Consider the following 144,179-nt stretch of genomic DNA (forward strand, 5'->3'; position numbering starts at 1 on the left):
ACGAAAAGTGGAAAGACCTAAATAATCAGAAGAAAAACAATCACTGGGGTAAAGCTGATGACCGTAACTGCATTCACGGTCATCCCAAGATGTCAGCTGAAAAATTAGGTCAGTATTTTTATTCTCTGTTAAGGTGTTTCTACATCATTTTCTTTACAAAGCATACTTTGATACGATGTAAATTTATTAAAGATTCACACGGAAGTCACAAATCTCTACCGAGGAACGTGTATAAAACGGGAATTTGGATTTGAAAAATTTGCTAGGATGACCGTAAATCGTAATCGAGATGACCGTAACAGGATTAGCGATTCATAACAAGGCTGACCGTAATTGGTTAAAAAATGACCGTAAATTGTTAAGGATGACCGTAGTTTATAAAGAATGACTAAATTTAAAAGGATGACCGTCAATTGAAAGAAATATCCATATTTGTATGCATTGTTTTTTGTTGAGTTTGTCGCAATAGGGGCTCGGTTAGTTCTTTTTAACTATTTTACGTATTTTGAGTTTATATGAAAATTATAGTAAATAGTATAATCGATATTCTGAGAAATTTTGATTTAAATGCACACTATAGAAAATAGACACCAATATGTGATTGTAACTGTGTAACTGAGTGGACCGTATTAAATGAAACTCGTATGTCTGTTTATTTTGCTATCTTCTGCATATTTAAAAAAAAATGCATCTCAAAAACCAGGTAAGTTAATTTTTTTTCTCAAACATAGACTTTATATAACTTTTACATATATAAAGGTCCTGCCATGCTTTAAGGTTTATGCACCCTTCTGTGGCAGTTTTGTACGAATTTTTTTTAAACATCAATTGTATCAAAACTAGATATAATGAATAATAGATACAGTCCAGTTTAAACATATACTAGGGGGAAACTTGATGCAAAGCATTATTTTTTACTGTTGCATTGCATTTATATAGAAATAGAAATAGAGTACTTTGTGGCAAATAAACAAAGATTTTTATAGAAAATCCACAGCCTTTAATAAAGAGATTTTTGTTATAAAATTTGAAACATAGATTACTCACTTGCTTTTCTATGATGTGCTAGTGTTTATTTTTCACCAAAAGTTCTAAACAACCTGTACTGGAGAAAGGTAAAAAGACCAGTCACAATTGGTTTTACATTCGTCTTTTCTCTTTTAATTAAATAAAAATAATAATAATTTAAACCTTTTGGACAAATGAAGAGTTCATAAGATAAAAAATATTCCCTGTGGAACACCTCTCCGCCCCCCTTTTTGTACTCTGTATTTTCAACCCTCGAATTAAGCTTTCCAATCTAATTAAAATTAAAACCTTGCTTTCTAACCAATCTGTTCATGTACCGGACCGGCAACTTTCTTTATTCAATACAAATGTCTACAGTGCCGTTATACACATGCATGTTGTTTGCTTGAAGTATACGCACCGAAAAGAAAGGAATAGCCAAGAATAACTCCAAGATACTATATTCCTGCATCACGTGATTTTTACCACGTTGAGCTTACATTAGAATAAATTCCGAATATGGAAAGTGAAACTACAATTCAAAACATAAAGTCCGAAGGCACAAAAGAGAAAAAAGAAGGGTGTTTTGGCAAAGGGTGCCGGGATAATTCTCTCTGTGTTCAAAATATACATGAAATATTTGCCAATGCCTCTTTTTTGTTCTATACATTCTAACCCAGAGTTTTCTATCTGTTACTCCATGCCAAGAAATCCTCGCTAAAAATTCCGGTCGACCTGCTACGGCACCCATTAGTATTTAAAGATTTGATTTCATTCAACAAATTAATTTATGACCTTCATGTACGTGTCGCTTAGAACACAGCCATATACCAAATGGTCAATATTAATCATCCATGTAATTTGCTCTATTGGGTGTTTGCAGAATTTCAACGGATGCAATTTCTTGGCATGAATTTCAAAATACCTCGTGCAGAGTAACTAAAGTCGACCGCACCCTAAAAGGTGTACTTGATTTGGTCCATTTTTTTATCTGTTCTAACCAATAACTACATTAATAAACTTGTTTTAAGGAAATCAATGCTAGTACTGCATGCAATAATCCTATATCTATCGGTAATCAAATTTTTGTCTACCTTTATGATAATGTTGTCTGATAAAAAATAAGAAATAATCCAAATAATAATAGTTTAAAGCAAAAGTTTTTTGAGTTAAAGCAAAAGTTTTCTGAGTTAAAAAAAATTGAAGAAAATGGTTTAACACAAAAAGTATGAATATAAACAAAAACTTTTTAATTGTTTAAGTGAATATATTAATCAAAATCCAAAGGAATATTGGAAAATATTTTTATAAATGATATCACTAAAGGTTTGGAAGATGACAACTCAAGTCCATTGGAACTTATAAATAGTAAACTAGGCTCCCTCCTGTTTGCTGATGATCTGCTTTTACTATCAGAATCTAAGGAGGGTCTCCAAAATAGTCTAAATAAAGTTTCCATGTTTTGTGAAAACTGGCAGCTTTCTATAAACATAAATAAACCAAAAAGTATGGTCTTTTCAACAACAAAGCAAAAGCCTGAAACATCTATTATACTTAATATAAAAACAAAAAAATAGAGAATGTTTCAGAATATCCTTACTTGGGTCTGCTGATTATATTTTTTTTATTTTTTTTTAATTTTATTGTTAATCAAAGCGCCAACAAGGAGCACAACAATCAACATTAATAATAATACTTTATTCAGAAGCAATACAGCTTATTGAATATACAATTTTACAATATTTTTTGAATGCATCAGTGAAATATAAATACAATAATTATACACAATACATGTATGGCGGAGAATGAAACAAAAATTCATATGATAAATAAATAATACAACTGCATATTACGATTTTTTTTCAATATTAAACAAAAATTTACCTAAATTATTAAGTTTTTTCACATTGTGAACCGATAACAACTGTATAAGTTTAAAAGTGGATGGATATTGCAAATAATATTTCTTAATGTATAGTTTTCTTACATCACTATATCTATTACATTCTAGAATAACATGGTATTCGTCTTTTACAATATTGTTAGTGCACATAGTACATAATCTATTTTCTCTATCTACATTGTAATATCTGCCTGTTTCTATATTGAGGCTATGTGCGGAGATACGATATTTACATATAAAAGGTTTCTATATTTGATTAACAGATATATCTAAATAAAACTGCAGTATATCTGTGTCATATATATATCTATAAAGTATACATTTTGATGAGTTATTAAAAAAAGAATTAGCATCAGCAATAAAGGTATCTTTCATTCTTTGTTTTAACTCATGTATAAATATATCAACATTATTTACACTTTGTTTTAGCCATATATCATGAAAACCATATCTACATAAAATGTCTTTGACTGAACAAGCCCAATTCGATTTGTCATTGGGTTTTTTAAATGAACTCTCCAACATATCTTCATAACATGCTTTAAGTATACAGTTATCAGTATTTAATAATTTTTAAACCAAAACTGAATCAGTCTTCTTTGTCTTTCATAATACATTGGATAACGTCCCAATTCACAGTAGACCATGTTATTAACAGCAGTTTTTCTAACCTTTAGAATTCGTTTTAAAAAATATAAATGTACTTTCTCTATATCATCTGCTTTATGATTACCCCACACTTCACAGCTATAATTAAGTATACTAGATACATAAGTATCAAATAAGGACAGTAACGTTTCACAGTTATAATATTCATCTACAATTTTACTACATAAAGCAAATACAGCTTTTCTTCCTTGATTGGCTAACATTTTTTGTGTATGTAAAAAACTGCCATTAAAATTAAAAAGAATACCCAAATATACAAAACTATCACATATATCTATTTGGTTGTTATTCAAAACCATTTTCCTTGACTTTTTACACTACCTCTATTTCTAAACACGACCACTTTAGTTTTAGACATATTAATATATAAACCATATTCCTCTGCAGAAGAGTTTACAGTATTTATCATATTTTGAAGATCATCTATGTTCTCACTGAATAAAACAGTGTCGTCTGCGTACATTAGTAAAAATAAATTTAAGGATTTCAATTCATATGACTTACAGACATTTCTGATTAGATCTACTTCAATATCATTGACATACAACGAGTATAATAAAGGGGATAAAGATTCTCCTTGCATCAAGCCAGTATTACAATTAAAAAAATCTGAAATTTTTCCATTACACTTTATACAAGTTTTCAATTTAGAATACAAAGATTTAATTAAAGTAAGAAGTTTACCAGTAACGCCACATCTAACTAATCTCAACCAGAATTTTACATGAAAAACACTATCAAAGGCTTTAATATAATCAATGAAACAGCAATATAAGCGTTTACCTTTTCTTAATGACTTAGATATCAGGGAATGAAGACAGAAGATGGCATCAGAAGTGCCGTATCAAGGACGGAATCCAAATTGTGCATCTGTCAGAGTGTTATTAATCTTGCACCATGTTATAAGTCTTGAATTAATCAACGACGTAAATAGTTTTCCTAAATGCGACACCAACGAAATACCTCTGTAGTTTCCAGGATCGTCAGGGTTTCCTTTCTTAAAAATAGGAATTAGAATACATTTCACCAATATTCCAGGAAAATTTCCAGAGTCTTTCCAGAACATAAAATGTTGTTGAACAGTTTACAAAGTACAGGTTCCAATAAAGTTTTACCAAACAGTATAATACTCATTCATTATATCATCATAACCAGTCGACTTGTCTCTTTTTAATTTTTTGATGCACGAATCGAGTTCTTTTTCTGTAAACGGAAGATCTAGTTCCTCAAAAACTGTTTCCGGAGTGTCACTCGTTCCAACATTCACATCAGGAGGTTTAGACATAAGTTTTTTAAAATGTTCCTCGAATTGATCCAATGAGATGTTATTTATAACGCGCTTTTTGCGTTTTTTAAAATTCTTATAGAAGCGTTTTGGATTTTTCTTCCTTAGTGACGACAGCATATTTCCTCGTTGATTCTTATAATGTCTTTTAAGTTTTGTTTCGCAGCACTTATACTTTTGTTTTGCAAGGTTAAAGTTAATTCTGTTTTCATCCGAGCGGTATTTGTTGAAACTGTCTAATGCATTTTGATATTGCTTATATAATGTTTTGCATTCATCAGTAAACCAAGGCTTGTCTGCATTAGATTTATGAACTTTACCCCCATTTTCACAAAATTCACACTGTTCTTTGAATGTTACTTCAGATTTCGTATACTGTTCATATATATCAGTTAAAAGATTATTAAGTCTTTCTACACACGTATCAATATCGCTGTTTTCGTCAAAATTTACCAGTAGATCATCAAACTTTTGTGTGCGGAGTATCAATTTACTTCTGATATCATCTTCTGACCCTTCATTCCAGTTAAATACATTGAACTTAGTTTTATTACAATGACATTGACCGTAAGACTGTTTATTACCCTTAAGATACAATTCAACTACTATTGTAGCATGACATGAATACATATTAAATGGTTCAACATAAAACGATTTTAAACAATTTAACATTTCACTATATGTGTAAACAATAAATAATCACTAACGCTACTACCGTTTTTATCATTAAATGTTATTTTCCCACTGTCTGTTCCGAATCTGCCGTTACATATACGTAGGCCGGACGACTGGCATAGCTGCAATATACGCTGACCAAAACTATTTGGAGGTTTAATGTCTTCAGATTTCCTATTACAAATGTTACTATCATTTACATAGTCAATAAAAGAGAAACTGTTAATCAGTTCTTTATCTAATGTATCATTAACTATATTGTCTGCTTTTAGACCTACTCGTCCATTCAATTCTCATATCACAGCCACAGTTCCTAATTACCGTATCCATGGTGATACGGTCTGATTAGTCAGAGGCTAAACGTCAGGTTCGGGTAAATCTGTTTACGGTATTTCTGTCATTTCATTGGTTATAAATACTATCTAATGGCTGCTTCGTGGCTGTTTCCTGAATGATTCTGGGGGAAATAAAGGTCATTTTAACGTCTGATTGGCTATTAATGAGTGGCATGCATTATATGTTCCACGCGTCCGTAAGTGGGGTCGGATTAAAATCATGATATTAGGTTATAGGTTCATACTATGATTTTATATATCATTTTATTCTGGTATCACCTAAGTTGGACAAAGGTATACAGAAAAACACATTAGTTTACATTACATTGCATATTATGTACATTTGTTGAGGAAGCATTAAATATGAGTTTTTTACAACGGTATGATCAGTATAGCCGACAGGTTAACATCAGAGAGAATCCAGTTTGTCATTTATAATTCTAATAAATTGGCACAATTTTCGAAGTTTAGATTTCTGTTTTTGGTTCATAATAGCATTAAATTTTAAAACATTCAAGTTCGTTAGGTATTTCTTGTCAATCAGTAGTGTTCTATCTGTCAAGAGACTGCTGCATTCCATTACATAGTGGTATTCGTCACCTATAGCAACTCTGCACAACGGACACTTTCTCTGTTCTCGGGGAATGTTTGCCATCTACCATTTTCAATTGGCAGTTTATGGTTCATTGTCCTAAACCGCGACATTGTTATTACATCTTTATCATCAAGTACGTTAAGGTAGTGTTCGAAATTGTGTGATGTCTTGTATAGGCGATAATTCAGGGCTTTCGGCGAATCGTTTACCTTTCCTGACCATGACTGTGTAAACTGATCTTCTAGTCTTTGTTTAATTATCGATTTAATGTTAGGTGATGTGTTTTGGAATGACCATAAGTAAGAGAATCCACAATTGTCTAGAATACTTTTCATCTTGTCTAACGATCGCGATCGAAATGATAAAGTGTTCATTTGCTATAGTGATTATTTGTGATGATTACTCACGACAAACTGTTAATTTGGTGCAGATTATATAATCATGTGACAATGTAATGATTTAATCTTGAAATTATGTTGCTATTTTGGTAAGAAACTGTACATTTATGTATTTACATTTATGTATTATTGCTATTCTCTAAAAATAGAACAGTAATGTGTATAATTAACACTTTACACTGCGTATTAAAACGGTTAAATGATTGAGATACTTTTGTGTTAGATTTCTTCGTATAAAGCTTGAATTTTAAATAGTAAATACACAAAACGTATGCTCTATGTATAAAACTAATAACCATTTATTTTTCATTGCTTGGACATATTGATTAGAAAATATTAATATCACGGAATTTACCGAAGATGTAATTTCGTTTCCAGCACTTTCATCGCTTCATTGATTTCTGGTGTAAATAAACAAACCCGACGATACTGATAGAAGAATACAAAAATTACAAGGTGAGCAATATGTGCAAAGAAGCCTACACCAAGCATCACTGTATTGTTATTGGCAAGGGTTTCAGTGCACTATAGGACTATAGTATCAGCTGTTACAAATTATATAATTTAGCGTTTTACAAATGCACATCCAGCTCTATATTTGACAATGACCCCCAAGGCAATCATTTATACGATCCTTCGAACCCAAAAAACTTGCAACACAGTGAACTCCCTAAAAGATGTTTGCATGTTGGGGTAGACAGTTCGGTGATCTTTGAATGACTTTGATGTACTCGTACAATAACATGATGATTTATTCTTTGAAGTTGTCAGAAGGCTGATTTAGAAGGGGGCCAGGGGGGCATGCCATCCTTTTCTGGGAAATTTGGTGGGCCTGCACTAATGAAAAATTCTGGATCCGCCACTGGTTGTTGGACCATAAGAGTCCCAGTATGGACACAGTGGTGATCAGCAGTCATTATAAAAAAAAAGATTTGGTATGATTGCCAATAAGACAACTGTCTACAACAGACCAAAATGACACAGACATTAACAACTATAGGTCCTCGTATGGCCTTCAACAATCATCAAAGCCTATACAACATAATCAGCTATAAAAGGCCCTGACATGACATGTAAAACAAATCAAACCAGAAAACTAACGGCCTTTAATATTGATATAAAAAAATTGAACGAAAAACAAATATGTAACACATTTACAAACGACAATCACTAAATTATAGGCTCCTGACTTTGGACAGACACATACATAAATAATGTGGCGGGGTAAAACATGTTAGCGGGATTCCGATCCTCCCCCTAATCTTGGTAATGGTACATCTACATGTATAACAATACATTGTACATCATAAGAACTAACTATAAAAATCAGTCAAAAAAGGCATAACTCATCAGATTGCCCATTGATATATCAAAAGCACTGAAAACTTCATTTGATATGTCTGATTTCAATTTATTCACATCATCAGATCTTACACATAGTATATTTTTTCATGATGAACATTAATTTACTATTTGGTTGATTATGTAAGGAATCACTGAAGCATAACTGGAGAAGACAAGTCACCCACCTCCCCTACCCCACTTATTGTCCCAGCTCGGCCAGCTGACCTGAGAATCTGTCCCTCTATAACCATTAACGTCATACAACAATTACTTTTCCATTGTGGCATCATATATTTTGTATTAAAACATCAAATTTTTACATGGAATATTTGTGATGTACATGTACAGTTTGTAATGGCGGACATACATGTATACATATACATATTGTAGCAATAAGGTGTATTCAAAGCAAAATAAATAATAATAAATCAACTCAATGGATAGAAGCATACTGGACTTTTACTGGTAAGTCAATTTTTTTTTCACACAGCATCTGCATAGAGTGATAAGATGTAAATCAGGAGATCAATCACTGGTTTTAGAAGTCAAGAATTTTTATATTTTACTTATTTGGGTAGATACATGTAACACAACATTTATTTTGTCATAATACCTGTACGCTCAGTGTTCTTCATAAAAGCTATCACACTGATTTTAAATCATTATAGGAAAGCACAGTGTATATATATATATAAGCAAACATTTCATAAGGCAAAGAGTCGAGTCTTTTATAGGCTGACTGCAATAGTCTGTATATTATCTGAAAAAGCTTAGTTCTTGTCAACTTTCTTATTATTTCAAACATTTTAATAGATGTCTCCCAAATTTGGTGTATTTCTATTAGATTTTTTCAAAGTCATTTTCATTTATTTTTCAACCCGGCCCAGAAATATGTTTAATATAGCTGATTTAGAGAAAGGCCACCTGGGTCACCTCTAACAAAGGCTATATTTATTGTCAATGCAAACATTTTACCTGTTCAACACCAAATGCTGTCAAGCTTAGGGCCCCTGGCCATGGCTCTTTTTTTTCATAATTCATCTTACATGTACATCTCCTTTCAATTTGTTTGCTTATTTGTTCTATGGTCTATCTATGCATATCTATCTATATACCACATGTTCATGGTCCCACAAAAATGTTTAAAATGTATACATTTTACTTTTTTCTAGCTTCTCTCAAGTGATCGCCGTACCTTTTTGGTCACTATTTATGTGTTGCTTTTAAATATGAATTGTAACACTTTACAGTGACTGAACAGGTAAAACAAATGCTTCTCAAGAAACAGAAAAAGAAGACTACTTGGAACAGCACCAGACTACATGTATGTATGAATAAAAACTCAGATCAGAATAGCATGAAGGATATTATATGTCCTTGTGAATAAGCAAGGAAAGCTTTTAATAATAGTGCCTATTTTTTAATTTACTAGATTTTTCATTCATTATCTGTGCAAATTTCAACATAATTTGTCATAAATTAAATTGTTATCTAACTTCACTCAAACTTTCAGTGGTGGATCCAGAAATTTTCATAATCGGAGCCCACTGACTGCATAAGAAGGGGCCAACTTCAGTTATGCTTCATTGATTCCCTATAAAAACAAAAACAAAATTCCTACAAAAAGGGTGGCCTAGGCCCCCAGAAAAACCCTCTAACTCAACCTCTGACTTTAATTTAATTTGACAAGTGTTTCATTCACCAAAATACTGGTGCGTTTCTGTGATAAATGCATGTCATGCACAATTTTATAAATGAGAGGGGAAAGAAGATCAACATGTGGTGTACCTGCACATAACGACTGCCCAATTTTTTTTTATCACAACCAATCAACTATTAAATCATGCTGATACTGACATTACCAGAGAGTACACATCAAATGAAAAATCACAAATAACTGATACATATTATCAATTTTTACAGAATTAAATATGTTTTAAATTTATTACAAAAAAGTATGTTCTCAATCTTGTAGATAGATATTGCTGGATCTCATATACATGTAAGTACCAAAGAAAACCAGTGGCGGATCCAGCCATTTAAAAAAAGGGGGGCAACCCAGAGTAAAATGGGGGGGTTCCAACCCCCAGAACCCCCCACCCTCTGAATCCACCACTGACAACTGTCTATCCAAGTCACAATTTATAAAAGTAAACTATTAAAAGTTGTAGTTTGGTCTTCAACGCAAAGCTTGGTTCACACCAAACAGCAATTTTATATAGTCCATATCAATCATGACAGTGGCGTTTGGGTTAAACATGTTTTCTTAGGTAAATAATATTGCCATCGAACTTTTTTCATGAGAGTGTTAATAGTCTATAGAGTATTACTTCCTGTTTGGTGGAATAGTGAAATAGAAGTCAATATGTTATTGCTCAATCCTATATCGCTTTGAAGGTTTCATGATTGTCATCCTCAGCTTAAACAATGTGTTACTGTAATTTGAGTTTCAAAATGACTGAGCAATGTTTTTCGAAGCACTGGTCAACTCCACCATAGCGAATCACATGACTTTGACAATCAGTAAATTATGGCAAAAAATATCTTTTTAAGTAAAGAATTGTCGCACAAAAATTAAAGAATAGAGTACCCAGGAAATGGAGAAGTTCACATAGTCTAGTATGATTAATCATTTAAAAAAAACAAGCAAAAGGGGGGGATGGGGTGTATGACCTCTACGTCCCTCTCTGGATCCGCCACTGCCTTCTGTTGTTGTCCATTTTGTCAAGTAGTAATCCTCAAAAGTACTTTTACATTATTTGCTATTTTTATCAAGTTGATTATAGACACAGAATACATTTTATTATAATATCATTCCCATTTCCATTCATAATTTTATTAAGTCTCCTTCCATTATAACACGGGTCCACCAATAATACAACAAAAATTACATATTAGTAGAAAAAATCGCTATGTTTTCATATTGCTTGAAGTGCAATATTCCAATAAAAATAAACTACTCACAAACCACTGATCTCAATATAATCAGCTAAAATACGGCAAGCTTTTTAGAAAAGCTATTACTTGTGTACTATAATGTTCGATATTTTCTTGCAGTATATCAAAGACATCTATATCATATTTACGGCAACATACATTTTTATCAGGCGGCATATAAATAGCACAAACATACAAATCTAAATCATTTAAACCTATATTTTTGTCAATTTTTAACCAGATCATACTATCTGCACAAAATTTCAATAAAGTAGTGTAGGGGGTTAACCATTTCTTATAAAAAGTATCTACACCTCCTCCTTTACATTTTTCTCTATACACAATATTTTTTTCGTAGCCTTTCATTTCAAATTCATCGGGACATTTAAGCCAGCATTCATTTAGACACAATATATCATATTTATTCACTAAATTTAAGAAATTTCTATCTGATAATTTCCGGATTAACCCTTTTGATATATTCCAAGAACAAATTTTCAAGGAACCACTATTTTTAGCACTATCATTCTCCGCTACCTTCTATTCCTTCCATAGCTCACCATTAACATACAATTTGTCTCCAACAATATAAGCCTTCTTGGGTTTTTTCCTTTCTTTGAGTATGATGGGTACCAATTTTTTACGTCTTTCCAGAACCTCTTTGGGATACTGTGGGCTTATGCCATAATTTGTGTTTTTTAAACGGTTTGAAACACTGCGAATCATTTCACGATCCTCGAATTTTCTAAATTTCACCACAATTGGTCTTGGTTTTGTTGCGTCATTTTTCCTTTTTCCTAATCGATACGCTTTTTCCAAAGTAATTTTGTCTTTTGCGTTTTCTATTTTCAGTTTGTTTTCTAAGAAATCCAAAATTTTGTTTATACAGTTTTCATCAGATGTTGATCCCGTTGCACCTCCCCCCCCCCCCCCCCCCCCCCTTCAGCTCCTTCGTTGTTTTCACTAGGTTCTTCAAGTTAAAAAAATACTAAATTTTGCTTTAGATTTTGGGATTCAATATCCACCAGTTTATCACGAACTTCTTTGTTTTCATTTTTCGTCAATTCTTCACCAGAGTTAATAGTGTCAACTTTTAATTTCAAACCTTTCAGATCGTCGTGTGCATTTGACAGAAATTGTGCACTTTGTTCTAATGTGCTAATGCGCTTTTTACAGTCTATAATTTCGTTGTCCATAGAACCAAATTTTGTATCCATTTTGTTTAATCGAGACTCTATTTTGTCAAGTGTGGTTAATTTTGTTTCTATGTTGGCCATTCTTTGACACATTTCTTGAAGTGTAAGTTCTATCCCCTGTATATTGGGCGGGAGCGTAGTGTGAGCTAAAGGTGGTGGGGGTACGGTTGATATGTTTGGAAAGGTTGAAAAGGTGAGTATCCTATCGGCGAACTAGCCATTGGGCCTGTGTATTGTTGATTGGAATTATTCATCGGAAAGTTTTGATTGGAACTACTACTTGAGTTGTTTTCATTTGACGACAAATAAGACTGTGTATTGTTATTTACCTTCGTACATTTTCTTTTATCGAGGAAACTCGTCTGGTCTTATGACGAAGATTCACTTACAGTTTTTTAAGAATTTCGTTGTGTACGTTTCCTCTTTCCTCCTCTGGGCTTACCAGAATCGTTTCCTCCTCTAGGCTTCCCAGAATGGTTTCCTCCTCTAGGGTTTCCTCTAGGGTTTCCTCTAGGCATCCCAGAATAGTTTTATCATTAACAAACACATTTTAATCAGGTTTACAGTTTTTAGTTTGCAATAAATCCCAATATATCAATAACAAATTTCACTATTCAAATTTTCCAGCCATTTTCACTGACGCATGCGCATGTCAAATGGTAATCTCAGTCATAGTACAGCTGAATTAACAAAAAAGGCAAAAAAGGTTTTGTTCTCTATTAAAACATATACTGATTCTCTTGGCAGCCTTCCTATCAGAGTGTCACCTTAGTGAGACCTATATTGACTTCTAATTCTGAAATAACATATTTGGACTCATATATAACATATTTCAAAGCTAAAAAAAGAGCTTTGGTTTCTGGAAAAATTGTGGACCCAATTAATTTTATTGACAAGACTCCAATAGAAAATTTGCATCTTGGTTATTGCAAGTTTACCCTTGGCACTAACAAGAGTGCCTCAAATTTTGGTACAAGGAACGAATTGTGAAGACTGCCAATTGAATGTCATATAAAAATCCAAACTATTATGTATTTAGAAAGGCTTTTCACCTCAAATTTGAATCCCTTATTACATGAATCTTTTCAATTAACTAAAACTTTGGATTCTAGTGGCACCTATTCATGGTTCACTTTTGCAAAAGATATTCTTTCTGAATCTAACATTGATATAGATAGACTAAAAACCTGTGATAATTTAAAACAATTAAAACATATTAAAAGCGATATTTAACCCCAAATAAACTCATACTTCAACAACCTGTTGATAAATAAATTAACATCTATTGATGATAAAAGTAAATTAAATTTTTATAAAGCACTTGAGCCAAATCTATTGATCAAACCTTACCTCTCTAACCCAAACTTTGAATTTAGAAAATTAATTATAACTCTTTTTAGAGTGGCTCTTTTATAAATTGTTAATATTATACTGTGTTGTATATCAAATGTTTTAAAGAGGTGAGACTCTAATAAATTATTTGTTTGTTTGTTTGTTTGTTTGTTTGTTTTATAAAACTTAGAATCAGTGACCATTCATTATTAATTGAAAAAGGGAGGCATTTTAAAATTCCTCGCGAAGAGAGACTTTGCAAAAAATGCAAAGTACTAGATGATGAGAAACATTTCTTAATAAATTGTTCTCATAATTCAAATATTAGATTAACATATTTTGATGGCATTAACAGAGAAAGTAATTCATTTGCTAATCTCACTGACAATGACAAAGTTATATATATACTTAACCCATCAACACCAACACAAGTGAATAAACTATGATCCTTTATAAAAAAAGTCAATGGAACTGAGGACAGGGGACCCTTTAATATTTACCTGAATTTGTGTATATATATTGAGTTACTTAGTTATTGTCTTTATTTGTTTTTGTTGTTGTCATATGTCACAAACTGTAAAGTTTATATGGCAATAAAACTTTGAGTTGAATTGAATTGATAAATACGTCTTACAACAACACGATTAATTATTTGATACAAAAAAAGTTTATACAATTAATACGGATATTTCTTAGAAATGACGGTTATACTATGAAAGTTACGGTCATCCTTTATAAATTACGGTCATCCTTTCGAAATTACGGTCATCATTTTACCAATCACGGTCATCCTTATTATATGTTACGGTCATCTTGAAAATATTTTAAAGATGATTTACGATCATCTTAGCGAAATTTTCAAATCCAATTTCCCATTCTATACACGATCCTCGGTAGAGATTTGTGACTTCCGTGTGAATCTTTTATAAATTTACATCGTACCAATGTATGCTTTGTAAAGAAAATGATGTAGAAACACCTTGACAGACAATAAAAATACTGACTTAATTTTTCAGCTGACATCTTGGGATGACCGTGAATGCAGTTACGGTCATCAGCTTTACCCCAGTGAACAATAGGTCTTTCCACGAAAAGTGGAAAGACCTAATTACGTTCCCATATACACTGGTATTAAAGAGATAATCGTAACTGCAATTACGATTATCCCAATATGGCGACGGTAGATATAGGTAAAATCTTTACACTCATTTTTCTTAAATGTAGCATGTCTTTGTCAATAGTTACTCAGCTGCAAGGTTTATTTATACCATTTCATCATATTTGAATCGTAACGGTGCACTGGAATTGTCTAAGCGCTGTGAAAATAGCCGTTGAAAAATTCGGGATGATAATCGTAACTCGGAAAAAAGATAATCGTAATTATGGTATTTCAAAATAAAAAAGATAATCGTAACTGGAAACTGTTTCATTGATATTGACACTAAAAACGTATATCTGAGAGCATATTATGAAATTATGGCGATGAATTATTTACGAAACGTCCCAACATCTTATGACATTTCTTTTTATGCATATATAATAATTAATAGTTCTTATGAAAACAGCTACATACTAGTATATCATACAATTGGAAGGGGGAGCAAGCTTCAAGAAATTTGGAAATGGGAAAACACGAACTTTGTCAATATACAGAAATTTCCAAGAACTAGGTATGCCACAAAATATGTGAATGAGCGATGGAAATTATGATACATGACAATAATTGTCAGGCGACACGCATGTGTCACCTTACATCAGATTTCCGATTAAGACAGTAAACAAAAATTAATTTATCCTGAAGTAAATAGTAAATATAGTTAAATTGTTTAAATTCATTTATTGCCGGTGGTTTTATGTGCTATTTATGCCCCCGGGAAGCCACTGCTGATTTAATTCTAGAACATACCCTATTATGCCATAACGAAGTAGGAAAAACATTTAGTATACGTCAAAAACCGTTTGACGAGAAATTAGTTGCTACAGTTTTCATGTCACTTCGATCATTTTTCATGGATGATATCATAACTTAAAAGTTATGATGAACAAGGGATAACTTTGAAAAGTGTTTTACAGTGTCATTTCGGAGTCTTTTATAGCTAACTATGCGGTATGGGCTTTGTTCATTGTTGAAGACCGTACGGTGACCTATACTTGTTAATTTCTGAGTCATGTTGGTCTCTTGTGGAAAGTTATCTCATTGGCAAACATACCACATCTTCTTATTTATATTAACTGCTTCATGACTGTCACTGAAATTTCAGTATCTCAGATATAAACTATAAACACAAATTTAATTTTGAATTATGATAATATGACATCCTTAAAACATTTAATGCTATATAAGACTAGAGAAAGATTGGCCATAAATGGGATTCTTTGTGTATTCTGAAATTAAGTAACGTGGAGTTCAGTGACAAACATGGATTTGTGTTCTTTTATAGTTTGGCCAAAAGCCCGAAAATCAAGATATAAAATTGATGTAGCTTTAAATTTTCTTACAAGAAATACTTATTAAAAGAATGACTGCAAAGTTGAGAATAAAATAACGCATATTCCGCAAAATTAGAAACAAACTTATTAAAAATTCATAAATAATCGGTATATGAAAAGTATGCTGCATACATATGCATGGAAGACATTTTTGTATTTGCATACTTGCCATATAATTAGTACTTTTCTATTAAATGAAAACAAAAATTAGCCTTACCTAATTTTCATGCATTTTTCTGAAGCACAACATATTTGTTTTAAAATCTATAAAAATCTTTGTTATTAAACCAGTTCCGACTGTGATGATCTACATGTTATGCCCTTTGATGTAATTTATCAATATACATATTTGTGGGTTTTTTTCGTTTGTCAAATGCTTCGTAAGACTATAAATAAGGCTAATAAAAACAAAAAACATTTTTTTTAAAGTAACAATAAACAAAAGTAACAATAAACAAAAGTAACAAAAAATAAAAGTGACAATAAACAATAGTAACAATAAACTGGTAATTAAAGAAACGTCCTACATGGGCATTTGATCAAAACATTTGAATTTGATTTTTAAAATCATATATTATATCAGTATAAAAATTATAGAAAATAGTGAATCCAAGGGGAAAATATGGACGGCTGAATTTATTGAATTATAAGGAAAAGGGAGATATGAACAATAAATCTGATAATGCAGTTATAAAGTTTTTGACGGAAACTTTTGTTCATTTCGCACAGAATTTAAGTATAAACGTGATATAAGAGGCAAAACATATAACATATGAAAATGTGGTATACGTGACTTTCATTTTGAGCAATGAATTGAAAGGAATATGGGATATAGCTAATCAATCCTTTTTCTCATCAAATAGAGATAAAATATACAGTCAGGACTCTACTTCGTCAAAATTATCTCCCCAAAGTAAATCTAAAAAAAATAAATTCCGACCTTGATCTGTGAAATATCACGGTTATGTGAGAATTAGTGCATTACGTCAGTTCATTTTCACAATCCAATTTTGATCTTAGAAACCGATAAATTTATCCACATTGCACCATTACGATCCTTATATGTCAGTTGTATTTTAAAAGACAAATGTATCAACTAGCTAATGAGCATCAGTTAATAATCTTGTCTGCATTGATTCAACTTAAAACTACTGTCTGATCGGTTGCCAGGTGAAATTTTCGAAATCTCATAAACATTTAAAAAAATTCTAATTAAATATTTCGTGGAAGGGCAGACTAGATTTTTTTAGTGTATGAAGACTATAAACCCTAATTATCACACACACAAAAAAATAGAAATTTTCGAAGATATGCATTTTCATCATCCAACTTGAAAGACTGTCGTCAAGTACTTTTAGTAAAAAAATAGCTATTCGAACACACCTTCTCTTTTTTTGTGACTTATTAGATAGGTATTTCACTTGACCCATATATTTCATCTTTTAGAACTGTGATTTTTTTGTGTTATAAAGTCAACCTGTGGCTTTAATATATAAAAATGATAGAATCTGAAAAGAGACGATGTTTGAAATACTCTTACTTTGTACGATATCAAGACAACATTTTCAACTCAAACATGCCTTATTAACATTAAAAGGTGCACTCGATTTTCTCTTTTCGATACAATTGTTACTCATTTTTTGGAATTTTTTCTTCAGTCACATAATGGAAGGGCAGACTCGAAAATTACTGAACTAATAGATTGATATGTTTCCCGTCCGTGGTAATTTTTTCAAAGAAATCGGAGGATATGCATGTTCTTCATCCAACTTGAAATATACCCATGTCTTCGACTTGGTATCTAATTGTTCTGCTTAACTTTGTACTAGATAAATTGAAAACTTATGCAAATGGTGTTTTTAAAATAAAACACCTCGTTATTGAGAAGAAAATTGCAATTTTGTTTGTATCCATTAACTTTTAAAAATTTTGTCACTACAGTAAACAATACAGTAAACATTTATCGCCTTCTCTAACAAAAAGCTTCGATTCTTTTGTTCTATTTCAACCTGGTTTCCGACTGTATACAGGGCCGTAACTGCCTATGAGGCAGGAGTTGCCTCCCCTAAATTTTCTACACCAAATTTTTTTTTTTAAAGTAATAAAATAAAATATTGACAATATGTACACGAATAAGTTGAATTTATATTATAAACAACACAAGTTTACAGTTTTAACACTGTTATCTTGATACGTGATATGTCTGTCATTTTTCGGATTTTTGATCGAAAGTAAACCGTTTCAGTAGACTTGTTTTTTTTCGTGTGGCGTCCGTCTGTTGTTCAGTATTGAGGCCCTCAGGGGGTCAGTATTCGTATGAGAACACATATGAAACTTTGCTTTCGATAATTTTGAATAAAAACTTAACTATTCACATTGATGCTGGGGCTCATTTATTTAGGCAGAGGAAGTTCCTTTTGTATTGTGAATCTTAAAAGATATCGGAAATTCGTAACCGGCTGAATCAGCTGTTGGATCGTTTTTTTACGTCTCCCAATCGTACGAGAACAATATGGTCAATGCCTTAGAAGTTAAACACTCCATTCGTTGTAGCAGGGGGTTTCTATACTAAGTTTATACTAGAGTAGTATATAAATGTCTAAGAATATAACTTAAACACGCTAATTAATACATTAAAAGTTCTATTGGATTTTAAATAGAAATACGCAATATTTCGCTAAACAAATTAGCTTCATGTCTAGTGTAGATTACATTAAACCAAATGTAAACATGTTTACTGTACACGGCGTTTGGTGTGAACACGGCCTTACTTTAAGGTTTATGTACCCTTCTGTAGCCATTTTTGTACGAATTTTTCAAACCTCAATTGTATCAACACTGCAGATATAATGAATAATAGAGATAGGCCATTTAGTACATATTCCAAGGGGAAACTTAATGCAAAGCATTATATTTTACTGTTTCGTTGCATTTGATAGAAAAAGAGGACTTTGTGCCAAATAAATCAAGATTTTTGTAGAAAATCCACAGCCTTTAATACCGAGATTTTTGTTTTATAATTTGAAACATAAATTACTCACTTTATTTTCTATGATGTGCTAGTGTTTATTTTTCACAAAAAGTTCTAATCAACCTGTAAATTCCAAAACACCTCGTGCTGATTCACTAAAGTCGAGCGCTCCCTAAAAGGTGCACTTGATTTTGACCATATTTATATTTGTTTTCACCAATAACTACATTTATAAACTTGTTTTAAGGAAATCAATGCTAGCACTGCATGCAATAAATATAGATTCTTACATTGTTAGCAGTGGATTATCGTGTTTCTCCAATCGAGATAGTTAAATTATGAAATTTTAAGTCCGAGCCAAGGTTAAATTATGAAATTTTAAGTCCGAGATCCTGGTTACCTAAGATGCATTGGGCTATCTGTTTATGTTTCTGAGGGTTCAGTTTTGAGTAAGTGGTGATACTCTGTATGTTTTTGTGTCCAGATATCTAAAAAATCAGTAAACAAATTTGTAAGGGTTCCGCGGAACCCAGTGTCTCGCCTACTTTTGCTGTAAATCGCAGGCTCAACAAAAAATGAGGAAAAAATCAATAAAAAAATTCCTCTTGATACTATCTTTTGATTGTAAGAAGCTTCTGTCCAAGTTTGGTAAAAATCTAGGATAGTTAATGAATCTAATTAATGTTTTGAAAACTTAAACTGCCGACTGTATGTAATGTTAACTGGAAGAAAATCTAAGTCCATTTAAAAGTAAAATACAGAAAAAATGGAGTTATCTTTTTACAATATTTACTTCTGGATACTATCTTATGGTCATAAATAAGCTTCTGTCCAAGTTTGGTACAAACCCAGGATAGTTTAAGAAAGTAATTAAAATTTTAAAAACTTTAACCACAGAGTGAATGTAATGTTTCCCCGCAGAAAAACTAAGTCCATTTAAAAGTAAAATACGGAAAAAATGGATTTATTTTTTTACAAAATTTACTTCTGGATACTATCTTATGATCATAAACAAGCTTCTGTCAAAATTTGGTTCAAACCAAGGATAGTTTATGAAAGTTATTAAAATTCTAAAAACTTTAACCACAGAGTGAATATAATGTTTCCCCGCAGAAAAAACTAAGTCCATTTATAAGTAAAATACAGAAAAAATGGAATTTTATTTTTACAAAATTTACTTCTGGATACTATCTTATGATCATAAACAAGCTTCTGTCCAAGTTTGGTAGAAATCCAGTATAGTTTAAGAGAGTTATTAAAATTTCAAAAACTTTAACCACAGAGTGAATATTTGTGGACGCCGCCGACGACGACGCCGACGCCGACGGAAAGTAGGATCGCTTAGTCTCGCTTTTTCGACTAAAGTCGAAGGCTCGACAAAAATCATAAACTTTCTAGTATGAACCATATGTGAATTTTTATGAAATAGTGTGGATCTGAGGAAGAAGTAAAGGTGGACTAGAATTTAGAATTGTGAAATATTAAATAAGGGTGTCTCATTGACAGATTGAGGGGTTCTGATCCTGGATCCAACTTACTGTTTTGTCAAATTCCTGTATCCGCTTACACTATGTATGTAACTTTGTAAGCAATTCTCATTTTTTGTAAATTCTTGTGTCCCCCCTAGTCCAAATAATTATGACGTCTCGTTAGGCTATTTTTTTATATTTTTTTTTGGGACGCTGTAGATTGATGTACGGCGTCCAAAAAATTATAAAAAAATAGCCTTTCAAGACGTCATAATTATTTGGACTAGTGTCCCCCTAGACTTCCTAACACAGTACAGTACAATAATTTGACTAACATGTGTCATGCTCTCAAAGAGTTAGCAATTCAGGGTTGCACTTAGACCCTAATGAGATCCACAAATAAAAAATAAAGGCAGTGGCTATTTGACCGGCACCGGCAAAATAGCAAATTTGCTATTTGACCGGCACCGGCTTAATAGCAAATTTGCTATTTAGCCGGCACTGAATAAAACTGTTCATTGATGTGATTAGTAGAGAATAAAAAAGCTTAATAATAATTTAAAATCATTTTATGACAATATCAAGCATTAAAAATACAGTACAATAAAAAATAAAAGATTTTCATAAATAAATAATTTATAACTTTATAATATTAATTAAAAGCATGAAAACACATTTGTAAATACATTATTAAATATATTTTTTCTAAAATATTTATAACAAAATGTTGATTTTCAAATTTAAATCTGTGTAATATCTATGGTTTAAATATCCTGCCACTGATAAAAATAGTGTTATGCAAAACTACATTATAAAACAGATATGACAGAAAATATTAATAGTTGTTTGCTATGAATTTCAAATGGACACATGAATTAACATTTGCAATTGTTACAAAACCAATTCTTTGCCTTTGGAAGTTGTTTAGTCTAGCACAAGATAAATGTTGCCACTCAAAACAGGAACTACACATTACACTGGCTTCCTTTGAATCTACATCTTGTGTGCATATGTTACATATGTAGATAGGGTTCTTTTTCTCCTTTTTATATACGCTCTAAACAGCCAGGGGTGTAGCTAGGCCAAAATTATGTGTACTTAAAGCCGGGGGTAAGTCATATGGCGAGGGGTCTTGGGGCCCCTCAAGGCCCCTGGAAGCTCTGGTGTTAAAAGTGAAAAATTCTGCATTCTCGCAATTTCCTGGAACTTAACATGACCTCATAAAAATCATATAATAATTTGAAGAAAAAAAATAATTAGAGAAAAACAAACTTCTAATGTGTATTGGGTTGAGCTAGATTGGATAATAAGGAGCAGCGTCTGTACAACTAACATGTTATTTTTCAAATGAAAAAATACATAAATAAATACATTTACATTTCTCTTTGTTTTAGTCTTTTTTCACCTTTTCATTTTCAAATATAATTCTAAAAATCAAGGAACATTTCCTTCTTATACTGAAAAAAAATGTGTCTGATGAAATTTTTATTTTTTCACGGTTTTTGTTTAAAGACCAAGCCAGATAATCGCTTGATAATAATTGTATTTCTCATTTGGAAGTCTTCTCATGGTACTGAAAGACCATTCTTCGATTGCATCGGCAACAGAATCACAAATTGAATGCTGGTTCCGTAAATGAATAGAGTATACTAGTTTCCGGAATGTAGTATAGCTACAAAGTGACTATTATCATATTTGTATTTTACTTTTTAATTTATTTTATTACTTCACTTCTATTTATAATAAATTCACCATATTTTTATTTTTGTCAAATTTTCGATGTGTTCCCATTTTTATTTTTTTTTAGATAAGAAGTTTAAGTGTTTATATGAGCAACAGTAACAAACGTTTTTAAATAGAAAATTTTGATATTTAATTATTATTCTTAAATTTTAACTCCAGTTAGATATAATTTAATCAGAGCCGGCTAAATAGCAAATTTGCTATTTTGCCGGTGCCGGTCAAATAGCAAATTTGCTATTTTGCCGGTGCCGGTCAAATAGCCACTGCCAAAAATAAATAATCCGACAATTTTAAAAAGGATTTCTTCAATTTTTGTGCTATTTTTACATTTCCTGACCGGTGTGAGAAAAAATATTTCTCCTCACTAGTGAAAAATCTGTTCTTGGCAAGTGATTGATTGAATTTCAATGGTTAAAATTTTGCCGTTATATAGCCTTTTTGTGCTAATGCGGCGTCAGCTGTGTGGCGTAAAGCAACTAACAATGAATCAATGAATTTAATCTTTGATAAAATTAGAGAAACAAATTCCACCGATATGTGTTTCCACTTTCAACAGTTAAATTTTTAATATTGAAAAGCTCAGCAAGCCTTGTGTTTTAAATTGTAAAATTTAACGTTAACTGTCTCGAGTGGAGAATTTCGTAACACTCTGTGAAATCTATATTTTCATATCTCCAGTTACAAAATTTTCTTATCAGATGATTGTTCAAAATTCAATCATGACAAAAATTGAGTGGATGAAAACTGTAATTAATGTAGTCAAGTGGTGTTGTAGTAATATTTTTATGATTAATAACCTGTTTGATATGATTATGTTCAATTCCCTCATCGTCAAGCTTCTGAAGCATAAACCTTCTAGCTGAATGGTTGGTTAGGCGCCTGTTTGTATTGTCATCTAGAGGTTGGTTCTCATCATTTTGATTGTGTTCTTTAATAATACCTACAAGTATATGTACAGTATTAATAATTAAAAGCAGTGATTAAAAGAACATGCTGGTTATACACATGTACAGTGTTTATATGGGGAAATTCAAATATGGTATCAAATTTTCTTGATTTCTTCTGAATTTCCTATTGTGACGTCATGAAAAAAGACAACCATGATGACGTCACTTACATGTATGCCTTCAAATTGATATTTTATTGTGTGCTTTTCTATGTTGTGATGTTATACTATTCAGTTTTGTGTCAGTAAAAGGGAGAAGGTTTGGTACCATTAAAACATTTAATCCCTCTGCAAATGTTTGCACCTGTCCTAAGTCAGGAATCTGATGAACACAACAGTAGTTGTTGTTTGTTTATGCAATTTATACATGTTGCTTGTTTCACTTGTTTTTATAAAAGACCACTGGTTTTCCCGGTTGAATGAATTTACACTTTAAATTTGGGCTCTTTATAGCTTGTGTTATCCAAGGCTACATGTTGAAGGCTGTACCTTGACCTGTAATGGTTTACTTTTATAAATTGTAATTGGATTGAGAGTTGTTTCTCTAGTTTTCGTGCTATTTTCACCTTTCTCGACCGGTGTGAAAAAAATATTTCTCGTCTCTAGAGAGAAATTTGTTCTCAGCAAATGATTGGTTGAATTTCAATTATGACATCAAAATTTCTTGCATTCTTCTGAATTTTCTATTGTGACGTCATGAAAAAAGGTGATTGGGTTGAGAGTTGTTTCTCTAGTTGTCATGTTATTTTCACCTTTCTCGACCGGTGTGAGAAAAATATTTCTCGTCTCTAGAGAGAAATTTGTTCTTGTTCTCAGCAAATGATTGGTTGAATTTCAATTATGACATCAATTTTTTTTGCTTTCTTCTGAATTTTCTATTGTGACATCAGGAAACTAGGTGAATTTAAAAATTTAACTGTTTGAGTGGAGAAATATTGTAATACAGTCTTGATGCAGTTGTGAAATCTATATCTCATTGGCACTCATACCATATCTTCCTATGCATGTACATTGTACCAATAAAGAGCACAACTTTCAGCAAATCTCTCAAAAGGAATATCTCGTGTATTATATTTCTCCAGTCTTGACAGTTAAATTTTAAATATATTCAAAATCTTGGCACGCCTTGCATTTTAAATTTTAAAATTTAACTGTCTCTCGTGGAGAAATATAACACGTAATATGTGTCTTTGTGGCATGTACAAATGTTTTATGCTTGCGTTAAAACTTACATGTAATCTTTTTTTTTAGGTTAAAGGATAGAGTTAATTTTGGATTTTTATCAACCTTAAACAAAATTTTAAGACGGCAGGGTTGAGGAATTTTCTGGATATATCGAGAATTTTTTATAAAAAAAGGGGGGAAACATATCAACCAAAGTATTGAGTATTTGACACAGATTATTCTACATGTACATGTATTTAAACTATCCTTGTTAGTACAATGGTCAGTACACTCATCTACAGATGAGGGATCTGGGTTCGATTCCTGGACTTGGAGTTTACATGTAGAGTCAAAATGTGTCTATTTACTCTTGCTGAAATTTGAATAAAAATGTACAAGTAACTTAATTTGACCATTGTTGAAATTTTAATTATCAACATGTTGTTCACAGTTCTACCTTCATATTGGTAAATACTCAATGATGACTTTCATTTTTTTTTTAATTTCAAAACTAAACTGATTTATAAAAGAAACAGATTAAACAGTTATCTGTCACTGTTGACAAATAGGTTTCTCAAATCTTTCTCCAATCAATGAATTTGGGAAAACCTGCACATTTCTTGAGTGGTGTGAGTAAACTATTTTTCACCACTAGTAAAATATCTGTTCTAAATCAAAATTGATTATGACGTCATCATGTTTTGTTTTTTTCAGAATTTTCATATTGTGACGTGGGGGAAAAAAGGCGACCTTGCCTGATGACATTGCATATATTAAAGGAACACAAGTTTCTAAAAATCTTTGAAAAAGAATGATACAAATCATTAAACAAACTAATTTCGACACTATAAGTTATAACTCGTGTATTACAATATTTCTCCACTCTCGACAGTTAAATTTAATTATTTAAAAAGCTCGGCAAGCCTCGCTCTTTAAATAATAAAATTTAACTGTCTCGAGTGGAGAAATATTGTAATACACTTGTTGCAGTGTATGAATCAATATATACATTAATAACAAGTAAATGTACCTGTTTACAATATTTTATTACCTGTATTTAAAGCCATTTTCTTCATGAATTTTCCTAATTTATTGATACCAATTCTTTGTGCCTTAAACCAAAGGGCTGACTTGTCAGGGTTGTTGTTCTCCTGAATGTAGAAGGGATCTTCAGGCTTACTATATTTTGTAGGTCTTTTTGACTTGTAAAGCTTGTATGCAGCTACAGGACATTTTGTTTGATCAGTTGTGGCCCAGGCCCTTTGAGGAATTTCTCTTGTGTTTTTCAGATTTGCTCCAGTTCTTGTTTTAGTATTTCTCTCGTTCATTTGCAAGTATTCCTGACTTTTAGAGTCTTTACATAGTTGGACATCCCCCCATGTCATCTGATAATGTTCAGTTACACCACGTAGGCCAAAATATATTGTGTTAAAAAACCAGAGAGTGTGCAATAGAGTTGTAGGATTGGACAAGCCCAGCTGCCCAGTTTTAAACATTGCTTCAATGTCATCATCAGTGAGTGTTTCAGCTCTTTTATCACCATTTCCTTTACCCATTTTTTTTAACGCTATCTGTTTTGCCGTAAGAACATCTCTGGTTTTAGCAAATTCTACACTTTTACTTAATTCATAGCCATAATCATTGCTCCTCAGTATTCTATCAAATGAACACATCATTCCACGTAGTGAGGATGGCTCATACTCTTCTCCATCAGTTTTTCTCACAGAGAAAAAGTACTGACATAAAAGACTGTTTAATTCTTCAGGTGGAATTTTATAAATTTCTCTTTTTTCATTTTTCTGTTGTAGGAACTGTGTAAGTGTGCGCATATCACTTATATTTTTTCTGGCAGTGCCTTGATTTTCCTGATCTTTAACAAATTGTTCTACAGTTGATTCATCAACTGGAACAAACTGTCTTGGTTTTGATGCTTTTGAACTAGGCTTTTGTGTAGGTGCTTGAGGTGGTGCTGACACATTTACAGGAGCTTCATTTGGCGTTTTATCAACTTCATTCAACTCTGGCTCAAACAGATACAGGAGTTCATCAGGAACATGTGGTGGGGAGTCATGTTCTAATGGGTGTGTGACTGTTCTGTCAGGCTCAGAAATAATGTCAAACCTGTATCTGGCCCCAGTTGTAGTACAAGTTTACCACCTTCTAGCTGAATTTCCCACAACGGAAACCCAAAGTTGTCTGTTTTACCTTTTATAACTCCCATTTGCCCCCCTACAAGTCTGACTTTTTGTCCCCTTGTCAAGTTTTCGTTGAGCGACATTTCTTTCTTATAATGAAAATTGCAGACGACGAGTTCTCGATAGTTTGTTTACACGTTACTAAGATGTTTATCGAAGAAGGCCGAGAATTCTTGTTAACCTTGAAAAAGTAGTTCCGACAGGTCACGAACTTTGATTATCCAATCAATTGCTGAGAACAAATTTCTCTCTAGAGACGAGAAATATTTTTCTCACACCGGTTGAGAAGTGTGAAAATAGCTCGAAAATTAGAGAATCCTATATCTATCAGTTATCAAATTGCCAAATTTGAGAGTACAAGGATAAAGGCTGTGGATTTTCTATAAAAATCTTGATTTATTTGCCACAAAGTCCTCTTTTTCTATTAAATGCATTGAAACAGTAAAAAATAATGCTTTGCATCAAGTTTCCCCTTGGAATATGTACAAAATGGCCTATCTCTATTATTCATTATATCTGTAGTTTTGATACAATTGAAGTATGAAAAGTTCGTATAAAAATGGCTACAGAAGGGTACATAAACCTTAACATTTTTAACCTGTTTAGGGAATTTATTACTTGACAAGTCTTAGAACAAAATAAATGTAGGACAAAATCGGACGAAATTTTTTCAAAGAATACGGTACCAAGCATTTGACAAAATGACGGGTATGGAACAAAGGAATCGCAATTGCTGATGGATTGGTGGATATATCTACTGTTTTTTCAACGTTCAGTGACAATTAATTAAGTACCTCATGCATATTGCAAGACCAAACTAAGTTGGGCAGACGACAAAAGCGAAAATGTGACAAATTCGTTGTTCAAAATTTATTTCCAAGTGTTATTTATGAAGTCAAACATGTATACGGAAAGCAAATTTTACCTTTATTTATTGTGCAAAATAAGAAAATACAAGCACGGGAATATCGTATCAATTGGGAGATATGCAGGTGCTGCTAGAATGTTGCTACTAAGAAATGGAAAGCTCACAATTAGAAAGCTGAAATCATCTCTTTTGTCGTAAAGTTTTGTTTTCAAGCGACCCTCATTGTCAATTTCTAGATGTAAGTCGAGATATGATGCTTACTTAACTGCATCTGTAGTATCCTTTATCTCTAGTTTGATGGGATAGATGCGTTCCACATAGTCACCAAATTTTGAAATATTTAGTGAAAGAACATCATCTATATAGCGGAACGTAGAGTTAAAGGATATCGCTAACTTCTTATCTTTGTGAAGCTTCGCCTGTCATAAAGTCATGTTTATGGACAATGACTATGAAGTAGCATCATTCGGCCTACTACACTTAATTGTGTTTGGCTCTTTCTGCATTTAATCAAAACCAAATTCTATCTGGCTCTAAGTTGACTTCATATATCAGAATACTGTTCATTTTCATTAAATCAAAGTTGACTAGGACAGTTCCATTATTTTAATGTATCCATGTGCATTTTAGTGCAATTTTTTTGCAAGACAGATGCGGTGGAATACCAGAGGAATATTGAAAATCATAATATGCTGATATATATGATATAAAGACGAAGCTGTGCACATGGCAAAGAAAATAACTAAATGAGAAACAATCGTGTAAACTCAATATAGAAATTTAAAGACTGATCAACACGGACACCATTAAAGGCCGGGTTTCTTTGGAATGTTTTTTTTTTCTTTTTTTTTTCTTTCATTTTATTTTAATTCCTGGAGTTTATGTTATACGGTACCCATCCATATTAATTCTGTCATGTTTGCCTATTCTTTTTTTACAGATTCGGCAACATCGTGTGATTGTTCTTTCTGTAATTCTCAAAATAAAAAAATCAGTCTAAACATATCATCTGGTCCGAGAACACAATTAATTCGTAGTGCATTTCTTTTAGAACATAAATGAAAATAAAAAACATCCCACCTGCGCTTTCTGAAAGAAACTTTTACAGTGTGTTGTACTACTTTTGTGACAAATTATATCAAAATTATAGAAAACTTCATCGCCTCTAACTCAAAATATGGACAATTTTATGTTTAGGGCGCCTTGAAATCTTTTGACAGCTTCCGAAGTGCTCATTTTCAACCTTTTTCAGCTGGACCAAATCACTACTTTCCTTTAAAATTCTGGACCCAAATTTTTTTACAGTAATTTTATCCCCCTACTTGCAATTTGAGGCATTAAACATGGAGAAATAAATTTTGAAGAGGTATAAAGATTAATGGCAATTAACCCACTGTCAACACTAGGGACTATATTTGTGAACAACGAAAATCAATGGACGACAATGGTGGTCTCGGACCTAATAGGGTATAAAGAGTTGACAAATCTTAAAAAGACTTGGTATGACCAAAGCTTAATGAATTATAACACTGCTTACAAAGTTTCATGACAATAGGATGTATATTATAGACATTACGTAAAATTCTATACTCCTCTTTGCGTGTAAAATTTTGACGTTAAAATTGAAAAATTTCAACTATCAACATTTGGGGCTTTAAAAATTCAAATATTGCAAAAAAATACTTTTTAAATGACTTAATATATAACTTATCATGTACTTAAAGCAATAGAGTACTCATTTGATTTATAAGACTTGGCATAATTATTCAAAAGTCAAATTTATATGAGCCTGCGCCTAAAAATTGAGGTTTTTCAATGAAGGGGGGCCTTACATGAAGATGTAATATTTTCCACCAATTTTAAATTTGTGAAGCTTTTTGGTTATAAATAATCCTTACATATGTGTTGAAAGTACTTTAAATGGAAAGAAAAGTTACAAATAACATATCATATTAGTTTAAAAGGGTCATGGGCCAACTAAGAATGGAAAAAATTTAGGGTCAATTTAGGTCGTGCCACATATTTACATTAAAAAATGCATATTGAGACTATAAGAAATAAAAATTTGTGTCTTTTTTTATCATTTCTATACTCATGTGACATGATACAACAAATCTGAGCACAAAAAGACTCTTGCAATTAAATTTTCTTACAAGCAGTATGGGCTGATACAAAGATTTTTGCCTTTTTAGGGAAAAACTTGCATGCAATTTATTCTCAACAGGCTTATATTTAAACCACTTGCTATCCTACAGAAGAAAAGAAAGATATTATGTAAAATGGAACAGGTACAATAGACATTGTAAAGTGCATTTGATACAAATTTAGAGAGGTCTTCAATATGGACATCAAATTTTATGTACCAAGCTCCCCACTATTGACTTCATCCAAACAAGGCGTTAGACAAGGGTCATTTATATAACACATTTTGCACATTTTGTCTGAGATAAACTTCTTTTCTGTAGATTCAGAGTTCATAAATAAGTAAAAGAAGTAGATAAAGGCATAGAAACACAAATATTGACACATGAAAACCTGCCAAATAGAAAGTCAGGATGCCATTTATGCATCAATATTGAAAAAGTTATATAATGCCTATTTTGACCATAAAATGCCAAAATTGGTCATTTTTGCAGAAATTCTATAAAATAAAAGTTAAAATCCTTTAGTTTCATGCTATTTGACAAGTTGACACCATCAAATAATTTAGGGAAGTTGCCAGAGTACAAATTTTATATTTACAGATTTCACCTCTTAGGGTATAAAGAGTTGACAAATCTTAAAAAGACTTGGTATGACCAAAGCTTAATGAATTATAACACTGCTTACAAAGTTTCATGACAATAGGATGTATATTATAGACATTACGTAAAATTCTATACTCCTCTTTGCGTGTAAAATTTTGACGTTAAAATTGAAAAATTTCAACTATCAACATTTGGGGCTTTAAAAATTCAAATATTGCAAAAAAATACTTTTTAAATGACTTAATATATAACTTATCATGTACTTAAAGCAATAGAATACTCATTTGATTTATAAGACTTGGCATAATTATTCAAAAGTCAAATTTATATGAGCCTGCGCCTAAAAATTGAGGTTTTTCAATGAAGGGGGGCCTTACATGAAGATGTAATATTTTCCACCAATTTTAAATTTGTGAAGCTTTTTGGTTATAAATAATCCTTACATATGTATTGAAAGTACTTTAAATGGAAAGAAAAGTTACAAATAACATATCATATTAGTTTAAAAGGGTCATGGGGCAACTAAGAATGGAAAAAATTTAGGGTCAATTTAGGCCGTGCCACATATTTACATTAAAAAATGCATATTGAGACTATAAGAAATAAAAATTTGTGTCTTTTTTTATCATTTCTATACTCATGTGACATGATACAACAAATCTGAGCACAAAAAGACTCTTGCAATTAAATTTTCTTACAAGCAGTATGGGCTGATACAAAGATTTTTGCCTTTTTAGGGAAAAACTTGCATGCAATTTATTCTCAACAGGCTTATATTTAAACCACTTGCTATCCTACAGAAGAAAAGAAAGATATTATGTAAAATGGAACAGGTACAATAGACATTGTAAAGTGCATTTGATACAAATTTAGAGAGGTCTTCAATATGGACATCAAATGTTATGTACCAAGCTCCCCACTATTGACTTCATCCAAACAAGGCGTTAGACAAGGGTCATTTATATAACACATTTTGCACATTTTGTCTGAGATAAACTTCTTTTCTGTAGATTCAGAGTTCATAAATAAGTAAAAGAAGTAGATAAAGGCATAGAAACACAAATATTGACACATGAAAACCTGCCAAATAGAAAGTCAGGATGCCATTTATGCATCAATATTGAAAAAGTTATATAATGCCTATTTTGACCATAAAATGCCAAAATTGGTCATTTTTGCAGAAATTCTATAAAATAAAAGTTAAAATCCTTTAGTTTCATGCTATTTGACAAGTTGACACCATCAAATAATTTAGGGAAGTTGCCAGAGTACAAATTTTATATTTACAGATTTCACCTCTTAGGGTATAAAGAGTTGACAAATCTTAAAAAGACTTGGTATGACCAAAGCTTAATGAATTATAACACTGCTTACAAAGTTTCATGACAATAGGATGTATATTATAGACATTACGTAAAATTCTATACTCCTCTTTGCGTGTAAAATTTTGACGTTAAAATTGAAAAATTTCAACTATCAACATTTGGGGCTTTAAAAATTCAAATATTGCAAAAAAATACTTTTTAAATGACTTAATATATAACTTATCATGTACTTAAAGCAATAGAGTACTCATTTGATTTATAAGACTTGGCATAATTATTCAAAAGTCAAATTTATATGAGCCTGCGCCTAAAAATTGAGGTTTTTCAATGAAGGGGGGCCTTACATGAAGATGTAATATTTTCCACCAATTTTAAATTTGTGAAGCTTTTTGGTTATAAATAATCCTTACATATGTATTGAAAGTACTTTAAATGGAAAGAAAAGTTACAAATAACATATCATATTAGTTTAAAAGGGTCATGGGGCAACTAAGAATGGAAAAAATTTAGGGTCAATTTAGGCCGTGCCACATATTTACATTAAAAAATGCATATTGAGACTATAAGAAATAAAAATTTGTGTCTTTTTTTATCATTTCTATACTCATGTGACATGATACAACAAATCTGAGCACAAAAAGACTCTTGCAATTAAATTTTCTTACAAGCAGTATGGGCTGATACAAAGATTTTTGCCTTTTTAGGGAAAAACTTGCATGCAATTTATTCTCAACAGGCTTATATTTAAACCACTTGCTATCCTACAGAAGAAAAGAAAGATATTATGTAAAATGGAACAGGTACAATAGACATTGTAAAGTGCATTTGATACAAATTTAGAGAGGTCTTCAATATGGACATCAAATTTTATGTACCAAGCTCCCCACTATTGACTTCATCAAAACAAGGCGTTAGACAAGGGTCATTTATATAACACATTTTGCAAATTTTGTCTGAGATAAACTTCTTTTCTGTAGATTCAGAGTTCATAAATAAGTAAAAGAAGTAGATAAAGGCATAGAAACACAAATATTGACACATGAAAACCTGCCAAATAGAAAGTCAGGATGCCATTTATGCATCAATATTGAAAAAGTTATATAATGCCTATTTTGACCATAAAATGCCAAAATTGGTCATTTTTGCAGAAATTCTATAAAATAAAAGTTAAAATCCTTTAGTTTCATGCTATTTGACAAGTTGACACCATCAAATAATTTAGGGAAGTTGCCAGAGTACAAATTTTATATTTACAGATTTCACCTCTTAGGGTATAAAGAGTTGACAAATCTTAAAAAGACTTGGTATGACCAAAGCTTAATGAATTATAACACTGCTTACAAAGTTTCATGACAATAGGATGTATATTATAGACATTACGTAAAATTCTATACTCCTCTTTGCGTGTAAGATTTTGACGTTAAAATTGAAAAATTTCAACTATCAACATTTGGGGCTTTAAAAATTCAAATATTGCAAAAAAATACTTTTTAAATGACTTAATATATAACTTATCATGTACTTAAAGCAATAGAGTACTCATTTGATTTATAAGACTTGGCATAATTATTCAAAAGTCAAATTTATATGAGCCTGCGCCTAAAAATTGAGGTTTTTCAATGAAGGGGGGCCTTACATGAAGATGTAATATTTTCCACCAATTTTAAATTTGTGAAGCTTTTTGGTTATAAATAATCCTTACATATGTATTGAAAGTACTTTAAATGGAAAGAAAAGTTACAAATAACATATCATATTAGTTTAAAAGGGTCATGGGGCAACTAAGAATGGAAAAAATTTAGGGTCAATTTAGGCCGTGCCACATATTTACATTAAAAAATGCATATTGAGACTATAAGAAATAAAAATTTGTGTCTTTTTTTATCATTTCTATACTCATGTGACATGATACAACAAATCTGAGCACAAAAAGACTCTTGCAATTAAATTTTCTTACAAGCAGTATGGGCTGATACAAAGATTTTTGCCTTTTTAGGGAAAAACTTGCATGCAATTTATTCTCAACAGGCTTATATTTAAACCACTTGCTATCCTACAGAAGAAAAGAAAGATATTATGTAAAATGGAACAGGTACAATAGACATTGTAAAGTGCATTTGATACAAATTTAGAGAGGTCTTCAATATGGACATCAAATTTTATGTACCAAGCTCCCCACTATTGACTTCATCCAAACAAGGCGTTAGACAAGGGTCATTTATATAACACATTTTGCACATTTTGTCTGAGATAAACTTCTTTTCTGTAGATTCAGAGTTCATAAATAAGTAAAAGAAGTAGATAAAGGCATAGAAACACAAATATTGACACATGAAAACCTGCCAAATAGAAAGTCAGGATGCCATTTATGCATCAATATTGAAAAAGTTATATAATGCCTATTTTGACCATAAAATGCCAAAATTGGTCATTTTTGCAGAAATTCTATAAAATAAAAGTTAAAATCCTTTAGTTTCATGCTATTTGACAAGTTGACACCATCAAATAATTTAGGGAAGTTGCCAGAGTACAAATTTTATATTTACAGATTTCACCTCTTAGGGTATAAAGAGTTGACAAATCTTAAAAAGACTTGGTATGACCAAAGCTTAATGAATTATAACACTGCTTACAAAGTTTCATGACAATAGGATGTATATTATAGACATTACGTAAAATTCTATACTCCTCTTTGCGTGTAAAATTTTGACGTTAAAATTGAAAAATTTCAACTATCAACATTTGGGGCTTTAAAAATTCAAATATTGCAAAAAAATACTTTTTAAATGACTTAATATATAACTTATCATGTACTTAAAGCAATAGAGTACTCATTTGATTTATAAGACTTGGCATAATTATTCAAAAGTCAAATTTATATGAGCCTGCGCCTAAAAATTGAGGTTTTTCAATGAAGGGGGGCCTTACATGAAGATGTAATATTTTCCACCAATTTTAAATTTGTGAAGCTTTTTGGTTATAAATAATCCTTACATATGTATTGAAAGTACTTTAAATGGAAAGAAAAGTTACAAATAACATATCATATTAGTTTAAAAGGGTCATGGGGCAACTAAGAATGGAAAAAATTTAGGGTCAATTTAGGCCGTGCCACATATTTACATTAAAAAATGCATATTGAGACTATAAGAAATAAAAATTTGTGTCTTTTTTTATCATTTCTATACTCATGTGACATGATACAACAAATCTGAGCACAAAAAGACTCTTGCAATTAAATTTTCTTACAAGCAGTATGGGCTGATACAAAGATTTTTGCCTTTTTAGGGAAAAACTTGCATGCAATTTATTCTCAACAGGCTTATATTTAAACCACTTGCTATCCTACAGAAGAAAAGAAAGATATTATGTAAAATGGAACAGGTACAATAGACATTGTAAAGTGCATTTGATACAAATTTAGAGAGGTCTTCAATATGGACATCAAATTTTATGTACCAAGCTCCCCACTATTGACTTCATCCAAACAAGGCGTTAGACAAGGGTCATTTATATAACACATTTTGCACATTTTGTCTGAGATAAACTTCTTTTCTGTAGATTCAGAGTTCATAAATAAGTAAAAGAAGTAGATAAAGGCATAGAAACACAAATATTGACACATGAAAACCTGCCAAATAGAAAGTCAGGATGCCATTTATGCATCAATATTGAAAAAGTTATATAATGCCTATTTTGACCATAAAATGCCAAAATTGGTCATTTTTGCAGAAATTCTATAAAATAAAAGTTAAAATCCTTTAGTTTCATGCTATTTGACAAGTTGACACCATCAAATAATTTAGGGAAGTTGCCAGAGTACAAATTTTATATTTACAGATTTCACCTCTTAGGGTATAAAGAGTTGACAAATCTTAAAAAGACTTGGTATGACCAAAGCTTAATGAATTATAACACTGCTTCCAAAGTTTCATGACAATAGGATGTATATTATAGACATTACGTAAAATTCTATACTCCTCTTTGCGTGTAAAATTTTGACGTTAAAATTGAAAATTTCAACTATCAACATTTGGGGCTTTAAAAATTCAAATATTGCAAAAAAATACTTTTTAAATGACTTAATATATAACTTATCATGTACTTAAAGCAATAGAGTACTCATTTGATTTATAAGACTTGGCATAATTATTCAAAAGTCAAATTTATATGAGCCTGCGCCTAAAAATTGAGGTTTTTCAATGAAGGGGGGCCTTACATGAAGATGTAATATTTTCCACCAATTTTAAATTTGTGAAGCTTTTTGGTTATAAATAATCCTTACATATGTATTGAAAGTACTTTAAATGGAAAGAAAAGTTACAAATAACATATCATATTAGTTTAAAAGGGTCATGGGGCAACTAAGAATGGAAAAAATTTAGGGTCAATTTAGGCCGTGCCACATATTTACATTAAAAAATGCATATTGAGACTTTAAGAAATAAAAATTTGTGTCTTTTTTTATCATTTCTATACTCATGTGACATGATACAACAAATCTGAGCACAAAAAGACTCTTGCAATTAAATTTTCTTACAAGCAGTATGGGCTGATACAAAGATTTTTGCCTTTTTAGGGAAAAACTTGCATGCAATTTATTCTCAACAGGCTTATATTTAAACCACTTGCTATCCTACAGAAGAAAAGAAAGATATTATGTAAAATGGAACAGGTACAATAGACATTGTAAAGTGCATTTGATACAAATTTAGAGAGGTCTTCAATATGGACATCAAATGTTATGTACCAAGCTCCCCACTATTGACTTCATCCAAACAAGGCGTTAGACAAGGGTCATTTATATAACACATTTTGCACATTTTGTCTGAGATAAACTTCTTTTCTGTAGATTCAGAGTTCATAAATAAGTAAAAGAAGTAGATAAAGGCATAGAAACACAAATATTGACACATGAAAACCTGCCAAATAGAAAGTCAGGATGCCATTTATGCATCAATATTGAAAAAGTTATATAATGCCTATTTTGACCATAAAATGCCAAAATTGGTCATTTTTGCAGAAATTCTATAAAATAAAAGTTAAAATCCTTTAGTTTCATGCTATTTGACAAGTTGACACCATCAAATAATTTAGGGAAGTTGCCAGAGTACAAATTTTATATTTACAGATTTCACCTCTTAGGGTATAAAGAGTTGACAAATCTTAAAAAGACTTGGTATGACCAAAGCTTAATGAATTATAACACTGCTTACAAAGTTTCATGACAATAGGATGTATATTATAGACATTACGTAAAATTCTATACTCCTCTTTGCGTGTAAGATTTTGACGTTAAAATTGAAAAATTTCAACTATCAACATTTGGGGCTTTAAAAATTCAAATATTGCAAAAAAATACTTTTTAAATGACTTAATATATAACTTATCATGTACTTAAAGCAATAGAGTACTCATTTGATTTATAAGACTTGGCATAATTATTCAAAAGTCAAATTTATATGAGCCTGCGCCTAAAAATTGAGGTTTTTCAATGAAGGGGGGCCTTACATGAAGATGTAATATTTTCCACCAATTTTAAATTTGTGAAGCTTTTTGGTTATAAATAATCCTTACATATGTATTGAAAGTACTTTAAATGGAAAGAAAAGTTACAAATAACATATCATATTAGTTTAAAAGGGTCATGGGGCAACTAAGAATGGAAAAAATTTAGGGTCAATTTAGGCCGTGCCACATATTTACATTAAAAAATGCATATTGAGACTATAAGAAATAAAAATTTGTGTCTTTTTTTATCATTTCTATACTCATGTGACATGATACAACAAATCTGAGCACAAAAAGACTCTTGCAATTAAATTTTCTTACAAGCAGTATGGGCTGATACAAAGATTTTTGCCTTTTTAGGGAAAAACTTGCATGCAATTTATTCTCAACAGGCTTATATTTAAACCACTTGCTATCCTACAGAAGAAAAGAAAGATATTATGTAAAATGGAACAGGTACAATAGACATTGTAAAGTGCATTTGATACAAATTTAGAGAGGTCTTCAATATGGACATCAAATGTTATGTACCAAGCTCCCCACTATTGACTTCATCCAAACAAGGCGTTAGACAAGGGTCATTTATATAACACATTTTGCACATTTTGTCTGAGATAAACTTCTTTTCTGTAGATTCAGAGTTCATAAATAAGTAAAAGAAGTAGATAAAGGCATAGAAACACAAATATTGACACATGAAAACCTGCCAAATAGAAAGTCAGGATGCCATTTATGCATCAATATTGAAAAAGTTATATAATGCCTATTTTGACCATAAAATGCCAAAATTGGTCATTTTTGCAGAAATTCTATAAAATAAAAGTTAAAATCCTTTAGTTTCATGCTATTTGACAAGTTGACACCATCAAATAATTTAGGGAAGTTGCCAGAGTACAAATTTTATATTTACAGATTTCACCTCTTAGGGTATAAAGAGTTGACAAATCTTAAAAAGACTTGGTATGACCAAAGCTTAATGAATTATAACACTGCTTACAAAGTTTCATGACAATAGGATGTATATTATAGACATTACGTAAAATTCTATACTCCTCTTTGCGTGTAAGATTTTGACGTTAAAATTGAAAAATTTCAACTATCAACATTTGGGGCTTTAAAAATTCAAATATTGCAAAAAAATACTTTTTAAATGACTTAATATATAACTTATCATGTACTTAAAGCAATAGAGTACTCATTTGATTTATAAGACTTGGCATAATTATTCAAAAGTCAAATTTATATGAGCCTGCGCCTAAAAATTGAGGTTTTTCAATGAAGGGGGGCCTTACATGAAGATGTAATATTTTCCACCAATTTTAAATTTGTGAAGCTTTTTGGTTATAAATAATCCTTACATATGTATTGAAAGTACTTTAAATGGAAAGAAAAGTTACAAATAACATATCATATTAGTTTAAAAGGGTCATGGGGCAACTAAGAATGGAAAAAATTTAGGGTCAATTTAGGCCGTGCCACATATTTACATTAAAAAATGCATATTGAGACTATAAGAAATAAAAATTTGTGTCTTTTTTTATCATTTCTATACTCATGTGACATGATACAACAAATCTGAGCACAAAAAGACTCTTGCAATTAAATTTTCTTACAAGCAGTATGGGCTGATACAAAGATTTTTGCCTTTTTAGGGAAAAACTTGCATGCAATTTATTCTCAACAGGCTTATATTTAAACCACTTGCTATCCTACAGAAGAAAAGAAAGATATTATGTAAAATGGAACAGGTACAATAGACATTGTAAAGTGCATTTGATACAAATTTAGAGAGGTCTTCAATATGGACATCAAATGTTATGTACCAAGCTCCCCACTATTGACTTCATCCAAACAAGGCGTTAGACAAGGGTCATTTATATAACACATTTTGCACATTTTGTCTGAGATAAACTTCTTTTCTGTAGATTCAGAGTTCATAAATAAGTAAAAGAAGTAGATAAAGGCATAGAAACACAAATATTGACACATGAAAACCTGCCAAATAGAAAGTCAGGATGCCATTTATGCATCAATATTGAAAAAGTTATATAATGCCTATTTTGACCATAAAATGCCAAAATTGGTCATTTTTGCAGAAATTCTATAAAATAAAAGTTAAAATCCTTTAGTTTCATGCTATTTGACAAGTTGACACCATCAAATAATTTAGGGAAGTTGCCAGAGTACAAATTTTATATTTACAGATTTCACCTCTTAGGGTATAAAGAGTTGACAAATCTTAAAAAGACTTGGTATGACCAAAGCTTAATGAATTATAACACTGCTTACAAAGTTTCATGACAATAGGATGTATATTATAGACATTACGTAAAATTCTATACTCCTCTTTGCGTGTAAGATTTTGACGTTAAAATTGAAAAATTTCAACTATCAACATTTGGGGCTTTAAAAATTCAAATATTGCAAAAAAATACTTTTTAAATGACTTAATATATAACTTATCATGTACTTAAAGCAATAGAGTACTCATTTGATTTATAAGACTTGGCATAATTATTCAAAAGTCAAATTTATATGAGCCTGCGCCTAAAAATTGAGGTTTTTCAATGAAGGGGGGCCTTACATGAAGATGTAATATTTTCCACCAATTTTAAATTTGTGAAGCTTTTTGGTTATAAATAATCCTTACATATGTATTGAAAGTACTTTAAATGGAAAGAAAAGTTACAAATAACATATCATATTAGTTTAAAAGGGTCATGGGGCAACTAAGAATGGAAAAAATTTAGGGTCAATTTAGGCGGTGCCACATATTTACATTAAAAAATGCATATTGAGACTATAAGAAATAAAAATTTGTGTCTTTTTTTATCATTTCTATACTCATGTGACATGATACAACAAATCTGAGCACAAAAAGACTCTTGCAATTAAATTTTCTTACAAGCAGTATGGGCTGATACAAAGATTTTTGCCTTTTTAGGGAAAAACTTGCATGCAATTTATTCTCAACAGGCTTATATTTAAACCACTTGCTATCCTACAGAAGAAAAGAAAGATATTATGTAAAATGGAACAGGTACAATAGACATTGTAAAGTGCATTTGATACAAATTTAGAGAGGTCTTCAATATGGACATCAAATGTTATGTACCAAGCTCCCCACTATTGACTTCATCCAAACAAGGCGTTAGACAAGGGTCATTTATATAACACATTTTGCACATTTTGTCTGAGATAAACTTCTTTTCTGTAGATTCAGAGTTCATAAATAAGTAAAAGAAGTAGATAAAGGCATAGAAACACAAATATTGACACATGAAAACCTGCCAAATAGAAAGTCAGGATGCCATTTATGCATCAATATTGAAAAAGTTATATAATGCCTATTTTGACCATAAAATGCCAAAATTGGTCATTTTTGCAGAAATTCTATAAAATAAAAGTTAAAATCCTTTAGTTTCATGCTATTTGACAAGTTGACACCATCAAATAATTTAGGGAAGTTGCCAGAGTACAAATTTTATATTTACAGATTTCACCTCTTAGGGTATAAAGAGTTGACAAATCTTAAAAAGACTTGGTATGACCAAAGCTTAATGAATTATAACACTGCTTACAAAGTTTCATGACAATAGGATGTATATTATAGACATTACGTAAAATTCTATACTCCTCTTTGCGTGTAAGATTTTGACGTTAAAATTGAAAAATTTCAACTATCAACATTTGGGGCTTTAAAAATTCAAATATTGCAAAAAAATACTTTTTAAATGACTTAATATATAACTTATCATGTACTTAAAGCAATAGAGTACTCATTTGATTTATAAGACTTGGCATAATTATTCAAAAGTCAAATTTATATGAGCCTGCGCCTAAAAATTGAGGTTTTTCAATGAAGGGGGGCCTTACATGAAGATGTAATATTTTCCACCAATTTTAAATTTGTGAAGCTTTTTGGTTATAAATAATCCTTACATATGTATTGAAAGTACTTTAAATGGAAAGAAAAGTTACAAATAACATATCATATTAGTTTAAAAGGGTCATGGGGCAACTAAGAATGGAAAAAATTTAGGGTCAATTTAGGCCGTGCCACATATTTACATTAAAAAATGCATATTGAGACTATAAGAAATAAAAATTTGTGTCTTTTTTTATCATTTCTATACTCATGTGACATGATACAACAAATCTGAGCACAAAAAGACTCTTGCAATTAAATTTTCTTACAAGCAGTATGGGCTGATACAAAGATTTTTGCCTTTTTAGGGAAAAACTTGCATGCAATTTATTCTCAACAGGCTTATATTTAAACCACTTGCTATCCTACAGAAGAAAAGAAAGATATTATGTAAAATGGAACAGGTACAATAGACATTGTAAAGTGCATTTGATACAAATTTAGTGAGGTCTTCAATATGGACATCAAATTTTATGTACCAAGCTCCCCACTATTGACTTCATCCAAACAAGGCGTTAGACAAGGGTCATTTATATAACACATTTTGCACATTTTGTCTGAGATAAACTTCTTTTCTGTAGATTCAGAGTTCATAAATAAGTAAAAGAAGTAGATAAAGGCATAGAAACACAAATATTGACACATGAAAACCTGCCAAATAGAAAGTCAGGATGCCATTTATGCATTAATATTGAAAAAGTTATAAAATGCCTATTTTGACCATAAAATGCCAAAATTGGTCATTTTTGCAGAAATTCTATAAAATAAAAGTTAAAATCCTTTAGTTTCATGCTATTTGACAAGTTGACACCATCAAATAATTTAGGGAAGTTGCCAGAGTACAAATTTTATATTTACAGATTTCACCTCTTAGGGTATAAAGAGTTGACAAATCTTAAAAAGACTTGGTATGACCAAAGCTTAATGAATTATAACACTGCTTACAAAGTTTCATGACAATAGGATGTATATTATAGACATTACGTAAAATTCTATACTCCTCTTTGCGTGTAAAATTTTGACGTTAAAATTGAAAAATTTCAACTATCAACATTTGGGGCTTTAAAAATTCAAATATTGCAAAAAAATACTTTTTAAATGACTTAATATATAACTTATCATGTACTTAAAGCAATAGAGTACTCATTTGATTTATAAGACTTGGCATAATTATTCAAAAGTCAAATTTATATGAGCCTGCGCCTAAAAATTGAGGTTTTTCAATGAAGGGGGGCCTTACATGAAGATGTAATATTTTCCACCAATTTTAAATTTGTGAAGCTTTTTGGTTATAAATAATCCTTACATATGTATTGAAAGTACTTTAAATGGAAAGAAAAGTTACAAATAACATATCATATTAGTTTAAAAGGGTCATGGGCCAACTAAGAGTGGAAAAAATTTAGGGTCAATTTAGGCCGTGCCACATATTTACATTAAAAAATGCATATTGAGACTATAAGAAATAAAAATTTGTGTCTTTTTTTATCATTTCTATACTCATGTGACATGATACAACAAATCTGAGCACAAAAAGACTCTTGCAATTAAATTTTCTTACAAGCAGTATGGGCTGATACAAAGATTTTTGCCTTTTTAGGGAAAAACTTGCATGCAATTTATTCTCAACAGGCTTATATTTAAACCACTTGCTATCCTACAGAAGAAAAGAAAGATATTATGTAAAATGGAACAGGTACAATAGACATTGTAAAGTGCATTTGATACAAATTTAGTGAGGTCTTCAATATGGACATCAAATTTTATGTACCAAGCTCCCCACTATTGACTTCATCCAAACAAGGCGTTAGACAAGGGTCATTTATATAACACATTTTGCACATTTTGTCTGAGATAAACTTCTTTTCTGTAGATTCAGAGTTCATAAATAAGTAAAAGAAGTAGATAAAGGCATAGAAACACAAATATTGACACATGAAAACCTGCCAAATAGAAAGTCAGGATGCCATTTATGCATCAATATTGAAAAAGTTATAAAATGCCTATTTTGACCATAAAATGCCAAAATTGGTCATTTTTGCAGAAATTCTATAAAATAAAAGTTAAAATCCTTTAGTTTCATGCTATTTGACAAGTTGACACCATCAAATAATTTAGGGAAGTTACCAGAGTACAAATTTTATATTTACAGATTTCACCTCTTAGGGTATAAAGAGTTGACAAATCTTAAAAAGACTTGGTATGACCAAAGCTTAATGAATTATAACACTGCTTACAAAGTTTCATGACAATAGGATGTATATTATAGACATTACGTAAAATTCTATACTCCTCTTTGCGTGTAAAATTTTGACGTTAAAATTGAAAAATTTCAACTATCAACATTTGGGGCTTTAAAAATTCAAATGTTGCAAAAAAATACTTTTTAAATGACTTAATATATAACTTATCATGTACTTAAAGCAATAGAGTACTCATTTGATTTATAAGACTTGGCATAATTATTCAAAAGTCAAATTTATATGAGCCTGCGCCTAAAAATTGAGGTTTTTCAATGAAGGGGGGCCTTACATGAAGATGTAATATTTTCCACCAATTTTAAATTTGTGAAGCTTTTTGGTTATAAATAATCCTTACATATGTATTGAAAGTACTTTAAATGGAAAGAAAAGTTACAAATAACATATCATATTAGTTTAAAAGGGTCATGGGGCAACTTAGAATGGAAAAAATTTAGGGTCAATTTAGGCCGTGCCACATATTTACATTAAAAAATGCATATTGAGACTATAAGAAATAAAAATTTGTGTCTTTTTTTATCATTTCTATACTCATGTGACATGATACAACAAATCTGAGCACAAAAAGACTCTTGCAATTAAGTTTTCTTACAAGCAGTATGGGCTGATACAAAGATTTTTGCCTTTTTAGGGAAAAACTTGCATGCAATTTATTCTCAACAGGCTTATATTTAAACCACTTGCTATCCTACAGAAGAAAAGAAAGATATTATGTAAAATGGAACAGGTACAATAGACATTGTAAAGTGCATTTGATACAAATTTAGTGAGGTCTTCAATATGGACATCAAATTTTATGTACCAAGCTCCCCACTATTGACTTCATCCAAACAAGGCGTTAGACAAGGGTCATTTATATAACACATTTTGCACATTTTGTCTGAGATAAACTCCTTTTCTGTAGATTCAGAGTTCATAAATAAGTAAAAGAAGTAGATAAAGGCATAGAAACACAAATATTGACACATGAAAACCTGCCAAATAGAAAGTCAGGATGCCATTTATGCATCAATATTGAAAAAGTTATAAAATGCCTATTTTGACCATAAAATGCCAAAATTGGTCATTTTTGCAGAAATTCTATAAAATAAAAGTTAAAATCCTTTAGTTTCATGCTATTTGACAAGTTGACACCATCAAATAATTTAGGGAAGTTGCCAGAGTACAAATTTTATATTTACAGATTTCACCTCTTAGGGTATAAAGAGTTGACAAATCTTAAAAAGACTTGGTATGACCAAAGCTTAATGAATTATAACACTGCTTACAAAGTTTCATGACAATAGGATGTATATTATAGACATTACGTAAAATTCTATACTCCTCTTTGCGTGTAAAATTTTGACGTTAAAATTGAAAAATACTATCAACATTTGGGGCTTTAAAAATTCAAATATTGCAAAAAAATACTTTTTAAATGACTTAATGTATAACTTATCATGTACTTAAAGCAATAGAGTACTCATTTGATTTATAAGACTTGGCATAATTATTCAAAAGTCAAATTTATATGAGCCTGCGCCTAAAAATTGAGGTTTTTCAATGAAGGGGGGCCTTACATGAAGATGTAATATTTTCCACCAATTTTAAATTTGTGAAGCTTTTTGGTTATAAATAATCCTTACATATGTATTGAAAGTACTTTAAATGGAAAGAAAAGTTACAAATAACATATCATATTAGTTTAAAAGGGTCATGGGCCATCTAAGAATGGAAAAAATTTAGGGTCAATTTAGGCCGTGCCACATATTTACATTAAAAAATGCATATTGAGACTATAAGAAATAAAAATTTGTGTCTTTTTTTATCATTTCTATACTCATGTGACATGATACAACAAATCTGAGCACAAAAAGACTCTTGCAATTAAATTTTCTTACAAGCAGTATGGGCTGATACAAAGATTTTTGCCTTTTTAGGGAAAAACTTGCATGCAATTTATTCTCAACAGGCTTATATTTAAACCACTTGCTATCCTACAGAAGAAAAGAAAGATATTATGTAAAATGGAACAGGTACAATAGACATTGTAAAGTGCAATTGATACAAATTTAGTGAGGTCTTCAATATAGACATCAAATTTTATGTACCAAGCTCCCCACTATTGACTTCATCCAAACAAGGCGTTAGACAAGGGTCATTTATATAACACATTTTGCACATTTTGTCTGAGATAAACTTCTTTTCTGTAGATTCAGTGTTCATAAATAAGTAAAAGAAGTAGATAAAGGCATAGAAACACAAATATTGACACATGAAAACCTGCCAAATAGAAAGTCAGGATGCCATTTATGCATCAATATTGAAAAAGTTATAAAATGCCTATTTTGACCATAAAATGCCAAAATTGGTCATTTTTGCAGAAATTCTATAAAATAAAAGTTAAAATCCTTTAGTTTCATGCTATTTGACAAGTTGACACCATCAAATAATTTAGGGATTTGCCAGTGTACAAATTTTATATTTACAGATTTCACCTCTTAGGATATAAAGAGTTGACAAATCTTAAAAAGACTTGGTATGACCAAAGCTTAATGAATTATAACACTGCTTACAAAGTTTCATGACAATAGGATGTATATTATAGACATTACGTAAAATTCTATACTCCTCTTTGCGTGTAAAATTTTGACGTTAAAATTGAAAAATTTCAACTATCAACATTTGGGGCTTTAAAAATTCAAATATTGCAAAAAAATACTTTTTAAATGACTTAATATATAACTTATCATGTACTTAAAGCAATAGAGTACTCATTTGATTTATAAGACTTGGCATAATTATTCAAAAGTCAAATTTATATGAGCCTGCGCCTAAAAATTGAGGTTTTTCAATGAAGGGGGGCCTTACATGAAGATGTAATATTTTCCACCAATTTTAAATTTGTGAAGCTTTTTGGTTATAAATAATCCTTACATATGTATTGAAAGTACTTTAAATGGAAAGAAAAGTTACAAATAACATATCATATTAGTTTAAAAGGGTCATGGGCCAACTAAGAGTGGAAAAAATTTAGGGTCAATTTAGGCCGTGCCACATATTTACATTAAAAAATGCATATTGAGACTATAAGAAATAAAAATTTGTGTCTTTTTTTATCATTTCTATACTCATGTGACATGATACAACAAATCTGAGCACAAAAAGACTCTTGCAAGTAAATTTTCTTACAAGCAGTATGGGCTGATACAAAGATTTTTGCCTTTTTAGGGAAAAACTTGCATGCAATTTATTCTCAACAGGCTTATATTTAAACCACTTGCTATCCTACAGAAGAAAAGAAAGATATTATGTAAAATGGAACAGGTACAATAGACATTGTAAAGTGCAATTGATACAAATTTAGTGAGGTCTTCAATATGGACATCAAATTTTATGTACCAAGCTCCCCACTATTGACTTCATCCAAACAAGGCGTTAGACAAGGGTCATTTATATAACACATTTTGCACATTTTGTCTGAGATAAACTTCTTTTCTGTAGATTCAGAGTTCATAAATAAGTAAAAGAAGTAGATAAAGGCATAGAAACACAAATATTGACACATGAAAACCTGCCAAATAGAAAGTCAGGATGCCATTTATGCATCAATATTGAAAAAGTTATAAAATGCCTATTTTGACCATAAAATGCCAAAATTGGTCATTTTTGCAGAAATTCTATAAAATAAAAGTTAAAATCCTTTAGTTTCATGCTATTTGACAAGTTGACACCATCAAATAATTTAGGGATTTGCCAGTGTACAAATTTTATATTTACAGATTTCACCTCTTAGGGTATAAAGAGTTGACAAATCTTAAAAAGACTTGGTATGACCAAAGCTTAATGAATTATAACACTGCTTACAAAGTTTCATGACAATAGGATGTATATTATAGACATTACGTAAAATTCTATACTCCTCTTTGCGTGTAAAATTTTGACGTTAAAATTGAAAAATTTCAACTATCAACATTTTGGGCTTTAAAAATTCAAATATTGCAAAAAAATACTTTTTAAATGACTTAATATATAACTTATCATGTACTTAAAGCAATAGAGTACTCATTTGATTTATAAGACTTGGCATAATTATTCAAAAGTCAAATTTACATGAGCCTGCGCCTAAAAATTGAGGTTTTTCAATGAAGGGGGGCCTTACATGAAGATGTAATATTTTCCACCAATTTTAAATTTGTGAAGCTTTTTGGTTATAAATAATCCTTACATATGTATTGAAAGTACTTTAAATGGAAAGAAAAGTTACAAATAACATATCATATTAGTTTAAAAGGGTCATGGGCCAACTAAGAGTGGAAAAAATTTAGGGTCAATTTAGGCCGTGCCACATATTTACATTAAAAAATGCATATTGAGACTATAAAAAATAAAAATTTGTGTCTTTTTTTATCATTTCTATACTCATGTGACATGATACAACAAATCTGAGCACAAAAAGACTCTTGCAAGTAAATTTTCTTACAAGCAGTATGGGCTGATACAAAGATTTTTGCCATTTTAGGGAAAAACTTGCATGCAATTTATTCTCAACAGGCTTATATTTAAACCACTTGCTATCCTACAGAAGAAAAGAAAGATATTATGTAAAATGGAACAGGTACAATAGACATTGTAAAGTGCATTTGATACAAATTTAGTGAGGTCTTCAATATGGACATCAAATTTTATGTACCAAGCTCCCCACTATTGACTTCATCCAAACAAGGCGTTAGACAAGGGTCATTTATATAACACATTTTGCACATTTTGTCTGAGATAAACTTCTTTTCTGTAGATTCAGAGTTCATAAATAAGTAAAAGAAGTAGATAAAGGCATAGAAACACAAATATTGACACATGAAAACCTGCCAAATAGAAAGTCAGGATGCCATTTATGCATCAATATTGAAAAAGTTATATAATGCCTATTTTGACCATAAAATGCCAAAATTGGTCATTTTTGCAGAAATTCTATAAAATAAAAGTTAAAATCCTTTAGTTTCATGCTATTTGACAAGTTGACACCATCAAATAATTTAGGGAAGTTGCCAGAGTACAAATTTTATATTTACAGATTTCACCTCTTAGGGTATAAAGAGTTGACAAATCTTAAAAAGACTTGGTATGACCAAAGCTTAATGAATTATAACACTGCTTACAAAGTTTCATGACAATAGGATGTATATTATAGACATTACGTAAAATTCTATACTCCTCTTTGCGTGTAAAATTTTGACGTTAAAATTGAAAAATTTCAACTATCAACATTTGGGGCTTTAAAAATTCAAATATTGCAAAAAAATACTTTTTAAATGACTTAATATATAACTTATCATGTACTTAAAGCAATAGAGTACTCATTTGATTTATAAGACTTGGCATAATTATTCAAAAGTCAAATTTATATGAGCCTGCGCCTAAAAATTGAGGTTTTTCAATGAAGGGGGGCCTTACATGAAGATGTAATATTTTCCACCAATTTTAAATTTGTGAAGCTTTTTGGTTATAAATAATCCTTACATATGTATTGAAAGTACTTTAAATGGAAAGAAAAGTTACAAATAACATATCATATTAGTTTAAAAGGGTCATGAGCCAACTAAGAATGCAAAAAAAAATTTAGGGTCAATTTAGGCCGTGCCACATATTTACATTAAAAAATGCATATTGAGACTATAAGAAATAAAAATTTGTGTCTTTTTTTATCATTTCTATACTCATGTGACATGATACAACAAATCTGAGCACAAAAAGACTCTTGCAATTAAATTTTCTTACAAGCAGTATGGGCTGATACAAAGATTTTTGCCTTTTTAGGGAAAAACTTGCATGCAATTTATTCTCAACAGGCTTATATTTAAACCACTTGCTATCCTACAGAAGAAAAGAAAGATATTATGTAAAATGGAACAGGTACAATAGACATTGTAAAGTGCATTTGATACAAATTTAGTGAGGTCTTCAATATGGACATCAAATTTTATGTACCAAGCTCCCCACTATTGACTTCATCCAAACAAGGCGTTAGACAAGGGTCATTTATATAACACATTTTGCACATTTTGTCTGAGATAAACTTCTTTTCTGTAGATTCAGAGTTCATAAATAAGTAAAAGAAGTAGATAAAGGCATAGAAACACAAATATTGACACATGAAAACCTGCCAAATAGAAAGTCAGGATGCCATTTATGCATCAATATTGAAAAAGTTATAAAATGCCTATTTTGACCATAAAATGCCAAAATTGGTCATTTTTGCAGAAATTCTATAAAATAAAAGTTAAAATCCTTTAGTTTCATGCTATTTGACAAGTTGACACCATCAAATAATTTAGGGAAGTTACCAGAGTACAAATTTTATATTTACAGATTTCACCTCTTAGGGTATAAAGAGTTGACAAATCTTAAAAAGACTTGGTATGACCAAAGCTTAATGAATTATAACACTGCTTACAAAGTTTCATGACAATAGGATGTATATTATAGACATTACGTAAAATTCTATACTCCTCTTTGCGTGTAAAATTTTGACGTTAAAATTGAAAAATTTCAACTATCAACATTTGGGGCTTTAAAAATTCAAATATTGCAAAAAAATACTTTTTAAATGACTTAATATATAACTTATCATGTACTTAAAGCAATAGAGTACTCATTTGATTTATAAGACTTGGCATAATTATTCAAAAGTCAAATTTATATGAGCCTGCGCCTAAAAATTGAGGTTTTTCAATGAAGGGGGGCCTTACATGAAGATGTAATATTTTCCACCAATTTTAAATTTGTGAAGCTTTTTGGTTATAAATAATCCTTACATATGTATTGAAAGTACTTTAAATGGAAAGAAAAGTTACAAATAACATATCATATTAGTTTAAAAGGGTCATGGGCCAACTAAGAGTGGAAAAAATTTAGGGTCAATTTAGGCCGTGCCACATATTTACATTAAAAAATGCATATTGAGACTATAAGAAATAAAAATTTGTGTCTTTTTTTATCATTTCTATACTCATGTGACATGATACAACAAATCTGAGCACAAAAAGACTCTTGCAAGTAAATTTTCTTACAAGCAGTATGGGCTGATACAAAGATTTTTGCCTTTTTAGGGAAAAACTTGCATGCAATTTATTCTCAACAGGCTTATATTTAAACCACTTGCTATCCTACAGAAGAAAAGAAAGATATTATGTAAAATGGAACAGGTACAATAGACATTGTAAAGTGCAATTGATACAAATTTAGTGAGGTCTTCAATATGGACATCAAATTTTATGTACCAAGCTCCCCACTATTGACTTCATCCAAACAAGGCGTTAGACAAGGGTCATTTATATAACACATTTTGCACATTTTGTCTGAGATAAACTTCTTTTCTGTAGATTCAGTGTTCATAAATAAGTAAAAGAAGTAGATAAAGGCATAGAAACACAAATATTGACACATGAAAACCTGCCAAATAGAAAGTCAGGATGCCATTTATGCATCAATATTGAAAAAGTTATAAAATGCCTATTTTGACCATAAAATGCCAAAATTGGTCATTTTTGCAGAAATTCTATAAAATAAAAGTTAAAATCCTTTAGTTTCATGCTATTTGACAAGTTGACACCATCAAATAATTTAGGGATTTGCCAGTGTACAAATTTTATATTTACAGATTTCACCTCTTAGGGTATAAAGAGTTGACAAATCTTAAAAAGACTTGGTATGACCAAAGCTTAATGAATTATAACACTGCTTACAAAGTTTCATGACAATAGGATGTATATTATAGACATTACGTAAAATTCTATACTCCTCTTTGCGTGTAAAATTTTGACGTTAAAATTGAAAAATTTCAACTATCAACATTTGGGGCTTTAAAAATTCAAATATTGCAAAAAAATACTTTTTAAATGACTTAATATATAACTTATCATGTACTTAAAGCAATAGAGTACTCATTTGATTTATAAGACTTGGCATAATTATTCAAAAGTCAAATTTATATGAGCCTGCGCCTAAAAATTGAGGTTTTTCAATGAAGGGGGGCCTTACATGAAGATGTAATATTTTCCACCAATTTTAAATTTGTGAAGCTTTTTGGTTATAAATAATCCTTACATATGTCTTGAAAGTACTTTAAATGGAAAGAAAAGTTACAAATAACATATCATATTAGTTTAAAAGGGTCATGGGCCAACTAAGAGTGGAAAAAATTTAGGGTCAATTTAGGCCGTGCCACATATTTACATTAAAAAATGCATATTGAGACTATAAGAAATAAAAATTTGTGTCTTTTTTTATCATTTCTATACTCATGTGACATGATACAACAAATCTGAGCACAAAAAGACTCTTGCAAGTAAATTTTCTTACAAGCAGTATGGGCTGATACAAAGATTTTTGCCTTTTTAGGGAAAAACTTGCATGCAATTTATTCTCAACAGGCTTATATTTAAACCACTTGCTATCCTACAGAAGAAAAGAAAGATATTATGTAAAATGGAACAGGTACAATAGACATTGTAAAGTGCATTTGATACAAATTTAGTGAGGTCTTCAATATGGACATCAAATTTTATGTACCAAGCTCCCCACTATTGACTTCATCCAAACAAGGCGTTAGACAAGGGTCATTTATATAACACATTTTGCACATTTTGTCTGAGATAAACTTCTTTTCTGTAGATTCAGAGTTCATAAATAAGTAAAAGAAGTAGATAAAGGCATAGAAACACAAATATTGACACATGAAAACCTGCCAGATAGAAAGTCAGGATGCCATTTATGCATCAATATTGAAAAAGTTATAAAATGCCTATTTTGACCATAAAATGCCAAAATTGGTCATTTTTGCAGAAATTCTATAAAATAAAAGTTAAAATCCTTTAGTTTCATGCTATTTGACAAGTTGACACCATCAAATAATTTAGGGAAGTTGCCAGAGTACAAATTTTATATTTACAGATTTCACCTCTTAGGGTATAAAGAGTTGACAAATCTTAAAAAGACTTGGTATGACCAAAGCTTAATGAATTATAACACTGCTTACAAAGTTTCATGACAATAGGATGTATATTATAGACATTACGTAAAATTCTATACTCCTCTTTGCGTGTAAAATTTTGACGTTAAAATTGAAAAATTTCAACTATCAACATTTTGGGCTTTAAAAATTCAAATATTGCAAAAAAATACTTTTTAAATGACTTAATATATAACTTATCATGTACTTAAAGCAATAGAGTACTCATTTGATTTATAAGACTTGGCATAATTATTCAAAAGTCAAATTTATATGAGCCTGCGCCTAAAAATTGAGGTTTTTCAATGAAGGAGGGCCTTACATGAAGATGTAATATTTTCCACCAATTTTAAATTTGTGAAGCTTTTTGGTTATAAATAATCCTTACATATGTATTGAAAGTACTTTAAATGGAAAGAAAAGTTACAAATAACATATCATATTAGTTTAAAAGGGTCATGGGCCAACTAAGAGTGGAAAAAATTTAGGGTCAATTTAGGCCGTGCCACATATTTACATTAAAAAATGCATATTGAGACTATAAGAAATAAAAATTTGTGTCTTTTTTTATCATTTCTATACTCATGTGACATGATACAACAAATCTGAGCACAAAAAGACTCTTGCAAGTAAATTTTCTTACAAGCAGTATGGGCTGATACAAAGATTTTTGCCTTTTTAGGGAAAAACTTGCATGCAATTTATTCTCAACAGGCTTATATTTAAACCACTTGCTATCCTACAGAAGAAAAGAAAGATATTATGTAAAATGGAACAGGTACAATAGACATTGTAAAGTGCATTTGATACAAATTTAGTGAGGTCTTCAATATGGACATCAAATTTTATGTACCAAGCTCCCCACTATTGACTTCATCCAAACTAGGCGTTAGACAAGGGTCATTTATATACTGTAAATTCAGAAATTATTGCGTGCATTTATTATTGCGATTCTGTCAATTTACACTTGAATGCGATTTTAATTTTTTACGATTTTGAGAAAAGTCATGCTTAATTCAGTTAAAATATTACAAAATGCGAGTTTTAATTATTGCGTTTACAACTCAGACGCATTATTCGCAATAATAAAAACCTCGCAATAATTTCTGAATTTACAGTAACACATTTTGTCTGAGATAAACTTCTTTTCTGTAGATTCAGAGTTCATAAATAAGTAAAAGAAGTAGATAAAGGCATAGAAACACAAATATTGACACATGAAAACCTGCCAAATAGAAAGTCAGGATGGCATTTATGCATCAATATTGAAAAAGTTATAAAATGCCTATTTTGACCATAAAATGCCAAAATTGGTCATTTTTGCAAAAATTCTATAAAATAAAAGTTAAAATCCTTTAGTTTCATGCTATTTGACAAGTTGACACCATCAAATAATTTAGGGAAGTTGCCAGAGTACAAATTTTATATTTACAGATTTCACCTCTTAGGGTATAAAGAGTTGACAAATCTTAAAAAGACTTGGTATGACCAAAGCTTAATGAATTATAACACTGCTTACAAAGTTTCATGACAATAGGATGTATATTATAGACATTACGTAAAATTCTATACTCCTCTTTGCGTGTAAAATTTTGATGTTAAAATTGAAAAATTTCAACTATCAACATTTGGGGCTTTAAAAATTCAAATATTGCAAAAAAAAACTTTTTAAATGACTTAATATATAACTTATCATGTACTTAAAGCAATAGAGTACTCATTTGATTTATAAGACTTGGCATAATTATTCAAAAGTCAAATTTATATGAGCCTGCGCCTAAAAATTGAGGTTTTTCAATGAAGGAGGGCCTTACATGAAGATGTAATATTTTCCACCAATTTTAAATTTGTGAAGCTTTTTGGTTATAAATAATCCTTACATATGTATTGAAAGTACTTTAAATGGAAAGAAAAGTTACAAATAACATATCATATTAGTTTAAAAGGGTCATGGGCCAACTAAGAGTGGAAAAAATTTAGGGTCAATTTAGGCCGTGCCACATATTTACATTAAATAATGCATATTGAGACTATAAGAAATAAAAATTTGTGTCTTTTTTTATCATTTCTATACTCATGTGACATGATACAACAAATCTGAGCACAAAAAGACTCTTGCAATTAAATTTTCTTACAAGCAGTATGGGCTGATACAAAGATTTTTGCCTTTTTAGGGAAAAACTTGCATGCAATTTATTCTCAACAGGCTTATATTTAAACCACTTGCTATCCTACAGAAGAAAAGAAAGATATTATGTAAAATGGAACAGGTACAATAGACATTGTAAAGTGCATTTGATACAAATTTAGTGAGGTCTTCAATATGGACATCAAATTTTATGTACCAAGCTCCCCACTATTGACTTCATCCAAACAAGGCGTTAGACAAGGGTCATTTATATAACACATTTTGCACATTTTGTCTGAGATAAACTTCTTTTCTGTAGATTCAGAGTTCATAAATAAGTAAAAGAAGTAGATAAAGGCATAGAAACACAAATATTGACACATGAAAACCTGCCAGATAGAAAGTCAGGATGCCATTTATGCATCAATATTGAAAAAGTTATAAAATGCCTATTTTGACCATAAAATGCCAAAATTGGTCATTTTTGCAGAAATTCTATAAAATAAAAGTTAAAATCCTTTAGTTTCATGCTATTTGACAAGTTGACACCATCAAATAATTTAGGGAAGTTGCCAGAGTACAAATTTTATATTTACAGATTTCACCTCTTAGGGTATAAAGAGTTGACAAATCTTAAAAAGACTTGGTATGACCAAAGCTTAATGAATTATAACACTGCTTACAAAGTTTCATGACAATAGGATGTATATTATAGACATTACGTAAAATTCTATACTCCTCTTTGCGTGTAAAATTTTGACGTTAAAATTGAAAAATTTCAACTATCAACATTTGGGGCTTTAAAAATTCAAATATTGCAAAAAAATACTTTTTAAATGACTTAATATATAACTTATCATGTACTTAAAGCAATAGAGTACTCATTTGATTTATAAGACTTGGCATAATTATTCAAAAGTCAAATTTATATGAGCCTGCGCCTAAAAATTAAGGTTTTTCAATGAAGGGGGGCCTTACATGAAGATGTAATATTTTCCACCAATTTTAAATTTGTGAAGCTTTTTGGTTATAAATAATCCTTGCATATGTATTAAATGTACTTTAATGGAAGGAATAGATACAAATAACATATCATATTAGTTTAAAAGGGTCTTAGGCCAAGTAAGACTGGAAATAATTTAGGGTCTATTAAGGTTGTGCCACATATTTACATTAAAAAAGGCATATTGAGGCTATAAGAAATAAAACGGTGTGTCTTTTTTATCATTTTTTTACTCATGTGACAAGATACAACAAATTTGAGCACAACAAGACTCTTGCAATTAACTTTTCTTACAGACAGTATGGTCTGATACAAAGATTTGTGCCTTTTTAGTGAAAAACTTGCATGCAATTTATTCTCAACAGGCTTATATTTAAACCACTTGCTATCCTACAGAAGAACAGAAAGATATTATGTGAAATGGAACAGGTACAATAGACATTGTAAAGTGCTTCTGATACAAATTTAGTGAGGTCTTTATTATGGACTTCAAATTTTATGTACCAAGCGACCCACTTTTGACTTCATCCAAACAGGGCGTTAGACAAGGGTCATTTATACAACACATTTTGCACATATTGTCTGAGATAATCTTTTTTTCTGTAGATTAAGAGTTCATAAATAAGTAAAGGAACTAGATAAAAGAATAGAAACACAAATATTGACACATGAAAACCTGTCCGATAGAAAATCAGGATGCCATTTATGCATCAATATGTCAATATTGAAAAATCTATAAATGCCTATTTTGACCACAAAATGCCAAAATTGGTCATTTTTGCAAAAATTCTATAACATAAAAGTATAAATCATTTAGTTTTATGCTAGTTGACAAATTGACACAATCAAATCATTTAGAGAAGAAATTTTTACAGTGTGTTGTACTACTTTTGGACAAATTATATCAAAAATATAGAAAACTTCATCGGCTCTAACTCAAAATATGGACAATTTCATGTTTAGGGCGTCTTGAAATCTTTTGACAGCTTCTGAAGTGCTAATGACATGAATATCAATAATGTGGTCATTTTTATAAATTTCCTGTTTATAAAACTTTGAATTTTTCGAAAAACTAAGGATTTTCTTATCCAAGGCATAGATTACCTTAGACGTATTTGGATTTTTAATGCTGTTCAACTTTGTTCTTGTTTGGCTTTATATATATTTCGATATGAGCGTCACTGATGAGTCTTATGTAGACGAAACGCGCGTCTGGCGTACTAAATTATAATCCTGGTACCTTTGATAACTATATAGCTATTTACACCACTGGGTCGATGCCACTGCTGGTGGACGATTCGTCCCCGATAGTATCACCAGCCCAGTAGTCAACACTTCGGTGTTGACATGAATATCAATAACGTGGTCATTTTTATATATTTCCTGTTTATAAAACTTTGAATTTTTCGAAAAACTAAGGATTTTCTTATCCCAGGCATAGATTACCTTAGACGTAGTTGGCACAACTTTTTGGAATTTTGGATTTTAAATGCTCTTCAACTTTGTTCTTGTTTGGCTATATATTTTGATATGAGCGTCACTGATGAGTCTTATGTAGACGAAACGCGCGTCTGACGTACTAAATGTTTATCCTGGTACCTTTGATAACTATATATTAACCTTGTTCAGTTGGACTACTTTCCTTTAAAATTCTTGACCCAAATTTTTTTTGCAGTGTAATTTCACCCCCTTCTTGCAATTTGAGGCATTAAACATGGAGAAATAAATTTGGAAGGGTATAAAATTAATGGCAAATAACCCACTGTCACACCTAGGGACTATATTCGTGAACAACGAAAATCAAGGGACGACACTTGTGGTCTCGGACCTTATGAGATGCTGGCCAAGTGTTGTTACTTTGTAGCCAAATTTTATCTTTTTTACATGATTTCAAAAACCGAAGTAGAGTCAGGTGAGAGACACAGGCTCTTGACAGCCTCTAGTTGTAAATAGTTTTGAAATACTTTTTCTTCATTTGTATTTCTTTTGCTTTGGTTTTCTTCAATATTGTATACTATATTTTTTTTGCATTAAATTTTGTTTGAAATTGAGTATTACACATGTTTGATTAAACAAGCTTTAATTGCATGTCATTAAGAGTGGGCGTGTTGTGTGTATTGAAGAATAAAGGTTTCTTATACTATTATGAAAATGCATGGGAGTACCCACAGATAAGTCATTTTGAAGTGATATGGTCACATAGAAGTGCAAAATTACAGCTTATCACATACTGATTTGCTAGGTAAACTGATTAGTTTCATTCCCTACATACAATGATAAGTTGATTATATTTGACGCTTTTAAATATTTGATTACTTAGTTTACGCTTGAATTGACGATCAAAGTTCTAGAAAAGACCTTACTATATGTATATGAACAAATCAATATTTGTCAAACTGTTTTATATGATTTTTTTTAGCTCACCTGGCCCATTTTCTCATCACTTGGCGTCCGTCGTCCGTCGTCCGTCGTCGTCGTCGTCGTCGTCGTCGTCGTCGTCCGTCGTTAGCTCTTACAAAAATCTTCTCCTCTGAAACTAATAGGCCAATTTTTACCAAACTTAGCCACAATCATTATTAAGGTATCTAGTTTAAAAATTGTGTCTGGTGACCCGGCCAACCAACCAAGATGGCCGCCATGGCTAAAAATAGAATATAGGGGTAAAATGCAGTTTTTGGCTTATAACTCAAAAACCAAAGCATTTAGAGAAAATCTGACGTGGGTAAAATTGTTAATCAGGTCAAGATCTATCTGCCCTGAAATTTTTAGATGAATCGGACAACCCGTTGATAGGTTGCTGCCCCTGAATTGGTAATTTTAAGGAAATTTTGCTGTTTTTGGTTATTATCTTGAATATTATCATAGATAGAGATAAACTGTAACAGCAAAAATGTTCAGTAAAGTAAGATCTACAAATAAGTCAACAGGACCAAAATGGTCTGTTGATCCCTTTAGGAGTTATTGCCCTTTATAGTAAATTTTTAACCATTTTTCGTAAATCTTAGTCATCTTTTACAAATATCTTCTCCTCTGAAACTACTGGGCCAAATTAAACCAAACTTGACCACAATCATCATTTGGGTATCTAGTTAAAAAATTGTGTCCGGTGACCTGGCCAACCAACCAGGATGGCCGTCATGGCTAAACATAGAACATAGGGGTAAAATGCAGTTTTTGGCTTATCACTCAAAAACCAAAGCATTTAGAGCAAATCTGACATCGGGTAAAATTGTTAATGAGGTCAAGATCTATCTGCCCTGAAATTTTGAGATGAATTGGACAACCCGTTGATAGGTTGCTGCCCCTGAATTGGTATTTTCAAGGAAATTTTGCTGTTTTTGGTTATTATCTTGAATATTATTATAGATAGAGATAAACTGTAAACATCAATAATGTTAAGCAAAGTAAGATTTACAAATAAGTCAACATGACGGAAATGGTCAATTGACCCCTAAGGAGTTATTGTCCTTTATAGTCAATTTTTAACAATATTCATAAAATTTGTAAATTTTAACTAAAATTTTCCACTGAAACTACTGGGCCAAGTTCATTATAGATAGAGATAATTGTAAGTAGCAAGAATGTTCAGTAAAGTAAAATGTACAAACACATCACCATCACCAAAACACAATTTTGTCATGAATCCATCTGCTTCCTTTGTTTAATATTCACATAGACCAAGGTGAGCGACACAGGCTCTTTAGAGCCTCTAGTTTAATGACTCTTAATGTGGTTAAAAGTATCAATAGTTTGGAGTGAAAAGGATAATTGCTATTTTAGATATTTCGAAGTAAACTATTTAGGACAAACATTGATAAATTATAGGGCATACTTTTCACTTATTAATAGTTTAGTTTTTCCTCTTTGCTAGCCGTAGGTTACTATACAGTTCCCCTTTCTCTACCCTTGGCAGATTAAGACAACATTTGTGATATCAATGTTGCGCCATCTATCGGTTGATTAAGGTCACGCCTATTCCGTATTAAAAATTATTGACCATTGGAAGTACTTTAATTCTGTACAGTGTTTAGTTGTTAACATGGTCGCGTGAAGAGTTTACAAACTTGGTGAAGCAGGAAACGAAAATATAAGTTGACATTCAAACATTTTTGCAAGAAACATAACCAGAAACTGCTATCAGTCGATCAAGATAATTTAAATTTCCAAAAATATCATTTTATGTTTTAAGGGTAAAAACTTGTTGCACAATCAGCACGTGTGAATTATTAACCCACATGCTCTACATTTACACGTGATCATGTTAAAGACCCCTTTTGATTAGATGCAACAGGTTACGACTGCAACCAATGAAAATCATTACCTTGTGGATCCAAAGTTCAGTCTGAGTCCGCCAAGTGTCGAAAAGAGGTGACTGAATCGTAGCCTTTTTCTATCTGAGATGGGTTTTTAAGTTGTTTTAGTAAAAAAAAAATCATTAATCGCCTCCCCTTCTGATTTTGCTGATGAGAAATTTTATGGTTTGATTGTATCATTCTAGTGAATAAGATTTTTTTAGGCATTGAGTGATCTGGTGTCGTCAATAACATCAAAGAGTTGATTGTCAATACTTAAATAAATTACTATTTTAATGATTTAATGATATTTCATTCTTATTACTGTAACAGTTTAAACGGTACATGATTTGAACAGTGGACGTTCAAAACCATTGTTAAGTGTCAAAATATTCTAAGACCATAAAGCAATCTTTTGCCTAAATTAACAGATGTTAATAGGACAATATTATGAGAAAATTGTTATTGGTCTGTAGTTTGATAGATGAGTTAGAAAAAACAAGTTGTATGCACGAACATCTATAAGAGTATGAGGTGAGCACTTTATTTATCATGTTTATACTATGCATACTAAATACGTATTTTTATTTACGATATAAGGCAAATCATTGAAAAATTAGATGTTACTCTTAACATGAGCTGTCAAAATTAACTGCAGATCTTTAATTTTCTCCTATCTATCATATCTTTAATGGACAAACACTCCAATAAGTTCCATTTCCCCCAATTTTCTATTTTAGCCATGTTGGTCATGCTTTTTAGCAGGTGGGATCATCGGTCCTTTAAAAAAAAAAAATTGAATACCACATTGATGATTGGGACAAAGGTTGGTTTAATTTGACCTAGTAGTTTCGGAGGAAATGTAAAAAGACAACGGAAGACTGTTGCCGATTAATGGGAAAAGTTTAAATTATAAAAATATCATAATAATACGTTCAAATAATTCCAGAAAGATAGTTCTACAGAGGACTTAAGTCTATTATTACCCATTGTTTTGTTTTAAAAAGAAGCTTTTTGTAGCATCACATTACTTAAAGTATTAATTCATATGTAATCATGCCAAACAAAATGTTGCATATATGTTCATAAAGTACATTATACACGTAAAAACGGTCACCCAAATACGGGGTCGCAGTTGCATACGCTAGGTTCGACATTAATTTCGATTAAGCAATTATTTCAAAATTCGGATCGGTTGGGAACAAATTTAATGACAACGGGAACGATCTAAGCTTCCCAATTGTGTACTTTTAATTTCTATATGGTTACGCTTGAGCAGCGTCTGCATAAAAAGTATATATTTTTCGTTTGATTCTCTATTCCAGAGCTTGCATTTCTTATCATGATATCGTTGTTGAAAGAAGTTAGCTGCTAAAAATTGAAAACAATCAATTAAGGATTACATATTGGAAAGTTACAGATATCCCGTTCGAGTTGAGTGTTCGTTATGAAATATATGTGTCACAGATGACCATTGATATGTTCTCATTGTAGTAACCACAATTCAATCCTCTAATTGAAATATTTTGTACTGGATTTTTTTATCATTGCATTGACATTTTTTATTGACTTTGAGTTTCGAATTTTCCCTTGGCATCTTTTGTGTCTTTTGATAATATAAACATTCTATGCCTTTAATAATAAAAATATTTTTTTCTATTATAAATTAGATGCATTATTAAAAAGCTTAATATGATAATCTTTTAAGGTAAGATAATTTTCAGACCTTCTTATAATTCAAGATTTGATTCAGTAAATACCAATAAAAAATATCTTGTAGATCATTCATAACCAAAGTCAATTTGACGCAAAATATTTACAATTTTATCAAAAATTCTTGTTAAGTTTAAGCCATTTGGTATGGCAAGTATAGAACACATAAAAAAGCCTAATTTGTGTTACTTAAATGTAATTATCAAATATTAAAGATCCCATTATATTGAAGACGATCAAGTAAAAAGTCTAAATGAATATTAAGGACACATATTTAAATATGTACTAAGTCCATTTCAAAAGTAAATTATTTTGATTATTGTGCGTCACGTTAAAGCAATTTTATACTTATTGAGTCTTTTATCAATTTCTTTCAAAAGACAATTACTGGCGATTTAATAAATTAAGGGTACCAAATCAAAGACAATTTGTGGTTATTATCTAACCGTAAGAAATGATTTATAGATTACTTATCAGTCCGTTGGTCACGTTTTGCATGTATTGGAGATAAATACAAATATGACTTTCAAATTGTTAAATTCAGATAAACAGTAAAATCAGATAACCTATTGTTTGTGAAGGACATTTAATGAGAGCAACTATTAAAATACTGTTTAAATTGGTATAAATGCAAATTCAAGGGTAGATAATTATGGACCAGATGGACATGTCAATGAAACAGCGACCCTACTATATTATAGCTGTAATAAGGCAAGATATTAATGTATAGTCTTTCACGAATTACAAATATGACACAATGTATCCCTCTGTAAATGTTGATATCGATATCTTAAATAAATATCAACGCAATGTTTCTAATCTAATTGCATTGGTAGTTACAGATAATAAGGCATAAAGATATACTCGGTGGAGGTTTTCAAGTTCAATATTTTAGTCAAATAAGACGAACAGGACCATTAATGAGATAAGACGATAATACCCGAATAAATAAATCATACCGAAAAGAAAACTAAATAACATGTTTTTGTTCAGTACTGTTTTGCATAAGACGAATTGTTCAATATCAAAGTACGGTTTGGTAAGCTTAGAATGTACTTTCAGATAAATAAAATTTAAAAATCGAGATTTAAAAACAGCTTTATAATATAGCAATGAGTAATTGATCAACTATAGTTGGGTTTGAGAATTGTACTGGTTTTGTAAGAAAATTGTCATCAGGATGTATACAACTTTTATGTGAAGTATTTACTAGTGCCAAAATGTAATCTTTGGAAATAATTCAAAGTATAACTTATACATCGTCGGACTTCAAATATTTGGCTTAGAGTGTTCCTGACGAAGGTAAATCCTGAAAAGCGCTTTGGACGCATGAATATATTAAACGTGTTGTTTTCATTTTTATTACACCACTGGGTCGATACCTCTGCTGGTGGACTATCAGTCCCCGAGGGTATCCTCAGATCAGTAGTCAGTACTTCGGTACTGACATGATTTAACAAACCTTTCTAAAATTGTCCGTTTATTAATATTGAATTTATCAGGCAAAGTTGACTTTAGATGAATTTGGCTATTTAATTTAGGTAATTTTGTCAGATAGGTCTTCAACGATTACGGTACTTATACATTCTCAGGTTTTAAATGTTTGTCTTATAGCGTTCCTGATGAAGGTAAATCTAGAAAAGCGCTTTGAACGCATGCAATTATTAAACGTGTTGTTTTATATTTTTTTGAAATAGATGCTATTGGAATTTGTCAATGTACTGGATTTCGCAAGCACATACTTAATTATGTTGTTTCTATTTGTTGTTTTAAACTAAATTTGATACTGCTTTGTTTCCATATATTTTGTTTATCTATTGTTTACTGACAGGTAAAATTCAGCAATTTGACTTTAAGACCGTGGAGTTAAGTCCATTGGTCTGACGAGAGCAGATTCATCCTACATCATATTGATGGGCGCATGCGCGTATGGCGTCCTCGGAATACAGCATACAAGAAACAGTACAGCATTGGAACTACTGCGTTTGGTGGTGCGGGTTTGACAGTTGGGGGATGCTTTTCATTCGTCTGCAAAATTGACCTTAATAGTCTGGATATGACTATAACCAGTGATAACGGGTTAAAAATATCGCGATAACAAAAAACGGAATATCGTTGTGCCACATTTTGACAATCATAATCTTGAATCATGACCGATATTCATAAACGATATTTTTAAGCCACATAGAGCACGCATTGTGTCCGATAATTTACGTCAGGAGGCAATTGACACTATTGCTTGGCCGCCCATGTCACCGGATATGGTTACCATTCAGCATGTTTGGGATGATGTTGGTAAAAAAAAAAACAACAGGGTTCCAGCTTGTCAGATTTACAGGAATAACGAGCAACGGCAGAGAATTCCTGTTAGAACATTACGACGATTAATTCAAAGTACGAGATTTTTTCCGGAAGCGTATAGGATACACTGCTACTGACTTAAATTGTACTTTAATGTATTCACAAATTGTCGCTCTCGAGTTTTAAAAAGAATTTTATGTAGAGTGCAGAGCAAATTTTTCAATATCTTCAGCATATTCAGCTTAATTCTGGAAACTTAGGCGTTGCTTTACTGTTGGCGAGGTATATATATATATATCAAGGCTTTAAATAATCACAAATGAAAGTAAGTAGATTGATTATTGGGTACTTAACAACCAATAACAGATATTACTGGAATGTGCGGATTGAGACTAATATCGTCACCTTATTTTGTGGCATCTTATACATGTTATACGACTTGGACAAATTAAAGAATATCTCATGAAATTGTTTGTTTACCAAAACGAATTAAAATATCTCATGAAATGGTTTGTTTACCAAAACGAATTAAAATTTTAGCACATATTTCATATTTCTTATATCATTATATAGAAAATTAAGAATCGTACTCTAAAGCAACAGGTACAAGTCGAAGAAAAACAAACAAGCCAATGCACTATAAAAATATCAAATACGACAAACAAACACAAAAATAGAAACAACAGTACCTTTAAACTAAAATGCAGAGACTTAAAATTGAACACAAACCACACTTTAACATTTTCCTTATTATAAGTAAAAGCTACATTCAATTTTATCCAATGGAATACGATATATATGTTGTGCAGAAAATAAACAGTTGTGTTCTTTTCATCAATAATTGAATAAATAGAACGTAATGTTATCTTCCAATAAAATTTTGGAGGAATATCTTATATTAAAGGTATCTGGTATATAGATATAGGAAGATGTTGTGTGAGTTCCAATGATACAACTCTCCATCCAATTTACAATTTTAAAAAAGTAAACCATTATAGATCAATGAACGGCCTTCAACACGGATCCTTGGCTCACACCGAACAACAAGCTATAAAGGGCCCAAAATTACTAGTGTAAGACCATTCAAACGGGAAAACCAACGGTCTAATCTATATAAAAAACGAGAAAAAAGAAACACGTATAAATTACATAAACAAACGGCAACTACTGTACATCAGATTCCTGACTTGAACAGGTGCAATCATTTGCAGCGGGATTAAACGTTTTAATGGTTCCAACCCTTCTCCCTTTTTCTGAAACAATAGTATAACATCAAAACATAGAACACCACACGATAAAATATCAATTTGCAGGCTTAACTCAATCAAAAACGTACATTAATACACTATGAACGAATAAATTTGATATATTCAATCACAAACAGCTACATTGAACTAAGATTATAAAAAGTGATCAGGCTGGTTTGTGGCCATATTATCCCATTCAACGTAAATGGAGAGTGAGTCATTAAGTATTTGGTGGAGTGATTATATCAAAATTTCAAGAATTTTACATAACATTCCACATTTAACAGTCTATGTGCATATATTTAAGACTCAGATCGACGTCCGTTTCTCCAATCGACGTCCGATCCTCAAATCGACGTCCAAATCGGATGTCAAATCACAAATCTACGTCCAATATTTTGATACTCTAATTGGACGTCATGTATTGCCAAAACAACGTCCGATGGATTGTAGTCGTCTTTAATCCGTCTTCAATATCAAGATATGGTAAATTAATGGACTTAGTTCACACTTAAACATATGTATTTTTTCAACCAGAAAGAGGTAACATGAATATTAATGATAATCTTGAAAAAAAGTTAAACCAATTGATCTACATAATAGTGTGTCATTCCTGTTTATAATTAATAAATGACATGCATGTAAGTGTATGTCAATTAGAAAGCAACCCACAACAAAGTAAATCAAACGACTTTTAGGAGAATTATTTAGTCTTCAACAAAAGACAAAATAAAGAAGTACAGCAACATGTTTTGAGAGTATTATAATTCGGACTTTTAAGAGGTTGTGGTCCATTCGTTTTCAACTTCGTACTTTTGTTTGGCTTTTTTAACATTTTCGAGCGTCACTGATGAGTCTTTTGTGAACGAAATGCGCATGTGGCGCAAAATATTTCAATCTTGATATCTATGATTAGTTTATTTTCAATAAGGAGTGAACGGACAATTTGGTAATGTTTATCTATTTTATACTTTGACGGATTAGGATTTCGAATTTAGTATGTTTCAATGTTTAATGGTTGTAGTTTGCAAGATGATAGGCTCAGAATGATACAACTGGTGTACAGAGTGATTGATGGCAATAACTCTTATAAGGAAACGTTTGATTTCGAAGATATTGTAACTTTTACAGATCGTGTCTTGCTGATCAGGTTGTACTAAAACGTTTCCCGGAACGTGCAGTTTTCAGGAAAGTAGACCAACACGATTTTGTATAATTCGTCATTGGCGCAAAGACTCCCGTAAGAATAGTTTTAATGTGAAAATGACAGTAGGAAAACATGTGTACGCTGTAGGATTTTTTTCTATCTATAGATGTTTTCGTGATTAAAGAGCAAATCTTTTAAAAACATTTGATTCCTTTGTTCTATTTTTTTTTTACCTATTTCGGTTATATTCGTTGGCAAGCAAGATCATATGACATTAAAAACAAATAAAACCATCAACCCAACGGATGATTGTAGCTAAGTTTTGTTCAAGTGGGCTCAGTAGTTTTATAAACGAATATTTGTTTTAATTTGTAAAAGTAATCAGACAACAAACACGACGACGGAAAATGATGGACAACAGACGCAATATGAGGGAAACGTGTAAGCCCCCTAATTAACAGCTTAATTATTTATGTCCTGTTATATTTATGTCTTTATCATATATGAAAATAGAAATGACCAACATTTTAAACCGTATATGTGAATTAACATCGTATACGACGTTTGACCTTTGACTCGTATTTATGATTTTTTTTAAATTGTAATGAGCATCACGATTGATGTAATGAATGCCGAAAAGAAACAGTCTATTCCTCCATAGAATTCGAAGTCATTCACGTGTTTTTTTATGGTAACTTTTTATTTTCCGGATATTTGTATCCAGGATATCGATTAATCCACATTTTACCCGTTATAAAGTAGAGAACAAGCTATAATGTAATGTTTTCCATAAGCTCACCACTGTCTAGTATAACTAAGTCGATTTAATGTTCACATGTTTAATTTAAAAAAAAAACAAAATCCTTTTAATAATACATGTATGATATTTATAAAGTGTTTACAATGATCATACTCTTATAGATTTTCGTGCATACAACTTGTTTCTTCAAACTCATCTATAAAAATGCAGTCCAATACAAACTTTAAAAAGTTATTTACAAAAATGAACATTTAATGAGGCAATAGCGCTTTTAAAACGTTATTTGTATTTCGTTATGCATTTCTTTAACATATTCTTGGCCCTCGGAAATCAACTCCTCAAAATCTACCCACAAATTTTAAGGTCTACGGTTGAATATGATTTTCAGGAACTAAATCGACACTTCATTTCAATCATTTGAATCTATTGGATGGAAAAAGGCCTGAAGATAACTACAAAAACTGCGGCTAAACACAAAAGGTGAAGAAAAATAGAAATCCACAATACACTTATTAGAAAACACGTTCGAGAGCATCACAATTGATTGACAGGTCTCATTCCATCAGAGGCATCCGTCGTGTTGCACATGGTAAGGGTTAGTACAAATTCGGTGATGAGTCTCATTCGGTGATTTCTTTAAATATATGTGCTACTTATTTACATCGAGTGCTAACATGAGCGAGGTATTAATGTCTGCAAAAAAAAACTATCCACTTTTGTATGTTATTAGTAACTAGGCTGATAGTTTTTCTCGTTTGAATTGTTTCACATTTGTCTTTTCGGAGCTTTTTTTTATAGTTACTATGTGGTATGGACTTTGCTCATTGTATGATGACCTTTAGCTGTTAACTTCTGCGTCAATTGGTCACTTGTGAAGATTTATCTCATTGGCAATAATACCATACTTCCCTTTTTATCTATACAATATACTAGTATACAGTGTACGTGAAAAACAACATCATCATAAAATTGCAACTAATAGTAAAAGTTTGTCTTAACCATAAAAAAAAGATAAAACAAAACTAAAAAGAAAACTAAATGAGTAATTTAAAGACGCTTTACTTTTTCACCCAAGACATTTGGAAGAAAATGAACGTTATATTTAATCTTATTGCCTTATTTTGTTACAATATTTTTTTATCAAGTATTTACTTTCATGTTCATTTTTTTAAGTTTTTTTATCGTTATTTCTGTACGTATATTTTCAGTTTGGAATGATTTTTAGGTTGTTACAAACCAAAAAACTGTCCATTACTGTTCTTATTTCGAATATAGCTTTACTGAACGTGACCCATTCGCAGATTGAGTTAAAGCCACAAAAGATAACCTCTTCGAAAGACTGAAAGGAAAACGCTACACAGGAATATTATAACATGCCTATTTTCATTTTTTGATTCAATAAAAAAAGTTATTTTACTTCAAATGAATGAAAACTTATCATCTTAATAACTTCTCCTGTAGCAGATTCTTGTTATTAGATATCAGTATCATTCGAAAAATGTTGTGTTGATTCATTCTAATTCATTGAATATATGCAATTCAAACCTTACATGACAGACAAAATCTGTAAAGGAAAGTACGGCAATACAGACTGTTCCTTCCAAGATGACTTCGTCGCTATTTCGTTGTAAAAGGGGACATATATTAATTTTGAATGACTCACTTTTAAACATTCAGAAAAGTCATTATAAATAAAGAAAACGAAATATCCTACAATTAAACATATGGTATTGACATACATGTAAGCGAAATGTTTTTCCTCAATTACACTGACATTTATATTATCATAAATAAACTATACAAACCTACACACACTAAACATGTAAATACGTTTAACATGTTTAATGCATACAAAACAACTAAATGATTAATCTCTCTTCCCCAAGAACAAATGATAAAAGTGCAATAAGTTATCTTTAATATAAAATATCTTTATTAACAAAGTCTATATAAACTATTGGTGTACATTTGAATAAAATCCACATCAATTATATAAAAAAGAAGATATGCTATGATTGCCAATGAGACAACTGTCCACAAGAAACCAAAATGACACAGACATTAACAATTATAGGTCACCGTACGGTTTTCAACAATGAGCAAAGCCCATACCGCATAGTCTTATATTAACCCAAAATATTTGTGACACAATAGTAGAAGATGTTGTAATTGGTATAAACACTTTTTCAACATTTCGTGTAAGCTAAAAATATCTAAATAAAGTTTGCCTAAATTACACAGCTCTGTTACTTTGTTTATTTTCATTCGTTCGTAAACATCGATTGATTATTTCCTAAGATATGACCTAATATGATTCTTTCGAACTATATAAGTGCATGTATGGCTACAGCATTTATTTGATATGTCTAATGACTTTTAGAGCCTTGTGTAAAACACAGAAAACTAAATACAGTAATCAATGTACCTATAAATATTACAATATACAACAGCAGTCTCTTTTGATGCAAAATGTAAAATTTCACAAATAAACTAAATCAAGCGACACACACTATATGCAAAATTTAATTATTTATATAATATTTGCCAAAAAACGATTTATAATCAAGTGAAATGACTTTAAAAAACTTGACCTCGTTCAAATTAATGCGAAGTGCTGACTACTGGGCTGGTGATACCCTCGGGAACGAAACGCTTGGTGTAAATAGTTATCTAAGGTACCAGGATTAATAGTGAGATTTTAAGTTTCAAATTAGTATTAAGATCTAGAATGGTGTAAGTTTTAGTTATTGCCCTTTGCCCATATGTAACATATACTGTCTTGTTAGTTCGATATTTAGATCGTTCCAACTAGAATCTGCGGGTCATAACAATTAAACTTTTCGCTTATAGTTTCTATAACCACAATGTTTGAGTGACATATGATCATATCTAATTCACTTGTACAATCATTTAAAACCTGCTGCAATACTTCCAACAATTGTCCGTTTACTTAAATTGAAAAAGTATTGGACAATCTCGTGTTTTCGTTTTTCACATTGCTGATGTACCTTCACTGATGAAAATGGTTTATCAAATGCAATCAGGAACATGGATAGATGTTTATTCTCTTCAGATGTATATTAAATATCCGTGACTGAAAAATAGTGTTTATATCGTCGAAAATGATGTTTAAAAACTACAAAACCGGCATACTATGTTACTTCTCTTTAATGGAAGTCGAAATTTTGTAAACATTTGCATACATGCGTTAGTTTATCATTCTCTTAATCTGCCATATACTTTATTGAAAATTTAACATTTGTTAATCGTAAGTACCGACCGTGACAAAATTAATGAAACACATACCTATATGTGTACAAACCAGTTACATATAACTTCCACAATATCTTAAAAAAAACGCCTTTATTTCAGAAAGACAAACATTTCTTAGTTTTTTCATTAACATTTAATATTCCCAGCGACAACATGCTTTAATAAGGCGGAAGAGACCATAATGATTTCCGATGCATAAAGCAAACACAAACTGACAACAATGTAACAAAGACAAACAGCAATCTTCAAAACACAACGTAGAAAACTAAAAGACTGAACACACGTAACTAACTAAAAAACCGTGGATGATATCAGGTGATCGGGAATAGAAAACAGATCCTGCTACACATGTGGCACCCTTCATTTTGCTCATATTGGTACACATTCGGTGATAAGTCTCATTCATATAGTTTGGAATAGTTTGGACAGAGATTGTTTTCTTTTATTTGTCTAATTATATATGCAAAAGAAATTATTAAAACAAACAAATGACTATAAATATTAAAACGACAGTACAAAATAGTCATTCAGGATAATTAAATACATTTAGGCTGTTTTTCGGTATATTATGAGATTAATGACACTACAAACTCCTCAGAGTCTGAATTGACCAGTTTTTGTGCTCGACCAGTAAAATCGAGCACACATTTCACTCGACTAGTCTCGACATTGTCTCGACTGTACTTAACTGTACTTAAGTGTACTCGACTAGGTCTCGACTTTACTTAATTAGTCTGATTCAGTACTTGATGATCTTTGTGTAGTCTGAAATGGTCTTGACCAAGGCTCGACCTGTCTCGACCTGTCTTGACTAGTCTCGACCTGTCTCGACTAGTCTCGACTCAGTCTCAACCAGTCTCGACCTGTCTCGACTAGTCTTGACCTTCAAATTTAGTTTTGACTGGTGTAAATCAGCCCATCTAACTAAATTAAATTTCTACAAAATTCAAGCTTATTAGGTAGTTTGATTTATTGCTGTGAAATGAAAGAATTTAATTTTACAATATGTAAAAATAAAAATTATTATATAAAAATTAAGATAGGCATCTTTAATTTTTTAATAACTTTTTCAAATCAACTTGGATTTTCATCAAACTATGCAGCTATCTTACATATATATCAAGCTTACTATATCCCATTTCATTCAGTTTTTTGTTGTATTGCTGTAAAATTTAAAAATTAAAGTAATCTTGGTAAAAAAAAGCTAGGATTTGCAATTTGGACAAAATAGAGATAGTACACTTTAATTTTTTTTATAACTTTTTTAAATCAACTTGAATTTTCATCAAACTATGCAGCTATCTTACATATATATCAAGCTTACTGAATCCCATTTCATTTAGTTTTTTGTTGTATTGCTGTAAAATTTAAGAATTTAAGTAATCTTGGTAAAAAAAGCTAGGATTTGCAATTCGGACAAAATAGAGATAGTACACTTTAATTTGTTTTATAACTTTTTCAAATCAACTTGGATTTTCATCAAACTATGCAGCTATCTTACATATATATCAAGCGTACTGAATCCCATTTCATTTAGTTTTTTGTTGTATTGCTGTAAAATTAAAGAATTTAAGTAATCTTGGTAAAAAAAAAACTAGGATTTGCAATTCGGACAAAATAGAGACAGTACACTTTAATTTTTTTAATAACTTTTTCAAATCAACTTAGATTTCCATCAAACTCTACAAATATCTTTACAATATATTGATCTTACTGAATCATAGGTTGTTATTTTGTTTGGTGTATTTCTGTCAAATTTAAGAATTTAATTAACCTAGGTCAGAAAGCTACGATATTAGAAATATATCTTTTCTCATAATTTGGGGAAAAGTATATATAAAATAGTTATATAATTCCTTTAATGTTTTATTCCTTTTGATATACACTATATAAATATATCAATAAGGGATAAAACATAAGAAATTATTAAAATAGATCTTCTGATTTGTGGTGATTTATAAAGCAATACCTTCTGCTTGGGGCAATCTTATTAAAAAGATCACATCTACCAGATAGTTTTAAATTCTAAATAACATTTATTCAAAATTGCAACATCCTGTTAAATCTAAATCGCAGGGCTTTTAATTCACTAGATAAGTAATACACGAGTTTAAGAAAAGTAGGGCTTTCTTTTTACCTGTAAAACTCACGTGTACTGATGTAATTAAATCATTTAAGTGCCATGTCATTAAATTTGACAAAAAAATATTTTAACAACCTGGGATTTAGTAAGATCACCAAGGTAGCTATATAGTTTTAATAAAATCCAAGTTGATTTGAAAAAGTAATTAAAAAACTTAAAGTGTACTATCTCTATTTTGTTTGAATTGCAAATTCTAGCTTTTTTGACCTAGATTAATTTAATTCTTAAATTTGACAGCAATACAACAAAAACAAGATAACCTGGGATTCAGTAAGCTTAATATATATTTAAGATAGCTGCATAGTTTGATGAAAATCCAAGTTGATTTGAAAAAGTTATAAAAAAAATTAAAGTGTACTATCTCTATTTTGTCCGAATTGCAAATCCTAGCTTTTTTTACCAAGATTACTTTAATTCTTAAATTTTACAGCAATACAACAAAAAACTAAATGAAATGGGATTCAGTAAGCTTGATATATATGTAAGATAGCTGCATAGTTTGATGCAAATCCAAGTTGATTTGAAAAAGTTATTAAAAAAATTAAAGTGTACTATCTCTATTTTGTCCGAATTGCAAATCCTAGCTTTTTTTACCAAGATTACTTAAATTCTTTAATTTTACAGCAATACAACAAAAAACTAAATGAAATGGGATTCAGTACGCTTGATATATATGTAAGATAGCTGCATAGTTTGATGAAAATCCAAGTTGATTTGAAAAAGTTATTAAAAAAATTAAAGATGCCTATCTGAATTTTTATATAATAATTTTTTTTTTTAACATATTGTAAAATTAAATTCTTTCATTTCACAGCAATAAATCAAACTACCTAATAAGCTTGAATTTTGTAAGATCAATATTTAATTTAGTTAGATGGGCTGATTTACACCAGTCAAAACTAAATTTGAAGGTCAAGACTAGTCGAGACAGGTCGAGACTGGTTGAGACTGAGTCGAGACTAGTCGAGACAGGTCGAGACTAGTCAAGACAGGTCGAGACAGGTCGAGACAGGTCGAGCCTTGGTCAAGACCATTTCAGACTACACAAAGATCATCAAGTACTGAATCAGACTAATTAAGTAAAGTCGAGACCTAGTCGAGTAGACTTAAGTACAGTCGAGACAGTGTCGAGACTAGTCGAGTAAAATGTGTGCTCGATTTTACTGTTCGAGCACAAAAACTGGTCAATTCAGACTCTGAGGAGTTTGTAGTGTGATCGCGTAAGAATAAGTATCGGTGACAAGGCAGTGCGATCGGATCGTGAAAAATATGGTATCAGATCGTGAATATAATAACCATTTGTGTAAATTACAATTCAACTACCAAATTTTTGAAATCATGCTTTGTATTTTCAAAAGATTATATTATATTATATTATATTATATTATATTATATCATTTTTTTTAAATGAGTGTGAAAGATCAAGCAATGCAATATATCTAAAGTAAGCAGCAGGTTCGTTATTCGATATTCAATATCATACTGGATGCCAGCAGTCAGTTAGATTTCCAAGTTTTCTTAGATTAATATAATCAAAATTTAAAGATTCGTAAACATTATAAGCATGATAGTAATAGTTGAAAAGAGTAAAAATTAAGAGATGATGTAGGAAATCCTTTTTGCCGGCCAGAAAAGAACAAAAATTTGCTTCCGCAAATTTACAGATCTAATAGTGTTGGGCAGTTATTTAGACGATATACATACATATATTGTATGGTTGTCACATGCTTAGACTTGTTTGTATGAAAAACTTTGTTCTAGTGATTGTATAACTATTTGAATAATTATCCCATACGGTATACCGAATTAAACTATTTACCTGATTTGTAATAACATGAGTAACAAGACGGATGCCGTAGGTGGAGCAGGAGCTGATAGCATTTCTGGAACAGCTCAGATCATCCCCAGTTGTTGGCGGTGTTCGTTTTGCTTACTCTTAAATTTCCATGTCTTGTCTTGTGTACTATTATTTGTCTGTTCGTCTTTTTCTTTTTTAGCAAGGGACTTTTTGGTTTATTTTGATCTATGAATTTGAATGTTATCTTTCGTCTCTCTCTTTGGTTTGATTGTTGACGAAAAACAATTCGTTGTGTATTAAACATGTTAAAAAAAAGCATATAACATCATCAACGTAAGAAGACATGTCTCATGTCTATCTCTAGATGTGCCTTCCATGGCAAGGTAACACTACGACTATTGAAGTTATACTTTATAGCGGAGTCTAGAACATTGGAAATGAGGATAAGCGATTGGTGGTTTAGTGTATCAAAGGTGTGAGTTTGAATCCTGTTGGGGATCAAAATTTGACAGGATAAAATCTTTTTTTAACACTGCTAAGTATGAACACTGAACCAATAACTACCAACATTCCAATGATATCTTATATCTCATATATCCATGTACATGTATACTTGATATTAAAGATACTAACAAATGTTGCAGGTGTGCTTAATATCTTTATATTTTCCTCGATATTTTAACAGATAACGTATGCAAACTAGAATTTATGACAAGCGCGATGTTTACAACTTATAAACATTTGAAATGTCGACTACCCATTTTTAGAAGAAAACCTACCTTCTGTTTAGTCGTATGGCGTTTGTATATCCCAATTAAAATGGTGAACCTATAAAATATTCAGACTTTTTGGACATCGTTACCAAAGGTATGTTGCTCATACAAAAATGTTGTTAGGAAGAACTCCTTAAATTGACTCTACATAAGTTTAAGAGTTACCAATACGAATTGCTTCACCGATACGATGTGTATATGTCTGAACTTTTTAGCGACATGTTGAGCGGTTGTATATCTTTAATTAAAAGACTTTATATGGTCTTCTCATCTGTTATTTTATAAAATTTGTTATTTTCCCGAGTGCAGCATTTTGACTGACGTGGACTTGAAAGGATGTTGCATTCAGACTAAAATATAAAAGGTTTAAAATAAACTGACAACGGAAGACAGCAGTATAAAAACAATCAACATAGAGAGCAATATATATAAGCAAACCGAAACATTTCAAAAAGGGTGTTATATGCACGGACCAGATTATTCATATACACAATTGATATTATTCTTCAATACATTGTCTCGGGTTATGGTGGGAATGACGTTTCGGTGCTATCTATCATTGCAGTTTAAAAATACGATTTGTGAGTATCTTGCATTCATGGACGAAAAACAAAAGGACGCTAAATCAAAGAACGATACAAGGTTGACGCTAAAACATTTCAATATAAATATATAAATATTTAATCAATGATTTAAACAAGTATGTAAAAAGCAGAATAAATAAATGATGAATGTCAAGGTTAAACTGGCAAATCAATCAGGTTTTCCAAAGTTTCGAGCATTTGGGACAATATCCCTAATGCGCCTTGAAATGAGGAACTCAAAAGTCATGTGTAAACAAAAAATCTCTGTGTAGTGATATTTGACACATTTCTATGATAAACAAATGACTGAGCTGAACCATTTGTGTTAATTTAGAAAGTAAGGGAACACAGAATAAATGTGTAAAAACTATGGAGCCATTAAATGTGTTCAAAGTATTAAATTTTTAAAGAACTTATTATTGGGATTTTTTACCATGAGGAGCCACATCGCAAAAGGATACTCGGGGTTTGCTAATTTACGGAAAAATGAATCACACTTCGTAACCCGAAAATTTAACCACATATGTAAACATGTCTCAGCTTTGAAACAAGCCATCATACATATACAAGTTTATGATATGGGCTGAGCAACAGAAGAAAACGTTACCATTACCGCCTATGTAGAAACAATTGTGCATATTGCCCCATTTGCTATGCCATTTGTTAAAACGTATTTCTTGCTCATAGATTCATCATTGCGTTTAAGCAATTTTATTTAAAGGTGTGAAAGAATACGAATTAGTTGAAGCTAAAAAAAAATTACCATTGTTTATTAAAGTGAAAAATGTCCATGACATGGTCGTTAAAGCTTAGAAAAAACATAATAAAATTTAATTAAAGACGAGAAATTAATTGCTTATGATGTTTGGGGTTTATTTAAAAAGAACGTATAGTGAAGTGTGCGTTATGAAAACATTTTCGTGAGATAGTTGGTGTATAAATCATCATACAATATCGTATAATTATGAAAGGAGCGGTACAATACTGTTGCGCGTACCGCAAATACATTTGTACGTTTAAAATTTGCGCTTCTTGTGATTACACTTGCACTAATTAATTTTGAATATAAACACAGGTAAGTTATACTTATTATTTTATTTATAATTATCTAACTATTTACAAGTATCGGTGGGACCATAATAAACTAGCACTAAATTAAATACAAACGTAAAGGTAAAACAATTCAATCTGTTAATGCGCGCATCAGTATTGCGCTCGATAGAAGTCATCTGACAACATTCTGTCTTTATGAATCAATTATTCAAACCTATTCTCTTGCTTTTTGAGTTTCTCGACATATATATTAAGTACTTGGTACAGCGTTGTAACAGTACAACAAAAGAACAAACTATAAAAAAATAAGTTGATAACGGCTCAACTTATCGGATGAATATAAAGAGAAATACATCTAACAAACACACTGAGGGGACGTGAACGGATATGTATACATCCAAATACTGGACACTGTGACAGCGTGTCCAATGACAACTCATATACGACTGAGAGTGGTCGTTTTTATTGTAATATATGACAAAAGCAAAGAAAGTTGGAACGATTGATCACATCATTAAGGCTCTAGTTAAGCTGTGAATTGTAGGACTAAACGTTTTACGTCATTTGACATCCATTGTCCGTCGGCGTCGTTAGTCGTTGTGGTCGATCGTCATTTTCGATCATTGTTCACTTTTACAAACATTTTCATTTCTAAAACTATTTAGCCTACTGGAAACAAAATAAGCCAAAATCATCCATTGGGTATACATTTTTCAAATGTGTCCGATGATCCTGCATGCTGACGAACTTTGTTATGTCACATTGTCCAGTATTTATGATTATGTTATTGTCACAAGCAACATGACTGATGCAATGAGTGACAGAAGAACTGGATATGCTCTCTGATAACTCGAAATACACCCCAACTCCTTTGTTTTAACCGGGGTGATATGAGTAGTATCATCCCTACCAGATCATCCTACCTTGAGGTTCTTCCTTGTTCTGGATGCGTTCTTTTGTCCTGTAACATTTTGGCGGGAATATCGAACACACAGAAAGACTTATTAAGGTGGTACCTAACACCTGAACTAAAATTAATTTGGCTCGTTTAATTTTCTTTAAATTTTGACAAAGTATTTAGTTTGACCCTTTGACAAAAATATAATAATTTCAAAAACTTTGAACCAACCGTTTAATCAGAAAAATTACACTGGTTATATAGCAGTTTGACAAAAACTTATTTTGATCATTGAGAAGCTTGATATTCCCTTAACAACGCAACGTCATTAAAACGTTCTGCTGATTTTACAGAGTTATCTCCCTGTAGTGTTAGGTACCACCTTAATATGGAACTCTCAAAATGTGTGTAGAAAAATCATTTATTCCGACGCGTAAATATTTTTTGATATAGTATAGAAGAGTTGGGAAGTAAAAAAGTTATCCAAGTCCGGCTATAGGGATGCTCTTGACTGACACACAGCATCCTCATTAGATAACTATTACGTCATCCTCCTGTATTTCAACATTTCTTAAATCCGGGTATTAATTCAGTGTAGCGTTGTTTTTTCTGTGTATTTGTTAACTGGTCATTTTTCAGATCAATGTATTCGGAATCGATTAATCCATATTTTAACCCGTAACCAGCTATATTGTAATGTTTCGCCATAGGCACTACTGACTATAACTAAGTCTATTTAATGTTCACATTTTTAATGAATATATATCTTTATTTAACAGTACATGTATAATATATAAAGTGTTCACAATCATACTCTAATTGTTACTTCAAACTCATGTACAAACTTACTGACCAATCTTAGTTCCTCTCAAGATATTGCTATGTAACATCTGATTATTAATATATACTTGAACATTGTTCTATGGTCTCATAATTTAGTTGTAAAATTTTCAATGTTAGTGCAGCTCTACTGTTCAACCCATTTTACATATAAACTATCTTATTCATTAGGATTAAAGATCGCTTTAAAAGTTTTACATACCTTTATTTATTTAAGGTTCATGTACCCTTCTGTAGCCATTTTTGTACGAACTTTTCAAACTTCAATTGTATCAAAACTACAGATATTATGAATAATAGAGATAGGCCATTTTGTACATATTCCAAAGGAAAACTTGATGCAAAGCATTATTTTTTACTGTTCCATTGCATTTAATAGAAAAAGAGGCGTTTGTGGCAAATAAATCAAGATTTTTATAGAAAATCCACAGCCTTTATCCTTGTACTCTCATATTTGGCAATTTGATGACTGATAGATATAGGATTATTGCATGCAGTGCTAGCATTGATTTCCTTAAAACAAGTTTATAAAATGTAGTTATTGGTTAAGACAAGTATAAATATGGCCAAAATCAAGTACACCTTTTAGGGTGCGCTCGACTTTAGTGACTCAGCACGAGGTGTTTTGGAATTTACAGGTTACTTAGAACTTTTTGTAAAACTTTTTGTAAAAAATAAACACTAGCACATCATAGAAAATCAAGCGAGTAATTTATGTTTCAAATTTTATAACAAAAATATCTGTATTAAAGGCTGTGGATTTTTTATAAAAATCTTGATTTATTTGCCACAAAGTCCTCTTTTTCTATCAAATGCAATGAAACAGTAAAAAATAATGCTTTGCATCAAGTTTCCCCTTGGAACATGTACTAAATGGCCTATCTCTATTATTTATTATATCTTTAGTTTTGATACAATTGAGTTTTGAAAAATTCGTACAAAAATGGCTACAGAAGGGTACATAAACCTTAAATACGTTTGGAAAAAGTCTTTTGAATTTTGACTTTGAGTCTTAACCACACACAACACAACCCATAATATACATAAAAATACTAAATTAAGAAAATTAAGATTTAATAAGAATTATTTACAAAAAGTAAAATTAATGAATCAGTAGCGCTTTGCGAAAGTTACTTCAATGAGAAGACTTTATTATGCATTTCTTGACACATTCCTGCCATTCCGGGTCAAGTTTTAAAAATTTACTCACGATTTTTGCGCTTATATATAAAAACATAAGTATTTAATAACAGTTTACTTTACTTTTTCACTGTACCTATAAACCTAGACAATGAAAGTATCCTAGGACATGTCCTAAGATAGATCTTAGGACATTATTTAGGATGGTCTTAGGACGTGTCTGAGACATGTCTTAGGATGTAAAACAAAGCTGTCTTAGGACAGTCCTAACTACGATGGTCCTAGGACCATCCTAACACATTTATTTAATTGAAAATATAATTAGAGATTGTATAACATAGATTGAATTGTATTTTCGAACCTATATGTAAAGAGCGGGAGGATGACTCTTATATAGAAAACAATTAACGCAAAATAAAAGTTAAAGTTTTTACGGAATACTAAAAAATACGTTACTAGATATGATAAAAGATATAAATGAATTCAATACGAAAACAAAAGTAAATGGTCACCAAACTTTGTGATATTCGTGCTGCAATTTTAGTACATAAACTAGTTTTGTCCTTAGGTCCACTCGATTTCATTACATGTATCGAATCAGGATTAGGTAAAAAAGAAGTAAACTTTTCCCCATATTTCAATTATTTAAAATATGTTGCTTATGATGATAGTATTGTTAAGGCTTCAAAAAAGGCAGCACGAAATAATCTAATATAATACAATTAAATCTTTAACAAACATTATTATTTTTTTTTATTAATTGTATCTAATGATAGTTCAATATTGTATTAGTATTTTTAGTATTGAGTTTATGCCATATTTGTTCTTTTTATTACGTTTTAGGACGATGTAACCTTTAGGACTATCCTAAGACACCTAATTGTATATCCTAACTTTAGGACCAAATTTAGGACATATCTTATTTTAGGAGACTTTCGTTAACCCGACTTAGGACTAAGACGTGTCCTAAGACCATCCTAAGACATGTCTTAGTCCTAGAACAGCTTCGTTGACACGGCCCCAAAGATAATGAATGTATATTTATATATTTTGTTTTTTTATATTGTTTCTTTCTTTTGTTTAAAACATATTCACTATGATGTACATTTTTTAAAGTTTATTTTGATTCTTTGTTATTTTTTTCACGTACATTTTCAGTTTTTGTTTTTCCAGCTTTAGGTTGCAATAAACCAAGCTACTATTCCAACCATTCTTATTTCAATATTTGTTATACTGAAAGTTATAGAAGATTTAACTTAAGTGGTGCTTTCAAAGATGAAGAATACCTCTTCTTTTAAGAATTTCGGAAAGACATGAGTGCTGCACATGGTATACTTATGGATGTATTACAAGAAATAGATTAACATTCTGATAAACTAATATAGGTTATTTTGCTAAAAAAGAATGAAAACTATTAGTTAAAAAATATTGAATGTTCATAACTTCTCCTGTAGTAGGTTCTGGAAGTTGGATATCAAAATCTTTTACGTTCATTCAAACCTATTCAATGAACATATGTAATTTAAAATTCAAATATAGGACAAAATCTCTACAAGAAAATATTTGCTGACATGTTGACAGAACAATATTGTATAATTATCTATCCTCCAGGAATAAGGATTTATTTACTGCCTCAAAGATGATTGACGTCACTATGTCGTTGTAAAAGAAGACTACGATTTATTAACATTGACACACTTCAAAAAAGTTCAGAAAAGGGGTCGTAAAAAAAGTAAAGAAAAATTCATTCTTATCATACAATTAAACATATAGTATGATAAGAATAATCTAGTGTATTATTGTAGCATATTTACCTGACGATATCGGGATATCGGTATTAAGTCGGATCTTAGCATGAACTTGTGATTTGTTACAAACCGGTATTTTTAAAAATAAACAAAAACTAAGAAGATGCAAAAATACGATTTTTATTGCGTCTTACACTTTGGGAAGCAAAAAATCTTTTACTACTTTATAAAAATATTGGGCAAAAACGTTAATTATGAGCTATGAAAGTCAAGTGGCTCGAGTATTTTTCTGAGGAAGTTTAAAAAAAAATGAAAGAAATATTTTTTACAGTGGGTTAGCTTTCATTAGTCTTATTAACAACTTTTGGTTATGGCTATTGGTGTTTTAAAACATTGATGTACGAATATAATTTCATAAATTTGAAACGTTTAAAATGATTATATATCAATATAAAGAACCGTTCGTCATTTTTGAAAAAAAGACTTTAAATGAAAGTCGAATTTTATTTTATTGAAACCAGTCAAGGTCGTTAAAAACTTCCATTTGTTGTCGAATTGTTTATTTCCCCTTCATGATAGACTGATTAGGAAGTTAACCAGAGTTATCAAATATTAATCACCGAGAAGGGCTAGCAAGCAATTTTTAATTGTAGTTTATTTAACGTTAAAACAAATTTCCACTATAAACGAATGTTACTTTATACAAATATAAGGACTTTGTTAGCTAAATCTACAAATTTTATTAGATATTATGATTTTTTATTACAATAGATTAATATGCTAATTATTGTGTCACACATTGATTGACATACATATTATACAATAACATTAAAACATACATAGAACAATCAATACCCAGCCATTTTATTTTGGCGTATAGAACACGTTGCACACAAAATACCTTGTACATGTAGTATGGAGAGAGCTTTTATATGCTGTGCCTGTTGCTCAATCCTTGTCATATCTTAATGAATAGAATATGTTTAAAATAAAAAATAAAAAAATGCACAAAATATAAACAAATATAAAAATCCAACAATGTAAAGACAGAAGCAAAATGATTATTTGATCAATTATATTATCCTTAACGCTGTGCCACAACTATTTGATGAAATTAAGTACTCACAATCAAAATTTGAAAAAAAAGTTTAAGGCAAACAAAACAAGTATATGATTAGTTTTTCTTTAACAAGGACAAATTTCAAAAGTACAATATGTTAGTGAATATATGTCTTACTGATTTTTCTAATGTGTCTGATGACTTTTAGTGCCTGGTGTAAAACAGAGAGTAAATACGAGGTTTATTATTGGAAATCAGTAACCAAAGTGCATACATATATAACACAAAGATGTTACAAAACAAAATAGTACTCCAATACGATGCTAAATGTAGAATTTGTTAAATGAACAAATACAATAAAAAAATCACTTTTTATATTATTCGTGCCCAAAACGCTTAACAATCTAGTAAAATAGCTTTATAAAACTTGACGTATAAATTACCGCATAATAAATAGAATCTAAAATGTAAAATAAACCAATTCATTAAAACTAAAGGAAACTTATTTACAAATGTTGTAAACAATACCTTGATGATATGTAAATGAAAAAAAAATCAGCTATGTCAAAATATTTTACTATTGAATCAGATAAATTTAATATCAAATACCATTCATTGACAACCGTATTGGAATATACAACTTTGCTAAACGCCTAGACCAGTATTTACTGTAGTGGAAAATAAAAATAAAAAAAACTAAACAATATTGTTATTTCGTTAAGGAACAACAATCAAAGTCTTTCACAAGTTCTGTGTGATATATGATAAAATTGACTGAACTGAATATAAACGTAAGTTTTAAAGTCACTTTTAAAGGTTCTAACGCTTTTGAAAACAAACTGAAATCCTGCTGAAAATTGTCGGTTCATAAATCAAAGTTATGACATATTTATTTAATCTATGTACAAAAGCAAAGACACAACTTACAGAAAATAACGTAGAATACAAGTTTTCTTGTCTTTAATTTGTTATGTTGATTTCGATATAAATGATAAATCATTATTTTATCAACAAAAAATACTTTGTCAGGCAAACACAAATATAATAAATTGTTTCAACTTGGACAAAATAACACTTTTAAGTTACTACGTTGACAACATGAAATATGTCCTGACTTTCTATATAAACTACGAACTTTTATAAAATCAAACTTCATTTATCTATACATAAAACATATCTATATATTAACACAAATGCTTTTTATTTATGTAAATAAATGAATGATATACTCATTTTTATACAGAAATAAAAATCATTGTATCCTTGGTAAGCAACACAAACAAATATGTCATTAAATCAAACTAAATGTTTCAAGACAACACATATCTACATCAATTTTCAACATGAATTCTTTAAATGTTTATTCATTTATTTACAAAGGTAAAAACATCGCGTCTTTGGGAACCAACTAAAAGTTATAAATTTAGATATAAAACAGCATTAAATATTTAATTTTATTGAATTTCATAATGTGAATTTAAAGTCATATGAAACCTCAAATTTAAAAAAAATGAAGCATATGTTTTTTATAACGAAATGGATAGTTTTCATTATTAAACTTATCATGCTTATGTTCAAATACTTATGTCTGAAGAAAATTCGTTATTTTGTTCACATAGCTATGCAATATCCATGCTTTTTTGTTGATTGTTTACAAACGGATGACAATCGTGAAAAAAGAGGGACGAAAGATACCAAAGGGACAGACAAACTGATAAATCGAAAATAAACTGACAACGCTATGGATAAAAATAAAAAAGACAAACAGACAAACAATAGAACGCATGACACAACATATAAAAACCATAGAATAAACAACACGAACCCCACCAAAACATAGAGGTGATCTCAGGTGCTCCGCAAGGGTAAGCATATCCTTTTTCACATGTGGCACCCGTCGTGGTGCTTATGTGATAACAAATTCTGTAAATAGTCTACTTCGGTATGTCACATTCATGAACGGGAATGGGATTGTAGTTACGACGTAAGGAACATATCCGATATCATTTTTGAAACGGTTATTCCATAACGGTTAGCTAAATCGTGATGGCGTCCGTAAAATTTAGGAAGAATTGATTTCAACTTTACCGTTTGGAACTCCTGCTTTGATAGCTTCCTTGGGAGCAGCAACCCTCTTTCAAGAAAAACAATGATAGGAAATACAAGCACGGGAATATCGTATCAATTGTGAGATATATACCCCGAATGCAGATGCTGCTGGAATGTTGCTACTTAGAAAGGGAAAGTTCACAATTGAGAAGCTGAAATCATCTCTTTTGTCGCAAAGTTTTGTTTTCAACCGCCCCTCATTGTCAATTTCTAGATGTAAGTCAAGATATGAGGCCGTCTTAACTGTATCTGTAGTATAACTTCGGCTTCAAAACACGAACTTAATTACCTGCCTAGGTTCACAATAACACTGACCGATTGAAACAAAATTGACGATAATACGAAATTTATGCGGAAAATGATAAAATCGTGCACAGAAGACTTAGGTTCGAATATATGTATGCATTGGTGCAAGAATTGGATCAACATTATTTTTCACCGGTCACTCGTTGCTGTTAGCGTTGCCCAAAAATATCAAATAAACAAAAATTGTTTATCTAAATATAAAAACACAAAATTATAATACAACTAAGCTGATTTGAAAAGAGAGAAATTTCTAGCAAATGATCGATGATGTGGGTTTTTCCTCTTTGAAGTCAATAATCAAGGTGCCCATTGGAAATAAAAATTGCTTATAAGCAGGCTTGGTCACATGATAATTAATTTGTTTAATTTCTCCCGTTTTCCCAAGAAAAATGTGCCTTGCACTACGCCCTTAATTGCAATCTATTTTTACTAGCTGAGCTAATTGTCATGTTATAGGTGACATGTGTTATAGATTAGCACACTTGATTGGTACAAAAGTTTGTTAAACAAATGCGTGTGTTACCTTGTAAGGGTTTAAATAATTTTAAAAATAAGCTACAACCTTACAGAATAATGTCGGTTTCAAAAACCAATATTATGTTCTAATTATTGAGTCTGCATACAAAAGTAAAAACACACATAACAGAAAAATGACGCAAAACGAAGGGTTTCATTTCTGTCTTTGTTATGTTGCTGTCGATATAAATGTAAAACTATTGATTTATCAACAAAAGAAATAGGCAAACACAAATAATAAAATGTTTCAACTAGGACAAAATAACACTTATAAGTTACTACGTTGACAACATGACATAGGTCCTGACTTTCTATATAAACTTTGTAACTTTTATAAATCAAACTACATGTTTCTAGACATATTACATATTTATATATAAACACAAATGCTTTTTATTTATGTAAATAAATGAATAAACATCCTTAAATGTTAAATAATTTTTGTACATTTATAAAAAAGCATCGCGTCCTTGGTAAGAAAGACACACAAATATAATCAAAACGAAAACAACAGCAGCTATTTACAAACTATACATATTTAATTTGAGGGAATTTCATATAAGGAATTTAACGTTTGGCGTTAATCAAACAAATCAAATACCTACTACTCTACTTTAAAGACAATTACCAAACCATAATCAAACTTACATTGTTTTAAACAAAGAGAAAGTAAAAATTATGTTTGTCCTTGAAAACAAATAATCGAAATTGAACACTTACAAAAGCCTGTTTACTACAAGCTTGAATTAACGTGTAAGGTACATAATCAAAATTCAATATTTAGAGTGCACATGACATTTGTTATCTAGAAAATGATAAATATTAATGTTGAACGTCATGTATTCTTTCTTGTTTTTAAAATAAAAACAAATATTCATAAATCATTGTAAATAATGAGTACACAAATGGGAAAAAAATTGCAATCATGAAAAAAGTCCAACTTCTAAATAATTTTTAATTAAAAGTATTAAAAAATCGGAAATATTTTATTATAACACACAACCATTGGTTCTTAAATAATAAGATCGTTGATAGCGAACCGTTTTGTTTTAAAGTGTTCACGGTAAGTATAGTGTCCGGCTAGGATCGTGTTTTTTCGAGTTAATTTTTCCATTTTTTCGAGTGAAGATCGGACTTTTTCGATTGAGAAAACATGCAATCGGATCAATTACCTGTCATTTCGTAACTATAATAGTGTTTTACATGACTACCCTTCTTATTTTGTATACTATAATTGATGTTTAGAAACAAAGAAGCACAATTTCTTCTATTCAACCAAAACATTCAGTTTTTAATATTGTCGGTTTTCATTCCAGAGCAACAGTGGTCCGTTTTTTTTAATGAAAATTTATATAAGAAATAGGTATTCTTGACTTAATATATAACTTTTTCTAATTCATAACTGTAATCAAGCGAAAAAACAATGTCATTTATTCCCAATAAATCACCAAAACATAAATAGTTATACACGCAGGAATAGTTGTGTCTGATAATAAACCCCGTCGGACGGAGGCCAGAGGGGTTTCTCATCAGAAACACCTAATCCCGAGATGTATACCTGTCTTTACCCCGACTATTATAAATATCTTACACCCGATGCTATACCTTTTTATTTGTTTATATTGCATATTGAATAAAAAGGATGAAAAACATTTTTATTGACAGAATCAAATCATGATAAAAAAGAATTTTTATTACTATTTAATGGAAACCCCAAAAGTAACATTACTATTACATCTTCAATCAAACTTCTACAAGTGAGTAGATGTTACAAAAGTCAAAGTTGACGATTTTCACGTTTAATCCATGTCCAGATATGGACCAGAATGTCAAGGTTGGCCGTATCATTCATTCCTATTACAAAAATTCAATACTTCATGTTCAAGGTATGCAGTTGTCATTATAGAAGGGTATAAGACATATGACATTTTGAGTCATTCATTGGATTTTGCAGAAGAGACTGAAAATAACTTAATATTCATTACCGAATGTATATGTACGTACATGTATCAGTTTCATGAAGGTATTCATACATGTATTTTTCATGTAACGGTTTTATAAAAAAAAAAAAAACTTCCTTCTTTTTAACATTTAACAAACATACTGAGGCATATATGCGTTTGAACTAGAAACTCGCCGACAGAACTTGTTTGACAAACAAAAAAATACATATTGCATAAGTAGAAACTCTCCTTTTGTGAACAATTCAAGGGAATGAGGTTCTTAGGCTGGAACTCCTGTTTTGTACAATCAATGTTTTTTAATAGACCTTGTTTTGGGTTGGCTACCTATGTAAAAGTTGACTGTATCCGCCCCTGGGTACATGCATTGGTCTTCAACAATCCAAACTTCAAATTTGTTTTTATCATTTAGATACTTCAAATATATATTTACATGTATGTCCTTTAAAAATTGCAATATTGGATTAAAATCAAAGCTTCAAGCAAAGGTGTATTTTCCAATTTTATCACTGAACTAGTATATATATTTGTTTAGGGGCCAGCTGAAGGACGCCTCCGGGTGCGGGAATTTCTCGCTACATTGAAGACCTGTTGGTGACCTTCTACTGTTGGTTTTTTTTCTATGGTCGGGTTGTTGTCTCTTTGACACATTCCCCATTTCCATTCTCAATTTTATTTTCTAAATAAATGTTTTTTTAAAATCAAAACAGAAGCTAAATATTTGTTTCGATATTGAAATTGCCTGAAATGTGTTTTTTGATATGTCTTGGACGACTTGTAGTGAATACTATAAGTAGTCTGATATGTTCATGCTAAAATAACTATTTTCTATTGTTAATAATAAAAAATGAACATGTAGTAACATGTTGAAACAGGGGTTTCCAGAAACCCCGCTCGTCACACCTTGAGGTCAAAATCCATTGTTATTCCTAACAATAGATCTGTTCAGAAATAGAAACTATGAAATACAAAAATAGAACTGGGTTGTAGTACTACGTTGATCAAAATTAATATTTTTCAATTTAATGCAAATATTTTGTTCGGAAAACGTACCAAAACTATTCAATGTTAAATTAAAAGTTAATTGATCCTTAAGCAAATAGTGCAGTGGACTCACAATTTTATGCTTCTTTTGTTTTTACAGTTAACATTACTTTTTGTGGTGAACCCCTGAGTTCTTAAAAATACGAGTGAGACACCTTATAGACAGCATTATAAAAAATATGATATGTAATAAAACATATTCTAATAAACGGGGGCATGCCCCCACATTTACATTAAATAAAAAAAGAAATTTTAAAGCATTTTAAGGCTTGTTGAATTTTTAACGACAAATATTGTCAGATTAATAATATATTTTTATATCAAATACTTACATACGTTGCATTAACTTGTAAATTAAACTCAAGCGTCTATATGACTTCTTGTAAGAAAGGAAGACTGTTCGTTTACATTTTTGTTCATATTCACTCGAACAAAATGGTCACACTTGAAAACACCGATTAAATCACTCGAAACCCACGATCCACGATCCTAACCCCACACAATACCTACCGTGTTGTTAATGTCTATATTTCTAGTTCGATTTACAGCTTGACGTTGTATAGTGGTATTACACGTTTACTATTTGTAAGCTTTTCTTCTCAATTGCATGTGACAAACAGGATCAATAAATAAAATGTATAAAAAAACGGTTTGGGATAAAATTTAAAAGGCAGGTCGACAATAGCTTGCTGTCGTAGAAATGACATTTGCAATGATTTGTATAGACTGAAATGTTCGCGAATTTGGTAGAGAAACTGACAAAAATGAAGACATATTTGGTAAAACGAATGATCAAATTCAATTTGTATTACTTGACAGTTGAAGCCCTTCTTTGCAAGCATTATAATGATATCATGGGCGGTGTGTGTTAGCTGGTATTACTATGAACTTTAAATCACCATTGAAAGGCTAGATGAGTAATACACGTTGTGGAGTCAAACGTTATTTTAGATCCCGAAAAATATACCATTTCTCTAGTCAACATTTATTTTGACTAAGAGTTTATATAATTTGTCTTTCATGTAAATAGGAGATGTATTACTTTAAAAGATGAAATAAACTAATAAATACTTCAAATTTTCAACTGCACAAGTACGAAATGTTTTGTGCTACGCCAGTTTTTCATTCTAATAATTTCAATTTAGTCTGATCTGAAACACTTCATTTCTACAAGTAGAAATACAAAATTAAGAATCTAACGATTTCTCACGAAGCTTTTCAAGTTTGAACTTCATATATCGATATGCCACGTTTGTTTTGATAGGATTGAATTGCAACGACTTAATCAGGCATCTAAAGGCTGCTCGATTGTTTTTCTGTAGTGAGTAACAATAGGCCATAAAGTTACAGCCTATGGACTTTTGATCATCTGACAAGGTTGAAACGCATTTTCCCATTTTTCCTAGAACTGATTCTTTTTTACTGTTTTCTGAACCATACTTTTCATGCCACAGATATTCAAGAAGGAGTCCATAAAGGAATGGATGAAAACTAACATAGTTCTGATTTCTGTCAATGCATAACTCAACAGCCACTGGTTTTGGTAAAACCGGAAATTCTGAAAGCATAAATGTTACATCGAAATAACATCGCTTCCAAGCTAGGACTAATACGGCGTTCCCAATTAGCAATTGACCGCTTGCCCTCAATTGTTCGAATTTGGCAGTTGTTCTGTACGGATCGTTATGAATAAGGTCGATATTATTTATAATGTTTAAGACCGATTCAATCTCCTGAACGCTAACGTTTTCTAAGTTTTTTAGCGCTTCAATATTGCGTTTCAATGTGTCGTCCAGGCACTGACTATGTGTTCGCATAAAATATTGACCTCCTAGCTTTGTAACTGATTGTATTGTTTCAAGACATTTTTCCTTTACACCATCATCTAGGTAACACGTTGCAATACGGAGAGTGTTGTGTGTGAGGTCTCCGGAAGCACTCAAAGTCATGTATTTGGAATATTTGGTTCGGGAATCCAGGCTCCTTCTGTGTTCACCTGTTTCATTTTCTTTTCTTAAAAGAATGTACTGTAGAACTCCCATATAGTTTTGCAATTTCTTTATTAAATGTTGTGTATATCCTACGTTAGTCAATTTGTCCAAGGCCTCGTTACACCGTCTTAAACTATATTGAATGTTATCTCTATCATATAGTTCCATTAATCCTTTCACAAAATTAGCTTGATTTAAAGATGCCATTGATACTTGATTCTTAAGCCATGTTATAATAACGCTTATTTTAGTGTTAAGTTGAAAATGACAAATTTCAATAGTTACATAATGTCTGTATTTTGGTAAAAGTAAGCAGATGCTAGTTTTGGGATCGTTTATGAAACGTTTTAAATACTGGCTTGTTTGGATTCGTTTATCTAGAGTAAATTCTCTAGAAATGGACAGATTCCGTTTTTTAATAAAATAGTTTGGGAGAAACTCGGTCTCAACAAATGAAAGTAATTTTGACAAGCAAAAACAAAAACAACACATCAAATTTGATGGTTGCCAATAATCATTTGATTTCTCTTCCAGACACCAAAACATTATATTTTTCATTGTATAAGAGGTTATATTGTTTTTAGCTATTTTGGAAAGGTCTTTCTTCAAGAGTTTCAGAAGGAGAATGCAATGTAATTGTGTTTTATTAAAAGATTTAATTAGTAGTAGCTCAGCTTCATTGAAAGAAACTCGCCATTGAATTTCACTCTCTTTCGATTCTTTACTTCCAACTGCAGTAAGAAAATATCCCGATTGGGTTATTTTGACAAATGATTCAACAGTGGGCCAATTTGAATGCCTGATCCTTGTCTTCCACTCGGCAGCCTCATCTGGCCAATCTGACCTTTTGATACACAAGACATGATCAACCTCTTCGTCGTCTTTATTTAGTAAACTTGACTCGTCATGTTTATAATGCACTACAGCTGTGTATGCCGCACCATGACTGCTTAATTCAAAAGGGAAATTGGGTAGAGCTCTCTCTTTTATAATTAATTGTTTTACGCTATTTTTCAAGTAGTTTTTGCCATCTATTTTTACCGTATAATCCTCTAGTTCACTATTTTTCGATAAATTATCTACCTGTATCTTTGAATAACCTGGATGTCTTTCATCTGGTATAATAGTTAAAATGTCAAAACCGTCATAATAGTCGGAGAACCAGATCGTATCTTTATCACTTTTACAATCGTCTGTCCCTTCTGCACTACTCCCAACAAATGCCATATAAGGTATTTTAAGAAGACCGCAAAGTAGTTCAATAATAGTGTTCAGACGTTCTACATTTTGCTGCTGTATCCTCGCTACCGCCAATGATTTTTCAGTTCCATTCATGATTTCTGACAAATGTGTATTCTCTTCTGATGTAAAATGACTCATGCCAGAAAAAAATAATGATACATTACATGACATTTGAAATCATTTCAACCCTACTAACATGACTAAGTCGACATAATAGTTTTATTTTTTAGTAGAAACACAAAAATGAATTGCAAACATATTTGTGATAATGCAAGGTAAACCAATGTATATCTATGTGTTTAATAAATGCATTCAATAACGAGTGTCTTACATGTATGTGTCTGTAGAAAAATAGAAACACAAGGCGACAATACGATTTACTTGCTCCCCATCTATTGTAGTTTATGCAAAACTCTGGCTGAATTACAATTTAGTTTATGAAATCAATTGCGATCTTTTTCACTGGTCAGAATATTAAACGAGGTGTTGTAGAAAAACCACAGTCAAGTCGCGAAAGTGCAAGGTGATAAAATAAAGCATACACACAATCCTAATAGACTTTAATCTACTTTATTGATGATATTATGAAAATGTTTATAAGATTGTGTACGTACACTGTTATTCCAAAGGTAGTAAGGTTTAAATAGCTATAAAATCGTCCAAATATAGTTTGCATACTAATGGTTTTTACAAAAACTTCTAAATTCAAAGGAATAAGACAGTTTGAATAAACCCATGTTTGAAATAAGTAAAATATAAATGAAATAACAATATTTTGCCAATACATTTCAATGAATACTGGTGGTTAGAGGATGGTCGTAACGTTAAGGTTACGGTTAGCAGAAAATTGGAAACAACTCTGGAGGTCAGTTTTTCATATTTTCGTGTAGCAAAAGGTTTGTTTGAGTCAAACCTCTTGTCTCATAGAAACTAGTCGTCAGTGCGTTGTTATTGGAATAAAATTTGGTACATAAAATCTTTCGAATTTTCGTACAATAGTCATTCCAAAATTCGAACATGATGGTTGTAACTAAAATAACAAAAATGTTCAGGATGGTCGTAACGTCAAACTGCGAAGGTCGTAACTCTTTATTAGATATGTCCGAAGATAGAAAGTCAAGAGTTTTAAACGTGTCTTTTATTATATAAATATATTTTATGATATATTTGTGAAGATTTTTTATACATATAAAGTAAATTAAAGCAATTTTGGTCTGTGTAATACTTATTGATTCAAAATTATAAAAAAATTTGAAATCTTAGTTTTTGAGAATTTTGATCAAAGTGTAAATTTTTTTTTGGAAATACTAAAATTTTCACTGATTTATGATAATTAAAAGGGATGAAAAGAGGGGTGCCTGTAAAGTGCAAAACGGAATAAAAGTGGAACGAGTCGAACAAAATAAAGCAAAATGAAATGAACAGTTAATGTTTGTGTCATTTTGGTTTTTTCGTGGATAGTTGTCTCATTGGCAATCATACCACATCTTCTTTTTTATAGTTACTGTTACTTAAAATATAATGTTATAAAATTAACCAAAAGGCAAGTAGTTGTAAGCGGTTTTTAAAATTTTAAAACAAAAAACCCAGCTCTATAAATGATCATTCTTAGTAAGAAATAAAAAAGCATGAAATGTATCAAATCATTTTATTCTACAAAATAAATGATTTCAACATTTTGTTTTTCTCTAAACAAATTGGACACCCCAGTACCCTGATTTTTTTCTTCTTAGACTTTGCATCAATTGAATAAAACAGCCTTTTTTTTTAGAGTGAAATCTAATAAAAAAATGTGCAGCATTATTTTTGAATCCAATTCGCAGACCAAATTATTCATATACACAATTGATATTATTTTCGATACATTGTCTGGTGGGAATGACGTATGGGTGATATTTCAGTACACTTTCAAATTACGGTCTTATTTTTCATTCATAGAAGACAAATAAATTGAAGATGCATTATTGAAGCAACAATCCTTCAGAATATGTACATTCCGATTCAATCGTTTGTTTGAAGAAGCATGTAAATATATATATATATATATATATATTCATATGATGAAGACCTAATCTTTCAATCAGTTTAATTGGGGATAGGAGCTAGCATGTCAGTAACTGCTAGTAGTCTGTTATTATTTATGTATTCATGTCATTTTGTTTATTTTCTTTTGTTACCTCTTCTGACATCAAACTCGGAATTCTCTTGAACTGAATTTTACTGCGTGTATTTTTGTGCGTTTAATTTACAACATTGGCTAGAGGTATAAGGGGAGGGTTGAGATCTCAAAAAAACATGTTTACCTCTGCCGCATTTTTGCGCCTATCCCAAGTCAGGGGCCTCTGTTAGTCTTGTATGATTTTCAGTTTTAGCTTCTTGTGTATATTCGGAGTTTAGTATGGCATTCAATATCACTGTACTAGTATAGATATTTGTTTAGGGGCCAGCTAAAGAACGCCTCCGGGTGCGGGAGTTTCTCGCTGCATTAAAGACATATTTGTGAAATTCTACTGTTGTCTGTTCTATGGTCGGGTTGTTGTCTCTTTGACACATTCCACATTTTCATTCTCAATTTCATATATAGCACTACATAAAAAAGATTCAATGTCAAGGTTAAACTGGCCAAATCAATCTCACTGATAAAATTTTTGAGAAACTACCCTACCAGCTGTTGTGACTTTTATCTTGCTAAAAGATTTGTAATTGACCATGTTGGCGGAGACATGACGGCTAGTTGAGTTGTGCATATGTTTTAATGATGATTAGGGTTTATAAAAAAAATTGTTTTTAAAGTATTGTTAAGTGTGCGTTATGAAAATAAATAATTTCGTGTGATAGTTGGTTATAAATCATCGAACAATATACCGTATACGCCTGAGAGGAGCGATACATTACTTTTGTATGCATTGTAACTACACATGTGTTTTACAGGTAAAAGCAAAATTAATTAAAATAATTAATTTATTTATAATCAGATAACTATTTACATTATGCGTCAGCACTAAATATAAACAAACTCAAACGTTAAACAATTTAATTTCTAAATGCGCGAAAACGTATTGCGCTCGAGAGAATTCACCTGACAAAAATCTGATCAAATTTTCAATTTTTTAGTTGTCTTCGTAAATAATGAATGTTAGCGTTGAGTCTATTTTTGGGAATATTCATTTGAAGTGGCTAGGTGCTTCTACATCTCGTCGTTGTGATATTGTGCTATGGTAAAGAATGTAATCAAGACAACAACATGACCATAGAACAGTTTGTTTGTTTTAAAGATATTAAGATTTAAACACAATGCTGACTGCTGTGCCCTAATTTGACACTGTTTAATACCTATTGTGTGTGTTTTTTGATTACACGTCATATTTAATTCAATATTATTATGAGCAACTGTGTAGCTTTGAAATAAAATTGAGAAAAGAAAAAGGGAATGTGTCAAAGCGACAACAACCTGACCATAGAGCAGACAACAGTCGAAGGCAACCAATGGGTCTTCAATGTAGCGAGAATTCCCGCACCCGTAGGTGTCCTTCAGCTGGCACCTAAAAATATGTATACTAGTACAGTGATGATGGACGTCATACTAAACTCCGAATTATACACAAGAAACTAAATTTAAAAATCATACAAGACTAACAAAAGCCAGAGGCTCCTGACTTGGGACAGGCGCAAAATTGCGGCGGGGTTTAACATGTTTATGAGATCTCAACCCTCCCCCTTTACCTCTAGCCAATGTAGAAAAGTAAACGCATAACAATACGCACATTAAAATTCAGTTCAAGAGAAGTCCGAGTCCGATGTCAAAAGATGTAACAAAAGAAAATAAATAAAATGACAATAATACATAAATAACAACAGACTACTAGCAGTTAACTGACATGCCAGCTCCAGACCTCAATTAAACTGATTGAAAGATTATGTCTTCATCATATGAATATTAGGCTCAATCCCTTACGTTAGGGGTTTAGTATCATACTATCATAAAATATATGAAAAGAACATAACCCGTGTCATGCCAATAACTGTTTTTTGTTTAAAATGTGTTTAGTTCCGATGCAAAGACCCTATAAGTAAAACAATATTAAAGCCAACATGTGCAATCTTTAATGACCTGACAACAGCTAGTATCGTAACTATATCCCTTCTTAATAAGTCTGTTTAAAGGTTTTGTAAGCTTTTGAGGTGAATACCGACATTTTTGTGCTTTGTAAAGAATATTACCATAAAAGATTTGATGTGAAATACCTGAACGTATAAGATGTCTGCATGTTGAGTTATATTTACGAATTATTTCCTTTTACCGATGATACATTTAGTAAATGTTTTGATCAGTTTGTGATATCGAAAACCCTGGTGTAATAATTTTTCAGTAATACATAAATTTCTCTCGCTAAAATCTAATACGTTGTTACATACACGAGCGAATCGTACAGGTTTAGATATATAAACACCATTAGATAGTGACAAGGGAACGTCACCATCTAAAAATGGATAATTAACGATAGGAAATGAAAAATCATTTCTTTTATCATAAATTTTTGTATTAAGCTTCCCGTTAATGATATAGATATCAAGATCGAGGAAAGGGCAGTGGTCATTGTTAGTATTAGCTTTATTTAAAGTAAGTTCAACAGGATATATTTCTTAAGTATACATACTGAAGTCGTCATTTTTGAGAGCCAATATATCATCCAAATTTCTAAAAGTATTGTTTAATTTTTGTATCAAGTGTTGTTTTGATGGGTCTTTGTTAATTTTAGTCATAAATTGTAACTCATAACAATACAAAAACAGGTCCGCAATTCCGCAAACCACGTTTAATCAACCATGTTCTACATAAGGGAATGACTGTACCAAGTCAGGAATATGACAGTTATAACCATTCCTTTGATGTGTTTCAGCTTTTGATTTTCCTATTTGCTTAGAGACTTTCCGTTTAAAAATTTCATTGGATTTTGTTTTCTTTTATATTTTACTTATTTTCATCCATATTAGATATTAGTGGAATTAAACTATGAACTTGTAACACAGATGAGAAGTAACAAAGCTCCGAAAGGCAGGTCGTCAGATTTTGCTAATAGTGACTCTTTTGTATATCTTGTCTTACCTTGCTAATCATTTTGTAAAAAAGAAACATTCTATACCATTTAGGTTTCAAGAAAATAATCAAAAACGAATTGGCAAAATACTTCATTTAGAGGCCTCTTAAAAGAGGTCTTCTAACAGTTTAATGTAAGACGAAAGTATGACAAAACCAAACAGAAAACCAATGATTGAAACGTGTAAGTCCTCTTATTCACTGCTTAACTAGTTTCGTTACAGTTTGACCTTCAAGCTCTGATTTTGTTACATATCAAAATAAAAATGATCCTTACTCTCCACCGTTTCAGATTTTTCATCGACTTCGAAGCTGAACCTTTGTGATGATACCAGGATTATCATTTTGTACGCCATACGCGCGTTTCGTCTATATAAGACTCATCAGTGACGCTCATTCCAAAATAGTTATAAAACCAAACAAGTACAGAGTTGAAGAGCATTTAGGATCCAAAATTCCATAAGGTTGTGCCAAATACGGCTAAGGTTATCTATTCTTGGGATAAGAAATCCTTAGTTTTAGAACAACACATATGATGCAATGAGTATATACTGAATCACCTGTTGTTGGAGCTGCAGCATCTCGACTGTCATTCTCGCTTGATGATTTCCTCTTTCTTCCAGACATTGGTTAACTGATCTGATCTATAATTCAAAACGTTTTCAGTTAATTGATCGCATACGATTAATCAAGTTATCTCTATACGTTATGCAATATCATATTCTAAATGTTAGAAATTATTTTTTCAATCCCCTTGTTAAAGTATATTCAATAAAAATAAATATTTCAATGTCTACATAACATGAATAATAATAAATGAAATACGTACTCCTAGATTTTATCATACAAACCATATATATTTTATAAACCTTATAGTAACATCTGTGTTATGTATGTAATCATATAATATTCAAATAAACGATCCATCAAAATTTCTATCATGAAATGCCTCCAATTGCAGACAACCGCGGGGTCATATGTAAAAAAGAAGTATTGTCCTTCTTGTCATTTTATTTATTAACATAACAGAAATCTGATTTTACTCCTTTTAATTGACAACATGAAGAAAAATTATATGCAGCTTACATTATCATATTTGATCTTAGAAATAATGGAACATTTAATACGATAAATAATACATGTTTTCATTGCTTAAAGTTATTAAGAAACATTTGCATTTTTTAAAGATCGATATTGCCAATGTCCAAAACGTTTTTAAGAATATCAAATAATACATCTTTTTCGATCAGTCTTTTTATAATAGTTATTGCTATGTATTTTAAAGCTAGATTCGATTTAAATTTCAGCTATGATCAGGTCAGATGATGTCCAAATTTGTATAACTCGCCATTTTGAACGTTTTGTAAGACACTTTTATGCAGACAAATCCTAATTCAATATATTGATATCTGGATAAAATCGTTATCAATCGTTTTAATCCAAGTCCAATATCTAAATAGAGAATATTATATGGCTTTTTCAGTATCGCATCCGTATCAACCCGAGACACAAATGAAATTCCAAGAGCTCTGCGCGAGGGTTTATATTGGTTGAGGGTTGATACGGATGCGATATTGAAAAAGCCATATCATATACACCTTATTATATACATATATCTCAAGTAAATGTTTTTTATGTGACATGACGTCATACAGATAAAGAGGTTGAAATTACTTCATACAGATTATAGTACCCCTTTAACAGCACTCATTTCTAGAAAATAGATATATCAACTGCAGACGTAATTGTCAAATCAATAAAAGATATAATAAAAACATATATTAACAAAAAGCATTATATTAACATACTTATAATTTGTAAATGATTAGTACGGAATCAAAACATGAACACATGAACACATCAACCTTCTTCCATCAAACAGTGTAACTCTCACGAGAGACGCATTTAGAGATTATTAGATGTAATTGCAAGCCCGTTATTAAAGAGGCATAACTTTTTCAAAATTATAAAACACATGCAGATAAATCATTGCAGAAACGTTTAGTTTTCTTCGATCAACAATTTGTATTTCTTGAACGATGTAAACATTTAGATTCTTATCTTGTCAGCAACAGTATAAATACCATGAGTATGGATATGTCACCTGTTCATGAAGGTTAGTGGAAAGTTGATTTAGTAATAAAGCCACTGAATACGGAAAATAAGGATAACTATTTATATATGCTAGTAGAAAAATGATAGATCATTTCTAATCTATTTACAAATAATAATGTACTATGTGTTTATACATACGCTACACGACGAGTTCCACATGTGGAGCAGGATCTGCTTATCCTCCCGGGGCAACCGAGATAACTCCAATTTTATTATGGGGCTCGTGTTGCTAAGTCTTTCGTTTTCTATGTTGTGTCATGTGTACTATTATTTGTGTTTGTCTTTTTCCTTTTTAGCCATGGCGTAGTCAGTTTATTTTTTATCAATGCGTTTGATTGTCTATATGGTATCTTTCGCCCCTCTATTAAAGCTATGTCATGACACCAGTGACAAACGTCACAGAAAATACATGAAACAGAAGACAGTTGAACACTACCTCGAATTCTAAAACAACTTTAATTAAGGGAAAATCTAAATTTTGAAAATACTTCGATTTAAAGGGCTCGACCATTAAATCGCGTTATCAGAGGAAGACCAGCAATAGTTCATTAGCAGGTCAAAGCAGACGCGCATGTCTAAATTTATTACACTACATATAAATTAACTGCTCTTGCATTCTCATCACAAATATTGCAAACGCTATCTTCAAGGATTTATATTGATCTAAGGTCAGACTATTGATTTAATTTATTATACACATGATTACTTGATACCCACCCAGCCTCTCCCTTTTATTTTATTTTCGATACTGCTGTTTTTGTTCTTGTTTTACAGATTTATGTGTGTCGTCTGTACATATACTTCAACTTTAAAGAAAACCTGTCACGGCTTCTGGATTCGTTTGTGTTTATGTAAACACAATTAACCGAACTACGACCTCCAAGTGTTGAAGTGATAATGTCTGACAATAATAATGCACTGACCAAAGATGATTTTATGACCGTCTGTTGCCAGAGGTCATGAACGGCGGACTTTATAAGCTGCACCAGTACCGATAAACTTGATTTATTATTATTTAATTTAGAACATTAATCCATTTCTTTATTTACACTTCAAACGTAGTTTTTCATGTTGATTTTGGACATCTGTTGCCAGGGTTCAATTCAGCACACTATTAATTCATAATTTCATTACATTTTAGTTTTATTTCAATTTTAATTATCTATTATATTTTGAAGATTTGATTTATAATTTTAATTTACGGTTACCCAAAGACCCTTTGTTCATGGGTTGGTAACCGACAGAAGCCGTGATCTTACTTCGCCAATAAATATATATTATTTTTAACATGTGTTATCTCTTATAAATTATTATGATATAAATCACTACTTACCAAGTCAGCATAATTTTGTATTGGCTATGTCACCATTTCGGTACTATTCGTCTTCTGCATTTGTTTGTTGTGGTCTCTCTTTCTCTCAAACATGAAAAATTTATAGAAAAATGCGAGATAATTTGTTATCATAGTATACGTTATTTTAATGAGTGTGCAAGAAGCGAAACCAATGCTTCAATAAGAAATTTCTTAAAACAGACATTTAATTGTTAACTGATTCGCCTTGTAATTTGATAACTGTTTTGTAAAATAGATCAAGGAGTCAAATAAAACAAATAAGTCCCTTACAATTCCGACAACTCAGAGACCTTACACTTTCTTTTAAAACAAATGATATTGATTTAAAGTGCATACTGATTACCACTTGTAATAATAGTATCCATTTCAGAAATATCAAAGATAGTTAGCCTTTTGTGTAATTAATGTAATCTACTCAACATTTGTTAAATAGATGAATTGTTCTTGTCAATAGTTTACGTCATGCTTACGCTTGGTATACACATAGTTTCAAATATAATATTTCGTCGTGTTAAAACGAACATAGAGCATGACATGACCGTGATATTTGTTTTTGTCATATATAACTTTATGTTCATATGAATCTTAAGTCTCATCTACAAATAAAGATGCACAAACATATACTTTCCAATAACTCTTGAATATATGGTTAAACAATAGTTACAATAGGATACTTAGTCAATAGTACAGTAGAGAACAAAACTTTCCTTCATAGTTTTAGAACTATATTTCCGTTAATAATATTATCAATATTGAACCATTTTTCCTTAATTTTGATTACTTATTGTTCGAGCACAAACTAATAGAGACCATGTCAATCTGAATATCAATTATATGGTTCTTTTCATAAATTTTCTGTTTACAAAACTTTGAATTTTTCGAAAAACTAAGGTTTTTCTTACCCCAGGAGTAGATAACCTTAGCTGTATTTGGCACAACTTTTTGGAATTTTGGATCCTCAATGCTCTTCAACTTTGTATTTATTTGGCTTTTTAACTATTTTGATCTGAGCGTCACTGATTAGTCTTATGTAGACGAAACGCGCGTTACTTCAGTAACATAGAGAACTGTATAGCTATCTCGACAAAAGAAACATCCAGGAATAGCATTTTTAACGTTATGTGAAGAATTATTTTACATACCTGTTGTAATTTGTGAGAAAACAAGTTTAGCCAGAAAAATCGAACATATCTACATTAAATTAAAAAGAGACTATATATATGTTTCTACGGAAGCGTATTAGCGCCACACATTTTTGTTTAAATTTTTCTTCCTGTGTTTGCGTTATAACGCAAAGGTTTGCGTTTTAACGCTAAGGTTTGCGTTATGTATACCAAAGGTTTGCGTTATATCGCAAAGGTTTGCGTTATAAGGCAAAGGTTTGCGTTATAACGCAAACATAGGAAGAATAATAAAAAAAAATGTGTGGCGCTAATACGCTTCCGTATGTTTCTTTTAATTTATGTCTTTACAAAAACACGAAAAACTGCACAATTCTTTCACTATATTTACATTTCATAAGTAAATTATTTGTCCCTTCAATTCCATGAAGTCATTTATATTGAAATGCCGTTAATGTAGAATCCTCTGCTTTATTATAAGTAACGAAACGCCTTAAAGAAACTCCATTTTCCGGCTACGATATCGATTCTTAGTTTTGTTTTCCATTTCTCTTGTAAACGAGATGTATTGTCCTTTATTTTATCTAGAAAATAATTGATAGAAATGTTTTGATACTTTATTTACTATTTTATGGCGGTTAAAATTTTGTGACAGACTGTATTTAGGTCAACAAAGACATGCAAACGAAAAACGTTTTGTATTGGGGGGGGGGGGGGGGGCAAACATTAGGCTGTAGAACTCTAGGACAGTTTTTTCTATGTTTAGTTTGTAATGAATTCCTAAATATTGTGAAATTCTCCATTTTCTTTAAAAGACCATTGTTGAAAAAATATGTTTTTCTTTATTCAACTATTATTTAAAACTTTTCTGCCATCAATCATAATATCATCATTTAAAACAATGGTTGAGACGTGATGTCACTTAGGGCTGTAGACAGATGTTCACACAGTGATGCCCATAATAAAATTACATGTTTGCCAAAAAGGATTGAATACATTTTTAGTTTTGTTCAGTGCTAATTTTAATCAATACCAACTATTTTCTCCACCATTTATTTCAGGATGATCTGCCAAAAGAACCTTCCATGAAGAATAATATAAAGGCTCTTAAACGTTTTAACCTAGAACAGCTTAGATTTTATAAAGGATTCTATGTTGTATTTGAACACAGCTATCCTCAGAATTTGAGATATGAATATTTCTTTAAATGTTGTCCCCTTTACCATCCCACACAAATCTGTTTTGCATAACTTGTATCTATTTAAATATATATGGGGATTAATCTGGTAAAACAGTAAACATTGAATTAGAAATCATTATTTCTTAATTCTACTACTGTAACAATGTTCTTACCTATAAATTTTCATGTTGTTGATAATGTTACGTGTTAAAAAAGTTGTGTTTATTTTTGCGCTGATAACTTGTAATAATCAAATTTGGTAATTATCATTATTTTGACGTAGAAAACAATACATGCAATATACATTGGACGAATACGGTTAACATATTTGTAAATTAATACTACTTTTTACAGCTTTTTTTCTTCAATATTTGCCATTTGATCTTTTTAAAAACAAAACGATACTTTGTCGATGCCTTTTTACATGAACGACGGAATATTAGATTCAAATATGGAAAAAAGGAATATAAACAATTATTTCCAACTTCTTTCTTTCTGTGGCAATTGATGACTGTTCTTCTAGTTTTTTTGTATAATAATTTAAACACATATACATGTACGACGATGAACCTCTCATACAGTAGGTAAAGTGTCTGGTGAATTGTGTTGGGTTGGATTTTTCAGTGACAATAGATTACTGTCAAGAAAAATAGAACTATCTGACGTATAAGTGAGAACTCCAATGGATACAGTCATTATAATATTCAGTTCGTAACTGCAGTATTTTTGGAAGAAAGACTATACAAGTACAAAACTGTCAAAATAAGAACATGCTCCATCCCATTTTTACCAAATTCCAGATGATATATGTAACTCTAATAACCTATATTTTAGCATTTCACAAGGTCATGTTTTTCTGTTACTTTTTTTGACATCTTTACACTAAATTCATGGATGTTGGACTATGTTAAAGTCTGAATATGCAGTACTTGCATGCAGGTCAGGTATCGTTTGTTCCCGCAAATCTTACAACAGCCCAAGCTAAAGGCGACGAATCTGACAACGAGGATACATCATCATGGGAGAGAGATTGATGTTTATAATTTGGTTTGCAATACAAATCTGTAGATATTAGGATAATCTTCACTTGCGTAGAAGTGTCGATAAATGTGATTTTAGATTTAGAAATCTCATAAAATGACATTATATTAGAATTTTAGGTAGGGGCATGTTGAACGTTGGCTTATTGAATGAATGAATGCATTTTATACCTTGTTCAGTATTAATCCTATTCATGTCAATATTGTTGATGAATCGGAGCGAAACAGAAATTGACAAAGAGAAGTATTGAAAATATGCTAATCTCATTTTAACAGAAATAAATTGGCATTGGATAGGGCAATTTGTGTTCCCTTTGCTGTTCCTTTAACCTGGAGATAATGTTCACCATAAGACATGTTGGATGTGAAGTTAGTGCATTTCAATACCAAAGTTAGAAAAGATGAACTGAACAATCAGTTGGTTTGTATTATGACCTTCCAGAGTTTCGGACTTCAATACAATAGTTACTATATATCTTCACGAGTAGGCGTTAGTACATAACATGCAATTTCAGATTTTCTCCTTCAACCAATCATAAGTAGAAAATTTAATCCAACAATTATACAGTCAAAATTACGAGTTTGCTTTAAATTCCATTTGAATTGTCTCTTGTCATTAAAAAGTATTAGAACCCTACAAAATTTCCTTAATAAGCCCCATGTGACTGCATTGATGCATCTCATTGATCAGATTAAGAAACTTCATAATTTAAAGTGTGCATCGTATCTTTATCTATTTCTAGATATTTACACCGATGGACGACTTAAAACTGGAATCGTCGACCCTTTCTATTTTGCAGTTATTGTATGGCGTTTACATTTTACGCTGCTAGAAATTCTGCAACAAAGAAACGAGGAAAAAGTCACCTTAATCGACTCTATATAAATTATACTGTTATTATCAATCATTTTTTGATCACTTTGAGCGACATGTTACGTGGTTTGAAGATACAGTCAAACCTGGATAAACCATACCCTGAATTGTCTGTTTGCTTGTCCATTCCGGCCGACACTTACATTCCGATGGTTTACCTTCAAAGTCGTCGTTAATATGCCCTCTGTAAACTGGACCTTGTGTATTCCAAATTCAGTCTTATAATGCAGTCCCAATACTCTTAATTACATCAAATAATACCTGTCAAAAGCGGTATGTCTAATTCATTTAAAATGATAACAGTATTAATGGATATGTAATCGAACATATTCATTTATACAATATGGCTTTTCAGGATCATCAAGTAGCCAGGTGTTAAACCGTAAACTTACACATGTTACAGTAATGAGATGTATTATTGAGACACTATAAAAGTGTAACTCCAACTTAAAGACACGCTAAATATATATCGCATAAAACTTCCGATGAAAATTGGATATATTTTTTCGGAGTAAGAACTTTCATATAACATAAATGACGACAGTGTTTCGATCAGGATGAATTTCCATTTGATAAAATGTTGGCTTTTTAAATCGGCTATGCCAACGTCAAGATTGAGCAATGAAAGTAAAACGATACGCTAGTCACAATTCAAACAACGCAAGGATTTGATGCAGATGAAAATAATGAAAATGAAGTGAAACTGAAACTGACAAGTCGGCGACTGATGCTACCGATGTCTTGTTAATATACGAGGATTTGTAAAAAGAGTTTTTTTTATTAATGTTGTAGTGAGTTACTAGATTAGTTATGATCTGTTAATTTGCTATAATTGTGTCTCCCTATGTAGCGGTTGAAACATAGCAACATATGGTTATCCCATCTCCGCAACCCGTCCATGTTCTATTTGTTCCATGGTAGTTTGATTCGTTCATAATTTGTTCAAGATTAATTTGTGTCTTTTTAGGCAATTAATGACATTTTGATATATGTAAAAAAACTGTTGTCTCATATATTTGATTCAACTTTTGTTCTGAAGAACTTACACGTAGTATTTGTGAAGTTCAAGTTGCACATTTTGTTAATGTTCTTGTCGCTCACGAACACAACACGCTTGAATATATTTTGAATCGTAAATAATTTTATTCTTATTTTTACACATATAATTCAGTTAGCTGAAACCAGTTTCCTTATATCATGTATATGGAATACAGCTAATTACAATAATCGAACAATAAAAAGATCAAAACAAATGAATTTGTGGTCTATTCCTCTCGTGTAAACTATATCGTAGAATTGTAAAAGAAAGCATTCCAATCTATCATAAAAAAGGAACAGTAGTATACAGTATTCAACAGTAATTAATCGAATGAGATAAAAACAAATCAGAGTATTCCTAAACAAAAGATTATAAACACAAAAGAAAAAGGATAATTAACAACAAATCATTTTCATTTACTTGTGTATAATATGATGTTTTTATTTTTTCAAAGACGATGTGTAGTTTAAACCTATTTATTTACTTTTTACCTTAACTATTTTTCCCTTATTTTCATTAACTATGTATTTGTATTGTATCACAGATCAAATTTATTCGTTGTTTGTGTGCTAATTTGTGTTACTACGTTTTTTGATGGAGATAGGCCTTCCGATTGATATTAAATAGTGTAGTGTTCTATGTTGTGATGTTATACTATAGTTTCAGAAAAGGGAAAAGGTTTGGTACCATAAGAACGTTTAATCCCGCTGAAACAGTTTGTAACAGTCCTAAATAAAAAAGAAGATGTGTCAATGAGACAACTCTCCACAAGAGACAAACAAAGACATAGACATAACCAACTATAGGTCACCGCACGACTTTCAACAATGAGCAAAGCCCATACCACATAGTCAGATATAAAAGGCCCCGAAATGACAATGTAAAACAATTCAAACGAGAAAACTAACGGCCTTATGTATGTCAAAAACGAAAAATCAAATAGGTACCACATCAACGTACGTCAGCCACTGAATTACAGGCTCTAACATTGGACAGGCAAATACACAAAGAAGGAATCTGATATTCATTGGTTGCCGTCTATTTAATATGTGGTTTATAAGTGGTTCTCGTTTTTATATAGATTTGACCGTTGGTTTTTCCCGTTTAAATGGTTTACACTTGTTAATTTTGGAGCCCTTTGTAGCTTGCTGTTCGTTGTGAGCCAAGGCTTCGTGTTGACGGCCGTACCTTGACCCATTATGGTTAACTTTTATAAACTGTTACTTGGATGGAGAGTTGTCTCATTGGCACTCGTAACACATTTTCCTTTATCTATTTACAAACTAAAACCGAGGGAGACACATCAACTATAAGACGAAAACTAAAGAACAATAGGAACAGAGAATTGCAACAAAAACAAACGCCAACACATACATATAAACAAACAATTTGATAAAAACTGCCATATTCTAGACTTGGTACAGGACTCAAACTCACAACACTCTCTTTTCTTTTTTCGATGTTCGAAAAATGATTTGGTGCATTATCAAACAGTATTACAACCCATAAGTATCATAATGATAACTGAATATTAAATTGCAGTCAATTACAAACAGGGTATGCGTGCGTTAAAATGTTTAAAAATTGAAAGCATTTATTTAAATGTTTCGGTAATAGAAGAATCTTTAAGTATTATTATAAAGATTTTTTGATAAAAGGACAATAGCAATAATCGTCAACACTAAAAAAAACTAGATCATTTTACATTGAAACAGATTTAAAACCTGATAGCAATTATTTGATTTCGGCAACACAAGATGCGTACGAGAAATATACTCTTGAAAGAAGAATGAAAGTACAGCCGCAATAATCTGCTTATCTTGTAAACATACAAAACGGATCATTAAATAGATAATCATAGTGAGCAATTTTAATGAATAAATATCGTTTGTTATGTTCTTTTGAAATATATATATATATATATATATATAGAAACATTACTTATTGTATTGTATATCCAGAATCATTGTGTTAGACCGACAACTATTTTAATCTAATGACAATGCACTGAAAAATGAGATTATTTAAAGTCATATGAAACGAGTGTCTTATAATGGAAGTATTATCATAATTGTTGATCAAGTGCAGGCATATATACTACAATAAACCCTGAGCCCACCTATGTTACATTTACAACGAATGTATTACATATTGTCGACAAACACGTTTCATTAAGTAATTGCTCATCAACAGCAACATTTTATTTACCCTTCGAGGATGTCGTCATTTTGACATGCATAAACTATTAATACAAAGCAGATGCAACACGTGAAGCAAACGGCAAATACGCGAATTGATAAAGCGATGTGGTTTGTTTTTCTATGTGTTTTAATCTGTTATTTAAACTATTCATTAAACGTTGTTAAACGAATATGCATGTTTGGCAACACAGGCTTGCTCTGTTTGATGACATGAAAGAATGACAAACAAACAAATATTTAAGAATTGAAAACTGTCATTTATTATTAAAATGACGACAAGGCAACACAATGAAAAATATGTATAATAAAATAAAAAAATCATATTTATAAACAAGATATATGGTTATAATATGGATATGGCGACAAAACCTTTTAGACCAATCACATCAAAGATGGGGTTACATTCGCCACAATATTGTTACCTAAAGCCTTCCGTGTAACAATATCCCCCATCCAAGCCGGTGATAAAAAATTCTAAAATAAACAAGTAGTTCTAACTACCAAAAATTAGACAAAAATATAAAAGAAAATTATCTACATCTATTATAGAACATTGACGTCATCTATCCCATCATTTTAATGAATAAGTTTGCAATGATTGCCGCATATTTCATAAGTTTCGGAGATTCAGTAGGATATTTTTCAAAATAAGTTGCCCCATAAATGCGAGAAGCTTCGTGCCACTGTGCTCTTGACCCAAGTTTTGCCTTATAACTACTTCTTTTAACAAATGTTAAAGAATCATTCATCTCTACTGAAACATATTTGACAACTTATGCTTTAGATTTCAGTAAATCCTCTAGATTAGTGTATTTTTGAAACCAAATATCAGCTTTCAGTTCAGGGTCCACACCCAAAGTCAATGGACGTAATAAATTCTGGCCTCCTAACTTGGTTGACAATGTACCTGTGTTTAAAGTGCTCTGAAGAAGATAGTACACCACATGTTGACTCGGAGGTCCTTCAGTTGACCTCAAACACTGTTGACAGCTACTGCTAATAACTTTTGAGCAGGACGGATTGCTGGTCTCTTATGATTGGTGATCAATCATATTGGTTGAGTGTGAAAAATTAGCATTTTTAACTCGTTCTTGGAGAATCAGTTGTTGCAACATTCCTTCCAGTGCCCCTTTGTTGACGTGTTTTTCATCACGGTTCCCCTCCAACTTGTTCTAGATCTGTGCGTTAGCCGGATTTATTTACGCGAGGTTCCGTAGTTAAATTTACTGCATACTTGAAAATATCGCCAACTTAGAGAACAAGAAAAAAATAATTGAATAGTAGTACATTGGAAGATTTTTAAATAATGTTAAGGATTTATTTTTTTCAAGACAGTTCAAGTACAAAATGCATCTGATAGATACGCTGTTTATTAGTAATGGTATACCAGGAATACTTGATGTGAGATTTCCTATCCGTAAATACAAATTTGAGCTACTAATCAACGTATAGATTTTTTTAACTGTTTTTAGATAGTAGACATCAATGATGAGTTTATCTGTTGTTAACCGTGAAATTGGAAGAGGATATCAATTCAAGAGGTAATTCATAATCGTACGTCAAAAAACATGAAAAGAGAGTAGAGTCAAAAAAAAAAATTAATAAGGACAATAACAATTACTACAAACATTAAACATTTTAAACAGAAATATAAATATTGTCCAACACTACCCCAACAAAATACATGGATAAACATGGATAAACTAACGTACTGGAGAAAGGTACATAGTTCCTACTGATCATGTGGCAGCTTAGATTTGATTATAATTGCAAGGAAAAGTTTAATTTGATTTTCCATATTGAAATACATATGTGAATATAATCTACGCATTTTGAGATTTTTACCGAACATAGGGGAAAATGTTGACAGTATTTGCATAGTAAACAATGATACTGTCAAATTACCTTGTTGGACAAATTGATCAAGTGAGAGATTTAGCCATTTGAATGATGGATCATGCCGGCTATTATTTGTGTAGAATCTTGTATAGTATTGATATCAAATTCCCGACACTTGAACAATTAAGAAAAATTCCCAATAAATAAGTCCAAAAGGACTTGTGATTCTTAACTGCAATTCTGTCAAATAAGTAAAATTCTCTTAAATGATCAGTTGTGTCCAATTTTGATTGATTGTTCTTGTTATATATACATATTCATGTCCCTGGATAGGAACAGTCTATACTAAGCATGTAAAGTCCATACTCTGGTCAAACTAGATGAAGAGTACAGAAAACATAGCGGAAGGATTGATGGATCAAAAGACGGTCAAAGTTACACTTCATGTCACCTTTGCCTACAATGGGGGCAGAACATATTACTTTTTCGTAGAACTAGATACTAAACAGTTTTTAGTTGTTCAAAGGTGAACTGGAATATGTATTCATTATTCCTTTTTTTTTTAATCCGAGTCCGATTCTTCAACACAATAAAACACAATAAAATTTCAGACGTTGAACATTGGTCTTTAATAAGGAATGGAAAAAATACATGACGTAAATATGTGAAGAAAACATGTTTGGGGTACTTGCAGTATTAGTATCACGAGTCTTACAAAGTAATAAAAAGTAAAATTTCAATACTTTCAGACAGACAATTTCAATACTTAAATATAAAATAAATCAGCGATTAAATTCAAGCATATGCATTTTGAACTTATAAGTCGATTGTTTTGATTTTTTTAAACTATCTTATAATGCGACAACAATGGGCTAGTGGACTAGGTATATGTTTTTTATCTGGAATTTGAAATTTATTTTGACGAACCTTTTTAGAATATAATTTATAATGAAAAAGAAATATGTACCATTATTCTATAAATATTCAGTATATATACAAAATGCAGCTTAACATTAAACTATTTTGTATACGAGGTATTCTAACATGACATCCTTCAAACGCTTTGAGTACACACCCGTGGTAAAATATGAATATATTGCCAGTGCTGTTCCGATTGTACTCCCACGTCATATGCTTTTTTATGAATGAGATACCCGACGTCATAGAACAATGACGTTAGAATGTAAGCATTTTACGGGAAAATACACGCTTGTGAATCCGAAAATCATCACAAGGAAACATACACAAATGATGCTAAAATGTGGCAAAAGCCCCTTATTGTACATCATATAAGACATATAAATAAATTATCATTAAAATTCATCCAAAACTGTCTAAATACATTATTTTAAATAGTTTAAGCATGTCACTCTACAGTTTGCTCCGTTCTTTTACGCTAGTTTATTAGTGCGTTTATTTATGGGAACGGCAAATATTTGCCTACACATAAAGCGCTTCGATCCAAAAGAATTGCCGTATGTGTCCTATCAGAATCGAAATAATTCATGGGGGCTTGAATATATCTAGATTTTACCACGGGTTGTCCCTTTATGCCGATATTTTACCCCTCGCTATCGTTCAGGGGTAAAATATTTGTCATAAAGGGCCAACCCGTGGTAAAATCACGATAGATTCAAGCCCCCATGAATTATTTCTTAATTAACATTGAATTACATGAAAATTGACAATCTGTCATTATTTTTGTCACTTTTGAATATGACCTTAATAATGTTTACCTTTTGAATTATTCTTTTTATGGAAAGCTAAATTGTCTCAATTTCAGTCTTCTCTATAGACACTTAAAGCTAAATTCAATCGTCAGATGATTTATGGAAGATGATCATGACTGAAGTATTAGTTTTAATATAAATAACATTTGTAGTTTGAAATTTTCTTTAGTACAAAGAGCAAATAAGAAGTTAATATATTTTATACAATCGTCTGAAATTATATTTTCTCGGGGGATGTAAGAATGCTCTATACGTTTTTTCGGCAAATAATGATAAACTTTGCTAATGTATGTTTGTATATTTGTAAGTTGGAAATATTGAGCACATATAAACCCTACAAAAATAAAAACATAAAAGCTATAGTTCACAAAACTAATAACGGTGATAAACTATTTAAATGTTCCATATATTAATTCAATGTTGTAAGGTCCTAAAAAAATACAAGAAAGCTTTGTTTTTGGAAACAAGTGCGAAAAAGGCCCGAGGCGTAACAACTTGATTCATTGTTATTGCACATTGCACTACTTTACTGGAATACAGACGTATACACATAAATTGGGGTCCCCAGTGTAATGTAGAATTTCAATTGAAGTTTACCAACTTTAAGCTTAGAACCATGCAATCCATTGAAAGCATGGTATTTTTGTACTTTTGTAAAACCAAGAGCAACTCTTGTTTTTTTAATTTTTAAATAAAGCAAGAAGATATAGGAATTAATATAAGAAATACTTTTCTGGCATACCTCTTTTCAACTCCAACATTCCTGGTAAATCTCAGACAATTTAAAAATTCTACGACAATACTTTCATGTTATTTGGGTATGTTCACTTAAAAAAATGCTATATTCTAATTGAGAAAGAATTGTGAATTACTAATGGGGATACAAAAGTAACAACATTAATTAGGTCTTCGACCTTATTTGTAATCATTAGACGACAGTTCTGCCATAACATTTACAATATACTTAATATACAAATATGCCACGTTTTCTTTCACAGGGTTGAGTTTGAACGATCGAACCAAGTATTGAGAGGCTGAGCGATAATCTTTTTGTATCGAACAACAGAAGGTGATAAAGTTAAGTCCTATAGACTGTTGTTGGTGGGGTATCTTTTCAATGCTACTTTTCATTTTTTCTAGCACTATCCCTGCTTCTTCTTTTGTTGAGCTATACTTTGCATGCCAAAGAAATTCCAGAAGCAATCCGTAAAGGAATGGGTGAAAACTTATTTTCTTCTTCGTGTTGTCAATACACAACTCCAAAGCCGCTGGTTTCGGTAAAACAGGCAATTCAGCAGGCATAAATGTAACATCAAACCAACACTGCTCCCAAACTAAAAGAAATGCTGAGTGCCATCCAACCTGATTACCTTGTTTCTTGAAAAGTTTGAATTGTTCGATTGTTATATAAGGATCTTGACATTTCAAATCTTCACTTATAATTTTGTTGTAAATGGGAATTTCACTTACTAGGCATATAGGCTGCATTTTTTCAAACGCTTGTATCTGAGGCTTTTCAAGTTTTATCTTAAGTACATCACTGTAGGTCTGCATATACAGATGATTATCAGGGTTACTGGTTACAGACCGAATCAGGGCAATGCAACGGCTACGCTTATTTTCACCTTCATCTAGGTGACACGTAGCAACACGAAGAACAGTGTGTGTACGGTCTGCTGCAAGACTTGATTCCATGTATTCTAAACATTGTCGTCGTGTATCTGAATCCGCAATGTGTCCATATTTTTTCTGGTCTCTCCTTAAAAGAATGTATTGCTGAACGCACATGCAATTTTGCAAAAGCTTGATAAAAGGTTGTGCATATTTTATTCTCGTCAATTTCTCAAAGACATCATTACATCGGAGTAAACTATTTTCGATGTTATATCCGTCATACAAATTACAGAAAGAATTTTCAAATAAATCGTGATAAGATTCCGCCATCGTTATTCGTATGCAAAGCCAACTTTTAATAAACATCTCTTGCCCTATGACTAGCAATATGGAATCGTCAAGATGTTGGTGCACCTGGTTTAAGTTATATGAAGATAAAAGAATACTGATGTTTTCTTTCGGATCTTCAAGAAAACTGATTAAAAACTGTCGTGTGTGTTCCTGTACATCACCGGTAAATTCACACGAAATGAAGTGATTTCGTTTCCTGATAAAGTAATCAGGGAGAAACTCTTCCTCGACGAATGATTTCAATTTTAACAAGCAAAAGCAAAAACAGTAGAGCAAGTAATGTGGCTGCCAAAATTCATTTGGAATTTCATCAAGACTCCAAAACATAACAGTTTTCATTGTAAATGATGTAATGTTTTTTCCAGCTAATTTGGAAAGCTCACTTCCTTTCAACATTTTCAAAAGAATGAGGCATTGAATCTGTGTTTCATTGAAAGACTCAATTATTAACCGTTCGGCTGTGTTAAAAGATACTCTCCATTGGATTTCACATTCATTCGATTCTTTGTTTCCTACTCCAGCAAGTAAATAGTTCGATTTTATGATATTATCATACAATTCCCTTGATGGCCAATTGGAAGGCCTTTTTCTTGTTGTCCACTCAATTGCCTCGATAGGCCATGATTTGCCTGTTAAGCATAACACAAAATCTTGAGTGTTATTAGATTCAAACCTCTTTGGATTAGTTTGAGAAAGCGGATCAATTATTGTCACTGCTGGTCCATGAACAGTGAGGTGGAATTTTCTGATTAAACTGTTAATAATGACTTCTTTCACAGAATTTTTTAGGAAACCGTTCCGGCCTTCGAATTTCGTCCATTTGCAATAGTTATTGATTGGAGGCACAACTAGCTTAGAATACCCAGGATATGTTGCATCTGGAATTCGTAGGGCGAAATTTGACATTGGATGAGAAAAAATTCGAGTTCGAATGTCGCTTATTTTCTCACAAACATCAAAAAAATTGTCAAATATGATGATATCTTGGTCACTGGAAGATAAATGTGCATGGTGACGACCAATCAGAATCGCTAAGCCTTCAGCACTACTCCCACAAGGCATTAATGCAGGGTCTGTTTGATGACCGTTAAATATGTTTAAAATATTACACTCATACATTGCTTCTTCTCGTCGTAATTTCACAACAGGTAATATAAAACCATGTGCCGCCAATATTTTTGACACATTAATACTTTCTACAGATAGATCCGGAATGGCCATGTCTACAAAATAAAAAAAAATGATTAGAGAAATCTATGAATTGCCAGATTAATGTCAAACTTTTAAAACACAATATCTTTTCCTTTAATACATGTTCTTGTTTGTAATATATAATGAAAAAAGATGAAATTCATTGGGTATAGATATATGAGAGGGTTGAAATCTCACAAAATATTTATAACGACGGCGCATTTATGGTCTGTCCTAAGTCTGGCATTCGTTAGTCTTGAATGTGACGTCCATTTTCACTGATATAGTACAAATTGTTGTTTAGGAACTAGCTGAATCCCGATTCCGGATGCGGGATTTCCCGCTGTTTTAAATACCCATTGGTAGCCTTCGGCTGTTACAAATGTATCTGTACTTTGGTCGAATTGTTGTCTTTTTGACATCTTTACCATTTTCAGTTTTATTAGACATGAGAATATATTTACGACTGTTTCTGTCATTTCATTCTTTCTATATAGTACCGATTTACCTGTTAAACCAGATATTGATCAGATTTTTCTTTTATTAAATATTATAATTAATCATCAACAATTAGTTGACAATTCATCGGTCGGGACTTACCACCGATAATTTCAGAATGTCAAGATAAAAACATTCGATGAATGTTACATGTTGAGCAGGATCTGTTAACATTTCCGATACCTGCGATCACTTCGGTATGGCGGACGGGTTGGTATTATTCATTCTGTAGTTTTCTAAGTAATGTTTTTTGGACTGTGTCAAACCGTCGTTTTAAAACCTTTTTTTCTGAATTGTAGTAGCCCTTTGCGTTTCATATATATATAAAAATAAAATAACAGATGTGGTATGATTGCCAATGAGACAACTCTCCACAAGAGACTAAATGACACAGATATTAACATGTATAGGTCACTGTGTGGCCTTCAACAATGAGCAAATTATACGCTTTGTCTGATAGTGGCAACTTGGTATGATTATCAATGAGATAAATGTGCACTAAAGTTTAAACGCAGTAGATATCAACAATTATATGTCCCCGTTTTGCCTTCAACAATGAGAAAATCCATACAGTATGATCAGCCATACATGGGTACGGCACTATTTTATGTGTTTGTTATCACTTTAATTGTTTTCATATCAACAGTTTGATATATTTCTCATGTGTTCTTCAAATTTTAGCAAGTAGATTGCTATTCTAATCTATTTACTTAAATGTATACACCAGTCTGTAAACAGAATAGTGCACTAACGTAATTTATAAAAATATTGAAAAAATATAAACCTTTCCATGTTGGTACCTCAATTTATGAGTTTGACTATCCCTTTGGTATATTGCGCCCCTCTTTTATAAAGGACGTTGCAAATAAAGGCAACAGTAGTATACCGCTGTTCAAAACTCATAAATCCATGGACAAAAAAAAATCGGGGTAACAAACTAAAACCGAGGGAAACGCAAAATTTTAAATAATTGCATTCAATTTGGTAATTATTGCTGTTCATTTTCTAAGCAATGAATCAATTAAAGCACTATAAACGTTCATAACGGATGTTTCATTTTGAATAGTATGTTAATGAGACATTTTATCTACTATCTTCTATCGTTTGTATAAACAACTAAAATGAGCAGTTAACTTAAGTTTGTGTGACAGTCGTTATATGCTAACGACCATCAAAGATGTTAAAGGTCTTGCTTAACAAGTTTGTTGAATCTTTCCTTTAAAATATTTTAACAAAAGTCAAAGCTATACCATGTTCCTTGAATGCATTTGACTTTCTGAAGAAAACTCCGAAAAGTGCCTTGTTGAAAATGGTAAAAACTAGAAAACATGATATATACCTTGTTCATCAAAACCTCAACATGAAATAAAGTTATACGGAAAATATGGAAGTTGATATGCGGTACTATTAAATCTGGGTACCAGACATGTCGGACACATTTCTGTGTCATTTGGTCTCTTGTGGAGTGTTGTGTCATAGGCAATCATACCACATCTTCTTTTGTATGTGTCGGACACACCAATACAATAGACAATAACACTTTTGAAGCTTGAAAGCTGCAACTAGTTAAAACTTGGAACAATTTTATGGTTGTTATAGTCTGCATGTGACACACTCTGATTCGGCAGCAAATATTTTGGGTCTTCAATGAATAGAATATACAAATAAGTGAAATTCCAACGAGAAAAGCTGATTTATGTTTTAATCAATTGAAGAAACACAAATACGATATACAGCAACAAACAACAACCACTAAATAACAGGCTTCTGATTTGGGACAGGAACATGCACAACGTGGTATGAGAAAAAAGCTTTAAAAGTCAGTTGTAAAGGGCTTACTTAACTTATCGATATATATAACACAAAGTAAAATTAAAGTATAGCTTTCTTGAAAACACAAACAAGCAGGTACATACACTGGGGGTTTGATACCAGGTATGAGGATGAGAAATAAAGTTATGTACTAAATAAATCTTTTAAGCTCCAGAAAATGTCATGAAGAGTTCAATTTTACTTTTTTGATTTCTGACAAGTACTCATAAGGCAACCATTCATTTTTACGAATAGCTGATAACAGTTATCTTCTTAAAACGTACAGAAAAAAGAAGAATTAACTAATGACGGAAATAAAAACCACGTTCAATCAAACATTTCGAGGCATTGTATACGTCGTAACTACAATCCCCTTCCCTTTTCATGAATGTTACCTACCGATTTAGACTATTTACCGGGTTTGTAATAACATGAGCTACACGAAGGGTGCCACAGGTGGAGAAGGATCTGCTCACCCTGCGGAGCACCCCAAGTTTTTGATGGGGTTCGTGTTGCTAAATCTTTAGTTTTTCTATGTTATGTCATGGGTACTATTATTCGTCTGGTTGTCTTTTTTAGCCATGGCGTTGTCAGTTTATCGTCGATCTATGATTTCGACTGTCCCTCTGGTATCTTTCGCCCCTCTTTCATTTGAACTTTGATGGATAATTGTCTCATTGGCAATAATATGGAACGCCAAAACTGTCTTGTTATGACCATTTTCATTATATGATGTGCATTTATCTTTATATGATGTGCAAACACCTTTATATGATGAATAGATATCCTTATTATGTGCAAGTATCCTTATATGATGTCCAAACATCTTAATATGATGTGCAAATATATTTATGTAACTATATGATGTTCAAATAAATTTAGGTATATGATGTTCAAATATATTTCAATATATGATGTCCAAATATATTTCAATATATAATGTGCATATATGTACTTATTTGATGTACATATATATACTTATATGATGTGCAAATATCCTTAAATAATGTGCAAACGTACTTATATGATGTTCAAATGTATTTTTATGATGTGCAAAGATCCTTATATAATGTGCGAGGACCCTTATTTGATGTGCAAATACACTTATATGATGTGCATTTCCTGTAATACTATGTACACACATCTTTATATGATGTGGTTGTGTCAATGTTTTATGTGCATATTACCTTATGTGATGTGGTTCGGTTTACATCATTATATTTTATCGTGATTTCGTCGTCGTTTTGGTCAATGAACATAATTACGATTAGAATGATTTCTGTCTACGTCATAACCGATCTACTTCTGCGGGATCAAGATAAACCAGCCGGCTCAAATTTGTAGCTATTGTTTTGAAAATGGTTGAGATTTGAAAAGAGATAAACCTTGGCATGTTGGTACCTCGTTTTAAGATGAAAATAATCACATCAGCTATTGTTGGAAAATTGTCAAAATATAAATTGCGAAGTTTAGTTTTAATCAATAATGAACATACGGGGTCTACAATGATGAACATACGGTTAAAGTTATTATATTAAAGCATTTTTTCCATAAGAAGTTAATATATAAATTTTCAGTATGTTCATGTTTTGTTAATTTTGCCTTGCTTATCATTTAAGCTGTTCAAGTTTCTCTTTATAATATTACTTTTCTCAAGATAGACAAAAAATGGACAAAGATCGGATATTGATAATGTTATGACTCATATAATGGACCGGTCATTGCAATCCCAAAAGAAGGGATAGGAAGAAATTAAGGTAGTCGTTAGTTTTAATTTTTTAATTCAATTGTTTATAGTTATAGATTTGCTGCCGTATAATAACATGGCGATGTGTTCGTCGTCCGTTAATATGTTGTTGCCAGACAATAACTGTTTAGGAATTAGGGACCAAATGGGACTACAACAAGCAATTCCTATGGTTCTTTGATATGCTGAATCTAACAATATATTAAGATTTTGGATATTGGACAATACGAAGGTAAATGTCTAATTTCAACTTTTTAAAATCTTAAAACAGGTTCATTATATGTCACAAACCTATGATGACTGTGCTGTGTCAGATATTGAATCATATGAAAATTCAAAGCTGTGTCGAGCTTTAATGGTGTGTCCATACCAGCCCTGACGGTTCAGTGTTCGACCCTCATCGTGCACTCCTGCTACAGTAAATAATTGTAGTTTTGACTCGAAAAACAGCAATGTTTACGCATCGCTCCGCTCGCCTTAACTGTTTAAACCTAAATTCTTATTTTCAACAATTTCTTCTAGAAGAGTATTTTTCATCTGAATCTAATAATGAATGAAGGTGTGGTTAGTATCAATGAGACCACAACCGGCATATCCAAATTAAGTTCCTGGAAGTCACAAACAACTTCCACGCTTGAAGTTCTAGATCAACTATAGACGCAATATTTCAAACTTACAATACAATTAGATATTAAATGCGTTTTATTGTTTTGTTATTACGAACATAAGAATTGAGAAATTTGTGTGAAAGTGTTTGTTTTTTTGTTTTTGTTTTGTTTTGTTGTTTTTTTTTTTAATGTCTTCGAAAAAGGGATCTTGTTTGTTTTTAACTATTTCAATGTGTAGACTTGATTCCTCCCACGTCCCCACTCCCAATGAAAGAAAATGACCGTAATTATAATTTATTTATTTTTTAATCTCTTCTTGTTTATACCAATTTGCAAAGAAAAGGTTTCTCTATATATACATTTTAATTTATCAAGATAATAAACACTAAAACAACAAAACTCATAAGAGACCAAACGGCCAAAATGGGACCTTTAATATATATACATTGTAGAATAAATTATGACACAGTGCACTATTTGTTTATTTTAAATCTATTAACGGTTTACAGATAAACGCAAAATATTAAAAGCCACCGTCGTAAATCGTCACTTAAAAAAATGAAACACACAACTCTCTACCTGTAATAACAAACAGACCTCAGAAAACAATAAATAAATGCAGTTTGTTTAGCTCACCTTTCTCATCACTTGGAGTCCGGCGTCCGTTGGCGTCCGTCGTCGTTAACTTTTACAAAAATCTTCTCCTCTGAAACTACTGGGCCAAATTTAACCAAACTTGGCTACAATCATTATTAGGGTATTTAGTTTAAAAAGTGTGTGGCGTGACCCGGCCAACCGACCAAGATGGCTGCAACGGCTTAAAATAGAACGTAGGGGTAAAATGCAGCTTTTGGCTTATAACTCAAAAACCAAAGCCTTTAGAGCAAATCTGACATGGGGTAAAATTGTTTATCAGGTCAAAATTTATCTGCCCTGAAATTTTCAGATGAATCGGACAAAATATTGTTGGGTTGCTGCCCCTGAATTGATAATTTTAAGGAAATTTTGCTGTTTTTGGTTATTATCTTGAATATTATTATAGACAGAGATAAACTGTAAACAGCAATAATGTTAAGCAAAATAAGATTTACAAATAAGTCAACATGACCCCTTTAGGAGTTATTGCCCTTTATAGTAAATTTTTAACCATTTTTCGTAAATCTTAGTAATCTTTTACAAAAATCTTCTACTCTGAAACTACTGGGCCAAATTAATCCAAACTTGGCCACAATCTTCTTTGGAGTATCTACTTTGAAAAATGTGTCCGATGACCTGGCCATCCAACCAAGATGCCCGCCACGGCTAAAAAAAATACATAGGGGTAAAATGCAGTGTTTGGCTTCTAACTCAAAAACCAAAGCATTTAGAGCAAATCTGACTGGGGTTAAATTGTTTATCAGGTCAAGATTTATCTGCCCTGAAATTTTCAGATTGATCAGACAACCCGTTGGTTAAGTTGCTGCCCCAGAATATTGCTGTTTTTTGTTATCATTTTGAATATTATTATAGATAGAGATAAACTGTAAACAGCAATAATGTACAGCAAAGTAAGACCTAAAAATAAGTCAACATAACCAAAATGGTCAATTAACCCCCTAAGGAGTTATTGTCCTTTATAGTAATAATTTTTAACAATTTTCATAAAATTTGTAAATTTACTAACATTTTCCACTGAAACTACTGAGCCAAGTTCATTATAGATAGAGATAATTGTAAGCAGCAAGAATGTTCAGTAAAGTAAGATGTACAAACACATCACCATCACCAAAACACAATTTTGTCATGAATCCATCTGCATCCTTTGTTTAATATTCACATAGACCAAGGTGAGCGACACAGGCTCTTTAGAGCCTCTAGTTTAGGTTTACTTAGACACGAATCTAATTAAATTACTGATATTGAGTGTCCAAGTTATGCTTACGCGGATCTAAAAACATTCCATTCAACCTTCTGGTTTAAGACCTTTTGGATTCTTTAGATTTGTAGGATAGATATACACCGTCAAAAATGTGAAGGCTGAACTTTCATTGGCCGATACAATATTTACCAGAACAGATAGTATAAAATGCTTCGCCGAGCGCAGCCTAATACGGCCACAGAGGTCGAACCCAGAACAGTTGGTGCAAGTTTTGACACAATATTCAAGCTTAATATTGTCTGAATTGGGATTGTGATCAAAGTTTTAACATAATTCAGGTTTCTGACTCAAAATAAAATAGTAAAAGATCTTAAAAAATTGTAATTGGTTGAAATGTATATATAAATTTTCAATTGAAGATTTCTTGCTATTGCGCAGTACTGTGCAATTGGATATTTCTTGCTATTGTGCAATACTGTGCAATTGGATATTTCTTGCTATTGCGCAATACTAAGATCGGAAACTTTTTGCTATTGCGCAGTATTGTGATATTGCGGAATACTGTGAAATGGGATATGTCTTGCTATTGCACAATACTATGCAATTTGAGATTTTTTGCCATCGCGCAATACTGTACAATTGATGATTTCTTGCTTTGCGCAATACTGTGCAATTTAAGATTTCCTGCTATTGCTCAATACTGTGCAAATGAAGATTTCTTGCTATTGTGATATTGAGCAATACTGTGCTATAGTGCAATAGCATGTAATTGGAGATTTCCTGTTATTGCGCAAAACTGTGCTATTGCAAAATACTTCATATAATTTACATATCATGTTTGATGTGTTTCTCCTGCCATATGAGTATTTTTTACTTAAGGAATGACTGTAATATTTTTTCTTTCTATGAAGAAATAACACAAAAAATTTGGAGGACACTGAATAACGCGCGTTACAGGCTATTTAACAGTGTGCACCACATTTTTTTTTACGTTATTTCGAATAGACAGAAAAAATATTACAGTCATTTCTTATGATTTAATTCTAAATTCCATTTTAAACCGTAGAAAACCATGAAAAAACGTTGATGACGTCACGGTCACATGACTAAATAAAAAAAGAAATGATTTTTTTTTCTCTCATTAAAATGGTTTATTTTGGGTTTGTTTTTCTTTTATTTTCATTATTGTTTCATGTTCTCTCTTATTTTCAATGGAAACTAATTAGTTTCCTTCCTATCTGAAATACACAAAATCTCTATCAAGAGATTTGGAGTAACAATAAATATGCCCCCACTCACCAAAACAATCAAAGGTCGGTACGCTAGCCCTAATTACTTGAGTCTGGAGATGTATATATGAGCGGCTTTCCACGCAACCTTTTTATATTACGAGTTACTGTCTAGTGGCGGTGCTTTCATGATCGCCTCGAATGCGTGTGGTCGTGGCCGGTTCAAAACCAAAGACTTTATAATTGTCATTTGCTGCGTCCTGACTGAGCTCGCAAAATTAAAGAGTTAAAGCATAGATGGGTCTGCTTATTATCAGAATAATTTGTCCAGGTAAGCTGACATGATTTCCTGTGAACTAGCATGTTTAAAATCCGGCACAGGGTGTCAGTCTACTACAAAGCAGAATTAATATTTATATAATGTATATTTACGAATATACATATCAATTTGCCGCTAGATATGGAGACCTAAAACTGTCTTGTTATGTCCATTTTCATTATATGATATGCATTTACCTTTATATGATGTGCAATTGTCATGATATGATGCGCACTTGTCATTATTTGATGTGCAATGTCTTTATATGATGGGCACTTGTCATTTTATGATATGCACTTGTCATTTTATGATATGCACTTGTCATTATATGATGTGCACTTGTCCTTATATGATTTGCAAACACCTTTATACGTTGTGCAACTATCCTTATATGAAGTGAATTTTACTTTAAATAATATGCAAACATCTATATATGATGTGATTGTGTCATTATATTATTGTCTTGTAATTATCTTATATCATGTGGTTCAGTTTACAATATTATATGATGTCGAAACGTCATTATATGATGTGCTTTCATCGTCGAAGGTCAATGAACATAATTACGATTAGAATTATTACAGTCTACGTCATAACTGATTCCGATCTGCTTCTGAGGAGTTACTATAAATCCGGCTCAAACATGTAGCTATCTCTAGCTGAAGTGCATTTTAAAGAAAACACGAGACAGTGCAATTTCATAAAAGTTAACGTTTCAAACGTTTCGGAGAAAGATTAAGATCAATTATAACAGGTGCTAGTTTGAGCATTTCCCGGTTTCGGCGAAAATATGATAAAACATATTTTGCGGCCCTTTATAGCTTGCTGTTCGGTTTGAGCAAAGGCTCCGTATTGAATGCCGTACTTTGACCTATAATTGTTTACGTTTTACACATTGTGAGTTGTCTCATTGGCATTCCGAGCACATCTTCTTATTTCTATTCATTGCAAAATACACCAATGAGCTCAAAGTATGTTTAAAAAACATTTCATAACGTACGCTACAACGATCTCTGCTCTTGCACAATTATACCTGTATGGATGATTCATTGATTGATTGGTGTTAATTGCCCCTTTCAACACTATCATGCTTTTTCGTGCCTGTGCGTTTATATTGTTGGAGGAAGTCGAAGTGCCCGGAGAGAACCACCGACTCTTGGTAGGAAAACTAATAATTCTATTCAATTAACATTGGAGTCGAGTCTACCTACGAAGTGCTGAATTCGAACTAACAACACATAAGTTAAGTTTTGACAGGCTAGTAATACAGTAGTTCGACTTCTTAGGCCACCCGATTACAGATCCCCAAACAAAAATGGATCATATGAGATATGGAATCACTATGCAATATGGGCTTGCTCATTGTTGATAACCTTACGGTGATCTATAGTTGTTAATTTTTTGTGTCATTTGGTATCTTGTGGAGAGTTGTCTCATTGGCAATCATACCACATCTTTTTGTATTGACACTCGGTGCATTCAACTTGCGTTCAGCTTTTTTTATGCTTTCATGCATTTATTTCACAACTTCAATTAGATGATTATGAAAGCAAGCTTGACGTCCAGCTATAGAACGCCAAAACTGTCCTGTTATGACCATTTTCATTGTACGATGGGCATTATCTTTAGATGAGGCGCACTTGTCATTATATAATGTGCAAACACCTTTATGTGATGTACAAATATCTTTATATGATGTGCAAACATCATCATATGACGTGCAAACATCATCATATGATGTGCAAACATCACCATATGATGTGCAAACATCGTTATATGATGTGCAAACATCATTATATGATGTGCAAACATCATTATATGATGTGCAAATATCCTTATGTTATGTGCAAGTATCCTTATATGATATCCAAATATCTTTTTATGATGTGCAAATATATTATACGATGTGCATATATACTTATATGATGTGCAAATATGCTAATATGATGTGCAAATGTACTTATATGATCTGAAAACACCATTATATGATGTGCAAAGATCATTATATGATGTGCTAACATCATTATATGATGTGCTAACATCATTATATGATGTGCAAATATCAAATATCGTTATATTATGTGCAAGTATACTGTAATGTACTGGGGAATGTTAAATTGAAACAATAGGTATTAAATTGTGCGGTGTAATTTAAAAGTAAATACTTAATTTGTGGCAAGATTGACAAATATTTTATAATAATTGTGGCAATAATCCACTATACTTATACCTGTGATCACAAGTAAAAATTCAAGTTTTTACCAAATATAAAGGGGGAGGCATTTCATCAGCTATTATATAAATTTCTAGGTCATGTTTGTACATAGGTTCGAGGTGATGATGATAATTATTCGGTTAATCATATTTTTAATGTGTAAAACACTGGAAGTGAAATGAATTTATTTATTTGTTTACATTTTGTTGTACAAGTGTTACGGCAGGGAATGTTTGTAATTATTCATGGGTTACCTTCTTCATGCTATATATCATGTAATTCCCATATTAAGAATCATTGCTGGTAAACACATATTCATATTTAAACGTCTGATATACCTGAGATACATAGGGAAATACTTCAACTGCAATTGTTTATTGACGGCAACTTTGTCGTCTGCCATTTTGTGGGAACCAACGTATAGGTTTTATATCTTTTAATACCAATTCGTCCCCTAGACAAGTGACCTTTAATTGTATTGTTAATACAACACATTTAATATTTTATGGTTATACCCTGCCGGACACAAATATATTGTAAATATTTAGATGGTTGTAATGAACTATGTTATATGTTATTTACTTTGTATGTTCTTACGCAGATCGTCTGCTAAATCAATGCGCGCGCAGGGGTGTCCAATTGTTTATTTAAAGCCTCTTTATCGATATTTGAGATGCTATAGCTTTGTTTTGATATTTTATGTATAAGGACAATCTTCGGACAACTCAAGATGATATGTATATTACGTTTTTGTATTATGTTTTTCAATATCTGAGATTTTTATGAGTGTTCGTATGTAAACTGCCCAGTATAGGACAATATACTCTCGGGTGGCTTACAATACTTATATTATGTGCACGTATCCTAATATGATGTCCAAACATCTGTATATGATTTGCAAATATACTTATACGATGTGCATATATAATTATATAATGTGCAAATGTACTTATATGATGTACACACATTATTATATGATGTGCAAACACCATTATATGATGTGCAAAAGTACTTATGTGATGTGCAAAAGTACTTATATGATGTGCAAAGATCCTTATAAGATGTGCAAATATACTTATATGATGAACAAAGATCATTATATGATGAACAAAGATCATTATATGATGAACAAAGATCATTATATGATTTGAAAATATACTTATATGATGTTCGAATATACTTATATGTTGTGCATTTCCCTTATATTATCTGCAAACATCTTTACATGAGGTGTTTGTGTCATTATAGTATGTGCTTGTATCTTATATCATGTGGTTTGGTTTACTTTATTATACACTAGCCACAAAAAGAAACGATACCCAGATTTTTTTCAAAAATATCCACTTTATTTTTCAACAATATTATTTTAGCTTTGTATTTTATGAAACAATTACATAAAAGCATAGAAACTTAACAAAGATAACAGATCACAATTACTTTTCCTTATTGCACGGACTGTTAGGAGATGTCGTTGTCAAAACCAAAAGTTGAAGAGTTATTATCGCGTATGGCCACCTCTTGTGTTGATTACAGCAGTCAATCTCTGACGCATTGATACAATTAAACTCAATGCTTGTGGAATGTTAATCAACTTTTTCACTAATTCGGCTCGTAGCTTGTTGACTGACTCTTGTGGCTGATAAAGTGTGCGAACACGTTTGTCAAGTTCATTCCATACATGTAAATGTTCAATGGGGGATAGATCTCGTGATAAAGCTGGCGATGGAAGAATGTCAATGTTATTCTGTCCAAGATATTGTGTGCAAACACGTGTCACGTGGTACCTAGTATTATCCTGTTGGAAAGTATTACGATTTCCATGCCTTGCAATGAATGGTTATACAATTGGAGAGATAATTTCATCACGATAACGAACTCCAGTAAGGCTTCCGTAAATGAACATCAAGTCAATGCGTCCATAATGCGTGATTCCTGCCCAAACCATCACACCACCACCAAAGCGATCACATTCATGCACACACGCGTCTGCATAACGTTCATTGTGACGTCTGTACACTCTCATTCTGCCATCACTTGTACGTCCACTACGTCGTCTGTCATTTGAGAACCCATTCTGTATTAAACGACTCATTAATCTTGTTATTGTCAATTTAGAAACACCAAAGTTGTTTGCGACGTCAATATGGCGCATACCCGCTTGTACCATTCCCACTGCTCTATCACGGTCATGTTGGCGTAGACGAGGCATATGAAACCGGCACTTTTGGATGTTACCTTCAATCACATTTTGTTTACCTATGTTGACCGAATATTTAATCACCCTCATTAAATTAAAAACCCGTGTTCGGACAGCATAAATGTGGTTCCGCTCGAAATTCAAAAATACGCTAAAACGACGTTATTTTCGGGTAAAACAAAAACAAAAGTGCAGTAACCTACAGACTTATGACTCTAAGCTAGTCGCAATGAATAATATATTGTTAATAAAAATTATTTTGCACAAATGTTGGGTATCGTTTCTTTTTTTTTGGCTAGTATAAAAAATTATGATGTCGAAACGTCATTATATAATGTGCTTTCAAGATAAAAAAAAATCACATCAGCTATTGTTGGAAATTGTCAAAATATGAACTGCAAAGTTTAGTTTTAATCGATTATGGCTCTACAATAATGAACATACGGGGTCTACAAAAATGTACATAGTTAAAATCTATTAAATTAAAGATAGTCTATGCTGGTTATGATAAGGGTAGTCATTATATTTGTCAATATCTTTATACCTAGCGTTAGCGGTTTTTTTTTGTGTGTTTTTTGGAATAGGAAGGTTGTATTCAATTGTTTATAGTTAAGAATTTGTCGCCGTATAATGTAAGATGGCGATGTGTTGGTCGTCCGTAAATATTTTGTTGTCAGATAATAAATGGATATTGGACAATTCTATAATAGGTATATTTCCATTTTCAACTTTTAAAAATCTTAGACCACATTCATTTTGTGTCACAAACCTATGATGTGTCAGATATTGAATCTATACTATTAAACGAGAAGACCTCATTTTGGGTGTCGCTTCTCTTCTTTCCACAATAAATTAATCAACACGCCTCTGTTTCCTATAGGTACAGTGCATAGTCGCATTTGTCATCCATTTATATGATTATTCAGATTGAGTTATTTTAGGAGAAAAACGAGAAAAAAGGCATCCGGATATTGTCCCGTCATTGGACGAAATTTTAAGTCAGATTAGACTTCCGGTTTGCGTTTTTCTGTATACTTTGAACATACATATACTACGAATAAAGTGTATTTTAATTCTATCTGCTAACCTTTTCAAGTTTACTATCCACGGCGGTCACAGAGTTTATTAAATGGAGAGGGTCTGTATACTATATCAATTGACCACCATGGATCGATTAGTAAACTTGTATTGAAAGTAAATACACTTTATTTATATAGCAATGAATGTTCATAATATAAAGATAAGCGCTAAAATTATTCATGTGAACTTTTGATACCTTTTCTGAAATTCTCCACTCAAAATCTTTTACAAAATTCATTATTACAACAACAAAAAAAGATGTGGTATGATAGCCATGTTGAGACAACTCTCCACAAGAGACCAAAATGACACAGAAATTAATAACTATAGGTCAGCGAAAGGCCTTCAACAACGAGTAAAGCCCATACCGAATACTCAGCTTTTAAAGGCCCCGAAATGATGATGTAAAACAATTCAAACGAGAAAACTAGCGGCCATATTTATGTACAAAAAATGAACGAAAAACAAATATATAACACATAAACAAACGACAACCACTGAATTACAGGTTCCTTACTTAAATGTTCATAACATACTAAATGTATGTTCATAACATACTAAATGTATGTTCATAACATACTAAATGTATGTTCATATTGAAATTGATAGAAAACCAAAAATTGGGAATTTTGGAAATGAAGAAGGAGGGATAAAAAAAAACATTTTCCTGTCCCCAATAACCTATGACTTATGATACATTTGCTGAAATTCTCCAGTCATTCAATATTTTACAAAATTCTTCCAACAACACTTTACATACTTTAAACTATGGTCTGAATGCCCGCGATTTCGCGGGTGTGTTCTAGTCATATTAAAATTCAGAGCTGTATCAAGCTTGAATGATGTGTCCATACTTGCACTACTATTCAGGGTTCGACCCTCATCGTACACCCCCTACAGTACATAATTATAGTTTTAATTCGAAAGACATACGCCTCGCTCCACTCGCCTCAACTGTTAAAACCTAAATCCTTATTCTCCACAATTACTTCTAGCAGAGTATTTGTCATCGGAAGATAGTACGGAATGAAGGTGTGGTAAATATCAATGAGACCATAACCGGAATATCCAAATAAAATTCCATCAAGTTTAGAATATTGCGTCAACAGTGGGTCACAACGCAATATTCTTAACTTATAATGCAGAAGAACTTTCATGCGTTTGTTTTGGGTTTGTTGTTTTTTTTTTTGGGGGGGGGGGGGGTTAAACCGTATTAATACATTTTCTTTTAAATCTGTTCTTGTCTTTACCATTTTTAAAAGAAAAGGTTTATCTATAGATAAGTTATAAAGATAATAGGCGATAGAACAACAAATTTCATAAGAGCCAAAATGGCCCAAGTTGGACCTTTACTATAGAATATATTCAGACACATTGCATTATTTTTTTTTATATCTATTGTAGTTTGAATTGTTTTACATTGTCATTTCGGGGCCTTTTATAGCTTACTATACGGTATGGGTTTTGCTCATTGTTGCAGGCCGTACGGTAACCTGTAGCTGTTAATTTTTGTGTCATTTGGTCTCTTGTGGAGAATTGTCTCATTGTCAGTTATATCTTCTTTTTTATATTCAAGATAAATGCAAAATATTAAAAGCTACCACCGTATTTCTTCACCTACAAAAATTTAAAACGCAACTCACTATCTTTAAGAAACCAACAGGCCTAAGTATTTTTTTTTCTCTCATTTTCAAAAAAAAAAATTATTTTTCTTCCCTTCTGATATAGATAAAACTCTTTCTTGAAATCAACCATTTACAAAACAAGCCCACTCTCACCGCAAAAACAAATCAATATACGGAACGTTAACTTAGCTCTAATTACATGAATTACTTGAGTCTGTAGGTTTAAAGCTATATGAGTGGCTTTCCACGAAATCTTTTATTGTTACGGGTTACTGTCTAGTGGCGGTGCTTTAATGGAAGCATGTTCGCCTCAAATGCGGGGAGGTCGTGGGTTCGAATCCCGGCCGGTTCAAACCCAAAGACTTTAAAATTGTTATTTGCTGCTTCCCTACTAAGCACACGAAAGTAATTAGCAAAGACTGGTCTGCTCGGAATCAGAATAATGTGTCTGGGTAAGTTGACATGACACCCTCCTGTGAACTAGCATGTTAAAAATCCGGCTCCATGGTGGGTAAGGTTGTCCTGCGCGAAAACGTTCTGTGCTGGTGATTCGGTCATGACTGGTGCTAGCGATCATAGAAAAAATGTAAACAAAGACGAAAATTATGATTTTTAACGTTTTTCTCACAAAAATAAAAGTAAACAATTGAGATTTTTCAATTTTGTTTCTTATAGTGGGTTCATAGGCAAACCGTTAAAAAATTTACCCTCTAAACTGTTTCAGTAAGCGTAACACAAAAGTGCTCATTTTCAGAAAATCTAGAACTGAAAAAATAAAACAATAATGCTCATGGAGTCCGCTATATATACCAGAATCTTAAAGACAAAATTATTTTGTGAAAAACCAGTGCAATTTAATAAAAAAAAAAATCATTTTGTCAGTTTATACATGTCCTGGTACTGTGCTGGTGGGTCCTGTCATTGTGCTGGTGGGTCCTGATACGGTGCTGGTGATTTGGGGTAAAATGTTTGTCATGACATTTGCAGGCTTACGGAGGTAGAATGTCATTGTTAGAAAAATTATAAACATGATAAATATCGAGATTCAATAAAATACGTATTTGTGAGGAAGAGATAAAGATTTTCCTTGGGTTCTTTTTTGCTGACGTCGAACTATACATCATATATAAGTTTTAAAGAAGTTTTACTTTATCGTTTGCAGTGAAAAATATTTGAATCTACATTTTAAATTGATACAAAAAAAATCAAATTTCTGCTCTATAGATTTCCTTTCAAAAATGAAATCTGAAATATATCCCTAACAAATGCACCGTATAAAATGCATATAAGAGAACACCTAATTATAAACTGTTACGCGTCGCATACTAAGTATAGAGACATGCATAATCAATCTAAATTAAAAAAAAGGAATTCTTACAGCTTACTTTGACAAATTGTAAACTAACTTCATTTCAACAAGTTTAAATTACATGTTCTAAAATAGAGCTACAAAAAAAAATTTTAGACAATGTACCCTCCTAAGCCTGTAAGTGGCTAATCACATTTAGTTAACGGCGTTTTTCTCACAATGACGCTCTACCTCCATAAGCCTGGATATGTCGTGGCTGGTCATATGTTACAAAATCAATAAAATTTGGCTGAATTGTATTCAATCGGATCTGTGACTCCTATTTTTACTTTTATGCATCCATTTGGCTGTTTTATAAGCGTTTTGAAATAATCGTAACTTATATTACATAAAAGGACATTATCTTCCGTTCGATATTAGATGAAAATATATTTAATTAGAAGAGTTTTATTTAAGAAATCAAATGCCCTTGAATTGATGATTCTTCACATAATATGTTTTCGTCTTTTTTTACATTTTTTTCAATGATCACCAGCACCAGTTAGGACCGAATCACCAGCACAGAACGTTTTCTCGAATTATTTCAGTAGAGTGTCCAAAATGCACTTGTACTGCACTACTATTTATATAGTATTCCTGTTACTGTTATCTAGATTATCTCGTCTTCATTCTCTGACGAAATCTAGTCTGGTCTTCCATAGAATAGTGAAATAGTTTTTAAGTGTTCGATTGAACTTTTTAAAATAACTGACATCTGTTCAGACTAAAATTTTATATTGAAAAAAATAACTTGTCTACAAAGAAATCTGATTTTAGCTGCTGAAGACGCGCAGAATTTGGTTGAATACAAAGTAATTACAGTATCGTAAAAAGGAGAAGGTTCACGAAGGGTTAAAATTGGCCTTGATTTTTTTTTAATGTTTTTTAAATTGGGGCAAAAAATTACAAATGTCACATAGAAATACCTGTGATAGTACTTCTAAGACACAATTATTTTTCTGGCACTTTCCTTTATTATTTATGACCCCTTAAATGAGTATAATTTGTATTAAAAGGTCAATTTTGGTACTTTTTGTCCATAATTTTAATTGCTTTTGGCATAATTAACCTTGGCCTCCATCTACGATCCAAAAAGTTTTTATATTGATGAAATCTATATCACAATTGGAATCTTTTGGTTACAACACATTCTGGATCGTAGGTGGTGGCCAAGGTGTTTCAAAAGCTTTTAGGTCTAAAAAATGCACTAAATCATCATATTTTGACAAAATGTCCAAAATGGGCTTACTTTGGCGAATATCTTGTAGTCTTATGAAAAGAACTGATATACTTAGCATTTATACTTTTGAAATAGACCCATTTACGAACCAAATTGAGACCTTTTTGGTGTTTCATGATAAAGTTGATATTTTAGGCCATTTTGTGCCATTAGTGAACCTTGTCCAGAGAAACAATTTTCAGGATGCAAGATTACACTGAATTTATTATCTAAACTCATCGACGAAGTGTTCAGGCTCACCTGAATCTTATTGATTGCCTTGATCAACTTTGTTTGTGTCTGATTCTTACAAAACATGTTAAATCCCCTAGCAATTTAGCGCCCGGCCCAAGCAATGGGACTCTTGGCTTTGTAAGTCTTGTTTATTTTAATTTTTTTACATTTCAGTTCATTAACATATTGATAACCGATAACAGCTTTCAAATCATTTTAAATGAGAAAACAGAAAACAGTCAATTAAAAAATTATGGATTCTTTTTCATAATTGCAGTAAACAGATTCTCAATTTTGTCAATTTTAAGAAAACAGATAACTGCTAATTAGTTAATTACAGTTAAGCATCAATGATCTTGAATATTTGCCACTTTTAACAAAAATATAAAGGCACGGAACCAGGACATAGGAGCACAGAAACAGGAACGTTTTTCTAATCACCAGCACAGCGTCAGGACAATTTCGTTTAGCGAACTTGCACGACCTTTGCAATAAACTATTGTTGTAATATGCTTTGCATGGTACTTATGACGTATCAGAGAAAAATTAAGCAACAAAACAATTGTTTTATTGCCGTTATGATACAATGTAAACAAACCCATCAGCACAGAATCAGGACCCACCAGCACCCGTCAGGACCAAATCACCAGCACAGAACGTTCTCTCGCAGGACAACCTTACCCACCATAGGCTCAGGGTGTCGGTCTAGTACAAAGCAGGGTTTATATTCATATAAAATTAACTTGTTCTAGTACAAGTATGCATATCAATATGCGCTGGGTGTCAAGCTTCCATTCATAATCATCTAATTGAAGCTGTGAATAAGTGCATGAAAATATAACAAAAAGCTGCACGCAAATGTAATGCAACGAGTTGAAGTTCATCCCATATCTCCTTTGATCCATTTGTTGTTGTTTTGTTGTTTGTTTTTTTTTTTTTTTTTTGGGGGGGGGGGGGGGGGGCTCGGTGGCTGAGTGGTCTGAGTTGTCGAATTACTGTATCACTAGCAAGTCAATACTTAGATTGTGAGTTCGAATCCCGCACTTGGCAGGTAAGTTCGACTCCAATCTTAATTGGTTAGAATTATTAGTTTTCTTACCGGAAGTCGGTAGTCCTCTCCGGGCACTTCGGCTTCCTCCAGCAAAACTCACCGCCAAAAAAAACAGTATGATAGTGTTAAAAGTGGCAATCAATACCAATCGATCAACAAATTAATCAAACAATCATCCATACCGGTATAATTATGCAACAGTAGATAATGTGTAGCTATCGTTATGAAATATATTTTGTACTGCCTTGAGTTCATTGGTGTCTTTTGCAATAGAAATAAGAAGATGTGGTAAGATGTGGTTTGAATGCCAATGAGACAACTCTACATCTACAAGTCACAAAAATAAACAGTCAAAGTTCGGCCTTCAATACGGAGCCTTTGCCAAAGGACCCTAAAACTTATTTTTATTATTATATATTCGTCGCAGCCGGGTACTTATTCAACTAGCTCCTGTATTAATAGATCTTTATGTTAAATTGCACTGTCTCGCTTTTTCTTTAAAATGCAATTTCGCTGGCGACATGTACAGACTTGAGCCAAAAGTATAGCAACTCTGCAGAAGCAGATCGGAATCAGTTATGACGTAGACTGTACTCATTCTAATCGTAATCATCTTCATTGACCATAACGACGATCGAAACACATCATATAATAACGTTTCGACATCATATAATGAGGTAAACTGAACCACATGATGTAAGATAACCAGCACATAATATAATAACGTTTCGACATCATATAATGAGGTAAACTGAACCACATGATGTAAGATAACAAGCACATAATATAATAACACAAACACATCATATAAAGATGTTTGCACATAATATAAGGGAAAATGCACAACATATAAGTATATACGAACATCAAATAAGTATATCTTCACATCATATAAGGATATTTACACATCATATAAGAATGTTTTCACATCATCTTAGGATGTTTGCACATCATATAAGAATACTTGCACATCATAAACGTATATTTGCACATCATATAAGTCTATTTGCACATCATATAAGTATGTTTGCACATCATATAATGCGATGTTTGCACATCATATAATGATATGTGCACATCATATAATGATGTGTGCACATCATATAATGATGTTCGCATATCATATAAGGATAATTGGACATGATATAAAGCTGTATGCACATCATATAATGACAAGTGCACATCATATACTATATAGTAATTAAAATGGGCATACCAAGACAGTTTTGGCGTTCCATAGGGATCGGATAAGTGAAAAACAATTGTTCAGTGATTCAAAAGTTGCCGTGAGAACCGAATCGAAAACAACACAGAACAATGCAACTGAAAAAAAGGAGGATACAGCCGCAAGGATTGCACAATGATCGGGCGAGAAAAGCAACCCTCGTAAAGCTCAGAACAGTGTCTGTTACATTGAAAAATAGACACCATACCGTAAACGTTAATGCATTATTGGATGACGCAAGTATGAAGACGCTGATGATATCTCCGAATAGGACCTGTAAGGACAAGTTCAGAAAGTGACGGTAAAGTAATAATTGACAAGTCGACACATTTTAAACTACAAAGTCATAATGATCAGACAGTCGCCAAGATAGTTCCATTAACTACTAACTGTGTAACTTGAAGTTTACAATCAGTTGATTGGAAATAACAAGCTCAGAAATAGAAGCATCTTGCATGGATTAAATTTCCTAACCTAGGATAAAGACCTACCACTGATATGTTGTTCTGGCTGGACTCTCCAGATCTACATTATTCTTATAAAGATATACGTGGTAAACCTGGAGAACCAATTGTTAAACTAACGCCGTTAGGTTGCACGTATATTGGAGATCCGAATAGTGGAATATACACAAACTATAAAGAAATATATATTCAAAATGCATAAGTTCGCAAAATGTCGGCAAAGGAGGAGACTATTACAGGGAAATAGAAATTTCCGCATTTTCCGGTTATAAGCCCGGACAAGGAAACTACAAAAACGAGGATTGTATTTAATGAGTCTCCAAATTTCAGTGAATTTCGCTAAATGATACTATTAATCAAGGACCAAAGTTTCAACAGGATTTATTTGATTCGATTCAGAAAGTGCACAGTTGTTTCTCGAAAACATGTCGAAATGCTGAAAAATTCACACCCGCAAGCTGCCGAAAAAGTTCTGTAATCAACCGTAGAGTTTCCCCTGGGTCAATTATTTTTTTCGCCACCTTTTTCGCCGGTAGCATAAATATATTTTTCGTTTAAACTTTACTTTTTTTTTCTACCCCCCCCCCCCTCCCTTAAATAAGATGATTTTGCCCCATTGTGTCTATGATTATTTTCTCTTATTTATTTTAGAGTCTACATTTAAATGAATAAACACTAAACATTTACTTTAAAAAACAACAAAATACTTTTTAACTTCAAAAGGAAAATATTCCTTGTATTTTAAACAACTTTTCTAAATGAGGGGCCACTATACTTTTAATAATAAAGAAGATATAAGTCCTGAAATATAACAAATATTGATGGACATGTTTTGATCAAATTATACCAGCATAGTTCGTTGGGAAATTGTCTTTAAAGAAAAATACTGATGTGCCCTTTTGTACTCAGAAGGGTTTGTACAACAACACAAAAGCTTTTATCACACTAAATTGACCCCTCATTTCATGTGTAGTCAGTACATTGAAGGGTTACTCTCATTCAAGGGATTGTTCCCAACCTTTGGTATAGATGTCCTCCTAACTACATTTTTTTTTTCTTGACCGTCGTAAGTGAAAAAGTTGAGACGTAAAACTATGCTTGAAACACGTGTGTCACTCAAACGACTTTAAAGTAGTCTCCCTAATCAATTACCTATATTAAAGTCAATGGTAATTAAAGTTTTAAATCGGAGATCAACACCTTTATTAATTAGTCCTTTGTTGTCGATAGCTAAAAAATGCAATCAGCTGATTATTGATTTTCTGTCCAAATCTAAATGAGGTCAAGATAAATTCCGAGTATTGTCTGATCGGGTAAAGTCCGAGAAACTCGAAAAAAATGTAAATGAACAAGATGGAGGGAAACACATCGTTATATATATTTCTTTCGCCAAATTCTTTCGCAAATGACAACATTTTTTCCGCCACAATTACAATTTTTTTTGCAAATTGCGAAAATGGCGACCGCTAGCGGAAACCCCGAATCTACGTACCTGGACAGTATGGACTCTGTACTCAACGATCAACAAGGCATCTAACCTTATAATCAACAGTTATGGACAAAAGCAGAGATGTATGCGCAAAAATTACTACCAATTTGAAAGGCTGTTTTGTAATGTATTCCAAAAGAAGATCTCGCGTAACAAGTCGATCAGGATGAGGGATATTCACCATCTGTGACAATTCTAGGTGTAATATGACAGGCAGGTAATAACATATGCACGTTTAAAGCTAACCCACCTTGATATCAAATTTACTAAACAAAACATTCTTAGCAACGTTGATATGTTATTCGACCCGTTGGTATTTATTGTGCCGTACACAATAAGGAAGGAAAAACTACTATTACAAGATATTGGGACAGCAGAATAAGACTGGACCAATCAGTTATGCGAAATACTTGTTGACAAATCTAGTGAATGGTTCCGTGAACTTGATGAACTATGTTGTATTTAAATAACGAGATGTTTGCATCACGACGATGATATTGTTTCAACGAGGCTCCATACATTCAGCGACGCTTCCAAGGAGGAGGATGGATCAGTTATATATGCCAGACACGAGTATAACTACAGTCAGCATTCCACGACTTGAGTTGATGGCTGCCGTTTTAGGATTAAGATTAGCACTTTCAGTTAAACACGCATCACAAGTGCCTGATGATACCAAGACATTCTGGTCAGCCAGAATAAACGTTTTGTATTGGATTAGAGGCAGGAGAAGAGAGAACACTCCATTTGTATCAAATCAAATAGGAGAAATTCACACTTCATCGCATCCTAAACAAAGGCGACGGCATTTCTACAAAAAGAAGAACCGCAATGGCCGGAAACTAATATTCAGAAATAAAACGTACGTGATACAGAACTCAAGCGTCAAAAGAAATCAAGCAAAAACTAAACTAACTGTAGCATATTGAGAAGAATTTACAGTAGTGATTCAGATTGGCGTTGAGATCCCGCACGTTATTCCAGTTTTGTAAGTTCGTGTACGAGCATATGTGTACAGATTTATTGATAATTGTAGATGTTATCAAGAACAAAGTTGCCAAGGAAGTTTATCTACCGTCGAATGCTAGTATACAGAAGCCAATATGGAAATTATTCAAAAATGCGCAAAGGGAGTCATTTTCATATGAAGAAAACGCTCTAATAAAAAGGAAAGATTAACCGAAAACTAGCAAATTGTTAGGATTACAACATTTGTACAACCGCGAATTGCTGAAAATAGATTAGTCAGATGTGATGGACGTTTAGAGTACGCCGACTTTGTTCCATTTGATGCTCGATATTCGACTATATTACCACAACAAAAATGGGTCTCGATGCTTATTGTGGGGCGCTATCTTGAATTTGGAAACACGTAAATGGGACAACTCAAACATATCAGCATTATCGCCACGCTTTTGGATAGTATCAAGAAGAGATATAAAAGAATATGAACATAAGTGTTATACGTGTCGTAATAGAAAAGCTAAAGTTGCCGAGCAAGTGACGGCTTTGTTACCAGAAAGTCGTTTCAAAACACCGTTACATGATTTTGCTCGTGCAACAGTTGATTATCGAGAACCCTTAATAACAGTTCAAGGGAGAGAAAAGCGACGTAATAATATAAACGTATGTCTATTCACATGTTTGGCGTCACGAGCAATGCATTGAGGAATAGCATTTTGATTAGATACGGATTCATTACTGACATGACTTAACGCATTTTATCGAATGTGAAGTAGGCGATATCTTCCTAAAGAGATTTCTTCAGATAATTGAACTAATTTTAGGGAACTTAAAGAACTAGTTGCGCTTTTAGTCCTGGTATCTATGATGAGTTTATTTTATACAAAGATTAAATACAGAATTCAATTAGTAATGAAGGAATTGAGTGGCATTTTAATCAACCACTAACTCCTAATTTTAGAGGTATTCGCGAAACTATGCAAATCCGCAAAAAAAGGCAATTAAGGCAATATTAGAAAATCCAGACATTAAAGATGAGTAACAGCATTTACTAGAGCTGAATCACTAATTAATTCGAGAACGCTTACGTACTAGCCATTTGATCCGAAAGATGATACACCTTTCACACCGAATACCATTTTGCACGGACAATTGGGTGGTCATTTTGCTTGTGATTTGACGGATTGTACATGTAACCCTAGAAAAGGTTTGAGAAGAATACAGGAATTAATCAGACAATTTTGGAAATATTGGATAAGATAATAGTTTTCTAGACTAAATTAAGGCGAAAAGTAGGCGAAAATGAAATGGAACATGAAAACCGATGATATTGTGCTTGTGGTAGCACCTCACAGTTAAAATTAACCTAACTGTTTGTGTTATACATGACCATATGTATGTAGTCAGTTACTTCCATAGATTTGATTTTTAAAAGTTAAAATGGTGAAATATAATTCCTTTTTTGTGTATCAAAGGCAACATTCTTCATTAATTTACAATTAAATATTGCAAAAAGGGTGGTAAAAATGTCACATATTTCCTAAACATTTGGTTAAAACTAGATTTTCAATGCCTTTGAGTGGTACCTTTTCAGCAACTGTTGACAGTAATCTACAAAATGGTCAAATAAAAAATGAGTGTCTTTCGCCTCATTTTTCCGTTAAATTTAATCGCAAAGTTCTTGTGACAAAAAGTTGGAAAAAAACATAACAATAATTGCCGGACCATTATTTGGTACGGATATGAAAATACGGTCTGTCACAGAGACAACAGCCCGTAGTACATACATACCATAATCTTGATGTTTCTATAAACCAATTATGAAGGCTCTTTTAATCTTCAGCTATCCAAAAATAAATTTTATTCTCCACTATCTATCACATTTGAAAAATCCACAGGGGCCAAAGTGCGAAACTACACACCTAACTGTGTAGTGCGATCTTAATATGATTTTTTCCCCTGCCTCAAATTCAAATTCATTTCATGTGTTCTACTGGCGGTAACAATTAAAATGGTACGTTAGTTTTTAAAATTGGTTAGGTAATACAGATTTTATGAAGGTTAGCAGTTGATTTTGAAACGCGACAAAAAGTCATTTAAAAAAATGCTTGATTAAAGTGTAAAATCTCAAGCTTGTCACATTTTTGGGGTAAATTTCTAAAACTTTTCCATTTTTTGCTGTCTAAAATCATAAAATGACCTTTTAAGAGGAAATATTGTACAATTTTGTTGTATTTTAAAGCACTTATAGGTCAATTTTGCTGTAAATAGCATACCAAACCTTGTTTTAGAAACTCTCAAGCAGGGGGAAAATTTCTAACAGTATTGGCATCATAAAATTTAATTCATGCCAAATTATCATATAAAATCCTGCTAAAAATAGATTAACATTCGATAAAGTGCGTTAAGTCATATCAGTAATGAGTCCGTATCTAATCAAAATGCTATTTCTTAATCCATTGCTCGTTTATTGGACGTATTCGCATCTAAAAAAATATAAAGCGATACATTCTGAGGCTACATGTATCATATAAAGCGCAATCTTTGGTTACAAGGGTGAAGCTAATGAAGTACAAATTTAACACCGAAACATGTCTCAGTGTCAAAATGTGTATATTTCGTTCCTAAGGACAGTAAACAACAAAATTAACGTGTATTGCAATCCTAGCTAATTTGTCCCCTTCGGAACTAAAAAAAAAGAACCTAACAGACTAAAGATTTGTGGTTATATTTATCTTAAAAGGTGCATTTCTGTGCTTTCTGATCTGCCATAAGGTAGCACTCCACAGTTAGAAAAAAACATTAATATTGAACCACAAAATGTTTTATCATCTTTTATTCCTGGCTTTCTAATACATCAATCTAACTGTTTGTGTTATACATTACCATGTGTATGTAATCAGTTACTTCCATAGATTTGATTTTTAAAAGTTAAAATGGTGAAATCATTCCTTTTTTGTGTATCAAAGGCAACATTCTTCATTATTTACAATTAAATATTGCAAAAAGGGGGGGGGGGAATGTCATATATTTCCTAAAAATTTGGTTAAAACTAGATTTTCAATGCCTTTGAGTGGTACCTTTTCAGAAACGGTTGACATTAATCTACAAAATGGCCAAACAAAAAATGTGTGTCTTTCGTCTCATTTTTTCGTAAAGTTTAATCGCAAAGTTCGTGCGACAAAAAGTTGGAAAAAAACGTTACAATAACTGCCGGACCAATATTTGGTTCGGATATGAAAATACGGACGGTCATACAGAAAACACCCCATATTACATTACATAATCTTGATGTACCTATAAACCCACTATGAAGGCTATTTTAATCTTCAGCTATCCAAAAATGAATTGTATTCTCCACTATCTATCATATTTGAAAAATCCACAGGGGCCAAAATGCGAAACTACACACCTAACTGTGGAGTGCTGCCTGTGATGAATCCGAACGTTCAAGGAATCAATAATCGATTTTTTCCCCCGGAAAGGATAAACATGTTCGCGTTGCGAAAGTGTCAATTTGACAAATAGTATTTATAAGATCCATATCGAAACTGTTTTCCGTTAGACATCGAAACCTCCGAAAATGACAGTCTTGAACAATTGAAATAATTTAGACATATAGTTTTATTTTTAGATTTGATAGTTTGAACTTGTAAGATCAGAGACAGTTTAATATCGTTTATCTATTGGTTTGTTTGATTGGCTTAGATCAATCAAGAAGGGTAGAATAGATTGATGAAGATACTTTTAGTCTTTTTTTTTCTGATGATATAATTTTTGAATAGAGTAGAAATCGTTTTTATGGATTGCATATATAATTTTACAAGTTAATTTTAATCGTTAATTTTCAATACAATTATGTTGAAATAAAGTAACATTTTCCTCTTCTCAAATAATTTAAAAGATATTAACAATATTTTCAAAAGAATTAGTATAGTGTATAGAGTAAATCGTTAATCTTAAAAAGTAAAATTAGAAAAATACTGAACTCCGAGGAAAATTTAAAACGTAAAGTCCTTAATCACATGGCAAAATCAAAAGCTCAAACACATCAAACGAATAGATAACAACTGTCATAATTCTGACTTGGTTCAAGCATTTTCTTATGTAGAAAATGGGGGATTCCTTTAATTTGTGACACCTCTTCTAGATCAGTTTAGTCATTTCGAGTTCAAATAATAGTCGTCTGCAATGCAGAAATACTTTGTTTTCATCATCTCTGGAAATCAGGTTAAATAAGTGTGAAATATTATTTCGAATGTTGCAGACGTAAACAATTCGTCTTTTTCGTGCGAAGTTGTTATACGATATGATTGTACATGGTCATGATGTTGCAAATAGTCGATTTAAACGTATTTATTAGCAAACATTCGAGTTAGTTATATGTTATGCACATAATACTGTTTGTATATCATTGTCGTCGACTCTAAGTCCCACACTGTCTAATTTTATGAACGTTAATTCCTCTGCACAATTCAAATCGTCTCCGTAACAGGAACTGCTAGTAGTCCTTAGTTTATAATGAACGTATCATAGTCAGTTTGCTTAATTTCGTTTATTGCCAATCGGAAACGGATATCTTTCAAACTGTGTTTTACTGAGCGTATTGCTGTAGATCTATGTTTGTTTATTCTACATTGGCTAGAGGTAAAAGGAAGGGTTGAGGTCTCACAAAACATATTCAACCCCGCCGTATTTTTGCGCCTGTCCTAAGTCCTGTGTACGTCTAGTTTGTTTTTTTTAATTTTAGTTCTTTTAGAGTTTAGTGTGAAGTCTATTTTCATTGAACTGTTTCACATTTTTGTTGAGGGTCCAGCTGAATCCAGCCTTCAGTTGCGGGATTTTCTTGCTGTGTTGAAGACCAATTGGTGGCTCTTTTATTTTGCACTAAAAAAACCTGGACTTTTAACATATACCATGCATTTGGCATAAGCATTGGTACACTGCTACTTTTCATAGGTACTATTTCTGTACTAAAAATCTGTATTTCTTGAAAATTACTTTTAATATTTCATTCTATTTCTTTACTTTAAAACAATGTAATATTTAGGTACCTGTAGTTTATAGTACTTGATTTGTACGAAAAAAATTGGTACAGAAAATAATACCATCAATGTTATTACTAAGTCTTTTTCTCGTCAGAAATATATTACCTTAGGCAAAAACTTTCCGAAATTAAATGCCCATCAGTTCGTACCTTTTTTTTATCTGTTTAACATTTCTTATTAGAGCGTCGACGATTAGGTTTGTTTTTAGAAAAAACAACTCAGGTAAACCGGTGCTATTTATGTTCAACCAGTAACTGTTATTCACTTTCAAAATTAGATTTGATACATCAATATACAGTATATTCATGCTTGCGAGCTTAAACAGTATAGGGACTTGTAAAAGTTATATTTGTTGGACGAACTTAATTTCTGTATGAAGTAAAGTTGTCTATGCCTAAGCTAAAATTACCATGATATTATATGAGCAGGATAAGGACTTTGAAATTGCTTACAATAACGCCGATCATAAATATAATGTCCGTTTTAAGAGTTTACATCAGATATGAGCTCAATGGAATGTAGTCAATTTAAGTACATTGAACAAATGAAAATCTTCAGTTTATCTTCTCTGCCAATCATTTACTTTTGATAATAGAACAAAACTAAATTAAGTCACGTTTACAATTTGAACACAATACATTATTTTAAGGTTAGATAACGATTTTTTAAACACTACACATTTATATACATAGGTTGAATCCCGTACTTTTATAGATACTGTCTTTTTACGTTGTGGGAGAGGTTATGGCACCAGTATTTTATTTCGCGGATTGACCATTTATTTGCTAATTTTTCAAGCCTTTTTGTACACATTTGTTACGGATATTTTTGTGCTGCAGAATGTCTTGAGCATGTTTTTTTTTTTAATTCTTACCAAGAAAAGTCATTTATCATTCATAATTCATTGCAATCCTCCTGTCGCTTTTATAAAATCAATGAAGGTGGGTTGGAAAACATAGTGACCAAGTGTTGCTGTAACTGTTACTGCAAATGCAAGTATTACGTGTATTGAAATGAATCACAATATTACACATGTTACACAATATCAAAGTCTTATTCGTGAAAAGCACTACCAAAATAAATGTTAGACGAATACACACACACACCCCTTTCCCTATTCAATTGCCTCTTAACCCGCTCCTTTTAATTTAGACCAAACAAAACGATTTGTATTTTTTTTTCTCTTTTGTCTATTACTATTGTCTCTGTTACCACACATTTATAGCCTTCCAGATTAGTAAAGTTTGGATGCTAAACGTCCTACAAAAGAACTAAATATTCTGAGTATTTTAATGAATGATATTTCGGACAATAACAGCTCTTTTTTTAAGGGCATGATTTTTCTCTCTTGACGAACGTTGTGTTTTTTTTACAGTATAATTTCATCTCTACCTACTTGCTATTTGATGCATAAAACACGGAGAAATAAATTTGGAAGGGGTAAAAAAAAAGTTGACAAGCAACACAGTGTCCACACTAGGCACTGTATTCTTGAAGATCGAAAATCAAGGGACGATAACTGTGTACTCGGACCAGGTTATATTTTAGTCGATAAAAAAAACTATCAAATCCATCTTTTATATCAAGCTGAAACTATAGTTATGCAAACGTACATGTAAGTATGTGGACAAACAAAAAACACACAACTGCCACAAAAAAGATTGAAACATATACAAAAAATATTTGGCATTTTTTCGTTTTCAATGAACTTCTTACATTTTTGTTCTCTGAACAATTAAATTTTGATTGGACTAGATTAGTATAATTGAATCTCATTTAAATGATTAAAACCGATATAAGGATTGCTATTGTCCTATATGTATGATACAAAGCAGCAGGTTGACCTTGG

General features: G+C 31.6%; 1 protein-coding gene across 1 annotated transcript; it reads right to left on the minus strand.

The window, feature by feature from the left end:
- Nucleotides 1-19,506: 19,506 nt before the first annotated feature.
- On the minus strand, nucleotides 19,507-104,263 carry LOC143077048 (zinc finger MYM-type protein 2-like). Its single transcript, XM_076252935.1, has 4 exons — nucleotides 104,223-104,263; nucleotides 25,512-26,587; nucleotides 23,148-23,290; nucleotides 19,507-19,626 (listed from the first exon to the last, which is right to left on the minus strand). Exons 1-4 carry the CDS (start codon nucleotides 104,261-104,263, stop codon nucleotides 19,507-19,509), a joined length of 1,380 nt encoding a protein of 459 aa, XP_076109050.1.
- Between the last annotated feature and the right edge of the window lie 39,916 nt (nucleotides 104,264-144,179).

This window comes from Mytilus galloprovincialis, chromosome 5 (assembly GCF_965363235.1).
Source record: "Mytilus galloprovincialis chromosome 5, xbMytGall1.hap1.1, whole genome shotgun sequence".
Taxonomy (NCBI): domain Eukaryota; kingdom Metazoa; phylum Mollusca; class Bivalvia; order Mytilida; family Mytilidae; genus Mytilus; species Mytilus galloprovincialis.

What these genes read in the sequence shown, in the direction of transcription:
- LOC143077048 (XM_076252935.1), bottom strand. Translation starts at nt 104,263, where the DNA reads ATGGACAAGCAAACAGACAATTCAGGGTATGGTTTATCCAG. An exon ending in GAAAATGGCTTTAAATACAG is followed by an intron (nt 23,291 to 25,511) that starts GTAATAAAATAT and finishes ATATACTTGTAG; the next exon opens with GTATTATTAAAGAACACAAT. An exon ending in AACATAATCATATCAAACAG is followed by an intron (nt 19,627 to 23,147) that starts GTTATTAATCAT and finishes CTGATTTTTTAG; the next exon opens with ATATCTGGACACAAAAACAT.